Consider the following 128,916-nt stretch of genomic DNA (forward strand, 5'->3'; position numbering starts at 1 on the left):
AGCAAGACATGAGCCTTGCAAAACAGGAGTCTGTCTTTAAAGAAAAGATCTTCTAAACTATTTTCTTTTGATCCTGGGCACCCCCGCAACCCCCTGCTTCAGCATTTCAACAGCCAGGCTCAGAAGACTCAGCCTGTGGGGTCCTCCCTTAGCGGAGGAGATAATCCTTCCAGCTCTGGAAGGCAGGCCGGAAGCTTCCTGTTCTAGATGGCGGGACGGCGGGGGGGGGGGGGGTGGGGGGGGGGTGGGGGGGTGTGTGGGGTGGGGGGGGTGGGTGGGGAGTCTGCCTGTGTTGGGCCCTGGGAAAAACAGGAAAATGAAAGCAATGGGGGAAGAGAGCCCAGGCAGATAAGTCAGCAACTCAGGGCACCCATGATGGAGGGGGCTTTGCCCCTCTTCCTGCTTGGAGTCCCGGGAGGAGGCCGCCTTACACCCAGCCCTGTAACTATCCCAGGTGGGGGGCCCTGCGTCTGACTCCCCCGGCCCCTGTATTGCCCCCAGATGGGATCCGGGCCTAGCTAAGAGGGAGCCGTGGAGTTGCTGGAGGGGATCACTGTGATGTGACTCAGAAGGGACCTGAGGAAACCCATGGCCAAGGAGCCCAAGCCTCCCTTCTCTGGGATCCCCTGCCTCTGGGATCCCAGAAGCCACACTCCTTCCCCCTCCTTCGCAGTCTCCATCTTGTCAGTAGTGGACGCCTGGCCACCTTTTCTTAGACTGAGCCTCACAGATGAGGATTATTGGATAGGACTAATAATTGAAAGGTCACATTTTCCCCCATGCCAGCCAGAGAACAGGACATGGGGAGACCAGAAAAAAATGAAAGAGCTACATTTTTTCTTCACCGTCCCCCCCCCAACCCCCCCCCCCCCCCCCCACAATATAGTTGCATTTCAGGATGCCTGCGTGGCTCAGTGAGCTAAGCATCCAACTCCATTTCAGCTCAGGTCATGATCTCTTGATTCTTAGGATCGAGCCCCACGTCAGGCTCTGTGCTGATAGCGCGGAGCTGCTTGGGATTTTCTCTCTCCCTCTCTCTCTGCCCCTCACCCCCCAAAGAAATAAATAAACATTAAAAAAAAAAAAGACCCTGCTACATTTATAAAAATTAGAGCTAGAAAGAACTTTGATGTACTGCAACAAAAGGATGGTTTAGCAAGTTATTACAGGTGCATAGAACGTAACTTTACTGAAAAAAAACCAACCCAAAAACCCAAAAAACTTTACGTAGTTTTTAAAATGGTCTTTGCAGACTATTTTAATGATACGGTAAGTGGGAGTCAGGAAATAAATGTGTATATACTGGAAGATCTCAGTTATATATAAAAAACAGGCTGGAGAAAATTCACTAAAATGTTAACAGCGGTAACTTTGAATGGAGAAGTATGGGTAATTTTAATTCTTTATACTTCTCTGTATTTTCTAAATTTTCTGCAATGAGTACGTAGAGCCAGAAAGAATAATAAAAACATTTCAAAACAAAATCTTACGTAAAAAATTTTTTTTAATGTTTATATTTTGAGAGAGAGAGAGAGAGAGAGAGAGACAGAGTGTGAGTGGGGGAGGGGCAGAGAGAGAGAGGGAGACAGAATCCAAAGCAGGCTCCAAGTTCTGAGCCGTCAGCACAGAGCCTGACGTGGGGCTCGAACTCACAAACCGTGAGATCATGACCTGAGCCGAAGTCGGACGCCGAACCGACTGAGCCACCCGGGTGCCCCCAAAATCTTATTTTTTTAAATGTTTGTTTATTTTACCTGGAGAGACAGAGAGAGAGCGTGCATGTGTGTGTGAGTCAGGGAGGGGCAGAGAAAGAGAATCCCAAGCAGGCTCCCTGCTCCCAACGCAGAGCCTGACATGGGGCTCGATCCCACCAACTGTGAGATCATGACCCCAGCCGAAATCAAGGGTCTGACACTTAACCAACTGAGCCACCCGGGCGCCGCTCAAACAAAATCTAACACAGCAAATGTCACAAACGGGTTTCTGAAGCCCCTCGCTCTTCTCAAACGTAACCCAACGGCACCAGGATGTGGACAGCTTGGCTGAAGGACAGACTGTGGCGAATGATCACGTCTCCCTGCTCCCTACTATTCGGTCCAAGTACGACAGTTTGCAGGGTAAAGCTGACAGGCTATTTCTGTAACACTTGCCCTCAAAGCAGAAATATAGCAGTAGTTTCTCCCAGATTGTTCCCAAAGCTCACCATTTAACACCAGCCATTTCTTTATGAACACGGCAGTGAGGAATGTTCCGTTGACACGGGGACCCGCGCTGGCAGCTCTCGGAGGACCCCTGACTCTGGCGTTCTACTCCCCAGAGACAGTCTACCTCTCCGTAGGCACCTAAGACAAACACAGATGTAAATACAAGCAAAATGTGACAATATGGAGAAGACAGCCTGTTGTCTGGTCAGGTGGAACAGTGTCCAGTGGTCAGAGCAGGGGAGCATGGCAGAGGCCCCTGAAATGACCCTCCCGGGAATCGCCCTGACCCATCCTGCCTCTTCTCTGTGAAACGGTTTCCTTTACAGTCAACATGACGTTTGTGACTTTGAGTCTGGGGATATTTATTCTCTTAAGCCCAGCATCTTGCAAACAGCATCAAGAAGGAAAACAGGGGCGTCTGGGTGGCTCAGTCCGTTGAGTGTCTGATGCCTCATTTTGGCTCAGTTTGTGAGTTGGAGCCCCGCATCGGGCTTCTCACCGTCAGCAGGTCATACCTGCTTGGGATTCTCTCTCTCCCTCTCTCTCTGCCCCTTGCCAGCTTGATGTCTCTCTCTGTCTCAAATAAATAAACATTTAAAAAAAAAGAAGGTTAAAAAAAACCAAAAAACAAAAAACAAACCAACCCAAGAGCTAACTAACACCGCATCAGGAATCTCAACACCATGGTTCTCCTTGACACGCCTGTGCCCCGTATGGGGGTTTCTAGTCTAGGGAAGAAATAGGTTTATTCCCTTCCTAGAAACAGGCATGGTTTAGGTGCTCTGGGCAAATCAATCACCCCTGGGGGAGCAGCAGAGGCTCATCCGTTGGAAAAGGACACCCTTTACTATTCTGGAATGTGAGTCTGGCGATAAATGGGAATCTTAAGGACACCTTGCTTCAAGGTTGGGGGTTGGTTACTGTCACTCAGATTAGCCTGGAGATTCCTGCTGGGCAGAGACAGACCTGCCTGGGAGCCCAGCATCACCATGCCCTAAGCCTTGAAGGTCAAGGGTCACCCCAGGGGCTCTAATCTGTCTAGAATAGGTGGATACACCTGGGAAAATAAGTGTGGGAGGAAAATTCAAGGTTAAATTGAGACGAGTTACAAAGCAGAACTTGCCCTACTGTTTACTGGACTGTCTTATGGAACTACAAACGTTAACATGGGGCGGTACCACAGGGACAGATCAGTGGGCAGGAATAAAGAGCCAAGGGAGGGGCACCTGGGTGGCTCAGTGCTTGAGCACCTGACTTCAGCTCAAGTCATGATCTCACACTTTGTGAGTTCGAGCCCCACGTCGGGCTCTGTGCTGACAGCTCAGAGTCTGGATCTTGCTTCACATTCTGTGTTTCCCTTGCTCTCTGCCCTTCCCCCACTCACGCTCTGTCTCTGTCTCACTCTCTCTCAAAAATAAATAAACATTTAAAAAAAATTTTTTTTTAAAAAGAGCCAACGGGGGAAAAAAAGGAATAAAAAGCCAAGAAATATTTGCAAGTAGAGTATCCATATTAAAAGAAAAGGAAAGGGAAAAAAAAGGATAGAACCAAGGTGGCATTTCAAATAGGGATGTATTTCGTTCTGAATATAATGACAAATTGGGGGTGAGCCTTATCAGGAGCTGCTAAAGATGAGTAAGAATTAGCTCATATTTAGTAACTATGGACTCCATGGCTTACATACGTGGTTTCGAACACCCTCCTGGCTTTGGTCTTCTGTTCTAGTTTATTTTGGGTCTGGATTTTCAAATTTTTACTTCCATTTTTTTTTAAACACATGGTAAGTGCTTTAGTTTTTTCTTTTTAAAATCATTATTATTATTATTATTTTTAATCATGGTAAGAATACTCTTTAATTCCCATCCCCTACTTCCCCCATCTCCCACCCACCTCCGCTCTGGAGGGCTCCCCTTTCTCCACATCCTTGTCAACACCTGTTGTTTCTTTTGTTGTTGATTTTAGCCCTTCTGACAGGTGTGAGGTGATATCTCAGCGTGGTTTTGATTTGCATTTGCCTGATGATGAGTGATGTGGAGTATCTGTTCTTGCGTCTGTTGGCCATCTGGATGTCTTATTTGGAGAAATGTCTGTTCATAGTCTTCTGCCCATTTTAAAATTAGATTATTTGTTTTTTGAGGATTGAGTTTTATAAGTTATTTTATTTTATTTTATTTTTTTAAATTTAATTTAATTTTAATTTATTTATTTATCTATTTATTTATTATTATTTAAAAAAAAATTACGTCCAAATTAGTTAGCATACAGTGCAACAATGATTTCAGGAGTAGATTCCTTAGTGCCCCTTCCCCATTTAGCCCATCCCCCCTCCCACAACCCCTCTAGTAACCTTCAGTTTGTTCCCCATATTTATGAGCCTCTTCTCTTTTGTCCCCCTCTCTGTTTTTTTTATGAATTTTGTTTCCCTTCCCTTAGGTTCATCTGTTTTGTGTCAAAGTCCTCATATGAGTGAAGTCCTATGATTTTTGTCTTTCTCTAATTTCGCTTAGCATAATACCCTCCAGTTCCATCTACATAGTTGCAAATGGCAAGATTTCATTCTTTTCGATTGCCGAGTAATACTCCATTGTATATATATACCACATCTTCTTTAGCCATTCATCCATCGGTGGACATTTGAGCTCTTTCCGTACTTTGGCTATTGTGGATAGTGCTGCTATAAACATGGGGGTGCACGTGTCTCTTCGAAAGAGCACACCTGTGGATAAATGCCTAGTAGTGCAATTGCTGGGTCGTAGGGTAGTTCTATTTTTAGTTTTTTGAGGAACCTCCACACTGTTTTCCAGAGTGGCTGCACCAGCTTGCATTCCCAGAGTTTTATAAGTTCTTTATAGATTTTGAATACTAACCGTTTATAGGATATGTAATTTGCAAATATCTTCTCCCATTCAGTAGGTTACCGTTTAGTTTCATTGTTTCCTTTGCTGTGCAGACACATTTTGTTTTGATCTAGTCCCAATAGTTTATTTTTGCTTTTGTTTTCCTTGCCTCAGGAGACGTATCTAGAAAAATATTATGGCCAGTGTTAGAAAATTATTGCCTGTGTTCTCTTCTAGGATTTTTATGGTTTCAGGTCTCACATTTAGGTCTTTAATCCATTTTGAGTTTTATGTATTGTGAAAGAAAGTGGTCCAGCTTCATTCTTTTGCACGTGGCTGTCCAGTTTTCCCAACATCAGTTTGTTGAAGAGACTTTTTCCCATTGTATATTCTTGCCTCCTTTGTTGAAGCTTAATTGACCATATAATCATGGGTTTATTTCTGGGTTTTATGTTTTACTCCATTGATCTGTGTGTCTATTTTTGTGTCAGTACCATACTGTTTTGGTTACTGTAGCTTCATAATATAACTTGAAGCCCGGAATTGTGATGCCTCCAGCTTTTGTTTTCTTTTTCAAGGCTGTTTTTGGGGTCTTTTGTGTTTCCATACAAAGTTTAGGATTGTTTGTTCTAGTTCTGTGAAAAATGCCATTGGTATTTTGATAGGGATTACATTAAATGTATAGATTGCTTTGGATGGTGTAGACATTTTAACAAGGCTTGTTCTTCAAGGGCACCCAGCTGGCTCAGTTGGAGGAGCATTCAACTCTTGATCTTGGGGTTGTGAGTTAAAGCCCCACATTGGGTGTAGAGATTACTTGAAAATAAAATCTTTAGGGAGCTTTCCAGAATGCTCAGTGAGAAGTGGAGGAACGGTGGGCGTCCAAGCTGTGCCCAGCCATGCGCTCCTTTCTGCTCCCCCACACTGGCCTTGGCCCACTCACCAGCTATAGAAAATGGTGAGAGATAGAAACTACTTATTATGTTTTGGGGGTCAAACCCAATGCCACCCAGGAAGAAATGGAAAAGGCTTACAGGAAACCGGCTTTGAAGTACCACCTTGTTAAGAATCCAAATGAAGGAGAGAAGTTTAAACAGATTTCTCAAGCTTACCCGGAGTGCTCTCTGATGCAAAGGAAAGGGAATTATATGACAAAGGAGGAGAACAGGCAATTAAAGAGGGAGGAGCTGGTGGTGGTTTTGGCTCCCCTGTGGACATCTTTGATAGGTTTTTTTTGGAGGAGGACGAAGGATGCAGAGAAAAGGAGAGGTTAGCTCTCTGTAACCTTAGCAGATTTACATAATGGTGCAACAGGAAAACTAGCTTTTCAAAACAATGTGATTTGCGACAAATGTGAAGGCCCAGGTGTTAAGAAAGGAGTGGAAGAATGTTGTCCCAATTGCTGAGGTACTGGGGTGCAAATAAGAACTCATGGGGGAGGACTTGGAATGACTCAGCAAATTCAGTCTGTGTGCATGGAGTGCCAGGGCCATAGGGAACGGATCGGTCCTAAAGATCGATGTAAAATCTGCAATGGAAGGGAGATAGTTTGAGAAAAGAAGATTCTAGAAGTTCATATTGACAAAGGCATGGAAGATGACCAGAAAATAAACATTCCATGGTGAAGGAGACCAAGAACTGGTTCTGGAACCAGGAGATGTCATCACTGTTTTAGATCAGAAGGACCAGGCTGTTTTTCCTCTGTGAGGAGAGGATCTTTCCACGTGTGTGGACATCCAGTGGGTTGAAGCACTGTGTGGTTTTCAAAAGCCAACATCTGCTCTGGACAACAGAACCATTGTCATCACCTCTCCTTCCAGGTGAGATTGTCACGTACGGCGATGTTAAGCGTGTGCTAGACAAAAGGCATGCCAATTTATCGTAGACCGTATGACAAGGGTCACCTGATCATCGAATTTGAGGTAAACTTTCCTGAGAATGCCTTTCTCTCTCCTGATAAACTCTCTCTGCTGGAAAAACTCCTACCTGAGAGGAAGGAAGTGGAAAAGACTGATGAAATGGACCAGGCAGGACTGGTGGACTTTGCTCCACATCAGGAAAGATGGCGCCATTACAATGGAGAAGCATATGAGGACGATGAACATCATCTTAGGGGTGGTGTTTGGCGGTCAGAACTCTTAATGGAGTCAGTAAATAGCACCGCTGGCATTTTATAGGCGGTATTGAGTTAATGAAAGACTACAATCGTAGCTCATTACTTGCTATTGCTTTTGCTTTAAATATTCAACTATAGGGGCACCTGGGTGGCTCAGTCAGTTAAGCGTCCGACTTCAGCTCAGGTCATGATCTCACAGTTTGTGGGTTCGAGCCCCGCGTCGGGCTCTGTGCTGACAACCTGGAGCCTGCTTCCGATTCTGCGTCTCCCTCTCTCTGCCCCTCCCCAACTCGCGCTCTGTCTCTCTCTCTCAAAAAAGTATAATAAACATTTAAAAACATTAAAAAGATATTCAGCTATAGTAGTGTTTTGAAAGTTAAATGAAGAGTAAACTTAAATAAAAAGCTCTGACTCTGTGCTGTGTGTGTGATGACTTCAGTGTGCAAGGTAAGTTTAATACTTGTAAAAACTACTTAAAAAAAAAAAAATCTCCCCTAGCGTTTATTACGTCATACCTTGTGATTGATCTCAGCTCTATGGACATGAAACAGCTTAGACTGAAATGCTAGGTGTATGTATGGACTTCAGTGTGTGACCCTTAATTGTTAAGCTGTACAGTTAAAACTTGTGTTTAATTGGCAATCAGAAAAAGAACTTAATTTGTAGAAAAGTGTTGGTCTGTAGTTCTCTTAAGTGGGATTCATTGTGATGCTTCTGCATTTCTTCTGTTGCCTCAACTGTTCGTTGAAGATGGCATGCCGTGTAATTTGGCCTGTGGTATCAGTGATAGAAAGGTACTTTGCTTTTTTGCTTTTTTTTAACGTTTATTTATTTTTGAGAGACACAGAGAGTGTGTGTGTGTGAGCTGGGGAGGGGCAGAGAGAGAGGGAGACCCAGAATCCCAAGCAGGCTCCAGACCCCGAGCTGTCAGCACAGAGCCCGACGCGGGGCTCGAACCCATGAACCATGAGATCATGACCTGAGCAAAAGTCAGACACTCAAGTAACTGACACACCCAGGTGTCCCAGAAAGGATACCTTTTTAAGGAGTTTATAATATGCTGCTGTTTGAGGGCTTGCAATTATAGAATTGCATTCCCTTCTGCTCTGCCATTTTTAACATATATATATGTATATATATATATTACATATATATATGTAATCAGTCCTGTTTACACTTTTTTTTTCTTCTCTGTGGACCATGATAAGCTTCAGAGTGGTGATTTCAGGAGCAAGGTAACTGAGAGTGAAGAGGCATTGACATGGAGAAGTTAATTTGCATGTATGAGATAGGAAGGTGTTTTTTAGCTATGTTACAGGCTTGCTTTAAACCATTTAACTTACGCTCTGAAGTAACTTGCAATTTAATGTTGGTAGTGTAGCAAATTATGGTGAATAGCTTTAATTGTATGTTCAACAGTTATGTTCATAAGCTTAAATCTGGATATCAGAATTAAGCAATTCTTGAAACGTTTGAATGTCTCCTTAATATACTGATTACAGGGGCGCCTGGGTGGCTCAGTCGGTTAAGCATCTGACTTCCGCTCAAGGTCATGATTTCACAGTTTGTGAGTTTGAGGCCTGCGTGGCCTGTGCTGACAGCTCAGAGCCTGGAGCCCTCTTTGGATTCTGTGTCTCCCCCTCTCTCTGTCCCTCCCCACTTACAATCTGTCTCTCTCTCAATCTCAAAATAAATAAACATTAAAAAAACTTTTTAGAAAATGTACTGATTCTAAAGCAAAATAACCAAGTAAAATCTTTAAAAAAATTGTTTTGTCCTTCCCACCCATGAACACGGAATGTCTTTCCATTTCTTTGGGTCATCTTGAATTCCTTTCATCTGTATTTTATAGTTTCCATACGTAGTACAGGCCTTTCACATCTTTAGTTAAGTTTATTCCTAGATATTTTGTTGCTTTTGGTGCAATTGTAAATGGGATTGTTTTCTTAATTTCACTGTCTGCTGCTTCATTATTCATGTACAGGAGTGCACTGGATTTCTGTACATTGATTTTATATCCTGTGACTTTACTGAATTCATTTATCAGTTCCAGTCGTTATTTGGTGGAGTCTTTAGGGTTTTTCTGTGTAGACTATCATGTCATCGGCAAATAGAGTTTTACTTCTTCCTTACCAATTTGCATACCTTTTATTTCTTTTTGTTATCTAAGTGCTGTGGCCAGGACTTCCAGAACTACGTTGAACAACAGTGGTGAGAGTGGACACCCCCGTCTCGTTCCTGATCTTAGGGGAAAAGCTCTCAGTTTTTCACCATTCAGCATGATGTTAGCTGTGGGTTTTTCATACATGGCCTTTATTATGTTGAGGTATGTTCCCTGTAAACCTACTTTGCAGAGGGTTTTTATCATGAACCATTGTTATACTTTGTCAGGTGCTTTTTCTGCTTCTGTTGAAATGATCATATGGTTTTTATCATTTCTCTTATTGATGTGACATATCACGTTGATTGTTAGGTAGATCTGAAATCATCTTTGCATCCTGGGAATAAATCCCACTTGATCATGGTGTATGATTTTTAAATATATTCTTGGATTCAGTTTGCTAATATTTTTTTGAGGATTTTTGCATACTATTCATGAGAGATATTGGCCGGTAGTTCCCTTTTTTTGCAGTGTCTTTGTCTGGTTTGGGTATCAGGGTAATGCTGGCTTCATAGAATGAATTAGAAGTTTTCCTTCCTCTTGTTTTTTTGGAATAGTTTGAGAAGAATAGATATTCACTCTTCTTTAGATGTCTGGCAGGGGCACCTGGGTGGCTCAGTGGGTTGAGCGTCTGACTTTGGCTGGGGTCATGATCTCACGGTTCGTGGGTTTGAGCCCCTCATCAGGCTCTGGGCTGACAGCTCGGAGCCTGGAGCCTGCTTCCGATTCTGTGTCTCCCTCTGGCTCTGCCCTTTCCCTGCTTGCGCGCGCTCTCTCTCTCTGTCTCTCTCCCTCAATAATAAACATTAAAAAAAAAAATGTTTTGTAGAATTCTCCTATGAAGCCATCTGGTCCTGGACATTTGTTGGTTGGGAGTTTTTGGATTACTGATTCAATTTCATTGATGGAGATCAGCGTGTTCAAATCTTCTTTCTTCCTGCTTTAGTTTTTATTTTTATTTTTTAGTGTTTATTTATTTTTGAGAGAGTGCAGGCAGGGGAGGGGCAGAGAGAGGGAGACAGAAGATCTGAAGCAGGCTCTGCACTGACAGCAATCAGGCAGATGTGGGGCTCGAACTCACGAACCATGAGCTCATGACCTGAGCCAAATTCAGACGCTGGACCGACTGAGTCACCCAGGTGCCCCTAATTTTGATGGTTTCTATGTTTCTTTGTTTTGAGGAATTTATTCATTTTTTCTAAGTTGTCCAATTTATTGGCATATAGGTTTTCATGATATTCTGCTACAGTTGTTTCGGTATTTCGGTGATGTTGGTTGTTCTCTCTCGTCTTTCATTAATAATTTTATTTATTTGGGTCCTTACTCTCTTTTTTTAATGTATCTTGCTAGAGGTATATCAATTTTATTAACTTTTTTCTTTTCTTAATTTAAATTCTAGTTAGGAGCCCCTGGGTGGCTCAGTCAGTTAAGCATCCAACTCTTGATTTCAGCTTAGGTCATGGTCTCTCCGGTTCGTGAGTTCAAGCCTGTGCTAACAGCACAGAGCCTGCTTGGGATTCTCTCTCTCCCTCTCTCTCTCTCTCTCTCTCTCTGCCCCTCCCTTTCCCCCTCTCAAAATAAATAAATACACTTTAAAAAATTCTAGTTAGTTAATATATAGTGTAATATTCGTTTCAGGAGTACAGTTTTATCATTTCTTTTCCAGGGACAAGCGTCTGGTTTCATTGATCTATCCTATTGTTTTTTTAGTTTCCATATCATTTATTTCCGCTCTAATCTTTTGCCTCATCCTTCTGTTGGTGTTGGGTTTTGTTTGTTCTTTTTCTAGCTCCTTTACATGTAATGTTAGGTTGTTTATTTAAGATTTTTCTTGCTTTTTTGAGGTAGGCCTGGATTGCTATAAGCTTCTTTCTTAGAGCCACTTTTGCTGCATTGGAAAGGTTTTGGACCATTGTGTTCTCACTTTCATTTGTTTCTATGTATTTTTTATTTCTTCTTTGATTTCTTTCTTGATTAGTTCATTGTTGGGTAGCATGTTATTTAACCTCCATGTATTTGGGCTCTTTCCAGATTTTTTCTGGAAAAAAGCTGATTTCTCAACTTTTAAAAAATGTTTATTTATTTTCGAGAGAGACAGAGTATGAGTGGGGGAGGGGCAGAGAGCGAGGGAGACCCAGAATCTGAAGCAGGTTCCAGGCTCTGAGCTGTCAGCACAGAGCCAGACCCAGGACTTGAACTCCCAAACCGAGAGATCATGACCCGAGCTGAAGTTGGCTGCTTAACCGACTGAACCACCCAGGTGCCCCTCTAGTGGCTGATTTCTAGTTTCATAGTGTTGTGGTTAGAAAAGATGCATAGCATGACTTCAGTCTTTTTGAATTTGTTGAGACTTGTTTTGTCACCCACTATGTGATCTATGCTGGAGAATATTCCACATACACTTGATAAGAATGTGTATTCTGTTGTTTTATGATGGAATGGTCTGAACAGATCTATGAAATCCGTCTGGTCCAGGGTGTTATTCAAAGCCATTGTTTTGTTGTTGATTTTCTGTTTGGATGATCTGTCCATCAGTGTAAGTGGGGTGTTAAAGTCCCCTACTATTATTGTAATACTATCAATTATTTTCTTTATGTTTGTTGTTAACTGTTTTATGTGTTTGGGGGCTTTCATGTTGGGGGCGTAAATATTTACAATTGTTATATCTTCTTGTTGACTTGTCCCCTTTATGATTGTATAGTGTCCTTCTTTGTCTCTTGTTACAGTCTTTGTTTAAAGTCTGTTTTGTTCTTTTTTTTTTTTTTTTAAGTTTATGTATTTATTTTGAGAGAGCAAGCACGGATGGGGAAGGGGCAGAGAGAGGGGGGCGGGGAGACAGAATCCCAACCGGGCTCCATGCTGACTACCGTGAGGCTCGATGTCACAAACTGTGAGGTCAGGACCTGAGTTGAAATCAAGAGTCAGATGATTACCGACTGAGCCACCCAGGTGCCCCAAGTCTATTTTGTTCTACAGAAGTATTGCTAACCCATCCTTCTTTTGACATCCATTTGCATGATAAATGTTTTCTGTCTCCTCACTTTCAATCTGCAGGTGTCTTTCAGTCTAAAACGAACCTCTTGTAGGCAGCCTATAGATGGGTCTTTTTTCTTTAGACACTCTCTCACCCTATGTCTCTTGATTGGGGCATTTAGTCCATTTATTCAAAGTAATTGTTGATAGATATGTATTTATTGCCATCTTGCTACTTGTTTTGTGGTTGCTTCTGTTCACTTTCTCTGATCCTTTCATAGTCTGTTGACTTTCTTTAGCGATACACTTGGGTTCCTTTCTCTTTATTCTTTGCATATCTATTACGGGTTTTTGATTTGTGGTCACCATGAGGTTTGTATGTAACCTTGTCTGCATGTAGCGGTCTGTATTAAGTTGATGCACTTAGTTTAAAGCCCACTCTTTACTCCTCTTCCTCCCACATTTTAGATATAAGGCGTCATATCCTTATATTTTGTGAATCCCTTGACTGATTTTTACAGAAATGTTTATTTTTACTTCTTTTGCATACTTTTACTTTTTCATACTGTCACTTACAGTCTTCCTTTCCACTCAGAGTCCCCTTTAACCTTCTTGTAGGACAGGCTTAGTGGTTATGAACTCCTTTAGTTTTTGTTTGTCTGCAAAACTCCTTCTCTCTCTTTCTATTCTGAATGATTGCCTTTCTGCATAGAGTATTCTTAGCCGTAGATTTTCCCCTTTCAGCACTTTGAATATACCATGCCACTCCCTTCTGGCCTGCAAAGTTTTTGCTGGAAAATCCAATGATAGCCTCATGGCGTTTCCCTTGTTTGTAACTGTTTTCTCTTCGCTTGCTGATTAAGATTTTTTTCTTTCTTGTTACTTTTTGCCATTTTATTTATTTTTAAGTAAGCTCTATGTGAAAAGTGCGCTCGAACTCATGACCCTGAGATTAAGAGTCACATGTTCTCAGGGTGGCTGGGTGGCTCAGTTGGTTACACGTCTGACTCTTGATTTCGGCTGAGGTCATGATCTCATGGTTCCAGGGATAGAGCCCCACCTTAGGCTCTGTGCTGACAGTGCAGAGCCTGCTTGGGATTTTCTCTCTTCCTCTCTCTCTGCCTCTCCCCACCTCTCACAATAAATAAATAAACTTAAAAAAAGGAAAGAGGCACATATTTTACCAACTGAGACAGCCAGACACCCCACTCTTTTTTTTTCTTATTTATTTCAGAGAGAGAGAGAGAGAGAGAGAGAAGGGGCAGAGAAAGAGAGAGAGAACCCCAAGCAGGCTCTGTACTGTCAGGGCAGAACCTGACATGGGGCTCGAAACCACAGATGTGAGATCATGACCTGAGCCAAAACCAAGAGTCAGATGCTTAGCCGACTGAGCCACCCAGGTGCCCCCTGGTACCCTACTTCTTGCAATTTTAATTACTCTGTGTCTTGGTGTGGACCTCCTTGGGTTGAATTTTTGGAGGTATCTTTTGGGGTATCTCTGTGCCTCCTGGAGATCTGTTTCTTTCCCCAGATTAGGGAAATTTTCAGCTCTTATTTCTTCAAATAAGTTTTCTGCCCCTTATCTCTCTCTTCTTCTGAGATCCTTATAATAGGGAATGTTATTACACTTGATGGCGTTCCTGAGTTCCTGAAGACTATTCTCAATTTGTATAATTTTCTTTCCTCTCCTTTCCTCACCTTGGTTCCTTTCCATTTTTCGGTCTTCCAGGTCTTTAATTCATTCTTGTGCTTCAACTAACCTGTCAAGTGTATTTTATTCTATCAAGTGTATTTTTAATTTCATTTATTATATTCTCAATCTCTGATTGGTTCCTTTTATCTCTGTGTTAAGGGTTTCACTGATGTTTTCCACTCTTTTCTCAAGTTCAGTGGGCCTTTTGATGATCATTTCTTTATTTTTATTATTATTTTTTATTTTAGAAATTGAGAGATAGCAGGGAGAGGGGCAAAAGGAGAGAGAGAGAATTTTTTTAACTTATTTTTATTTATTTATTTATTTATTTATTTATTTATTGAGAGAGAAACTTAAGCAGGCTCCATGCTGAGCGTGGAGCACCATGAGGGGCTCGATCCCACGACCCTGGGATCATGACCTGAGCTGAAATCAAGAGTCAGACTCTCAACTGACTGAGCCACCTGATACTTTAAATTCTCTATCGGGCATATTACCTACCTTCATTTTGCTTTGGCCTCTTGCTGTGGTTTGTTCCTGTTCTTTCATTTGGGGCGGGCATATTCCTCTGTGTCCTCATTTTGTCTGACTCTCTGTGCCTGTTTCTGGGTGTTTGGAAAGTTAGCTACTTCTCCTGCCCTTAACAATAATTGCCTTATGAGGAAGAGGTCCTGGGGTGCCGTGCAGTGCAATGTCCCCTGTTCCCCGGAACCTGGCCCTTCAGGGAGTGTTTCCTATGTGTGTTGCATGTGCTCTGCTGTTGAGTCTTGGCCTCTTTTTCCTTCAGTCCAGGTGTCTGCTGAGGCTCTTTTTGCCCATTTGGGCAGCAAGGTGTGCAGTGGTCTGACTGCAAAACGAGACTTACCCCCACCACTGCCGGAACTGAGGCCCTCTGTTGTTGTGTTCTTATAAGCGCCTCTAAATCTTTTGGAGAGCAAGACTAGGCATAAATAATTAAAAGCCAAAAATTTAAAAAGGTAGTTATGGTAAGTACAAAGAACTATGTGTATTCAAGGGAGTGAGAAATCACCTTTGCCTTTGGGGGTTGGGAGAAGCATTAGGGATACGGTGGCATTCTAGGTGAGTCTATGGTGAGGGAATGGCATTCTAGGTAGAGGGAACCGAAAATACGAAGATGCGGAGGCAGACCAGAAGTAGGTGTTGGGAAGCACAGGGAGTGGTCCTGTGTGGAGTATGTGTTCATTCATTCCCTTATTCCAAAATACTTGTTGAGGATTTAACATGTGCCAGATACTGGCTTCTAGCGTTGGCTCGGCAGCTCAATTACACGATCCAAGACTTTAGTCCTTTATAGATTGCTAATTGTTGATATTCTGTGTGTCCAACAACATTTCCTGCTGGGGCACCATGTGTGTAACAGCTCCCGGTACCAAGTCCTCATACGACAATGTGTGAGAAAGCAGTCTCCTCTCACCTGGCAGTTAACATTAAGGAGGAAGCTTCAGGATCCACTGCAGTCTTCCCTCAGGCCCAAGGCCTTGTTTCCTTTCCCAGCCCCGTTTAGTGCTTCCTCTGTTCTCCACATTCTGCCATGCTCCCTCTGATGCTCGCCGATAATTGGACTTGGACAAATCGATTATCCATATGGGGCAAAATGTAATAAACTGCCTCTCTTCTTCCTCAGATCAACACGAAAATCAACTCTGGGTCTATTACAGATGTAAATGCCAGAAGTGAAACTTGAAAACTTTTAGAAAACAATGTAGGGAACATCTTTCTAATTTTAGAGTAGGGAAAGAGTTCTTAAACCAGATGCCAAGAAGCTCTAATTATAAGAGAAAAGATTTATACGTTGCATTTAAACTAAGAACACTTATTCAACAATGGACAATGTAAAAAAATGAGGGAAAAAGGGAGAAAATATTTATAACTTATGCACCTAAACAAAGGATTGCTATCAAGAATGCATAAAGGATGTCTTCAAATCTATCAAGAAAAAGATCAACGACCTATCAGAACATATGCAAAAGGCATGAATAGGCATTTCACAAAAGAGAAAATACATATGGCTCATACGTACCTGAAAAGATGCTCAATCTCCATCATAATCAGGGAAATGCAAATCAAGACCACAAGCAGATGCCATTTAACATCCATGAGATTGACCAAAATTAAGAAATCTCACTCACTGTACTTGAGTGTTAGAGAAGATATAGATTGATGAGAACTCACGAACATTGCCGGTGAGTATGTAAATTGATTCAACTACTTTGAAATAATGTGGCATTATTTTGTACATTTGAACATCTTTATACCCTATGGTCCAATGAGAAGACGCTTATATACATGAACAAGAGACATTATGAAGGTGTTCACTGATTATTGTGCAGTGACGAAACCCTGGAACGGATGTAATACCCATTGGTAGGAAAATGAATCAATAAACTTTGGTATATTCACACAGTGGAATAATATACAGCTCTGAAATTTCACACAATGAAAATAATATATAATAACAATAGGTATGAATCTGAGTATATAATGATGAGTGAAAAAAAAGGACTTCTTAAATGACCACATGTAGTCTAATACACTTAAAATTGTTTTAATTATTTAAAAAATATTTTTAACATTTATTTAGTTTTGAGGGACAGAGATAGAGCACGAGCAGGGGAGGGGCAGAGAGAGGGGGGACACAGAATCCAAAGCGGGCTACAGGCTCTCAGTTGTCAGCACAGAGCCTGACATGGGGCTTGAACTCACAAACCGTGAGATCATGACCTGAGCTGAAGTCGGATGCTTAGCCAGCTGAGCCACCCAGGCACCCCTTAAATTATTATTATTAAGTTTATTTATTATGAGAGAGAGAGGGAGAGACAGAGTGCAAGTGGGGGTAAGAGCAGGGAGAAAGGGAGACCCAGAATCCGAAGCAAGCTCCAGGCTGTGAGCTGTCAGCACAGAGCCTGACGCGGAACTTGAACCCACAAGCCATGGGATCATGACCTGAGCCAAAGGTGCCCCTACGGTACACTTTTTATAAGACTCTCTAAAACAAGGAAAACAAAACAATACATTGTGTAGGCACTCATATGTGACAAAACCATTTTGAAGGGCTATATGGATGTGAGACCAAAACTACAGGCAACACAAGAAAAAAATAGATACATTGGACTGCATAAAAATTATAAACTTCTGTGCGTCAAAGGGCACAATCGACAGAGTGAAAAGGCAACCCACAGAATGGGAGAAAAATTCGCAAAGCATATATCCGATAAGGGATTAATATCCAGAATATATAAAGAACTCCTACAACCCCAAAACAATGACTACAACCCCCCCCTCGATTAAAAAATGGGCAAAGGTCTTAAATAGACATTTCTCCGAGGAAGATATGCTAATGGCCAACAAGATGAAAGGTGTTCAACATCACTAATCATTAGGAAATGCAAACAAAATCCACAGATACCTCCTCACACACATTAGGATGGGGATCAAAAAAAAACCCAAACAAACAGAAAATAACAAGTATTCATAAAGATGAGAAGTTGAGGGGCGCCTGGATGGCTCAGTTGGTTAGCCATCGGACTCTTGACTGTGGCTCAGGTCTTGATCTTACATTTCATGTGTTCGAGCTCCACATCAGGCTCCGTGCTGACAGTGCAGAGCCTGCTTGGGATCCTGTCTCTGTCCGTCTCTCTCTAGGCCCTTCCCACACTCACTCTTTTTCTCTCAAAATAAATAAATAAACTTTAAAAAAAGAGATGAGAAGTTGAAACTTTTATACATTACAATAGACAAAATTGTGACAGAAGCCACCCAAGTGTCCATTGTGTTTGAATGGATAGAGAAAGGCGATATGTAGCTGAAGTCATTACGCTAGGTGAAATTTGCGGGTCACAAAATGACAAAATATTGTACCATTCTCTTATATGAGGTATGTAGAGGAGTCAAATTCCTAGAGACAGAAAGTAGAATGGTGGTTAACAGGCGCTGGGGGAAAGGAAGAAATTGTTTTCCTTAATAGATACAGAGTTTCAGTTTGGGAAGATGAAAAAGTTCTGGAGATGGAGGGTGGTGATGGTTGTGTAACATTTTGAATGTTTTTTTTCTATTTATTTATTTATTTATTTATTTATTTATTTATTTATTTATTAAATATACATCCAAGTTAGAATATAGTGCAATAATGATTTCGGGAGTAGAATCCAGTGATTCATCCCATACATATAATACCCAGTGCTCATTTCAACAAGTGTCCTTCTCAATGTGCCTTGCCCATTTAGCCCATCCCCCGCCACCCACCCACAACCCCTCGAGCAATCCTCAGTTTGTTCTCTATATTTAAAAGTCTCTTATGTTCCGTCCCCCTCCCTGTTTTTATATACGTTTTGCTTCCCTTCCCTTATGTTCATCTGTTTTGTTTCTTAAAGTCCTCATATGAGCGAAGTCATATGATATTTGTCTTTCTGTGACTGACTAATTTCGCTTAGCATAATACCCTCTAGTTCCATCCACGTAGTTGCAAATGGCAAGGTTTCATTCTTTTTGATTGCTGAGTAATACCCCATTGTACATATATACCACATTTTCTTTATCCATTCATCTGTTGATGGACATTTGGGCTCTTTCCATACTTTGACTATTGTCAATAGGGCTGTTATAAACATAGGGGTGTATGTGCCCCTTTGAAACAGCACACCGATATCCTTTGGATAAATACTCAGTAGTGCAATTGCTGGATTGTAGGGTAGTTCTAATTTTAAGTTTTTGAGGAAACTCTGTACTGCTTTCCAAAATGACTGCCTCAGTTTCACCAGCAGTGAAAAAGAGATTCTCTTTCTCTGCATCTTTGCCAACATGTCATTGCCTGAGTTGTTCATGTTAGCCATCCTGACTGGTGTGAGGTGGTATCTCATTGGGGTTTTGATTTGTATTTCCCTGATAAAATGAGTGATGTTGAGCATTTTTTCATGTGTCAGTTAGCCATCTGGATGTCTTCTTTGAAAAAGTGCCTATTCATGTCTTTTGCCCATTTCTGCACTGGATTGTTTGTTTTTCGGCTGTTGAGTTTGATAAGTTCTTATAGATTTTGGATACTAACCCTTTATCTGATATGTCATTTACAAATATCTTCTCTCATTCTGTTGATTGCCCTTTAGTTTTGCTGGTTGTTTTCTTCGCCATGCAGAAGCTTTTTATCTTGATGAGGTCCCAATAGTTCATTTTTGCTTCTGTTTCCCTTGCCTCCAGAGACGTGTTGAGAAAGAAGTTGCTGCAGCCGAGGTCAAAGAGGTCTTTGCTTACTCTCTCCTCGAGGATTTTGATGGCTTCCTGTCTTACATTGAGGTCTTTCATCCGTGTTGAGTTTATTTTTGCGTATGGTGTAACAAAGTGGTCCTGGTTCATTCTTCCGCATGTCGCTGTCCAGTTTTCCCAGCACCGTTTGCTGAAGAGACTGTCTTTATTCCATTGGCTATTCTTCCCTGCTTTGTCAAAGATTAGTTGGCCCTACGTTTGTGGGTCCATTTCTGGGTTCTCTATTCTGTTCCATTGGTCTAATTGTCTCTTTTTGTGCCAGTACCATACTGTCTTGATGATTACAGCTTTGGAATACATCTTGAAGTCCAGAATAGTGATGCCTCCAGCCTTGATTTTCTTTTTCAGGGTTGCTTTGGCTATCCAGGGTCTTTTCTGGTTCCATACACATTTTAGGATTGTTTGTTCTAGCTCTGTGAAGAATGCTGGTGTTATTTTGATAGGGATTGCATTGGATATGTAGATTGCTTTGGGTAGTATCAGCATTTTAACAATATTTGTTCTTCCAATGCATGGGCATGGAATATTTTCCCATTTTTTTGTGTGTCTACTTCGATTTCTTTTATAAGCTTTCTATAGTTTTCATTGTATACATTTTTCACCTGTTTGGTTAGGTGTATTCCTAGGTATTTTATGGTTTTTGGTGCAGTTGTAAATGGGATCGACTCCTTGATTTTTCTTTCTGCTGCTTTATTATTGGTGTATAGAAATGCAACCGATTTCTGTGCATTGATTTTATACTTTGAGACTTTGCTGAATTCATGGATTAGTTCTAGCAGTTTTTTTGTGGAGTTTTTTGGGTTTTCCACATAGATTATCATGTCATCTGCAAAGAGTGAAAGTTTGACTTCCTCCTTGCTGATTTGGATGCCTTTTATTTCTTTGTGTTGTCTGATTGCTGAGGCTAAGACTTCCAACACTATGTTGAGTAACAGTGGTGAGAGTGGACATCCTTGGTGTGTTCCTGACCTTAGGGGGAAAGTCTCTGTTTTTCCCCATTGAGGATGATATTAGTGGTGGGTGTTTTGTATATGGCTTTTACGATCTTGAGGTATGATCCTTCTATCCCTGCTTTCTTTAGGGTTTTTATCAAGAAAGGATGCTGTAGGGGTGCCTGGGTGGCTCAGTGGGGTAAGCATCCGACTTTGGCTCAGATCATGATCTCATAGTTTGTGAGTTCAAGCCCTGCATCTGGCTCTGTGCTGATAGCTGACAGCTTTGGATTCTGTGTCTCCCTCTCTCTCTGCCCTTTCTCTGTTCACACTCTGTCTCTCTCTCTCTCAAAAATGAATAAACATTTTTTAAAAATATTAAAAAAAAGAAGCGATGCTGTATTTTATCGAATGCTTTCTCCGAATCTATTGAGAGGATCATGTGGTTCTTATTCTTTTTTTTATTAATGTGATGTATCACATTGATTGATTTGTGGATATTGAACCAGCCCTGCCTCCCAGGAATAAATCCCACTTGATCATGGTGAATAATTCTTTTAATGTATTGTTGGATCTAGTTGCTTAGGATCTTGTTGAGAATTTTTGCATCCATGTTCATCTGGGAAATTGGTCTGTAGTTCCCCTTTTTAGTGGATCTTTGTCTGATTTTGAGATCAAGGTAATTCTGGTCTGTAGAATGAGTCTGGAAACTTTCCTTCCATCTCTATTCTTTGGAACTGCTTCAAAAGAATAGGTGTTAACTCTTCTTTAAATGTTTGGTAGAATTCCCCTGGAAAGCCATCTGGCCCTGGACTCTTGTTTTTTGGGAGATTTTTGGTTACTGATCCAATTTCTTTGCTGGTTATGGGTCTGTCCAAATTTCCCATTTCTTCCTGTGTCAGCTTTGGTAGTTTATATGTTTTTAGGAATTTGTCCATTTCTTCCAGATTGCTCATTATTGGCGTATAATTGCTCACAATATTCTATTATTATTGTTTGTATTTCTGCACTGTTGGTTGTGATCTCTCCTCTTTCATTCTTGATTTTATTTATTTGGGTCCTTTCCTTTTTCTTTTTGATCACTCTGGCTAGGGGTTTATCAATTTTGTTAATTCTTTCAAAGAACCACCAGCTCCTGGTTTCATTGATCTGTTCTTCTATTTTTTTTTTTTTATCGCGACATCATTGATTTCTGCTCTAATCTTTATTATTTCCCATCGTCTGCTGGTTTGGGGCTCTATTTGCTGGTTTTTTTCCAGCTCTTTAAGGTGTAAAGTTAGGTTGTGTATCTGAGACCTTTATTTCTTCTTTAGGAAGGTCTGGATTGCTATATACTTCCCTCTCATGACTTCCTTTGCTGCGTCCCAGAGGTTTTGGATTGTTGTGTTATCATTTTCATTGACTTCCATGTACTTTTAAATTTCCTGTCTAATTTCTTGGTTAACACATTCATTCTTTAGTAGAATGGTTTTTTTTAATGTTTGTTTGTTTGTTTAAGAGAGAGAGAGGGTGCAAGCAGAGGCAGGGCAGAAGGAGAGGGAGACACAGAATCTGAAGCAGGCTCCAGGCTCTGAGCTGTCAGCACAGAGTCTGATGTGGGGCTTGAACTCATGGACCATGAAATCATGAACTGAGCCAAAGTCAGATGCTTAACTGGCTGAGCCACCCAGGAGCCCCTAGTAGGATGTTCTTTAATCTCCAAGTATTCGTGGTCTTTCTGAATTTTTTCTTGTGGTTGATTTCAAGTTTCAAATGTTGTCCTTGCTACAAGTGTTGTCCTTACTCAAGTGTTGTTCCCTTCCCTACTGGAAGGGAAGACAGATCAGGTTCATAGCAGACCTATACACAGAAACTTGGCAGGCCAGAACGGAATGGCATGATATATTCAATGTGGTGAATCAGAAAAATATGCAGCCAAGAATTCTTTATCCAGCAAGACTGGCATTCAAAATAGAAGGAGAGATAAAGAGTTTCCCAGACAAACAAAAACTAAAGAAGTTAGTGACCACTAAATTAGCCCTGCAAGATATTTTAAGGGAGACTCTCTGAGGGGAGAAAAGACAAAACAAAACAAAAAAGACCAAAAGCAACAAAGACTAGAAATGACCAGAGAACATCACCAGAAACTCCAACTCTATAGGAAATTCATATCTTTCAGTACTCACTCTAAATGTCAATGAACTAAACTTCCCAATCAAAAGACATAGATATCAAAATGTATAAGAAAAGAAGATCCATCTACATGCTGTTTACAAGAGACCATTTTCGACCTAAAGACACCTTCAGATTGAAAGTAAGGGGATGGTGAACCATCTATCTTTCTAATGGCCACCAAAAGAAAGCTGGAGTAGCCATACTTAGACAGACTAGATTTTATTTTATTTTTTAATTTTTTTAATGTTTATTTATCTTTGAGAGAGAGAGAGAGACAGAGCATGAGCGGGGGAGGAGCAGAGAGAGAGGGAGACATAGAATTTGAAGCAGGCTCCAGGTTCTGAGCCGTCAGCACAGAGCCCAATGAAGGGCTTGAACCCACGAGCTGTGAGATCATGACCTGAGCTGAAGTCGGCTGCTCAACCGACTGAGCCACCCAGGTGCCCTAGACAAACTAGATTTTAAAATAATGACTGTCACAAAAGATGAAGAAGGGAATTATATCGTAATTAAGGGGTCTATCCACCAAGAAGAATTGTAAACATTTATGCACCCAATGTGAAAGCGCCCAAATACATAAATCAATTAATCACAAACATAAAGAAACTCCTTGATAATAATACCACAATAGTAGGTGATTTCAACACTCCACTTACGGCAATGGCCAGATCATCTAAACAGAAAATCAACAAGGAAACAATGGCTTTGAATGACACACTGGACTGGATGGACTTAACAGATATATTCAGAACATTTCATCCTAAAGCAGAAGAATACACATTCTTCTCAAGTGCAAATGGAACGTTCTCCAGAATAGATCACATACTGGGACACAAATCAGCCCTTAACCAGTACAAAAGGATTGACATCATGCTGTGCATATTTTCAGACCATTATGAATATTTTTAATGCCTGAACCATACACTTAAAAATGGTTTATAGGTTGGGGCTCCTAAGTGGCTCAGTCTGTTGAGCATTAGAAACTTGATTTTGGCTCATGCCATGATTTCAGGGGCATGGGATCGAGCCCTGCCTAGGGTTTCCTCCTGAGCCTAGAGCAAGATTAAGATTCTGTCTCTCAGGGCACCTGGGTGGCTCAATCAGTTGAGCATCCTACTCTTGATATCAGCTTGGGTCGTGATCTCTAGGTTGTGAAATCAAGCTCTGCACTGGGCATGGAAACTGCTTTGATTCTCTCTCTCTCAAAATTAATAAACATTTAAAGAAAAGAGACTCTAACTCATGACTTGTTAACTACTGTTAATATTTTTGCAGTCTTCAGTTTTATGTATATATATATATATATATACATAATATATATATACATATACATATATGTATGTATGTACACGTATATTTATACATAAAAATATATATACATATACATATATATATTTGTGCTAAAATTAGAATATGGAACACTCTCTTTTGTAACTTTATTTTTCACCTAACAATAAATCCATAACATTTTTGTATATCATTAAATATTCCTTAACAGTATTTTAAATATAGTCATACAATTCCATTGTATGGATATACTACAGCTCATTTACATAGTTAACTATTGTTAGATTTTAACTTCTTTAATTTCCTTATTATTAACATGCTGGGTTGAACCTCCTTTCACTCTTTGCACCCACTCCTGATCCTTTCCTCTGGGTAAACTCAGGGATGTGGAATTGTTGAGGCAAAGATACACTAAAAAGTTAGAGCCTTTGATATCAAAAAAGTCCAGTGACCCTCAGGAAAGTTTTACCAATGCTCCTGTCCACAAATAAAATATGCAAACAGTACATGAGTCCATTTTCTCATCTCCTCATCAACTAGGAGTTTTATGAGTTTTTGAATCCTTTCTAAAAAATCTTATTTCCCTGATGTTTTAATTTGCATGTCTCTGATTACAACTGAGATGGAATATTATGTTTCTAGAGTTTAAAAAATTAACTAGTTTTTAATTGAAAAAACTAATTCATACACATAGTGTAAATATCAAACAGCATAAAAACATACACTATGAAACATAAGTCTCCTTCCTGTCCTAGAGCCCTAGTCCTCCTGAGGCAGCCACCATGATCAGTTTCTTGCTTCTCCTTCCTTAAATATGTACGTATACAAAAGCGCACACACAAGAAGAAATGCATCTGTGTAGATTTATATCCTTTTTGTACACAACGAGAACATGTTTTTAAGAGTAAAACATGGGGCTCCTGGTGGCAGTCGGTTAAGCGTCTGACTTCAGCTCAGGTCATCATCTCGCAGTTCGTGAGTTCAAGCCCTGCGTGGGGCTCTGTGCTGACAGCTCGGAGCCTGGAGCCTGCTTCAGATCCTCTGTCCGCCTCCTCTCTGCCCCTCCCATGCTCTGTCTCTCTCTCAAAAATAAATAAACATTAAAAAACAAAAAGTGAAATACAAATCCCGAACCCTGCCTACTGCTCAGACCCCATCGGGGGTGCCCTCCCTGCCAGTCACCACACTCCCACTGGACTGGCCATCTTTGTGGCCCTCACTCTGAGCTCTTTCCTGCTTCGGAGTCTTTTTTTTTCTTGCACCCTGCTGCCTCAGCTCAAATGGCATCTCTAGAGAAGTCTCTCTGACCACCTGTTGTAAAGCAGCCCCACTGCACTTAATCTGTCACGGTCACATCTCTTCGTTCACGATTTCCTTTACAGTATTTACCACTATCTGAAGTGATCTCATTTCTGGATATTCAGTTTGTTCCTTGCATCTCTCCTCTGGCAGAATGTAAGTTTAGATTTGAGCCATTCTGTTTTCCTCCATTTCTCCAGTTCCTAGGACAGTTCATGGCATAAAGTAAGTCCTCGACTCATATTTGTTGAATGAGTGATTCTTGGGCACGCTGCACTGTATTTCGCAGTTTTTACTTAACATTGAGTGACATAGTTCAGCACTGCGCGCACATGCGTACGTGTGTACGTGTGTACGTATGTTGCATATGTATGTGTTTTCATTCTTTTTTACTGCTGCATAAATATGTCATAATCTGATTAGCCCGTTCCCCATTGATGGACAATTTGATTGTTTCTAGTATTTTGAGATTTCTTTTTCTATTTTATTTTTATTTCATTTTTATTTTATTTATTTATTTATTTATTTATTTATTTATTTTCTGAAATTTATTGTCAGATTGGTTTCCATACAACACCTAGTGCTCATCCCAAAAGGTGCCCTCCTCAATACCCATCACCCGCATTTTGAGATTTCAAACGTGCTCACCTGTATGTTATTTCACTTACATAGGAATATATTCCTAGAAAGAGAATTGCTGGATGAAACGGTGTTGTGTTCGCAGGTTTTTATATTTTATTGAGGTGTAATTGAGACATACCATTATGCTGGTTTCAGGGGTATAGTGTAATGATTCCTATATATTGTGAAATAATTACCACAGTCTAGTTAACATCCTCCACCAGGGGCGCCTGCGTGGCTCAGTCAGTTAAGCCTCCTTCTCTTGATTTTGGCTCAGGTCGTGATCCCAGGGTGGTGGGATCAAGCCCCGAGTTGGACCCTGTGCTGAGCATAGATCCTGCTTGAGATTCTCTCTCTCTCTCTCTCTCTCTCTCTCTCTCTCTCAAAAATACATAAATAAATAAAATAAACCAACCAAACAAAACACATCCTCCACCATACATAGTTAAAATTTTTTTTTCTTGTGATGAGCACTTTTAAGACCTGTGTGTTTGTAGTTTTAATAGATCAAGTGCCCTTTCACAAAAGTCACACCAACTCACATGTGTGTTTTCCCCAGAGATGTATGTGTCTGTTTATCCATGTTGTAACCAGGTATGTATTGCCAAATGTTCTTATTTTTATCAAACTGGGGGGAAATGTGGACACAAGCAAAAATTGGCTCTCACAGAAAACATAAATATAAACGGTTCACAAGACATGTTAAAAGATGCTCAACCCTACTCAACACAATAAGACTATTGCATGGCTTTAACTATGAATGAGGTGAGGCACCTTTTACCTTGTGTACAAGGCAATGAATTTCAAATCTAGAGCAGTGATCCCCCCGCCTTGTTTTTATGCCATTGGCACGTCAGTGCAGGAATTCTAATTACATGCACTTGAGGTCCAAGCCTTATTATTATTATTATTATTATTGGCTGAGAGTTTAGTTTTGTTTGGAAAATCCCTACCACTGAAATTATTAAGCTTTATTGCATATTTTTTGCCGGTATTTTTATAGTATTTTAGAATGTTCATCTTTAATCGATTGGGATTCAATTGCCCTGATATCATTTATTGATCTATCTCTTCCCTGCTAATTTGCAATGGCACCTTTATCTTATACTGGTGTTCCATGTGCCTGCCATGCCATCGCTATGGGAATGTAAAGTCACTGATGAATGTGTGAAGTCGCCTTCCTAGAGATTTCATTTTGGGGAAGTCTAAGAATCTTGATGTATCATGCTATGGGGAGGGGAAAAAAGCAAGCGCCTTTGAGAGTGGCAAAAAGGAATACCTTCCAAAACCGTGAAGACAACACAAATCTGGGCTCTGGGTTGGAGGCACTCCTGGCCCTCTCTCTCAAGGGCATCATTGGGAAGGCCTGAAGGTGTTAGAACTTTGGAGGCAGGTGGCTCAAGGGGAAATTTACAACCTTATAAGCGGAGATTACTAAACCAGATAGAATGAAAACACACGCATTTAGTATTCAATGCAGGACGCTTTAAAAAGAACGACAAAATAAACGTAAGGAAAGCAAATGGAAGGAAATCATGAAGCTGAAAGGAGAAAATAATAAATTTGAAAACAGACAAGTGCTGGAACTGATAAATAGGAATGATTTTTGGAGAGGAAAAATTAAAAACCGGTGAATAACAATGAAGAGAAAACGGTAAAGCATACTCACAGCAAGATGTTGTACTAAGATATTAACAAATAATTTTTGTCTATTTCATCTGTTCTAGGCTGAGACAAGTAAATTAGTCTGTCATTTCTATTGTATTTTTTTTGAAGTTTTAATTTAAATTCCAGTTAGTTAACGTAAAGTGTAATATTAGTTTCAGATGTCCAATATAGTGATTCCACACTTCCATACATCACCCCGTGCTCATCACAAGTGGCTTCCTTTGTCCCCAACACCTGTTTCGCCCACCTCCCCTCTGGTAAATATCAGTTTTTTCTCTGTAGTGAAGAGTCCGTTTCGTGGTCCACCTCTCTCTCTCTTTTGTTTTCCCTTTGCTCATTTGTTTTGTTTCTGAAATTCCACATATGGGCGAAATCATGTGGTGTTTGACTTTCTCTGACTGGCTTGTTTCACTTAGCATAATACTCTCTGGCTCCATCCATGTCATTGTAGATGAGACGATTTCATTCTCTTTTTTTTGGCTCAATGTACCGTGTCTTTTTTATCCATGCATCAGTGGATGGACATTTGAGCTGTTTCCATAATTTGGCTATTGTAGATAGTGCTGCTATAAACATCAGGGTGCCTGTATCCCTTTGATTTAGTGTTTTTGTATTCTTTGGGTAAATACCCGGTAGTGCGATTGCTGGATCGAAGGGTAGTTCTATGTGTATCTTTTTGAAGAACCTCCATACTCATTTCCAGAGCGGCTGCACCAGTTTGCATTCCCACCAACAGTGCACGAGGGCTTCCCTGTCTTCACATACTTGGTGAGCCCTATTGCCTCTTGAGTTGTTGACTCTAGCCATTCTGACAGGTGTGAGGTGATATTTCACTGTGGTTTTGACTTGCCTTTCCCTGATGATGAGTCATGTTGAGCATCTTTTCATGTATCTGTTGGCCACATGCATGTCTTCTTTGGGAAAATGTCTTCTTGTCATCTGCCCATTTTTAATGGGATTATTCATTTTTTGGGTGTTGAGTTGTATAAGTTCTTTATGTATTTTGGATGTTAACCCTTTATTGGATACGTCATATGCAAATATCTTCTCCCATTCAATAGGTTGCTTTTTAGTTTTGTTGATTGTTTCCTTTGCTGTGCAGATGCTTTTCATTTTGATGTAGTCCCAAAAGTTTATTTTTACTTTTTAAGCTATCTCTACACCGAGTGTGGGGCTTGAACTTACAACCCCAAGATCAAGAGTCACGTGCTCTACTGACTGAGCCAGACAGGTGCCCCAGTTTGTTTTGCTTTTGTTTCCCTTGCCTCGGAAGACCTATCTAGAAAGTAGTTGCTAAGGCTGATGTCAAAGAAGTTATTGCCCGTGCTCTCTTCTAGAATTTTTATGGTTTCAGGTCTCACGGGTAGGTCTTTAATCCATTTTGAATTTATTTTGGGGTGTGGTGTAAGAAAGTGGTCCAGGTTCATTCTTCTGCCTGTAGCTGTTCAGGTTTCCCGACACCGTTTGTTGAAGAGACTGTCTTTTTCTCGTTGGATATTCTTTCCTGCTTTATCGAACATTACTTGGCCATATAATTGTGGGTTCATTTCTTGGTTTTCTATTCTGTTCCATTGATCTCTGTGCCTATTTTTGTGGCAGTATCAGACTGTCTCGATTCCCACAGCTTTGTGACATAACTTTTAGTCCAGAATTGTGATGCCTCCATTTTGCTTTTCTTCTTCAAGGTTGCTTTGGTTATTCGGGTTCTTTTGTGGTTCCACACACATTTTAGGATTGTTAGTTCTAGCTCTGTGAAAAATGCTGTTGGTGTTTTGATAAGGTTTGTATTAAATGTGTAGATTGCTTTGGGAATAGACGTTTTAACATTTATTCTTCTCATCCATGAGCACGGAATGTCTTTCCAGCTCTTTGTGTTATCTTCAATTTCATTCCTCAGTGTGTTATAGTTTTCAGAGTACAAGCCTTTCACCTCGTTGGTTAGGTTTATTCCTAAGTATCTTATTATTTTTGCTGTAAATGGGGTTATAAATGGGGTTGTAAGTGGGGCTGATTGTAAATGGGGTCGATTCCTTAATTTCTCTTTCGGTCGCTTCATTATTGGTACATAGAAATGCAATCGGTTTCTGTAGGTTGACTTTGTATCCTGCAACTTCACTGAATTCACTGATCAGTTCTAGCAGTTTTCTGGTGGAGGCTTTTGGGTTTTCTCATGTCATCTGCAAATGGTGAAAGTTTTACTTATTCCTTGCCAATTTGGGTGCCTTTTATTTCTTTTTGTTGTCTGATTGCCGGGGCTGGGATTTCCAGCACTATATTGAATACAAGTGGTGAGGAGAGTGGACATCCCTGTCTTGTTCCTCACCGTAGAGGGAAAAGCTCTTAGTGTTCCCCCATGAGGATTATATTAGCTGTGGGTTTTCATATGTGGCCTTTATTATGTTGAGGTATGTTCCCTCTAAGCCTACTTTGTTGAGGGTTTTTATCACGATTGGATGTTGTACTTTGTCAAAGGCTTTTTCTGAATCTACTGAAATGACCATATGGTTTTTATCCTTCCCCTTGTTGATGTGATCATATCACGTTGGTTGATTTGTGACTCTTGAACCACTCTTACAAGCCAGGAATAAGTACCACCTGATTGTGGTAAATGATTTTTTGAAAACATATTGTGGGATTGGGTTTGCTAGTATTTTGTTGAATATTTTTACACCTATATTCATGAGAGATATAAGGCCTATAATTCTCTTTTTTTGTGGTGTCTTTACTTGGTTTGGGTATCAGGGTAACACTGGCCTCATAGAATGAATTTGGAAGTTTTCCTTCCTCCTGTGTTTTTTGGAACAGTTTGAGAAGAATAGATATTATTTCTTCTTTAAATGTTTGGTAGAATTCGCCTGTGAAGCCATCTGGTCCCGAATTCTCTTTGTTGGGAGTTTTTAATTACCAATTCAGTTTCTTTGCTGGTTATTGATCTGTTCAAAATTTCTATGTCTTCCTGTTTCACTTTTGGTAATTTATATGTTTCTAGGAATTTATCAACTTCTTCTAGGTTGTCCAATTTTTTGGCATATAGTTTTTCATAAAATTCTCTTATAATTGTATGTATTTCTGTGATATTAGTTGTTATTTCTCCTCTCTCATTTGTGATTTTATTTACTTGGGTCCTTTCTTTTTTCTTTTTGATAAATCTGTCTAGAGGTTTATCAATTTTGTTAATTTTTTCAAAGAACTAGCTCCTGGTTTCATCGATTGGTTTTATCATTCTTTTAGTTTCTTTATCATTTATTTCTGCTCTAATCTTTATTATTTCCTTCCTTCTAGTGGCTTTAGGCTTTGTTTGTTGTTCTTTCTCTAGCTCCCTTAAGTGTAAGGTTACATTATTTATTTGAGATTTTTCTTGCTTCTTGAAGCAGACTTGTATTGCTATAAACTTTCCTCTTAGAATAGTTTTTGCTGCATCCCAAAGGTTTTGGACCATTGTGTTTTCATTTTTATTTGTCCTCATGTATTTTTAAATTCTTCTTTGATTTCTTTTTTTTTTTTTCAAGTTTATTTATTTATTTTGAGAGAGACAGAGAGCACGGGAGGGGCAGAGTGAAAATCCCAAGCAGGCTCTGCACTGTCAGCACAGAGCACGATGCAGGGCTCAATCTCATGAACCATAAGATCATGACCGGAGCCAAAATCAAGACTGCTTAACTGAGTGCGCCACCCAGGCTCTCCTCGTCTTTGATTTCTTGCTTGATTCATTCATTGTTAATAGCATGTTATTTAACCTTCGTGTACGGATTTTTTCTTGTGATTGGCTTCTAGTTTCATACTGTTGTGGTCAGAAAATGTGCATGGTATGACTTTGATCTTCTTGATTCTGTTGAGGCCCGTTTTGTGGCCTAACATGTGATCTGTCCTGGAGAATGTTCCATGTGTACTTGAAAAGAATGTGCATTCTATTGCTTTAGGATAGAATGTTCTGAATATATCTGTTAAGTCTATCTGGTCCAATGTGTCATTCAAAGTCACTGTTTCCTTGTTGATACTCTGTTTGGATGAACTGTCCATTGTTGAGAGTGGGGTGTTAAAGTCCCCTACTATTATTGTATTAGTATTGATTAGTTCCTTTATGTTTGTTATTAACTGTTTTATGCATTTGGGTGCTTTCATGTTGGGTGCATAAATATTTACAGTTGTTAGATCTTCTTGTTGAATTGTCCCCTTTATGATTATATAGTGTCCTTCTTTGTCTCTTTTTAAAAAAATTTTTTTTAATGTTTATTTTTGAGAGAGAGACCGAGTGTGAGTGGGGAGGGACAGAGAGAGAAGGAGATACAGTATCTGAAGCAGGCTCCAGGCTCTGAGCTGTCAGGACAGAGTCCGATGCAGGGCTCGAACCCACAAGCTATGAGATCATGACCTGAGCTGAAGTGGACGCTTAACCGACACAGAGCCACCCAGATGCCCCCCTTTGTCTCTTGTTACAGTCTTTGTTTGAAAGTCTATTTTGTTCTATATAAGTATTGCTAACCCACCTTTTTTTTGACATCCATTTGCGTGATAGATGTTTCTCTATTGCCTCACTTTCATTTTTTTAATGTTTATTTGTTTTTGAGAGAAAGAGAAACAGAGTGTAAGTTGGGGAGAGACAGAGAGAGAGGAAGACACAGAATCCGAAGCAGCTCCAAGCTCTGAGCTGTCAGCACAGACCCTGATGCAGGGCTCGAACTCACAAATTGTGAGATCATGACCTGAGCCGAAGTCGGATGCTCAACTGACTGAACCACCCAGGTGCCCCTCTACTGCCTCACTTTCAATCTTCAGGTGTCTTTCAGTCTGAAGTGAGTGTCTTGTATGCAGCATATAGATGGGTGTTATTCTTTTATTCATTCTGTCACCTTATGTCTTTTGATTAGAGGGTTTAGTCCATCTACATTCAAAGTAACTACTGAAGATATGTATTTATTGTCATTTTATTACTTGCTTTTGGTTGTTTATGTAGATTTTCTCTGATCCTTTCTTGTTTGTCTCTTGTGGTTTACTGATTTGCTTTAGTGATATATTTGGATTTCTCTGTCTTTATTGTTTGTGTATTTATTAGTGCAAATAATAAATTTATTAGGTTTTTGCTATATGGTTACCATTAGGTTTGTATATAACCTCTTCTGCATGTAGCAGTCTATATTAAGTTGAGGTTGCTTAAGTTTGAACCCGTTCTTCTCTCCTCTCCTCCCCACATTTTAGGAATATGTGATTATATTTTATAACCTTTTTTGTGAGATCCTTGACTGATTTTTTTACAGAAATATTTCTGTTTCCTACCTTCATACTGTCATGTTTGGTCTCTCCTTTCCACTCAAAGAGTCTCTTTTAATATTTCTTGCAGGAATGTGTTTAGTGGTCATGAACTCCTTTAGTTTTTGTTTGTCTGGGAAACTTTTTATCTCTCCTTCTGTTCTGAATGATAACCTTGCTGGATAGAGTATTCTTGGCTGCAGATTCTTCCTGTGTAGCACGTTGAATATATCATGCTACTCTGTTCTGGCCTGCAAAGTTTCTTTTATTATTATTATTATTATTAATTACTATTTTTTAATTTACATCCAAGTTACTTAGCATATAGTGCAATAACGGTTTCAGGAGTAGAATCCAGTGGTCCATCCCAGTGCTCATCCCAACAAGTGTCCTCCTCAATGCCCCTTCCCCATTTAGCCCATCCCCCCATCCAAAACCCTCCAGCAACCATCAGTTTGTTCTCTGTATTTAAGAGTGACTTATGTTTTGTCCCCTCCCTGTTTTTATATTATTTTTGCTTCCCTTCCCTTATGTTCATCAGTTTTGTATCTTATATTCCACACATGAATGAGGTCATATGATATTTGTCTTTCTGTAACTAATTTCGCTTAGCATAATACCCTCTAGTTCCATCCACGTTGTTGCAAATGGCAAGATTTCATTCTTTTTGATTGCTGAGTAATACTCCACTGTATATATATACCACATCTTCTTTTAAAAAAATTTTTTTATGTTTATTTATTTTTGAGAGAGAGAGAAACAGAGTGTGAGCAGGGGAGGAGCAGAAAGAGAGGGAGACACAGAATCTGAAGCAGGCTCCAGGCTCCGAGCTGTCAGCACAGAGCCTGATGCGGGGCTCAAACTCACAATGGTGAGATCATGACCTGAGCCAAAGTTGGACACGTAACCAACTGAGCCACCCAGGCGCCCCTATACCACATACCACATCTTCTTTATCCATTCATCCATCGATGGACATTTGGGCTCTTTCCATACTTTGGCTATTGTTGATAGTGATGCTATAAACACTGGGGTGTATGTGCCCCTTCAAAACAGTACTCCTATATCCTTTGGGTAAGTACCCAGTAGTGTAATTGCTGGGTCATGGGGCAGTTCCATTTTTAAGTTTTTGAGGAACCTCCATGCTGTTTTCCAGAGTGGCTACACCAGTTTGCATTCCCACCAGCAGTGCAAAAGAGTTCCTCTTTCTCTGCATCTTTGCCAACATCTGTCATTGCCTGAGTTGTTCATGTTAGCCATCCTGACTGGTGTGAGGTGGTATCTCATTGGGGTTTTGATTTGTATTTCCCTGATAAAATGAGTGATGTTGAGCATTTTTTCATGTGTCAGTTAGCCATCTGGATGTCTTCTTTGGAAAAGTGTCCATTCATGTCTTTTGCCCATTTCTGCACTGGATTGTTTGTTTTTCGGCTGTTGAGTTTGATAAGTTCTTATAGATTTTGGATACTAACCCTTTATCTGATATGTCATTTACAAATATCTTCTCTCATTCTGTTGATTGCCCTTTAGTTTTGCTGGTTGTTTTCTTCGCCATGCAGAAGCTTTTTATCTTGATGAGGTCCCAATAGTTCATTTTTGCTTCTGTTTCCCTTGCCTCCAGAGACGTGTTGAGAAAGAAGTTGCTGCAGCCGAGGTCAAAGAGGTCTTTGCTTACTCTCTCCTCGAGGATTTTGATGGCTTCCTGTCTTACATTGAGGTCTTTCATCCGTGTTGAGTTTATTTTTGCGTATGGTGTAACAAAGTGGTCCTGGTTCATTCTTCCGCATGTCGCTGTCCAGTTTTCCCAGCACCGTTTGCTGAAGAGACTGTCTTTATTCCATTGGCTATTCTTCCCTGCTTTGTCAAAGATTAGTTGGCCCTACGTTTGTGGGTCCATTTCTGGGTTCTCTATTCTGTTCCATTGGTCTAATTGTCTCTTTTTGTGCCAGTACCATACTGTCTTGATGATTACAGCTTTGGAATACATCTTGAAGTCCAGAATAGTGATGCCTCCAGCCTTGATTTTCTTTTTCAGGGTTGCTTTGGCTATCCAGGGTCTTTTCTGGTTCCATACACATTTTAGGATTGTTTGTTCTAGCTCTGTGAAGAATGCTGGTGTTATTTTGATAGGGATTGCATTGAATATGTAGATTGCTTTGGGTAGTATCAGCATTTTAACAATATTTGTTCTTCCAATGCATGGGCATGGAATATTTTCCCATTTTTTTGTGTGTCTACTTCGATTTCTTTTATAAGCTTTCTATAGTTTTCATTGTATAGATTTTTCACCTGTTTGGTTAGGTGTATTCCTAGGTATTTTATGGTTTTTGGTGCAGTTGTAAATGGGATCGACTCCTTGATTTTTCTTTCTGCTGCTTCATTATTGGTGTATAGAAATGCAACCGATTTCTGTGCATTGATTTTATATTCTGAGACTTTGCTGAATTCATGGATTAGTTCTAGCAGTTTTTTTGTGGAATCTTTTGGGTTTTCCACATAGATTATCATGTCATCTGCAAAGAGTGAAAGTTTGACTTCCTCCTTGCTGATTTGGATGCCTTTTATTTCTTTGTGTTGTCTGATTGCTGAGCCTATGACTTCCAATACTATGCTGAATAACTGAGCTGGAACATTTCTGTTGAAAAATCTCCAACTATCATTATGGGTTTTCCCTTGTAAATTAATGACTTCCTTTGTCTTGATGCTTTTAGGATTTTCTGTATCATTATATTTTGCAAATTTAATTACAATATATCTTGGTGTTGGGCTAATTTCATTGATTTCAATGGGAGTTCTCTGTACCTCCCGGATCTGGATGTCGTTTTCCTTCCCCATATTAGGGAAGTTTCAGCTATTATTTCTTCAAATAAATTTTCTGCCCCCTTTTCTCTTCTTCTTCTAGGACTCCAATAATATGAATGTATTACATTTGATGGAGTCACTGAGTTCCCTCTTTTCTTGTTTTGCATAATTCTTCTTCCTCTCTTTTTTCTTTTAGCTTCATTGCTTTGCATTACTTTGTCTTCTAGGTCATTAATTCGTTTCTCTGCTTCTTCCAACGTACTGTTCATTGCATCAAGCATGTTTCTAATCTCATGTATTACATTCTTCATCTCTAATTGATTTTTTTTTAACTCTTTTGTCTCTGTGGTAAGGGTCTCACTAATGCCTTTCACTCTTCTCTCAAGTCCGGTGAGTAGCCTTATGATTGTTGCTTTAAATTCTCTGTCAGGCATGTTACTTATATCTGTTTTTCTTCGATCTCCAGCCATGGCCTTATCTTGTTCTCCCATTTGGGATAAATTCCTCTGTCTTCTCATTCTACTGTATTTCTAATGCGCACACATACACAGACATGTACATTTTCAAATAGCATCTCCCCTCCATCCCCTACTTCCACTCCCATTCCAACTGTGTTCTCCTGTCGTCCCCTAGCACCCACTTTTATGCATTTAACTATGTGTCCTTGATTGGGTATGTATCATTGAATGACATCAGTGTCACGGTCTGAATTTTGTCTCCACCAAAGTTCTTATGTTGAAGTCCTAACCCTTAGAACCTCAGAATGAAATAGTATTTGGAGATAAAGTGTTCAGAGAGATAATTAAGTTAAAATGAGGTCTTTAGGATTGGCCCTAATCCAGTATGACTGGTGAACTTAATAGAAGAGGAAATTTGGGGGTGCCTGGGTAGCTCAGTCGGTTAAGCATCCGATTTTTGATTTCGGCTCAGGCCACGATCTCGTGGTTCATGAGACTGAGCCCCACGTTGGGCTCTCTGCTGACAGCATGGGGCCTGCCTGGGATTCTCTCTCTCTGCCCCTTCCCCTGCTTGTTCACTTTATCTCTCAAAATAAACAACCATTAAGGAAAAAGAAGAGGAAATTTGGGCACAGACACGTATGTGCTCAAAGAAAAGACCGTGTGAAGATGGAGGGAGATGGCCAACTACAAGCGAAGGAGAGAGGCCTCAGAAGGAACCAATGCCGTTGACACCTTGATCTCAGACTTCTAGCCTCCAGAAGCATGAGGAAATAATGTCCACTGTCTGAGCTCCCCGCATATTGGACTTTATTGTGGCGGCCTAGTAAACTAAGACATCCAGTGCTGGCGTATGCATGTGTTTGTTTTTGAATTTCCATATATCATCTCAGATATAGACTCAGTCTGTTTCTTTTTTATCCCCCTTCGTGCAACTTCTAAAAATGTTTTCTTTTTGCTTATCCTATTTTCTACAGTGCCTGTGTACATCGATTTGTTTTATAGTGGTAAAATACGTTTAACATAACATTTACCATCTTGGCTATTTTCTAACGTACAGCTCCGTGTTGTGGAGTGCACTCTCCTGCGACGTAGCCAACTCCAGAAGTTTCTCGGTTTCCCAAACTGAAGCCCTACACTCATTAAACAACAATTCCCCATTCCTCTCTCCCCTCAGCCCCTGGCAACCACCACTCTATTTTCTACTACTCTACTCTAAGTACTACTTAGAGTAGTACTAAGTACTACTAGAACTACTCTAAGTACCTCCTCCTATAGGTGGAATCATACAATATCATCCTTTTGTGGCCTTCTATTTCACTTAGCGTCATGTCTTCAAGGTTCATCCGTGTGTCAACATTTCCTTCCTTTTTTAAGGCAGAATAATATCCTACTGTTCTTTCTACCACGTTTTTGGGGGCCATTCATCCACGGCTGGACGTTGGGTTGTGTCCACCTCTCGGCTCTTGTGAATAACGCTGTTGTGAACATGAGTATGTAAGTATATGTTTGAGTCCCTGCTTTCAATTCTTTTGGGTGTATACCCAGAGGCCGACTTGCTGGATCATATGGTAGTTTTACGTTTAATTTTTGAGGAACCTCAAAAATGCTTTCCATAATGGCTGTATCATTTTACATTCCCGCTAACAGTGCGCGAGGGTTCCAGTTTCTCTATGTTCTCATCAAAATTTGTTATTTCTGGGGGCACGTGGGTGGCTCAGTCGGGTAAGCGTCTGACTTCGGCTCAGGTCATGATCTCACCGTTTGTGAGTTCAGGCCCCGCGTCGGGCTTGGTGCTGAGCCTGGAGCCTGGAGCCTGCTTCACATTCTGTGTCTCCCTCTTTCTCTGTCCCTCCCCTGCTCACACTCTAACTCTCTCAAAATTAAGAAAACATTAAAGAAATTTTTTTTAAAAATTGTTATTTCTGTTTTTGTTTTTGTAGACTAGTCATTTTAGTGAGTGTGAGATGGGATCTCATTGTGATCTCTTTTTATTTGTATTTTCTTCTATGGTGTTTTACTTTTGAATTTTACTACTGCCTGATTTGACACATCGGTATCATCCTCATACAGCTTCTTTGTGGACTGTAATTTTTATCACTATAAAATCCCATTTAAAAAAAATCGGATTTGATGCATTATGTGTTAAGTTCACCCTTGTCTGTTATTAAAAGTGTCATTTGTCTGTTATTAAAAGTGTCTGCCATTTTGGTTTGTATGTGTCTTCTGTTTGCCAAGTCCTTTTATATTTATCCTTCTGGGTCATTTTGCTTTGGAAAATTCTTAAAAAATATTTTTTTTAATGTTTACTTTTGAGAGAGAGAGGGAAGGAGAGAGAGAGAGCATGAGCAGGGGAGGGGCAGAGAGAGACGGAGGCAGAATGTGAAGCAGGCTCCAGGCTCCACGCTGTCAGCACAGAGCCCGACGTGGGGCTCAAACTCATGAGCCAAGCCATGAGATCATGATCTGAGCTGAAGTCAGACGCTCAACGGACTGAGCCACCCAGGTGCTCCTGGAAAATTCTTACATATGATTGTATAGATTGGGTTTTTCAAAACGCACAGCCCGAGACCCAATCTCCCTTGCTACGACTTTATTAGGGAATGCAATCCCAGGAAAGCCAGGGGAAGGGAACAAGGAACATCGCTGAGGGGCGGGGAGGCGGGAAGAGCAAATCTGAGGCTGCATCACTCGGCAGGTCAAGGCTTGGAATGAAGAGGGAGTGTGTGTCTGATCTCATGGGACCATCTTCCAAGAGGCCATCTTCCTTTTTAACTGTATTTCATCATTGTCTATACAGGGAGAGAAAGAAGGGAGAATTTTATCTGGCAGCTTCCGTCCCCCACGGGTCAAACATTCTCTCCACAAGTGTTAACTGCCCTTCACTTCAGGGTCGTCCAAGCTTGGCGCCCAGAGGGCCCCCAGTGTCTCGCACCTCAGCACCAATGTGGACGCCTCAGGGCAAGAGGGGGAGACGCGCTACACAGGAGGGCTTGGGGCACTGGTGGGTTGTACCCACACGAAGTGAGTTGAAGCGCACAAGGTCTGTCATCTCAGCAGCAGCTGGCACAGAGCAAGCAGCCCTGTCACCCTGATGATCAGTGGCAGAGCCTGGCTTTATCAGGTTGCCCCCGAGCTGCAGGAGTAGAGGCTCCTCAAAAACTGCCATAAAGCTCCCCACGGCTTTTACAAACCCTTAAGCTGGCTGTCAGCTACCCCGAGCCTACCATTTTCTTTTTTGCAAGGTGTCTCATGTTCATAAAAGCCGGCCTACTCTGCATTTCTCATAATCATCACTGACCCCATAACCAATGAAAGGCTGCAGACATTGCAGTTCCCAGCTGAATTCCACCTTCTACCTGCCCCTCACCCCCAGCTAACCACAGGTGAAAACCTCAGCAATTTTGATGCCCAGTTCATGCCAAGGGTTACCACCCCCTGCTTTACGCTAGCAAGTGTCCTTATTGCCATCAGACCAGTAAGGAGGCAATTCAATGTCACAATCCTATCCCGGGAGTCTTCTTTTAAGCGCCCTTGGGACCAGTTGTCTCGGGGGGCAAGCGTGTGGCCGTGAGGTGAAGTGTGGAGGACAGTTTCTGTGTGTCAGAAGTCAGCTGGAACGCGGGCAGAATTGGTCACCCCGGAGAGGCTAGGACAGGACGGGTCAGAGGCTCTGGAGGCATGGAAGGACCAGAGGCTGTGATGTGGCACGAAGAGATGTCTGATAACAAAGGCGTATCATAGATTTTCTTTCCAAACAAGGCCTGTCCTATTTGCATTTATTGATGTAACGTGATGGATAGGCTTCGTTCTCATTCTGGCATCTTATTTTGTATTATGCTTTCTCTCTTCAGTGCTTCCTTTGTTTTGCATCTTTTGCTGTGTGGTGGGTGTGCGTGTTTTCTTCAGATTATTTCACCGCATTTGTGGCAATTTGGTGCTCTCTCTCTTCCGGAACCAGCAGACTTTGTCAAGACAAGATGTGTCAGATATGCTAAGATGTGATGCGATGCATAAAACCCGAGACTACACACACAGGCAGGCGTTCCTTGTTTGTTTCACTGTTGTCTATTTCTGCTCAACAGAAATCCTGATACGTTCAGTTGTGCCCAGTGCCCACCAAAAGAGAGAAAAAAAAAATGTTGGTGGGTTTATAATTACATCTTTAGCGAGAACATTCCTGAGAAAACTTGCATTTTGATGAGGATTAAGAACCAATCCTCTGCTTACGATTTTACCTGGTCTGGCGAGTAGAAGAATTTTCTATATACCGGCTTCTGGTTCCTTATGATCCATGCTTTGTTGCTTCTCCTGTCCCCATGCAGTCTCAGTGCCAGGCTCTACAGGACACATTTCTGCTGGGATGTGATCCCTGGCCCTGCACCTTGGTGCCCTACAGTAGGTGAGTCGGCCCAGAGGCTGGTAGGGCACACCCACACCAGCACAGCTTGCAAAAACCGAATGATAGGTGGGAAAGACTATAGACCCCGTAGATCTGTTCCATGAAACCCAAACTAAACGTATCTCATGTCAACTTGACTCTCATTCGAGTCATTCCAATATCCGACATGAGGTAAAGGAAAATTAGGGCCAAAAAAAAAAAAAAAAAAGAGAGAGAGAGAGAGAGATAGTGGTCTTAACTGACCACATCCAAAATTGCCTTATTGGGGTGCCTGGGTGGCTCAGTCAGTTGAACGCCTGACCTTTGGTTTCGGGTCAGGTCACGATCGCACGGTTCGTGAATTCAAGCCCTGCATCGGGCTCTGTGCTGACAGTGTGGGGACCGCTTGGGATTCTGTCTCTCCCACTCTCATTGCACCTCCCCAGCTTGCTTGCTCTCTCTCTCTCTCTCAAAAAAAAAAAAAAATATATATATATATATATATATGTAAATTTAAAAACAAAACCCCAAAACTGCCTTACCTGTGAACATTTTATAAAAGCATATGCCCATGTGAACACATTGTTAGGGTTCTTCAACCCTGTCCTTAAAAAGGGCCATCGTACTGAGGGGCCCAGAGCTTAAGCTGTCTCTGTGTTGCACCTCATGGTTTACAATTTAATGTAGACACATCAATAATCTACAAATAGGTATAAGAAAGTCCAACAAAGTTTTGGTCTTTTGCCAATGATGACTGATACTCTTTAGGAAATAAATATCGGAACCTTTTGAAAAAGAAGTTTTCTTATTCTCTTAGCTTCGTGGCTCGCTGGTGCCTGTTCTCCCAATTGTACTGATGGGGTGAAGTCACAGAGCCCAGCAAGAAAGAGATTATTCTTTCCAAGAAAGGATTTACAGCAGCGTTGTCCCATAGAACTTTCTGCAATGATGGAACTGTTCTGTGTCTGTGCTATCCAAAATGGTAGCCATTTGCCACATGTTGCTAGCTATTAAGCCCTTGAAATGTGGCTAGTGAGACTGAAGAATTGGATTTTACATAGATTTAATTAATTAAAGCAAAAATTAAAATAGCCACATGTGGCTAGTGGCTGCCATAGAAGACAGAGGAGATTTGAAGCCATTTGAGTGGGAAGATGACAAAGGAAGGGGGCCATGCCAGTCATGTGGCTGTGACCAGCCTGCGGCTTTTTGTTTGTTTTTTACACCATTTTATTGAGGCATGATTGGCATAAAAACAGCTGTAAATATCTAATGTATACAACTTGATGAATTTGGAGGTAAGTACACACCCAAAAAACTATCACCATAATCTATGCCATAATCACACCCATCGCCTCCAAAAGTTTCCTCCTGCCCTTGTTTATTTGTTACTATTATTCTGTGTGTATGAAAAGAACACTTAACATAAGATTTACCCTCTTAGTAAATTAAAAAAACTAAAAAAAATTTTTTTTAATGTTTATTTTTTAGAGAGAGAGAAAGACAGAGTGCAAGCAGGGGAGGGGCAGAGAGAGAGGGAGACACAGACTCCGAGGCAGGCTCCAGGCTCTAAACTGTCAGCACGGAGCCCCAGACTCATCAACCAAGAGCACATGACCTGAGCCGAAGTCAGACTCTTAACTGACGGAGCCACCCAGGCACCCCACCCTCTTAGTAAATCTTCAAGTATGTACTGCAATATTAACTAGAGGCACCGTGCTGTACAGATCTCTAGGTCTTATTCATCTTGTAGCCCTGAAACTTTGTAGCCTTTGACTTCCATCTCCCCATTTCCCCCTCCCCCCAGCCCCTGGCAACCACCACTCTATTCTCTGCTTCTACGAGTTTGACTCTTTTAGATTTCCCGTGTACAAATGAGATCGGGCAGTATTTGTCTTACCGTGTCTGGTTTCTTTCCCTTCCAGGTTCATCCAGTTGTTGCAAATAGCAGGATTTCCTGCCTTTTTAAAAAGCTGAATAATATTCCATTGTAGGTATATACCGCATTTCCCCCCAATTTACCCACTGATGACCATTTAGATTGCTTCCATGTCTTGGCTATTGTGGACAGTGTTGTACGGAACACGGGAGTGCAGACACCCCTTTGAGATCCTGATCTCTGTTCCTTTGGATAGGTACTCAGAAGTGAGATTGCTGGATCATATGGCAGTTCTAGGTTTCATTTAAGAACCTTCCACCGTTTTCCTCAGTGGCTAGACCAGTTTACACACCCACCAACAGTGTATCAAATGCTCCCTTTTCTCCACATCCTCCCTAACATTTCTCTTTCATTTTTTCTGATACCCGCCATTCTAACAGGTATGAGGTGATATCTCATTGTGGTTTCGGTTTGCATTTCCCCGATGATGAGGGATATTGAGCAGCTTTTCATGTACCTGTGGATCATTTGTATGTCTTCTTTAGAGAAATGTCTATTCAGTTCCTTTGCCCATTTTTAAATCGGGTTATTTGTTTTTTGTTTTTTTGCTATTGGGTTGTAGGAGTTCCTTATATCAGGCTGGGGAGTTTTGAAGAGAGAGAACCAAAAGACAGTTCCGCCAGAGGGACTTCCCACTAAGGGTCTTGTCCTTCTCTCTCAGACATTTCCAGAACAGCCTGGTAGGCCAGGCTGGGGATGGGGCTAACTGATCCATTAGACACAAAGCCTGGGGCCCATGGAAATGTTTTAATTTCTTTAAAATTAGAAGAAAACAAAAAAGAATTTTTAGGCTGAAGAAAATGTTTTAATATATAATATTAATATATTCATCGTTAGGTCAACCCACCCATAAAATATAATTAAACTTTTTATTTATTTATTTTAATGCTTTATTACTTTTGAGAGAGAGAGAGAGACAGAGTGCAAGTGGGGGAGGGGCGGAGAGAGAGGGGGACACAGACTCCCAAGCAGGCTCCAGGCTCTGAGCTGTCAGCACAGCTGATGGGGCTACGCAAAGCCTGTTGGGGCTACGCAATCATGACCTGAGCTGAAGTCCACGCTTAATTGACTGAGTCACCCAGGTGCCCCTAAAAATTTTTTTTATTTTATTTAATTAAAAAAAATTTTTTTACATTTATTTATTTTTTGATAGACATAGAGACACAGAGCACAAGGTGAGGAAGGGCAGAGAGAGAAGGAAACAGAATCCAAGGCAGGCTCCAGGCTCTGAGCTGTCGGCACAGAGCCCCACGCGGGGCTTGAACTCACAAACCGTGAGATCATGACCTGAGCCAAAGATGGATGCCCAACGAACTGAGCCACCCAGGCGCCCCCTCCCCCCAATATTTTTTTAATGGAGGAAGGAGTCCTTGAAAACAAAAACGCTAGGACCCACCCAAGTCTTTATGTGTGTGTGTGGGGAGAGGGGCTGCTTCTACCACTAACAGCTCATTTTGGGCAACCAGGTACCTCCCTTCTTGAATGCTCCCCCTCAGAGGCCACAGATGAACTCCATGAATGGGTTCAAGTGCCCATTCTCAAACAAGAGTACCAAGACTTTTCAACAATCCCAGGGTCAAACAGAGCCCTGCACTGGAAAAACGCCTGTCTAGACTGTTACATACTTGGGCAGTGGACAGTGGGGAGCTGGGGAGGGGTTCAAGAGCTGTGTGGGAAGGCAGAGAGGGGAAATGCTATGCTGTAGAGTGAGATAATTAATCTTGACTACTCCTCTCATCCTGACGCCATAAAGGAGGACGCATGAGCTCCGAGAGGTTGAGAAACTTGGCCAACCTTACACAGTTGGGGCACAAACCTCCATGTGCCCTTGCTCTGACCTAAAACTAAGCACAGATCCCTGGAACCCTTTCCGCAGCCACTGTGGGAGCATCAAGAGTAGCTTCTGTGCCGACCAGCCCGCCATCCCTGAGAGCTGTTCTCTTTTCCCCATTCCTGCTGCTTCCGGAGCTGATCCTATAGGATCTCTGGGCCTCAGTTTCCCCCTTTGTGCGTGTGTTGGGGCGGGGGGGGGGTCTCCCTCTAGCAATGCGAAAGAGGGAGGGAAAGAGGAGGACGTGGCTTTCCACCCTGCCCACGCTAAGGCCCCAGCCGAGGGTCTTCCCGGAAGCCCACCTCCCCGCGCGCGCCGTCCCGCGGCAGGAATGGGCTCGGCCCCTTTAAATCCCGCCCGGGGCCGCGCCCTTCCCGGCTCGGCGACTGGGAATTGCGGCCCCGCGCGCGCTCTCCGCGCTCCCGGCGCCAAGCCCGCGACCCCGCGCGCCGCCTCCGAGCGCCGGGCCTGCGGACGCAGGGGCCGTGCGCATCATGAGCCGCATCTACCACGACAGCGCCCTCCGGAACAAGGCGGTGCGGAGCGCGCGGCTGCCGGGGGCCTGGGAGCCCGCCGCCCACCAGGGGTAGGCCCGCCGCGCTCTGCCCGTGCCTCTCTGGCCGCCTCCGGCCCCGGTTTAGAACCCGGGCTTCGGGATTGGGGAGGGGACCGCGGTCCGGGTGCGGGTGGGAGGGGAGGCAGACCTGGCCAAAGCCCCCCGCCCCCCTCACCAGCGCTCCCCTCCGCCCTGCAAGCAGAGCGCACCCTTAGAACACAGATCGGCTTAAAATTCCCCACTGCCCCCCGCCCCGTAGCGTCGGGAGAGGGTCTCGATCCGACTCCCAAACGGAGCTCGAAAGCACCGACCTTTGTCTCTACCCCTGCCTGTCGCGACTGTAAAACTCCCAGCCACTTGCCTCGCCGCCCTGCCCGCGGGCCTTGGTTCAGGCCGCCCGCCCCACTTCCCGCCCCGGAAGGGACGAAGGCGTGGAGCGATCCCAACGGCGCGGGGGAGCTGGCGTGGCGCGGCCGCGGGAGGGCAATGCCTGCCTGGAGGCGCGTGTGGGATCGGCATCCGGATGGGGTGGAGGGGAGGCCCTGCGGTCACCCACGCAGAGGTTTTGAGAACACGTGGACCATGCCAGCAGCAGGTACAAACACTAAGGAATCTGGAGGTGAGGGGTCGGTAGGGGCAGGTAATAGAGTTTCCCCCATTCCTTCCCGGACAGTGTCCCCGCCCTCTCCCATTTCTGTGGCTCTAAAAGGGAAACCCCAGGTTTTGTGAAAACTAGAAGCGGGAAGCGGGGAACTAGGAACTCTCTGCGAGGGACCCCACGATCTTGGGCTAGTCATAAAACTTCTGGTGTGGGGTTTCGCCACCTCTAAGTGCGTATGGATGACAAGAGGAATAGAAAGTGTTTTAAAACAGGTGAAAAGGGAAGATACTTTATAGCAGCTTAGACCCCTCCCTCAAGTTTGATTAAAGAAGTAAACTCCTTTCTATTTGGTAAGCACTTAATAGTTTAGCACTTTCACTCACATGATCTTTTGTCATCATCGTCACAAGACTCAGAGTGAGGTGGCTATTCTCCCGTTTTGTAGATAGGAAGACTGAGGCTCTGGTTACAGTAACCCCTTGCAGGAGGGGCCACAGCTTGGTCTTGCAGCCTTGAGGAGGTCCCTTCTACTCTCTGGGCAGTGCCCCAGCGTTTGGGAATCAGGTGAATAGGAGACACTTGTGGGCCTTGCTTCTAGCCCCGTGCACACTCTGCCCTGGGCCGTTGAACTTACGCCTCTTCCCTGAGGACTGACACAACCAGCTGATCCCTTCTTTCCATCCCCAGGGGAAGTGGCGTCCTGCTGGAGGGAGGACTGGTGGACGTGTCTCGGCACAGCATCTTGGATGCCCGTGGCAGGAAGGTGAGGACACTTTCCTGGGGACACTAGCAGGGCGCTGCCTTCATGGTCCTCACCCACCGGCAGATCTCCCGGTGCTTGACTACATCAGTGCTGAGATTTGGGGTCCGGTTCCTCCCGGGAGGGGCTCACAGGGCAGGTGGGGAGTGGGTGGGGAGATAGCAGCCAAAAGGGACCACTGAGTGGAAAGGTGACTTTGGCGTTGGGCAGAGGACAGATGACGGGGCCTGGGTTCCTGCTGAGGACACAGATCAGCACTGACCCCAGTGGTGAGTGTTTGGGGCTCGGATTGGGAGGGTTGAGAGCAGGAAGGGGTGAGGTGACTGGTTCAGGACTGAGGCTGTGGCTGCTGTGTGGGCTGGAGGGTGCTCCAAAGAGGTCCCATTGCTTCTGTTTAAAGGGCTGGGAGCCTCGCTGGGTGGGCAGGATGAGGGGCTCTGTTTTCTGGGAGGGCCTGATGGGTCAGCAGTGACCTTCCCCTTTTGGGTACCAGGTTTGTTCTGGGAGGTCATGTCACCTTTGAATTTTTTGGAATTGATTCATTTTAATTGTTCTTTAATGTTTCTTCTTGCGAGAGAGAGGTGGGGGAGGGGCAGAGAGAGAGGAAGGAACAGAATCCAAAGCAGGCTCTAGGCTCTGAGCTGTCAGCACAGAGCCCGACGCGGGGCTCGAACTCATAAACCGTGAGTTCATGACCTGAACTGACGTCGGACACTTAACTGAGCCACCCAGGCGCCCCTGAATCATTGAAAATGTACTGGTGGAGTTTGTTGTTGGAAGGAGACCTAAAGTTCTCCGTTTGCAAAGTGGTGGCTCTCTTGGCCTGGGCTCGCTCGTCTTTGAGCAGCACTGTGTGTGGCTGGGCACTTTGGAATGTGGGGTTTTTAGAAAGCAGGTCACTGCTGTGGACCTGGGCCTCCTCGTGCATACAGGCAGGGACGTTGGGGTGGGAGGAGGGTAGCTGTGTTCTGGGCCTTTGTCCAGCCTCCACATTAAGTCTGCATTGCTGACCCCGCCTGGGGCTTCAGTTCCCACGTCCGTGCCCTTGTCCGCTTGCCCCCTCACACCCTTGGGGTCGTGCCCTCCATCACCACGCCATCTCAGGTGTCCACAGACGCACCCACTGCTCACCCTCCGATACTTGCCCGTGTCTTTCCTGAGCCCTAGTTTTGAATTTCCACCCCCTTTCCAACAGCCCCACTCGGTGTGCTGACCACCTTATCTCCTTGTTCTCTATAGCTGAGCTCGTCCCAGGGGCTCAGAGCCCGCTGCTGCCCTGCAGCCCCGGGAAAAGCCTCCGCTCCCAGCTCGGCACCGGTTTCGCCCAAGAGGTGTTTTGCTGCATCCACCCCCCTCCTTAGGGTGCCAGCCAGCAGGGTGGACACAGCAGTCCGGAGCCCCCAGCCAGCCTGCCCGGCAGAGCCAGCAGTAGCTCCAGGCTGATGTGGGACCGGCCTCCCTCTGCTGCCCTTGGGGCAGAGCGTTCTGTCAGGCCCTGCCCACACTTACCTTCTCTGAGTTCTCCCTTCTAATGATAATGCACTAGACTCCTGCAAACCTCTACTGTCTCTTCCTCCAGCCTCCCCCCGGGAAGCAGTGCCTGGTCCTGTTGGTCCTTCTACCTTGGCCATCCCTTCCCACCCCTCCCCTTCCTCTTTCTACTAGCCTTAGGCGGATGGGGCCTCAGAAAATTAGCCTGTCCTCATCAAACCTTCCAGCTGCCCCCGACGCTCATTCTTGCTCTGCCGGTCACTTGTTTCCTGAAAGACATATTGGAGGGTCTCACTGCTGTTCAAAAACCTTTCGGGATTCCCTCATGGGGTGCCTGGGTGGCTCAGTCGGTTAAGCGTCTGACTTTGGCTCAGGTCATGATCTCACAGTTTGTGAGTTCGAGCCCCATGTCGGGCTCTGTGCTGACAGCTCGGAGCCTGGAGCCTGCTTCGGATTCTGTGTTTCCCTCTCTCTCTCTGCCCCTCCCCCACTCTCTCTCTCTCTCCCTCCCTCTCTCTCTCTCTCTGTCTCTCTCAAAAAATCAATAAATGTGGAAGAATATTTAAAACACACACACACACACACACACACACACCTTTTGGGATTCCTTCTTGTCTATCAGGTAAAGTCCAAACTCCAAATACCAACTCAAGGCCCATTTCAAACTGGTGCTAATTGCTTTCCCGGCCTGGGCTCCCACGAGGCCTCTGACTATCCTCTGTTGCTCAGACATGCGCACCAGACCTTCACTTTTATTTCGTACCTGTCCCAGGCTTTTAATATTCTCCCTACTCCCTTTTCCCCCGGAAGCTGCAGGTTTCTCCATGCTTGGAGACCTTGCCAAGAGGTGGATTCCTCGTCTCCAGTGTCCAGGAGCATGTGACCCACCCGCTTTGGCCAGAGTAGCTGGCAAACAGCATTTGCAGCACCCTTTACGTTTTACACTGCTTGCGTCTCTAGTATCTCATCGAACCCTTGCCGCGTTTCTGAAAGTAGACAGCACGTTGTCCCCACGCAACAGGGGAAACTGAGGCTAGGAGGGATTAGCCCCAGGTCCAACACGTGTCGGAAGCGGCATAATGGCCGCCCTCCCTCGGAACTTTCAGTGCCCTTTCTATTACCCTTGCCCTCCTCCACTCCTGCATCATGGTATTTGGGGTCCTCGGTGCTTGGGTTATGGTTTTCTGTATGTGCTTTCTGTCTCTGGCCGTGTGGGGACTTTGGGGTCAGGCGGGGGGGCCTGCCGTCTCTTGGCCGCAAGGAGCACACATGCTTCGTTATGTGAGGCAGGTGCGTACTGAGCATGTGATTGGATAAATGAGCGAATATGGGGGGGCGGGGCATCTGCCCAACTGGAATATCTTTGGGAGCTGAGATGGGATTCGGGTGGAGGGGGAGGTTTGGGGGCTCGCAGTGGAGCCCTGTGGGGAGTGTGTGTGTTGGAGGGTGAGGGGAGTGAGACAACGCCCTCCCTGTCTCCGGCCCCAGGAGCGCTACTACGTGCTCTACATCCGGCCCAGTCTCATCCATCGCCGGAAGTTCGACCCCAAGGGAAACGAAATCGAGCCCAACTTCAGTGCCACCAAGAAGGTGAACACGGGCTTCCTCATGTCGTCCTACAGTAGGTATCTTCCGTCCTTCCTCCCTCAGGGCCCTCCCACCCTGTGGCCTTGCTGTGTCTCTTGGTCCCTAATGAGTGTCCGCTCAGCCTTGGAGTCCATGTCTGGTCTGGGGGCCTGCTGGCCAGACTCCTCCTGCCCCTCATTCACTCAGAGGATCCCCAGTGCCCCACCTCAATCCCAGGGGCCTGGCTGGCCTGACTCCTGCAGTCTGGCAGAGGCGACCGAGAACCTGGCTCTGGGCTCTCACTGCCTTTGTGCAGAGCCCAGGCCAGGCCCCTGGCAGCCTTCATCTTCCTGCCCAAATTCCATATGATTCTTAGGCCCTTGGACCTCCTTACTCTTTCCAACTGTGGCTCTACAGGGAACGCTTTGCTGTCTGTGGAAGAAGGTTTGGAGGTTGAGTGAGAATCCTTCCATCTCTCTATCAGTTTATTCATTCATAGTTTCAGTTGTCTGTTCATTCTCTGAATATTTCATGAGCATCTACCCTCTGCCAGGCCCTGAGCCACATGCCAGGGTCCAGGGACCACAGGGACAAACAAGATTTGGACCTGCATTCGAGATGTCCTCAGTCCCTTAGAGGAGATGGACAGGACAGAGGAGGGGCTCTGGGCCCAGGCAGGCACGGTCGGGGCCAGCCTGGAGGGGGAAACACCAGTGCGAAAAGCTGAAAGGAAAGCAGGAATCAGCAGAGTGTTGGGGTTTAGAAAGGTGTTGCAGGAGGGGGTTGCAGGCCAAAGCATGATGGGAACTGGGGGCTCCTGATGCAGGTGAGGAGAAGCCTTTAGGGAGGCAGGGGCCAGGTGGAGAAGGGCCCCAGAAGGACACCTGATCGAGAATGCAAGGGAGTCCTGTTGTGAGTGGTTTTAAGTAGGGCAGGGATGTGATTAGAACAGTTTTAAAAAATCCCGGGGTGAAGCGGGGAGCACCTGGGTGGCTCAGTGGGTTAAGCATCCAACTTCGTGAGTTTGAGCCCCACATTGGTCTCTGCACTGACAGTGCAGAGCTTGCTTGGGATTGTCTCTCTCTCCCTCTCTCTCTGCCCCTTCCCTGCTCGAGTATGCTCTTTCTCTCTCTCTCTCTCAAAATAAATAAATAAACTTAAAAAAATAAACAAATCCCCTCCCAGGGGGAGGGGTGCCTGGCTAGCTCAGTCAGAAGAGCATGTGATCGTGAGTTCAAGCCCCATGTTGGGTGTAGAGATTCCTAAAAAAAAAAAAAAAAAAAAAAAGTAAACTTAACAAAAATCCCAGGGGGCGACCAGCAGGCCTATTAAGAGGCTGTGGTGGCCAGATTAAGGGCCTGTCAGTGAGGATGCAGAGACTGGAGAGACTCGGGACAGAGGAGGCACAGCGGCCTCAGTGTTTGGAGATGGGGAGAGTGAGAGAGGGGTCAGGGACGACCCTGGGGTTTGGGCTCAGGCAGGTGTGAGGAGAAGAGTTCTGTCTGGGACACGTGGTTGCACCTCTAGGTAGAGGATGATGCCCGCTGGGGCCTTGGAGGCACAATTCTGGAACCCAGGAAGCAGGCGGGGCTGGTGGCACACGTTTAGGGCCCATCACACATTGCGAGTACAGAAGCTGTGAGAGTGGATATGGAGTCACCCGGGAGGCCAGGAAGGAGCCCACTAGGAACCAGAGGAGGGACCCCTGCAGAGGTCTGAGGGAAGTAGGGAGCATGTGTCTCTCTGAGTGGGGGTAGCAATGGGGTCAGGTGCTGCCTGAGGCCCAGCAAGGCCAGGACTGTGGGGCATCCAGTGGGCTCACAGTGAAGTGCTCCCAGTGACTCGGGGAGAGGGGGTCTGGAGTAGTGGGTGTCAAAGCCAGAATTCAGCAAGGCGTTAAGGTAAGATCCAGTGTGGAGCAGGAGACCCAGGTGCCTGAGGACGGAGAGGGGTGGGATCTGGAGCCCAGATGGAGGAACGCTGGCTCGAGGCCGGAGAGGGACACTTGGTCCTTTGAGATGGAAACGGAAGAGAAGGAGGAGAGGTTTCTTGTGCTTATCGGTAAATTGACAGGGCGGTGGCAGGGTGAGTAACCCCACCTCGGGCTTCCGTGACCTTGGGGAGTGGAGGTGAGAGGTGGTCTGTCTGAGGGACGTTGGGCGGGGTGAGGGCTGAGGAACCAGGAGCAGTTCGAAAGCTCTTGGTGGGAGTGCGGCGTCTGGGGAACCCGGCAAGGTTTCCCAAGGGGAACCCTGAATGGAACAGGGTCCGGCCTCCACGGCTGTTAGGCTACTCTCGCTGCCCCTGGCTCTCGCCATGGAGAAGCCAGCCTGCCGGCCCGCGCCGGGTTGCTGAGCTGGGGTGGCTGTGCACACCTTCCTGGGCTCTTGGGGCCTGTGAGGCTTCCCAGCCCTGTGAGGCCTCACTTCTCAGTCTCGGACCATCACCTCATCCCACCCTACGCCCCCCGCCGGACCCGACCCGGGATCTGCAGATTTGGGACATTCAGGGCAGGTAGGTGAGGCTGTTGGGATCCCCCCACCCCTGAGCCTCCGAGCTCTGCCGCGGCTGGGGTGAGCCGGCCAGGGGAGAGTATGTGGACCCCGTAGTCCGCTGCTCCTTCCACAGACCCCAGCCCAGAGACCCTCAGAGCCTGGGGAGAAGAACCCTGTCTAGGCAGTGGGGAATCCGTGCGGAGGCAGAATTTTGTAGAGGGTTTGAATCCTGCCTCCTCCGCTGACCAGCTGTGTGACCTTGGGCAGATCACCTCACCTCTCTAAGCCGTCGTTTTCTCCCGCGTAAAAAAAGAAGGGATAATGAAAACATTTACGCTCATTGGGGGTTTACCACGTGCCAGACTCTGTGCTAAGTGCTTCACGGGTGTCATTTCGTTTACACCTCATGTCCACCCTGTCATTAGGTACCCTTTTTATCCCTTGTTGTCAGGCACAGAGAGGTTAAGTCACCTTTGCACGGGCTCACGTGGCTTGTGAGCAGATGTGCAGCAGGCAGCCTGGCTCCAGAGCCCGGGGCCGGAAGTCACCTGCCAGGACAGCCTCGATGACTCCTGGCACCGCGGGCACGCACAGCCCTGCCTTCAGGTGGTTGTGGGCATGTCAGACACTCAGGTCTCCCCTGGCTCCCAAAAGACCCTCCCTGAGTGCTTGCTGTGACCCTCCTGTGCTGTGTGCCTGCAGAGGTGGAAGCTGCGGGGGACACGGACAGACTCACGCCCGAGGCGCTGAAGAGCCTGGGCAAAAGCCAGAACTGCTTGCGCTGACGGAGAGCCTCACCCCCGACCAGACGGTGGCGTTCTGGATGCCCGAGTCAGAGATGGGGGCGATGGAGCTCGAGCTGGGGATCGGGGTACGGCTGAAAACCCGAGGCGACGGCCCCTTCCTGGGTGAGCAGTGCAGCCCTCACGTGGTCTCCTGTCCCCGTGGCCCATAGCGGTTCCCGGCCTCCTGTTTAGGGCTCCTCCACCCCACCTGCTGAGAACCCACGTGAGTGGGCCAGGTCTGCTTATTCCCGAGACTTCTTCCTAAGTCTCTGGACAAGTGCCCTGGGGCCAGCAGCCTAGACACTCTGGATCCTGGGGTGCCGCCCAATCCCATGGTTCCCTAGGGTGACCTCTCCTATTTAGTGCCTTGGGGGTCACACTCAGGGCCTCCCTGAGGGCACTGAAGAGAGCAGTGGTTTAACCCGGGCCTAGGGTACCCAGCAGAGCAGGCCGGCCCCCCACTATTTTACCACTATAGAAAGACAAGCCGTTCAACTTCTTCCCTTCTTTCAGAGTCATTAGCCAAACTTGAGGCTGGAACAGTGACCAAGTGTAATTTCGCTGGTGATGGAAAGACAGGAGCATCCTGGACGGACAACATCATGGCCCAAAAGTCTTCGGAGGAGGCCACGGCGGAGATCCGCGAGCAGGGGGACGGGGCAGAGGACGAGGAGTGGGTAGGTCAAGAGAGATGTCTGTGAGCCTGGCATTGGTACGGTTTATCTCTTGGCGGGAGCTTCGTACACGCAGGTTGTGGTTGGGTGTAGGACAAGGACACGGCAGCATAAATTTTGCTCCCCCCAGCTTTGGTGTTCATGGAATTTCTGAGAATGTGTTAGCCTCGGGAAAACTCCTTTCGAGGCAAGAAGGGTGACAACCTGAGAGACCTTTCTTTTCGGTAGGTCGGAACTGTGCCAATCTACAAGAAAGTTCCAAAGATGGATAAAAGCAAGGGCTGGAAAGAATGGAATTCACAGGGAAACCAGGGAAACCTGATGCCATTACATCTCCAAACATTATCACTTCAAGTGAACACATTAGCCATGTTGTGGCAGCTGAGCTGAATGAGCTTTTTTTTTTTTTTTTTTTCCTGCCAAGGATCAACCCCCCCCAGTCCACCCTTAGCCTATCTGCAGTTGATGTGTTTTCCTGAAGCATATTTCACCTGAAGGTTTGATGTCAAAAGGCCCCAATTGAACATTTACAACTGAAAAATGGGTTATTCACCCATGGCGAATGATGACATTCGCCAGAGAAAGCAGGGCAGGAAGAGTAGAGGGTCTGGATTCCCCTTTGTCTTACTAAAGGGAGTCTCGGAATGAAAAATAATCAGGGCTGCCAGGCCAGCTCCTTGGGCCAGCTCTAATGAGGGAAAGCCAAGGAGGATGGCCGAGGGCCCCATTGGTACCACTCGGTTGAACCCTTGTTTGTCTGATGCCTTGTAGAAGACTTTCATGAAATGTGCTCTCTTCACACCTCTTTACTTAACTCGTAGGATGACTGAGGTCACCTCTGGGTCCCACCAGCGCTGCTGAGAATTTCTTCCGTCAACGTCTACCCTGGAGCTCGGCTTACCTGGTTCTTCCCTACAGCCACCATGGAATACCCTTTGAATAAGCGTTGCAAAAACCAAATCCCAGACCATGACATGAGCAGTGGGAGCCCCATGCTGTGGCTCATGCAGGGCCCGTCTCTAGGTATTTTCATGGTGGCCCTTGCCCTGAGTGGCAGCCTTGTTTCTAGAGGCAGGCAGTGGATGGGTCCCCCCGGGGCAGTCAGAGGAATTGAACTTGGTCTTGGCGTAGACTTGGGGAATGTCCCTCATCTGCATGCAGAGTGGCTCAGGCGTTCCTTCCTCTGTCCTTGTTGTATTTCTTGCCTTCCCTGCACACCTGTCGCTTTTCCCCAGTGCCCAGTGGTGGAGCCTCTGCTCTCCCGTTCACACCTCCCTTTCCCCCATGTGCCCTTTCCTTCCCCTACAGCTGCCAATTCTTTATCCCCCCTCTGGTTCTCTGCCACACGGGGGGCTCCTGTCTCCTGACCTCCCTGGCTGCTTTCCTGGGGCTGCTCTCTGGGAGGCCTAGCGTATTCACAGGTATGGCTGGCTGATCCCTACCTTTCAGACTCACTCTACCGGGCCACATTTTGATAACATCTTTGTCTTCATTTTTTGTACTTTGAGAACTTTTTATGAATGAGTAAATTTTCAGAAAAGGATTCCTTTACGCTGACTGGGTTACATCAGGTGTGAACAGTCTTCCAACTGAGCGGTGATCCTGTAAGAAGGAAGCCGTGTCTTTTGATCATGAACATTTCCTTGCTGGGTAGTGGGCCCACACCCAGATCTGTGACGAGATGTGGAATTGACTTCTACACGTCCCAAGAATGGGCACAGACGTGGTGGCATGTGGGTCCTGCTTGTCTCGGGGACAAGAGGGGGCGGTGACGAGTCCCCTGATGTATCAAACACAGCACTACATGCTTTCCGCGATAATAATTACAGCCCGCTTCCTGATGCTAGTACAGATGTCCCCCGCTTTAAGAAAGTTCGTGTTATGACCCTTGGCTTTTATGACAGACCTACCTTAGTACCTGTTTTTGCTAACCGAAAGCAATCTGAAGAGGGTTTTCATTTTTGTGAGAAAAGGCAAAAACTGAAAGTTGTGTTCAGCATTTGTTTTGCAGTGAGCCGTTACAGAGGCTGGGCACACCCCAAGCAGTGAGAGTGGCCCCATGAGTCTCCTTCCCTGGGAATGACACTCGGCATCCAGCCCCCATAGCTTTGAACTGTCTATGAGCACCTGCTTCACCTCAGTCGATTATGTGCATGCGTTAGCGAGATGTGCCCTAAGGTTTCAGGAAAGCCTAAATGAATGCTCAAAAAATTTCCCATTGTTTCTTCACTTTCTACCATTTCAGTTCATAAAAAGTTTCATAGGATTGCTGCTGTACTTTTTGCATAGTGGGGGAAACTTGTATTTGCTCGGCGCTGGCAAAATCTTACTTACTTTTCACAGCAATCCCATGAGGTACCTGTGATTATTTTTTAAGGTGCATGTGATTATTATTCCCATTTTTTTTGGTATGATTTTGAAACTTACAGGCTCCATCCATAGTATATAGAGGAGAGAGGACTTTAAACCCAGGCACTCAGATTTCAAACTCTGTATTCTTTACTGGCTTATTCTGCTTCCACATATATGTAACAGGGAAGAAAGGGGGCTTCAGAGAGGTTGAAGCAACTGGCCCAGAGTCACAGCTAATAAGTGAAACAGCCAGAATTCAAATCCAGAGATGTCCAAAGCAAAGCTTATGTTCCTTCCCCTGTCCTTTGCTTCCTTGGCCTATAGAAGGACCTTGAATACAGGGGCCCGAGGAGTCCTGGCCCTGTGAAGTAGGGTTATATTCCTAGACTTGAGGGAACTTGTCTAAATCCTTGACTGCTGACCTGCCCAGGCTGAAGTCAGTCCTACTGATTAGCAGTTGAGCAGGTAATATTATGCCTCCAGCAGTTATTATCTTGATTCCAGTTTTCATTTACCTTCTTGCATATTTGAGCCAGGGCTCGATGATATGGCTGTGAGGTTTGGGATTAGCGCTCCATTGGGGCCACCTGAAGTCATGGGTCACTGGACTGCTCATAGATCTCTTCTGTTCTTGTTGCCCTTTTCTTAGTTCAGATCCTTGTGACCTTTGACCTCGACCATTATAGAAGGTGCCTCCCTGGTATCCTGTGTCTGAATGGGGCTGGCTGGGACCTCCACCATGGGGATGGCCAGGGAAGTGGTTAAGCAGCAAGAGGACTGGGGATATTGACTAGAGGCACCCTGTGAAGGGATCCTGCTGCCCAAAGCACCGTGGCCAAAGGGTATGGCAAGGTCATATAGGCAGGTCACCATTCCAAAAAAGGAGGGCCAGTGTGTCAATAGGGGAAGACCTGGACAATAAATGGCTTTGGTGTCTTGGGGGGGCAGGGGGAAGGGTGGAGAGGAAGGAAGGAGGAGAGGAAGGAAGGGAGGAAGGGAAGGGTCCTTGTGGCTGGAGCTCAGAGAATGAGTAGAAGTCGTTTGAGATGAGGCTGGAGGTCAGCCTTGGCATCTTTATCACATTAAGTACTTTGGGACTTTATCCTTAAATTCCTGGAAGCCAGGGATTCTGGGGAGAGTGATAAGATTTGATTTGTTTATATCCAAGATCCTTGACTGCAGAGAACCTGAGAGTAACGAATCCAACTGGGGCTGCTACAGTTTCACAGCGACAGGGCTAGAGTGGTTTGGTATATAACGGCGGGAGCGGACAGGACAGAAGTTCAGGTGGAGGAGGAAAGGGACTTCCCAGCAACAGAAGAACACCGGCAGAGCGGAGGTGGGGGAGTGGCCCGCCCATGGAATATGCAAGTTCTGGACACGGTTGCTGTCATACCATACCTACACATAAAATTCCATAATCCTTTTTCCATTAGTGTTGTAGGATCGCTTTCCATGTTGCTACACAGTCTTCATAACCATTGTTTTTTAAGATTGACTGCCTTCTCATAGCTCTGTCATTGCCCAATTTGGGGGTAATTAATTCCTATTTGGAGCTAAAATAATTAATGTTTTAGGTTATATACTGTTATATAATTATATACAACTGTTTTAGATTATATAGTTCCCTCAGTCTCACCCATACAGCTTCCCCCACCCCACCCCACCTCCTGCCCTCTCTTCCCCACCCCCACCATGCCATATTTTTGTATCTTGGGGTTATTTCTTTAGGGACAGATTCCCGCAAGTCAGATTACTGGGAATTTAGGAGTTTTTTTGTGAAGGTCTTTTTAGATCATCAAATTTGCTTTCCCAAAGGGTTGTTCTAAATTATAATTTCACCAGCAATGTAGGAGAGACCCATTTTCATGCTTCCCCTGCCAGAATTGAGTGTGATAACATTTTAAAAAATGATATTTGATCAGGTAAAAATAAAACAAATTTTTTTATTAAAAAATTTTTTTTAACGTTTATTTATTTTTGAGAGAGAGAGAGTGCGGGCTGGGGAGGGGCAGAGAGAGAGAGGGAGACCCAGAATCCAAAGCAGGCTCCAGGCTCTGATCTGTCAGCACAGAGCCTGATGCGGGGCTCTAACTCACAGACCGTGAAATCATGACCTGAGCCAAAGTCAGCAGCTTAACGGACTGAGCCCCAAACTTAAATATAAATCTTAAATTTTGATTAGCTTTTTCCCCCGTTAATAGTGAACTTAAACTTTTTTTTCATGTTCATTTCCTAGATATATTTCCTCTTTGCTTCCTCAATTTCTTTGCCTGTTTATATACTTGGGGGGGGGGGCTTTCGGTTATTTATATTTTAAATATAACCATTTACTGTATTTTAACAACCTCTTTTGTTTTTAAAAAAGTGGATTTTTTACAAACATAAAAATCTTTGTATAGAGCTATCTGTTGACTTTTTGTGAATCGCTTCTAAGCTTATATTCTCCTTTCAGATGTTAGATATTGTCAATTTCTGTTTCTTCCATTTTGGTTATTATATGGTTTTACATTTAACTCCTTAATCCACTCTGCCTTTAATTGTGAAAGGGTAGGAAGTAAGATAAGCAAGATAATTATTTTCAAATGGCTAACCAGTAATCTCAACATAGTTATTGGGTTCCTTCCCCCTCTGAAGTTAGGATGTCTCCTATATCATATACTAAAGTTATTTAAAACAATTTTTTTAAATGTTTATCTTTTTTTAAAATTTTTTTTTTTAACGTTTATTTATTTTTGGGACAGAGAGAGACAAAGCATGAATGGGGGAGGGGCAGAGAGAGAGGGAGACACACAGAATCGGAAGCAGGCTCCAGGCTCTGAGCCATCAGCCCAGAGCCCGATGCAGGGCTCCAACTCACGGACTGCGAGATCGTGACCTGAGCTGAAGTCGGACGCTTAACCGACTGAGCCACCCAGGCGCCCCTAAATGTTTATTTATCTTGAGAGAGAAAGAGAGCACAAGCAGGGGAGGGGCAGAGAGAGAGGGAGACACAGAATCTGAAGCAGGCTCCAGGTTCTGAGCTGTCAGCACAGAGCCTGATGGGGCTCGAACCCATAAACCATGAGATCATGACCTGAGCCGAAGTCGGAAGCTCAACACTTAACTGACTGAGCCACCCAGGCGCCCCTAAAGTTATTTTATACCTAAGTTATTACATTTCAATAAGTCTCCCTGTAGTGACAATTTGAACTATCATAGGAGGCTTTAAGGTTTTGTAGAGCTAGGTACCCCTCATTACTCTTGTCTTAGAATTTTGATATTCTGCCTCAACATTTGAAACATTTTGTCAAGTTTCAGTGCGCATTGACTGCCTTTGGGTTTAAGTTAAAAAAAAAATCTGGCTACAAGAGTAAGACTCTTGTATTTTAGAAAATTCAAAAAATGAAAAACATACAATTTCACCACCGTTTTTGAAATCGCTTGTGTAGTAACTCAGTTACATGCCATGCTCCACGTGGTGACAAACAGTAACTAATTTTGTGTTTATAACCGTCTAAGGAGAATAGTTTTTTTTTCAAGTAGAAAAAAGTCTAGTATTACAGTAAACGAAACTGATACCACGCCTGTTCTACAGATGAAGACACTTGCCAGAGGGGCCCAGGTGGTCAACAGAGCTAGGGTTCTAACCAGGGCAGTGTTGTTACTGTGGCCCGTGCAGAATCCTTTGTGATGCTGCCATTCCATGAGACACAATTATTATTTCTATTTTAGTGTATCTACTTACAGTCTTTTACAAAGTGGGGTATCCATGTACATACTTTGTGTGATCTTTTCACTTAGATATGTCATGAACATTTATCTATCCCATAAATCTTTCACAACATTATTTTTTAAGTTTATTTATTTTGAGAGAGACGGAGACAGCATGAGCAGGGGTGGGGCAGCGAGAGGGAGAGAGAATCCCAAGCAGGTTCCACACTCAGCGCGGAGCCGGACACGGGGCTCGAACCCACAAACTGAGATCATGACCCAAGCAGACACCAAGAGTCAGAGGTTTAAATGACTTGGCCACCCAGGCGCCCCTCACATTATTTTTAATGGCCATTTAATATTCCTCGTGTGCAGACAGAACAATGCATTTAAGGATCGTCTCGTTTGAATGATTAGTGTATGTCCCATTTTTCCCTGCAGTTAACACTGCTGAGATGTACATTCTTGAGGCTTTTCACACATCCCACAATCCTTTTATTATAAATTCCAAAACTGTAAATGCTGGGCCTCATGTTCTACACATCGTAAAGGTTTTTGCTCCCCACTGCGGAACAGTCCTCTGGACAGGTGCTTCCGATTCGCAGCTCTATAGCTGCAACAAGGGACGTGCTCCACCTCACCCCAAGTCATTAAAAGAAGAAAGGAAATCTACAAATTTGGGATCGTCACATGGATTTGCGCTGAAGATTCCTTAATTCCACCCTTCGCTACCTACCGTGGAGAAACGGCCCTTTTGCACCAGCAGGCATTAATATTGCCTGCAGCGTTGTTATGTATATAGTACTGAAAATCAAAAATGAACTTCACGTGCCCTAAGCGGGCAACGGCTAAATAGGCTGGTATCTCCACGCTGCGAACCGTTCTGCAAGTGTTAAGGGGAGAGGCAGGACTGCGCGTTTCGCGTGGACGGGGAGAAGGGGAGACGGGGAAACAGGGAGCCCCCCGCCGCCCAGTCGCCTGGGAGCGCGGCTGCTGTCAGGGACTTCGGCTTCGGGATCTGCTTTCCAGACGTGCTCCGCCCGAGATTCTGCAGCAAGCGGTCCGGCCGGCCGAACGGCAAGAGATCCGGGTTCGCGCCCTGGCCAGCCCCTGACTGGCAAACCGGTGCCAGCCGAGGTGACGACGCTGCCCAGCCTCGGGGTCCGCAGCGGCCCGCCCTCCGCCCCCTCCCCGCTAGCCCACCCTGGCGCTTTCTCCTGGGGGTGCCGGGAAGCCGGACTCTTCGCGGCCGGGCCCCTTGGGCGCCGGGGCACGTTTCCGCCGGCCGCGCTCAGCAGCGCACCAAGCGGAAGTGGCCGTGTTGTGGCGGAAGTAGGTGCTTTGTGGGGGCCGCCGGCGCTGAAAGGAACGTGGCCGGCAAAGATGATTCAAGCGATTCTGGTTTTCAACAACCACGGGAAGCCGCGGCTGGTCCGCTTCTACCAGCGTTTCGTGAGTGCGGCCCAGCCTCGTCACGTCCCTGCAGAGCGTCCGCGCCCCCCTCCCTCCCTCCGGCCCCACCTGCAGTCTCCCCACCTCGGGCTCCCGCACCGGGCGTGACCCTCGCACTCGTCACCCTCCTTGCGGGACCGGGGTCGGCGTCGGGCCTCACGTCCCACCCCCGCTCAACCCTTCCTGGACCCCTGCATCTCTCTGTCGTTTAGTGACATTTCTCCTTGCGTCTCGGGGCTCTCTAAAGGACGGTTGGGGGGGGGGTGTGCCCCATTGAAAACTTCAGCCATCTAAGCCCCTTTAATTTTGTTGGTCGTACGAGTAGGAAGAAATATGCAGCTTATTAAAGTTTTTGCTTTAGCCCAAAGATCTGGAAACGTGCTTTCTTGGGATTATTTTGCTTCAGTGCTGGGTGGGACTGCCCAGGGACTGGATACCCTTCCTTCTGTAGAGTTGAAGAAAGTCAGCTTCCAAGTGGGAAACGGTGAGAAATTATAAAGGCTGCCGCGTGAGGGCTCCATAAACGATCACGGAAATTTGAGTTTCCCCAAAAACTCCTCTGGGAAAACAAACAACATTCTTTGTCTCCTGACCCCCAGCGTTGTATTTCTTCGCGGCGAGGTTTCAGAAATGTTACATACATTATCGGTGAAACGCAAGAGGGTTAAAAGTCAGAAAACTCCTGTTCGGGCCTCAGCTCACCTTTTTTTTTTTTTTTTTAAACCCCTGTGTCTATTGACCCTGTGTTACTTCCCTGTGTGTGTGTGTGTGTGTGTGTGTGTGTGTGAAATAGGAATGAACAAAATAATTTTACCCTTTCATAGAATTTTTAAGCTAGATTACATTTAATAATTATTTCCAGTTAAAAATACGATCATTCACTACAACCATTTAGTTTGTATTTGCATTTGTGTGTGTGTGAATTTTTCTTTTTTTAGGTTTTCATTGAGAAATAAATCACGTACGTGTGGTTCACCTATTTAAAGCATACAGTTCAGTGGATTTTAGTACATTTGCAAAGTTGTGGAACCATCCCCACGGTCAATTTTGGAACATTCCATTTCCGCAAAAAGAAACCACTACCCATTAGCACTTGTTCCCAATTTCTTCTTCAGCTCCTTTAGCCCTAGGCGACCACTAGTCTACTTTCTGCTTCTCCCAATTTGCCTATTCTGGACATTTGATATAAATGGTATTCAATATGTGGCCTCTTTCACTTAGTATGTTTTTAAGGTTAATCCCACTTGTGGCATGTATTCATGCTTCATTCTTCTTTATTGCCAAGTTAAATTCCATTGTATGGATATACCACATTTCGATTGTCCATCAGCTGATGTTTCTTCCTGTGGCTCTTGTGAAGAATGCTGCCATCAACATTCATGTACAAGTGTTTCTGTGCACATGTTTTCATTTCTCCTGGTTATAAATCTAGGAGTAGAATTGCTGGGTCATAAGGTAACTTTATGGTGAAACTTTGGAGGAATTGGCAAACTGTTTTCCACAGTGGCTGCACCAATTTACATTCCCATCAGCAATGTATAGGAGTTCCAATTTGTTCACCTCTCTATCAACATTGGTTATTATCTTTTTGAATAAAAATACTATAATGGGTATAAAGTGGGTTCTCACTGTGGTTTTAATTTTCCATTCCTCTAATGAACATCTTTGCGTGTTCTTATTCACCTTTTGTAAACTTTTAGAGAACATAGGAGTTTTATGAGAACCACGTTAGCCCATGAGTGAAAATTGACCTTGAAAACTGCAGAGTACTAAAAGATATGTGGGACTGTTAAAGTACTTGAGGCTTGGAAGCAAGTGGTAGTCCGTCTTTTTGTTGAAATCAGAAATTAGTTAGCTTTACTGTTTCATACCACTTTCCCTCTGTGGTCATTTCCACCTAGGGTCAGGTAAAAGGCTTTGTTTGGTTTGAAAGCTGTTTTGGTCAGTTTAAAAAAGTGCTGATGCTTAGCATGTTTTCTGTTTCCAAGTACGCAGAGTTAATCCTTTACAGCATCCTGGCGTACTCAGACTTATAGTGACTAGTCTTCATTCATTCAGTAAATAACAGAGGGCCACTGTATGTCCATGTTGAGCCAAAGTTCTGAAAAGTAATTTCACAATGACATCTTCTTGTTTGGTTCTCTTTCTTTTAAATAACTGGTGATTTCAAACAAATTCAGTGCTGTAGAAAGAAGGCATTAACGTTACTTCAGTCTAGTTTCTGACTCCAAGGGCAAGTCCCGTCTGAAGATTTTCTTAAGCTTTGCTACTCAAAGTGTGATCTCCAAACCAGCAGCTTTGGTATCACCTGGAATGAGATACAGTCTCAGGACTTACCCCAAACCTACTAAATTGGAACCTGTATTTTGATAACATTCCCAGGTCACTGGTCTAGAGCTTTTTATTACTTTTGTCTTAATGATTAGTTTCTTCCTGCCATCATCCTTTTTTAAAACCATACTTACTGTGAACCTCCTCTGTATAAATAGAAATCAGTGTAAGTTATCAAGAGATGTTATTAGAGTTGAGCTTTCTTGTATATACTAGTCAAAAAAAAGGTATAACTCTATTCCAAATTCTAATCTGTAAATAGAATTTTTTTCTGTCTTCCTCAGTGACACCCCATTATACCGTATTACCAGTGCAAAAGATGGAAAATGCGGTTTTTAAAAACAAAATTACATGATTACATCTTGACCTCCTTGAAGGGTTAGACCTATTGACGTTGGCATAGATGTTTTCTAGGGGAAGACAAAATATTCCAGGACTGCTCTTCTAGTTATTCTTTGATCTTTTAGGAGAGTTTATCAGTTCTCTTTTCCTTGGTTGTTGACTATAAGGAAGCATCACCTTACCTATCAGGACAAGAATGGTTAGTGACTAGATATCTAGGTAAATATACCCTATCTTAATTCCTGTAACTGAGTCTTAATCTTTTTTTCCATAGATTTCCCTTTTATTTTTTCTTTACTCATCATTTTTTATTCTTTCTGAAAACTGGTACCAAATGTTCCGATAATTCCCTGCTTGGAAGCATTTCTCTCCCTGTGTATCCCCATCCATGGAATGTAGTTTTTCAGACCTCCCCACTGAGTCACTTTATTTATTTTATTCCACAGCCAGAAGAAATTCAACAGCAGATTGTCCGAGAGACCTTCCATCTAGTTCTCAAGCGAGATGACAACATCTGTAACTTCTTGGAAGGTGGAAGGTAAACGATGGGTTTCAGTTTTCTACCCACACGTCTACTATTGGGTGGCCTTCATCGCTGTTTCCTCAAGTGTCGGGTGGGTGCCTGAGCTGCCCAGGAAGAGTCCCACTTCCGTTTGGAAGCTGTTGCTTGGTTGTGCTTCATCTAGAGGTTTGGTTCCTGGGAAGATGGCGGAAGAAAAGGTGAGGTCAAGTGGCTTTAGGCATCTCTGCCAAACTTGGTTGCTGGTCCCCTGCGAGAAATGGCCCATTGTTTGGCCCATCCTCCCCTTTCTGTTGAGCCCGTTCTCATTCTTTGACACAGGGTTTCTTGGAGATGTGTTTAGTTAGGATATAGCCATTTAAATGTTTCCCATTTTCCACAGTTTGATTGGTGGCTCCGACTACAAACTGATCTATCGGCACTATGCTACACTGTACTTTGTGTTTTGTGTGGATTCATCCGAGAGTGAACTTGGAATCTTGGACCTCATCCAGGTATGTGTAGTCAGCTAATGATGGCAGCCAGTAGAGAATTCGCCCTGGATTTTTGCGTAACCATCCTGTAGGTCTTGTTGTCAGTCTCTTTATTGACACTGGTAGGAGTTGCCGGGTGTCCACCATATGGTACTGTAAGAAAGCTCCTAGCAACCCGTAAAAACTCCTAGAACTTTTGGAGTCCTTGGTTTCTACCCAGCTCCTCCCTGCCCTTGGTTTTCATGTACGATTCTGACACCCAATTCCAATTTGTCTGTTCTTTCCCCGACACCACCTAGCAGTTAGCTCAGTTCTCTGTGGTGTCCCGCAAACGAGCAGGTGTCCCACAAATTTAACTCCGTTCTGACGCCATCTACCTGGAGATAGACAGACCCGACACCACTCACAAGTCCAGGTTGTCTGTCGCCTGTGCTTCTGACTGGCTGGCTGTAGATCAGAGGTTCCCATGACACCCTCCTTGGGTTTGATTAATTTGCTAGAAGGGCTTATAGAACTCTCTAGAAGAACATTGTACTTACTAGATTACCAGCTTGCTGTAAAAGGATGCACAGGGCAAGGAAAGGGGAAAGGGCATGGAGCTTTTATACCCTTTCCAGTCAGGCCACTCTCTCCCATCTCCATTAACCTGGAGGCTCCCAAACCCTGTCCTGTTGGGTTTTTCCGGAGATCTGGGGTGGGACTGAAAGTTCTGATCCTCTGATTAATGGTTGTTTTTCCTGGCAACCAGCCCCCATCTTTAGGTGCTTTCCAGAAGTTACCTTATTAACATAAACAAGATACCTTTATCACTTAGGAAATTCCAAATTCCTTTATCACTTAGGAGCCCTGTGCCAGAAATAGGCATGAATAGCAAATATTTTCTTATTATAAATTATAGTAGCATACTATATTTAGAAATTTTCTTCAGCTATCAAACCAAATGATACTTAAGAATTCATACATTTTGTTTTCACTTGTAATTCTAGCCTAAGACAAAGAGGCTTGATGTTTTAGTTAGTCTGTGCAATCTTAACATAGATCAACATGATTTTTCTAGGCTTTTTAAAAGTTAGAAATGGCCTACAGATCCTTTTTCATTATCTTCATGGAAACTGAGATGCCTAGGGACCCTCGCTTGAGAACCATTAATTTAGTATAATTTCATCATTTTAGATTTTTTTTTTTAAAGTAATCCTGCACCCAATGTGGGGCTCGAATTCACAGCCCTGAGATTAAGAATCGTATGCTCTACTGACTGAGCCAGCCAGGCGCCCCTAATTCCATCATTTTATAGGTGAAATTTTAGGCAGGCTTCCTTTAAGTGACTCGAATAAGTTACTTAAGTAGAAGGCACTGAAGTAGAAGCTTGCATTAAAACCTAACTAACAGAAAAGTAAACTCTCTAGCTATAAAAACACAAACTTTACATTCAGAAAATGATTTAAGGTGATTAAGAGTTCATACGTTTTATTCGCTTGTCGTACATAACAGTATAAATAACCTAAAAAAGACTAATCTCTCAGATAATTTTTAAAACTTTCTTAAAATACCTGAGTCAGGTTGGACATTGAGTCAATGTGGTATAATAGAAAGAACTCCAGATCTAGAATCATAGAACCTGCATTTGAGTCACAGACCTACCATCTGAATGTAGAAATACCAGGTTGTAGGATTCAATTATGACGATGTATTTTATAGTATTTTAAACTATAGCATGCGATAGAAATGTACATATAAGTGTGTTAGAATAAAAAGGAAATATGTGATAATATATTTTAAAATTGAGATGTACTTCAATATCTATACTGGCAAGAAAAAAATTAACTTTATAAGGTAATGGACATTTATTAAATAGTGTGCACTGGATTTGGGACGATAAGTAAAAGGGTGAAAATAATAGGAACTAAAGGAAAATGATAGGTTTGATCTTTGAAAAGACCATAAAATCAACAAATAGTTGGCCTAATTTTTGAGGATAAAAGTCAGAAAACAACATGTGTTTAGAGGATGATCTGCATTGTTGTATTACTAATGTATTTGAAGTAGCTGACGTCAGAACATGAATACCAAATGAGATCAACAACAAGGCTCTTTATCCAGCATCAGGATGAAATAAGAGAGGTGTAAAAAAGAACTGACTCCTGGGACGGCTGGGTGGCTCAGTCAGTTAAGTGGCCGACTCTTGGTTTCAGCTCAGGTCATGGTCTTGTGGTTTGTGGATTCGAGCCCTGAGTCGAGCTCTGCACTGACAGTGCAAAGCCTGCTTGGGATTCTGTCTCCGTCTCTCTGCCCCTACCCGCTCGCGTGCACGTGCAATCACTTACTCTCTCAAAATAAATAAACTTTAAAAAGTATGGGGCACCTGGGTGGCTCAGTTGGTTAAGCATCCAGCTTCAGCTCAGGTCATGATCTCATGGTTCGTGGGTTCGAGGCCCGCATTAGGCTGTGTGTGGACAGCTCAGAGTCTGGAGCCTGCTTCAGATTCTTTGTCTTCCTCTCTGCCCCTCCCCTGCTCATGCTCTGCTTCTGTCTCTCTCAATAAATAAACATTTAAAAGTAAAACAAAAACAAAACTGTCTCCCTAATAGATTCGGTAGAATTCTTTTTAAATGTTGAAGTACAATAAAACCTCTATCTTGTAAAAGGTATTTCTTAAACCGAGAATAAAAACATCATACTACTTAAGCGATTTTACAGTGGAAATGGTTTGTAATCCAAAAGCCTTGCAAAAAAATATTTTGAGTAATATTGCATATTAGTTTTGGTACAAAATTACTAAAGAAAATCTTAGCCAATAATCACTTGTAGCAAGGAGTCACCAGACCTGGCTTTTGTTTCTTTCTGTCCCATTAACAAGCATTGTGGCCTTGGGGTGCCTCGGTGGCTCAGTTGAGCGTCCGACTTGAGCTAAGGTCATGATCTCACAGCTTGTGAGTTTGAGCCCCACATGGGGCTATGTTCTGACAGCTCGGAGCCTGGAGCCTGCCTCCAATTCTGTGTCTTGCTCTCTCTCTGCCCCTCCCCACTCACATTCTGTCTCTCAAAAATAAGTAAATATTAAAAAAAAAAAAAAAGCATTGTGGCCTTAAATCTTGGTTGGCTCTAGGGTGCTTGTTTTATGTTTTGGCTTGTGTGTGTGTGTTTGTGTGTGTGTGTTGATTTACAGTATACTGGTTCTTAGGGTCTGTTACAGCAGTAAGAAAAATAGTGGAGACTGATAGAGTTGCATCAGTAGATGCCGAGAGAAATGATTATCCAAATTATATTCCCGAAATGCTCTCTTTTTTTTTTTAATTTTTTTTTAAGGTTTATTTATTTTTGAGACAGAAAGAGACAGAGCATGAGCAGGGGAGGGTCAGAGAGAGAGGGAGACACAGAATCTGAAACAGGCTCTGGGCTCTGAGCTGTCAGCACGGAGCCCGACGCGGGGCTCAAACTCACAGACCTTGAGATCATGACCTGAGCCAAAGTCGGATGCTCGACCGACTGAGCCACCCAGGCGCCCCACCGAAATGCTCTTGAATTGAAATAAGAAACATTATTATTTGATTATGTAGTGCATGTTTATTTATTTATCATAAACTATTTGTTGTTGAGGAAATAAACCACGTTTACATGTTTCCGGATTCAAAAGGTGAACCAAGAATATATAGTGAAAAGTATTTTTCTTCTTTTCTCCAGTACCTAGTTTATTTTTCTAGAAGAAGCAAATTTTAGGGTTTTTTTTTCAAGGTTTTATTAATTTATTTTATTTTCTTAATTAACTTATTTTTATTTTATTGTTTACATTTATTTATTTTTGAGAGACAGAGCACAAGTGGGGAAGGGCAGAGAGAGGAGACAGAATCCAAAGCAGGCTCCAGGCTCTGAGCTGTCAGCGCAGAGCCTGATGTGGGGCTTGAACTCACAAACTGTGAGATCATGACCTGAGCTGACATCGGACGCTTAACCAACAGAGCCACCCAGGCGCCCCAAGATTTTATTTATTTATTTATTTACTTATTTACTTATTTATTTATTTATTCATTCATTCATTCATTCATTTATTTAATAAAGTAAACTCTGCACCCAGTGTAGGGCTTGAACTTATCTCAAGATCAAGAGTCACGCGCTGTACCAACTGAGGCAGCCAAGCACCCCAGCAAATTTTAGTTTTAAAACCAAGGACCAGTGTTTTCTCAGGAGAGAAATCTGTAGGCATTCATGAAAACAAGGATATCTCTTATTATTTACTCTAATTTGAACAAACATTTGTAATGAGTTATAAAAAAGGAAGTGAACAAGTAACATGGTAAAGGAAGAAAGAGAGATGAGTTGTCACTATAACATGGCCCGATTATATACCTAGAAAACCTTTAAAAAAAACCAGCAAAAATTATACCAAGTAATGAATGATACAGGCAAAATGGCAGAATATGAGATAAATTCATCAAAATTGAAGTTTTTTTTCTGTGAAAACAGGTAGAAAAACCTTAATTTCAAAAAAAAAAAAAACCCTCACAATAGTGATAAAGGATATTGAGTGTTTGGAAATTAATTTAGTGTGGAATACTTAACATTAATTCCAATAAAATTATAAAATATTAAAGGAAAGACATAAAAGAATACTTAAAATAAATGGAGCTACAAGTCCTCTGCTTGTTGGGAAAAGTCAAGCAAAGGTAATAATAGTAATCAATAAATTAAATGGGAAACCAAGTGTAATTGCATCAGAAAATCTTACAGAACTTTTGGTGAAGGGAAAATTTATCAGGAAAATTGAATGGCCATGCAATGTAAAAGTACGTTTTGAGGGAAAGAGGTCAGCAATTGGGGATTGGCTTTGCTAGGCTTCAGAATATATAATGATTACAGATGAAATTATTACCTACCTAGGAAATCTGAAACAATCAACTGGTAAACCATTAGAGCTATTAATAGAGTTCATTATGGGGACAAGTTTAACATATAAAAATCAATAGCTTTTCCTTAGCAATGATAAGGAAATATTTCAAGGGGCCCACTCAACAAAAGCAAAAAGGTCCATAAGATATCAAGAAATAAACGTAAAACGTGTAAGATGTATATGAAGAAAACTCTCAAAATCTACCAAAAATATGAAAAAAGAGCAAAATAGATGAATTAAACACACCCTTTGCCTGTTGAGAAAACTTACTACGATGTCCCTTACTTCCAGATTATCCATTTACTGAAAACCCAATCAGAATCCCTGTAAGATTATTGTTTTTAAAATTATTTAAAAAAAATTTTTTTTAATGTTTATTTTTGAGAGAGAGAGAGAGAGACAGAGCACAAGCAGGGGAGGGGCAGGGAGAGAGGGAGACACAGAATCCGAAGCAGGCTCCAGGCTCCGAGCTGTCCGCACAGAGCCCGACGCGGGGCTCGAGCCCGCGAACCGTGAGATCATGACCTGAGCCAGAGTTGGAGGCTCAACCGACTGAGCCACTCAGGTGACCCTAAAATTATTTTTATTGTGAAACATGTATATGCAAAATAATAACGCTAACCGTGCTGATAAATCTAAAAAAGGCCAGTAAAATGAAACTGTCACCCAGATTAAGAAACAGTGCACTCCTAGTGCCCTCAAGCTTGTGCGTGCAGTTCCTCGCTTCCATCCCCTCCTCCGTGGCATCCTTCCTCCGGCATTTGAGTTGCTCACCCCTTTGCTTCTCTTCACAGCTTTACCATGTGATGTATATTCCCTAACTGCTGTTTGTCTTAGTTTGGAAAATCTGAGTGGCAAGCCCAGACGGCTGTGGGAGGCTAGTGTCACTTGGCCACTTCTCCGTGCAGGCCTCCGAGGGAAGGTCAGCTGAGCAGAGTGTCTGGGTCACGGTCTGGCTTCGGGATCCCTGAGAATGTCCATGAGCTCCTTCTGGGGACACCCGAGGGCAAGGCGCGTGAGGGAATCTGGAGAAACAGAGCTCGCCGTAGGCGGGGCACCTGGCTTTGGCATTCCAGCGGAAACGTGGTGAGGAGGAATCGACCACGCCAGTTTTCTGTTTCTCAGCGTGTCCCGACCTACCTCTCTTTTCCAGGAGTGAGTCAAAGCAGAACGTTTCAGTTGGGGGCAATTTGAGTGTCCTTAGCCCATCCGGCCGTAGGGGAGTAGGAGAGAAATTAGATTGTCTCCATTTTTTTTTTTTTTTTTTTAATTAACACAGACAAGACTACTGCGTGTCTTTATGCGGACTGTTGGGCCAATTTACAGAATAGACAGAAAACAGAATTCCTGAGTCAAAGGTACTAATATTTCTAATTATAATGCATGTTGCTAGGTGGATATACGGAAAAGCTCTATTAATTTATAATGTCTCCAGGAGTATTTGAGTTCATGTGTCTTCCTACCTCTAACATTGAAATGTGTCATTTTTAATTTCTACTCTGAGGTAGAGTGCTGCCTCACAGATGTCTGAATTTTTATTTTTAATAATCCTGCCTACTTTTTCCATGTGTAGATTTCCATTGTTCTTTTCATATACACCTGTTATAACATAATTGAACCACTTGTCCAGTAAAGTCTAGAACCTGGTTTATGGTATTATATTACATATGTTCTAAGATGCACATTTTTTTCACACTTTAATGACTGCAGCATCAGGATGCATATTATATTAGATGACCTCTCACGATTATAATTGACATCATTTTCATCTTAGCACACAAATGATTTCTCTTATCAAAAGTAATTCTCTGTATATTTTTTAGTTTATTTTAAAACTAACATTTTTTTCTGAATTATTCAATGTAAACTATCCACTTTACCTCCCTTTGTTGAAGAAACCTTAATGTATAATGTGTTTAGAGTAAAATTCAAACTCCCTGTCAGCCTACAAGGCCTGACGTGATCTGGCTCCTTTGTCCTTCTCTGTCTGACCTCATCATACTCACTTTCACCTTCACACTACTCTAGCCATTTCAGTCTTCTTTCTGTTCTCAGACACAAGTGCAGTTTTGCTTCAGGGCCTTTGCACTTGCTCTGTCCACTAGAACACTCTTGCCCAAATCCCTTTCCTCTATAGCTCTTCAAATGACTCGCTTCTTTAGCGTTCGTGACTCGGTCCAAGATCCTGAGACCTTCATGACGGCCTATCTGAAGTAACCCCCATCACACCCTCCTGCTCATTTCCTTCAGAGCGCTTATGATGGTGGAAAGGATCATGCTTATGTGCCTCGTTCTTCCCACACTCAGAACATAAGCCAGCCGAGAATGTGACTTATTGACCAAGGTAGCCCCGGAGTAGAGTGGTAGGTGTCTAGCACATAGTAATCAGTCACTAAACATTGGTTGAATAAACTTTATAATACATAGTGAGATTTAGTTTTTACTCATTGTTTGTTCGACTAAGTTGTGTTTCTCTTTCTGCATGAGTTTCACCCTGTTTTATTTATTGTCGTTAATATAAGTTCATATACTTAATAAGACTTAATATCCCCCTTGGGTGCAGTTCTCTTTCAATATATTCACTGATACTTATGACCATTTGTTCATCTGGATACATTCTTGAATAATTTGTAAAGGTCCCAAAAGTCGCTGTTGGATTTGTACTTAGAAATGTATTAAAAATAGCATTTCTTGGGGCGCCTGGGTGGCTCAGCCGGTTAAGCGTCCGACTTCGGCCCAGGTCATGATCTCACGGTCCGTGAGTTCGAGCCCCGCGTCGGGCTCTGTGCTGACCGCTCGGAGCCTGGAGCCTGCTTCCGATTCTGTGTCTCCCTCTCTCTCTCACCCTCTCCCATTCATGCTCTGTCTCTCTCTGTCTCAAAAATAAATAAACATTAAAAAAAATTAAAAAAAAAAACCTTTAAAAAAATAGCATTTCTTTCCACTTCATTCTTCTTTCAGATCTTAAAGTTTTTTTTTTTCAAAGAAGGTCCTAATATCTTATGGTTTATTCTGAAATTTTAAGATATCAAGCTTTTATACGTCATTATGTTCACAAATATTTCTTACACAACATTCCCTTTAATTCTCAATTTGTGATTGACACTGTTCACTCTCCACTAAAACTCTGTGCTTATCTCCTCTACTTTTTCACTAGTTATAAGTTTATCTTCCTATCTCAGTTGTTTTCAATTAAAAAAATAAATGCATTTTTAAGCCTTTTAGAACAAAGATTTATTTCAGTATATGTTGAGGTACGGAACCAAGTTACTTTTTTTCCATATCGTTATCTAGTTTCTCCAAATTATACGGCCTCCCATTGTTTAAACTTAACTGTCTATATACATTTAGGCCTATTTCTGGAATTTCAAATATATTACTTTATTTTGGGTTTTTAAAATTATACAAGTAGTACGTGAACATATTCTTTCTTTTATAAAAGATTCAAACAACAAGTTTATTAACGGAGAACGGAGAAGTCCTTCCCTTAGCATTCATGCCCCCTCACTCAAACACCACTCGCCTTCCTAGAGGCAGCCGCTATAAAGTCTTTAAATGCATGGATATACAGGGGCCCCTGTGGGCGTCTCAGTCACATATGCGTCAGTCTCGATTTCGGCTTAGGTCGTGATGTCACAGTTCATTAGTTTGGGCTCCGCGCTAACAATGCAGAGCCTGCTTGGGATTCTCTCTCTCCTTCTCTCTCTGCCCCTCCCCTGCTAGCACTAAATAAATTTTAAATGGTAATAATGCATGCATATATATACACGTCATATACATTTACTTTTAAAAATAAAGAATAGTCACACTGCATGCTTCTGTAACTTGCATTTCTATCGCTTCATAATAAGTCTTGCAGCTTTGTCCATTTCATATATTCTTTTTAGTAGTGCAGGATTTTTCCGTAATACAGGTATGTCATGATATTTTATTCAGTACCCAGTTTCTCACTGTTTTAAATAGCACACACCCTTGTACATTCATCTGTATGCCCATGTGTTAGTTTCTTTGGTAGGCTGTTAACATTTGAATTGTTGCTTTGATTAAAGGGTGTGCACTTTTTAATGTGATAGGTTTCTCCCAGAAGGCCTGTTTCACCATCATGTCACCAACTTTCAATGTTAAGAATATTCTCAAACGTTTGCCAGTCTGATAGGTGAGAACCTAGAAATTCATTGTCTTCCCAAGCTTTCTTGAGTATTGCTGAAGCTTCATGTCTTTTAGTGTTTACCAGTCGTTTATACTTGAAAATATCTGACCACATCGTTTGTCCGCTTTTCTAATGGCCATTTGTTTTATTCATTGGTAAGTGTTGCATTTTTTTCCTAACTTCAAGGATATTAAATCCTTTTTCTATTGTATTTATTGCAAATATTTTCTCCTAGTCCATTGTTCTTTTTTTTCTTTTTGTTCTTTTAACTTTAGTTATGTTTGTTGATGTTTTTCCTTATAGCTCCGAGGTATAAAAATGTTATCCAATATTGCAGTTCCTTTTTTTTCTTTTGAGAAAACCTTTTTAAATTTTCTCTTCATAGATGTATACACACACACACACACACACACTATATATATACACATACGTATATATATATGTATATATACATATATGTATTTTTACTCAGTAAACCCTTGATTGATGACACATAAGGATGACTCTTCTTATTCTTTAGCCATTCTTTTTTTTTTAAACCATTTTTAAAGACTTTACAGTATAATTAACATACAATGTTATATTAGTTTCAGGTGTACAATAGAGTGATTCAACAATTCTATACATACTCAGTGCTTGTCACTCTAAGTGTACTCTCAGTCCCTTTTACCTATTTCACCCATCCCCTTCCCTCTGGGACCCACCTGTTTGTTCTCTGTACTTATGAGTCTTTTTTGTTTTCTTTTTTTGTTTGTTCATTTGTTTAGTTTCTTAAATTCCACATGAGTGAGTGAAATCATATGGTATTTGTCTTTCTCCAACTGACTTATGTCACATCACATTATACTCTCTAGATCTGTCCATGTTGTTGCAAATGGCAAGATCTCATTCTTTTTTATGGCTGAATAATATTCCATTGTATATACGTACCACATCTTCTGTATTGTATCCATTCATCTATCAGTGGACACTTTGGTTCCTTCCACACTTTGGTTATTGTAAATAATGCTGCAGTAAACACAGAGAGGTACGTGTATCTTTTTGAATTAGGTTGTTTTTTTTTTTTTAATGTTTATTTTTGAGACAGAGAGGGACAGAGCATCAACGGGGGAGGGTCAGAGAGAGGGAGACACAGAATCTGAAGCAGGTTCCAAGCTCTGAGCTGTCAGCACAGAGCCCGACGCAGGGCTCCAACTCACAGACTGTGAGATCATGACCTGAGCCGAGGTCGGATGGTCAACCGACTGAGCCACCAGGTGCCCTGAATTAGGTTTTTTAAATATTATTTGGGTAAATAGTAGTGGAATTACTGGGTCATGTGGTAATTCTATTTTCAATTTTTTGAGGAACCTCCATACTGTCTTCCATAGTGGGTGCACCATTTCGCATTCCCACCAGTGGTGCACAAGGATTCCTTTTTCTCCGCCTCCTCACCAACACTTGTTTCTTGTGGTTTTGATTTTAGCTCTTCTGACAGGTGTGAGGTGATATCTCAGTGTGGTTTTGATTTGCATTTCCTTGATGGTGAGTGATGTTGAGCATCTTTTCATGTGTCTGTTGGTCATCTGTGTGTCTTCATTGGAGACCTGTTCGTGTCTTCTGCCCGTTTTTAAATGGAATTATTTGTGGTTTTTTTGGTGTTGTGTAAATTCCTTATATTTTTTGGATACTAACCCTTTATTGAATGTCATTTGCAAATATCTTCTCCCATTCAGTAGGTTATCTTTTGATTTTGTTGATTATTTCTTTTGCTGTGCAGGAGCTTTTTACTGTGATGTCGTGCCAGTAGTTCATACTTGCCTTTGTTTCCCTTGCCTCAGGAGACATCTCTGGAAAAACGTTGCTATGACTGATGTCAGAGAAATGAATGCCTGTGCGCTCTTCTAAGATTTTTATGGTTTTAAGTCTCACGTTTAGGTCTTTAATCCATTTTGAGTTTATTTTTTATTTTTTTTATTTCATTTTTTTTTATTTATTTTTTTCAATGTTTATTTATTTTTGGGACAGAGAGAGACAGAGCCTGAACGGGGGAGGGGCAGAGAGAGAGGGAGACACAGAATCGGAAACAGGCTCTAGGCTCTGAGCCATCAGCCCAGAGCCTGATGCAGGGCTCGAACTCCCGGACCGCGAGATCGTGACCTGGCTGAAGTCGGCCGCTTAACCGACTGCGCCACCCAGGCGCCCCTTGAGTTTATTTTTGTGTATGATGTAAGAAAGTGGTCCAGGTTCATTCTTTTGCATGTGGCTTCCAGTTTTCCCAGCGCCATTTCTTGAAGAGACTTTCTCCCGTCGTATATTCTTGCCTTCTTTGCTGAAGATTGAGTGATCATATAATCATGGGTTTATTTCTGGGCTCTCTATTCTATTTTCTCTTGACCTGTGTGTATGTTTTTGTGCCAGTATGATAGAGTTTGATTACTATAGCTTTGAAGTATTTCTTGAAATCTGAGATTGTATGTGATACCTCTGGATTTCTTCTTTCTCAAGATTGCTGTGCCATTTGGGATCTTTTGTGGTTCTGTATGAATTTTAGGATTATTTGTTCTACTTCTGTGAAAAATGCTGTTGGTGTTTGATAGGGATTGCATTAAATGTGTAGATTACTTTGGGTAGTATGGCCACTTTAACAATATTTATTCTCCTGAGAAAACCATTTTTATCATTATTACCACCCAGCTTATTTGTGCTGGATTTTTTTTTTTAATTTTTTTTTTTTAACATTTATTTATGTGCTGGATTTTGTAGCAAATGGCCAGATTGTCTAAAGAATATCTGCATAACATTTCTTTCATGTTTCAAGAGGTGAAAATAACTGTAAAAAGTTAACTACAAAGATACACAAAATGACAGAGAAAATCCTTGTCTGATATTTTATCCCACCTGCGGCATTTATATATTTGAAAAGTAGAATTCATGAACTAAAAATTACTGTCCTGTTGAGTTTAATGGAAGATTTAGCCTGATTACAAGATTAACACCAGTATCACTGATTTGATATTTACCAAAATTGATGTTTTTTTCTCTTCCTCCCAGCTTTATTGAGGTATAATTGACATGTAGCATTGTTTAAGGTGTACAGTCTATTCATTTGATACACTTACATATTGCAAAATGATTACCACTGTAATCACCTCTTATTGCATCACATAATTGCCATTCTTTTATTAGTGAGAATTGTATTTTTCATTAAATTAAAATCAATGTGATACCCACGCAAGCTAGAATGCTCTTTGGGGAACAAGGACCTGAAATCCAAACAAGCAGTCTGTTAAGTCCCACACTGTAAAAGTGTGATCTTTTTCAAACTGAATCCATTCCTTGCATTGAAGATGTGAAACTCAGCCCCATTCCTCTTTATGAGTGGGTTTATGATCTTGCCATTTCATACTGAACATCTAGATTTCCAAATACAGTTGACCCTTAAACTGTGCTGGTCCACTTATACATGGGTTTTTTTCAATAAATATAGTACAGTACCGTAAATGTATTTTCCTTACTTTTTTTTTTTTTTTTTTTTTTTTTTTGAGAGAGAGAGTGAGAGCAGAGGAGGAGCAGAGAGAGAATCCCAAGGAGGTTCCACGCTCAGCGTGGAGCCCAACACAGGGCTCGATCCCATGAACTGTGAGATCATGACCTGAGCCAGAATCAAGAGTCTGATGCTCATCCAGCTGGGCCACCCCGGTGCCCCCTTAAGATTTTCTTTTTTTTTTTCTTAAAAAATTTTTTTAATGTTTATTTATTTTTGAGAGAGAGAGAGGCAGAGTGCAAATGGGGGAGAGACAGAGAGAGAGGGAGACACAGAATCCTAAGCAGGCTTCAGGCTCTGAGCTGTCAGCACAGAGCCTGATGTGGGGCTCAAACTCACGGACTGTGAGTCCGTGACCTGAGCCCAAGTCGGATGCCCAACCGACTGAGCCACCCAAGCGCCCCTCCCCTTATGATTTTCTTAATGACATTTTTTTCTCTAGCTTTCTTTGTTATAACAATGCAGTCTATAATTCATATAACATACAAAGCATGTGTCAGCTGACTGTCTATTGGTAAGTCTTCCAGCTACTAGTAGTAGCTAATAGAAAAAAAATTTTTTTGGGGGCACCTGGGTGGCTCAGTCGGTTAAGCGTCCGACTTCGGCTCAGGTCACGATCTCACGGTCCGTGAGTTCGAGCCCCACGTTGGGCTCTGGGCTGATGGCTCAGAGCCTGGAGCCTGCTTCCGATTCTGTGTCTCCCTCTCTCTTTGCCCCTCCCCCGTTCATGCTCTGTCTCTCTCTGTCTCAAAAATAAATAATAATAAAAAAAAAACAAACGTTAAAAAAAATTTTTTTTAATGTTCATTTATTTTTGAGACAGAGGGAGACAGAGCGCAAGTGGGGATGGGGCAGAGAGAGAAGGAGACACAGAATCCGAAGCAGGCTCCAGGTTCTGAGCTGTCAGCACAGAGCCCGACACGGGGCTCGAACCCATGAACCATGAGATCACGACCTGAGCCGAAGTCGGACGCTTAACCGACTGAGCCACCCAGGCGCTCCTGGTAGTAGCTATTAGTAGTTACATTTTGGGGGAGTCAAGTTATAGATGGATTTTTGACTGTGCAGGAAGTGGTGAGGGGTGGGCAGCACCCCTAAGCCTTGGTTTCTAGAGTCTACCGTCCTTCCCATTGCTTAAAGTCTTGGAGCTTTCTTCATCAGCTGAGCTGTATCCAGCCTCATCTTCACTCGTAATATTGCTTAATTTGCTAAGCTTGACATTTTGGTCCTTGTTTTCAAAATTCAGTTTATTCCATATTTAAGTAGGCTGGGATTTGTCCCTTCTTTTTTGTCTTGCTGAGGTGTCTTCCTTTCTCTTGTTCAGCCGGTTTCACTGGATTCACAACTGCTAGGTTGTAATAGCTAGAGAAGGCGATTCTGATCTCTGCCAGAGTGTTAGTTGGGGCTCATACTTGAGCCATAGCTGTGTGAGGACTCAGGGTAGCCCCCCTTTTATGCACAGCTTCGTTTCCCTGGTCTCGCTTACCTGGGTCAGCCGCAATCCAGAAGCAGATGATCCTTCTCCTGACTTACAGTCAGGTCAGTAGCAGCTGAACGCTGGTCCCGGTGCCTACACGTTCACCTCCCTTCCTCTCCTTGTGTAGGCACTGTGTCATCTCGCATCCTCAGAAGGGTGAATACAGGACAATAAGAGAGAGAGAGAGAGAGAGAGAGAGGGACCACATTTATCTAACTTTTATTACAATATATCCTGATTGTTCTACTGTATTAATCTCTTAGAGGGGCTAATCAACAAAGTAAACTATCATAAATAGGTGTGTATGGGAAAAAGCGTGGCGTATGTAGAGTTGGTTACTATCCATGGTTTCAGGCATCCACAGGCTCATGGAACGTACCTGCCGTGGATGAAGGGGAGCTTTACTGTCCTTGCCAACAGGGCAGCAACACTGAGAACAGAATCTTGAGCAACTGTGGCTACTTCCTGTTTTTGTTTTTTAGCTATTTCCTCTTCTTGCTGCTGTTGTCATTTCCAACCTCTGCCTTTTCCGTCCTCTGGCTAAAGCTTTTTGTGCATCCACTGCTATTTCTGCCTCAAGAGACATACAGTAGGAGTCTGGCTTAAACTTTTGCTGACTTTTCTTGGTTTTTCTGTTTTCTTCTTTCTGTCTTGATGTTTCCTCCTATGCTGCTCCGGCTTCTACCCTTGTCTTGGTCCTCAGCAGGGGCTAGATCTGATCTGCAGTGTTCTTCCCTGCTTCCGGATCATGGTTCTTCCTCTCTGACTTCTCTTTCTGTTCCTGGATCAAGATATTTCCACTCCCCACTTCTACTATGATGATGCCTTTAATGACCTTAGATCTTGAGTGACTTCTGCCTCTTGATGACCTTCTTCTTTCTTTGCATTTGTATCTGTCCTCATCATTTTCATATGAATTTAGTCACTCCCTTCCTCTTTGAGAAGAATGGTCTTTGTCATTATGTTCCTCAAATCTGTGTTTGTTAGAGGATTTTTTTTTTTAGTTTCACGTCTTACTATTTTGCTGTCCGAATCTGCCGCATCTTCGGTTTCTTCATGCGTTAGCCTACCCTTTGCTTCGGCTCTGGCTCCTGCACTTTCTTCTTACATCATCTGACTTTTATTTTCTTTCCCTCTTGATCATGATCTTGAATGGTGATATTTTGAGGTTCTAGGAGAAACAGATACATCCGACTCCTCTTTTTTGATCTTTATCTGGGGATATCTTTCCTGGAGCTATTTGATCTCATTCCATGTTACTAGCCTGTGTGAGATCCCCATTGTTATGGACTAAGTTGTGTCCCCCCCAGGTTTATATGTTGAGGCCCTAACCCTCCGTGTGACTATATTTAGAAATGGTGCTTTTACAGACATTATGGTTAGATGAGATCATAAGGGTGAGGCTCTGACCCCAACAGTTGGCATTGTTCTTATAAGAAGAGGAAGAGACACCTTCCATGTGCACCAAGGAAAGTCCCTTCAGAGACACAGTGAGACGGTGGCTCTTTGTGAGCCAGGAGGGGAGCCCTCATCGGGAACCAGTCCTGCCAGACCTTGATCTGGGACTCTGGCCTCTAACACTGAGAAAATAAATTTCTCTTTAAGCCACACAGCCTGTGGTGTTTTGTTATGGCAGCCCCAGGCGACTAATACGCCAATCTTCATGTCATTAACCCTCTTTAATAAAAACGGCGGCCGAGAAATATGGTCTGTCTTTGTTCTGGGCATCCTACTCCAGAGTCCCGGCTGCTGGGGCAGCACTTATGACAATACCAGCCACCCAGAAGCTTCCCATAGACTGACTAAATCCGCTCCCGTGAGAGACGTGAGTGGCACAAAAGGAACCTGCCATTGCTTTTTTTAGTTTGCTTTTTACATTTAGTTCTGTAAAACCTGTAAGGTGCTCTTATGTCTGTACTGAGACAGGTCACTACCTTTAATTTTCCCCCGAAGGACAGCCGTGTCTCCTGGCACTGTTAACTAGTGCATGTTTTCCCCACCAATTTAAAATACCACGTTTGTCAAAAATTGTGTATTCTTGACATGAGAGGCCCCATGCACTATGAAGGGTCCCCACACCTTGCAGGGCAGGGAAGAGGAGTGCGCATGGGTAATAGAGGCAGAGGGAGAGGGAGAGGATTCGGTGGCGCCAACCCCTAGAGGCCGCGTGAACGCGGTGCCGGTTGTGGGAACTCGTCTTGGAGGCAGGCTGGCCACAGCAGGAGGCAGGGACACTAGAGACTGCTGTGGCTTTCATGGTTTTGGTCTTCCTAGAACATCTAAAAATATTACACACAAAATCAACTTTTTACTCTAATTTTCTCAAACTTCAAAACCCAGAGTGCCCAGGACGTGTCCCCGTGCTTCACTGAATTTCTCAACAGTGGCTTTATAGCGCCGCTTGTCTGAAATTCTTGGAGTTTAGAATTCAAGACCATGGTAGATTTTATCATGATTTGCTTTTGAACTTGGTCTGTTGAAGTTCACAGAAAGTGGAAAACTTGTTAGAGAATTCATTTTTGTTCAGAATTGGATAGAATTCTAGAGCCAGCATTGTTCAGCATTAAGTCAAAAGCCCACCTTTGCTTTTTACAGAAGGTGTTACGTTATTTAAGAGATAGATATGATGCATTTTAATCTACGTTTATCTTAATTTATAGCAGATTTTGTATGAATTTTAGCTTCTTAACAAATTTCCAAAACTAGATTATGCCTTTGACAATAATGAAAATTATTTACCACTTCTTGGGGAGAAGGATGTATTTTCTTATACACTGGTATATGTTTCAGTATTTTATATTCTGTCCCATTTTTTAAATGTTTATTTTTGAGAGAGAGAGAGCGAGCATGAGCAGGTGAGGGACAGAGAGAGAGGGAGACCGAAGATCTGAAGCCGGCCCCATGCTGTCTGCACAGAGCCCAATATGGGGCTCGAACCCTCAAATCCTGAGATCATGACCTGAGCCAAAGTTAGGGACTTAGCCAACTGAGCCACCCAGATGCCCCTATATTCTGTCCCATTGATCCATACTTTTGTTTCTACCTTAGTTTTATACTATTTTAATGACCAAAGTTTTGCAGTGAATTTTTTAAATTTTATTTATTTTGAGAGAGAGAGAGAATGAGAACAAGTGGGGGAGGGTCAGAGAAAAGGAGAGACAGAATCCCAAGCAGGCTCTGCACTACTAGTGCAGAGCCCGACGTGGGGCTTGAACTCATGAACTGTTGAGATTATGACCTGAGTCAAGATCAAGAGTAAGATTAACTGACTGTGCCACCCAGGTGCCCCTGCAGTGAATTTTGATACCTAGTAGGACTAGTCATTCCTTATCATGGTTGTTTTTCTAAACATCTTGGCAGAGTATTTTCACATTTTATTTTCTGTTAAGAACTTGAGACTGTTTCATTTTTTTTTTTTTAAGTCCTCCTGAGACCTTCCATGCTTCCAAGTTCATTTTTTTCCTTGAAAACTAAGGCTATATATATATATATATATATATATATATACACACACACACACACACAGGGACAGGAGAGGAAACACTAGCAAGAAACTTCTCGAAAGGAGCAAAGAATATGGATGTTTGGTAATTGACTTGGCAAGTCCAAGGACGCCACATCCTGGGCCAGCAGTAGGAGCTGATGGGCAAACTGCTACATGCTGTGGGTGCCTCACCCGGCCCAGAGCGGGCAGCATCATGCTGGGTGTAGTGTGGAGGGGGCAGGAAAAGCTGTCTGAGAACAGTCAGATCCCTGAGTCCTTCCTTTCCCAGCTCCAGTTTTCCGGTTTGGGGGCCACCAGAGAGTTGCCGGCGCAAGTCAGGGCGGTGAAAAGAATGTGTGCCTTGTGAATGTTGTATGCTAACTTCCTAGCCCTTTCCCGCCACTCAGCTCCCGAGTTTCAGGTAGCCAGTCTTACAGCCTTTAGGCTGGAGATTGTCACATTTGTCTGGGAAATCTGATCAATCTGAGGGGACAGAGTAGGAAAGCCTAAGTGGATGAAGGGGAGGATCCCCAACAAGTAGCTATGATTGCAGAACTGCCAATCGGCCTTTTATTCTTAGGAATAAAAAAACAAAGGTAATCAGTGATCTGAGGAAAGCCTCTAACATGGAAGATAGAGACTAAAACCGACAAACTCTAAAAGGCAACGTAAGGTAAATAGAGCCCATACAAAGAAAGGAAAACAGTAAAATGAGCAAACCCCTGTCTTGAAGCCACAGGGAAATCAAACAAATAAAAACAGGCTGCTAAATCAACAAGAAACACAGAACAAAATGATCTCTTAGAAATTAAAGATCTGAGCGAAAACTGGAAGAGAAAAGATAAGAGCATAAGGAGGTCCAGCACCTCAGGAGAAGCAGCCCCAAAAAGGAAGATTAGGAACATGGAAGCGGGGAAATTCTCAGCCAAATTACTTGATACAGTTTTCCCAACCTGAAGGTCTTGCGTTGCTGGATTGTAAGGGCTCACCGAGTGCCTAGCACCTGGATAGAAAACACGCCCTAATTCAAGAATGTTATCCTTGCTGGGAAATATTCAGCCTCTGATAAAAATGTAGTGCCGTTACGAAATTAGCATACGTGTTTTTTGGCACACATGTATGCATTTCTGTTGGGGATGTACCTAGGGTAGAATTGCTGCTGTAATAGATAATGATGTCAAGTAGTTGTCCAAAGTGGTTAGAAACCGGATTTCCATTTATGTCACTGTATGCCCCGTCAGAAGCTGAAAATCACTCAAATGTCCCACCTGTAGGAGATGGATGAATATTTCTATGCGGTCCTCTATGGCAGCGAATATGAACAACGAATTTTATGACACACAGCAACATGGAGGAGCTCCCCAGCACCGTTGAATGAGAGAAGTCAGACAGAGTACTTGTTATGTGACGCCATCTGTGTAAGTTCAAAGACAGGAGTCAGGATGGCGGCTACCTTTGGAGGGGCGTGAAGGGCGCGGCTAGAGCTGGTGATAGTCCACGTGGTATCCGGATGGTGGTCGGTTACGTGATATGTTCATTCTGAAAATTCACTAAGCCGTACTCTTCTCATCAGTACCCTTTCCTGTTATATTAAGAAGTTAAAAACCTAAAGTTGTGAGCTTGTTAACAATTCGTGGAAAGTTCGTGGAAAGGCGTTTTGAAGTTCACGTTCACTGAAACGAGCGGGACAGACCTATAGCAACACCGAAATAAGGAAATTTTGTTGTGGGTACAGGTGGAGGCTTGGGGAAAGGACACAGTACTGCACGTAGTTGGTATTTCAGTTTGTTATTTTTCTATGTAAAGTAGCATCTGCTAAAGGGGGAAGAAAGCCCCACGTGTCTGCTGGTTGTATTGCTGTACTGAAAACAAGATTGACCTGGTCTAGACTGTGCCCTCTCAATTGGGATAGTAGGACGATTGCCTAATGCTGGTAGTTGTTTTGTTTATTCTGAAATTCATCATAAGGTAAACGGTATCACAACTGCCCCCCTTTACTTTCAAATGTGACATTGACGAAGATGTGACTGTGTTCTGATTTCTTTTCTTTTTCTGTTTCTCCTTGTTTCCTAGGTTTTTGTGGAGACCCTGGATAAGTGTTTTGAAAATGTTTGTGAGTTGGATTTGATCTTCCATATGGATAAGGTACCTTCTCTCCCTGAGCAGGGTTGCTAGAAAACTATCCGTCTCTACACCTTCCTGTTCTTTCTTGGGGCTTTTTACTCTGGGAGTAGCCCCAGAACATGTTTCATTTAATAACTTGAGTTTAATAATTTTGGGGGTATTTTGCTAAGATCTGCTATTAGTTTTAACACACAGGTGATTATTACCGGGCCTGTGTCATTGTCCATCTTGACCTGGACAGCCTTCTTGGTATAGGGCAGTGATGTCACGGTGATGACTGGCTGATGGCCACACCAAAGGTGAGAGAAATTGCTTTGTGTGGCTTGTGAAATGAGTTCCCTAGGCATAATCCAGTGACACAGTGAAGCTTTGGAAGAATCATGACACAGGGTCTTTGACCTAGCTAGCAGAATTTATAATTTTCCCCAAGAGTAATAGAGTGACTCAGACATCAGTAATAAAGTTTGAGGTCAGGTGATACTCAGTAGGGAAGCTGACTGTCAGGCAGAATTGAAGTACAAAGTACATGTCCTCAGACTTGTGCTGCCAGCATAATTTTGACATGGTCTGTGTCCTCATGTGCCAAATTCAAGGTGAGAGATAGCCAGCAAGGGAATAGAAACTGCCACATTTGTTTTATCCAGCGGGGCTCATGCCGTACCCAGTGCCGTCCACCTGGCGTATCTTAGTTGTGCTTGATCCTGGTTTCCTTCAGCGGGTTGTTGTCACTGTGATTCATGGCCCTTGGAGAGAGGGAATGATTTTTTATAAGACAGCTACTCAGTGCTAAGCCGTGATCCTTTAGGAATTTATTTTTATCACAACGAAGTAGTTGTTTTCAGATCCCTCATCGCTGGCATTGCCATCTGGAGGCCTTTCGTGTCATTTTCCAGTAGGATCTTCAGTCTCTGTTCACTCTCCCAAGATTGTCGGATGACACTTTCCAGACAGATGTGGTGAGTGCATTCTTAAGGTTGGATGTTGGAACGGAGTGAAGTTTTCTCTCTCAACATCTGGCTTGGCTCCACAGCTCCAGGGGAAGCCTGGTACAAGAGAGTCACAGAACCCCACTCTTGCTGTAGATACTTGACTCGGTGCTCCCTGATAGGCTCACGAGGCCCCCGGAGCTCATTGGTGCTTTGGATGTGGTCACTCTCCCTTTTCATATGAAAGAATCTTAGACATTTCAGAGACCTCTTAGCCCCCTCTTTGCAAGCATTTAGAGCTGCTTTAAGCTTGTCAGTTGTTAAAGGTGCCGCTATGTTGTAATTTCTCTTAAGGAGAACCACAGTTCAGATCCGTCTCCCATGTATACCAGTGGGTGTGGCTTTCAAAGGAAATAAAAAGTCATAAAAATGTTTTTCTTTCTCCTATGTCTTATCTTCAGATAGGTTCCATAAAGTAATTTGCTGCTGCTGCAGATTTCTTTTATAGTTGATAAAACTGTCTATTTTTAGTTGTTCACCTGACATCAGGAAATTGCTATCCCTGTTTCCTGAGATTTTGGAAAGTGCTGATGCAAGGGGTCAGCATCTCCCCCTCCTCCCTTGAAGAGTGTCTGAAGGTGTCTTCCAGCAGGTGACTTTCTTGTAGTGAGGTTTCAGGCTTGTCTTTGCCCTCAGGTAGAGCAGCTGCTAATTCAAGTTTATCTTCTGCATATAGGTGGAAATGGTCTTTTTACTCAAGTAGGCAAAGGACCTTGAACTCCATCCTTCGGAACTGAAGAAGTTTCTCTCTGCCTTAAGTCTCTTCACCTCTTCACCCCTTCTTCCTGCCTTAAAGGAAAGTGTGTTTCATTCCATATGTAGAGCCACGTCCACTTCCTGTCTCTACCCAGCATACACCGTGATCTCAGTGTCACCTCCTCTTTGAGGGGCCTTGATTTGTTCCTTCCCCTGTAATTCCAGTCTCACAGAGCACGGCTCTTCCCGCGGTTTAACTGTAGTCTCATCTCCATACACTTGCACTAAAGGTAAACATCTTGAGTGCATGACTTACGCCCAGCCTCCCATTTCTACTTCATCTTTTCCCTTTCTGGAGCCCTGGGGCCTGCTTTTCACTCTTACCCAAAATTCACTGGTGATTTCCTGCTCTCATTTGCCAATATCACCTTCTGTCGTGTTCGTGCAGCATTTGAGGCTGTGGATCCTTCCATGGTGCGCTGCTGTCTTAATCCTTTTCCACCTTTGTTTCTGTTACATAGAACCTTTCTGGCTTCTCTCTTACTCTCTTCCCACCTTCTGTCACTAACTTAGGTTTGTCATCTCTTCCCTCGCTCTCCTCACTCTCCTGTTTGGATCCTAGATTGTATCCACTTTTCAGTGTAAATTATCATCTGTCTGGGTAATTCCCAAACTTGTCATTTCTAATCCAGTGTGGCCTGAGTCCTGTCCCTGTCTTTCCCGCTACCAGATGGCACCTCTTCCTCAATTCATTCCAGCCGCTTCTTCCCCAGAGCCAGATGCGGCATGTGTCTCCCGAAAGCCATTTCCTCTTCCAGCCTCCCTTTCCCAGTGCTGCCGCCATCCTCTGTCAAATACACTCAAAACCTCTCCTCCCTCTTCTTTGCCACCAGTAGCCAGTCGGTCACTAAAACCTGTTGCTTCTTCCTGTAGACTTCTTATATCTGTTCTCACCAGTTACTCACGTTTGGCCCACTTGTCTTTATATCTCTCTCTAGACGTACATACTTTTCTTCTTGACCCATCCTGACTTCTCATCCTTAAGTACTTCAGCAGGTATCTCCTCAGAACAAGGAAATTGTCTTATGTAACCCATTGTGCATAGTTCTCTAATTAACATAATTAATTGGGCCGTCTGGGTGGCTCAGTTGGTTGAGTGTCCAACTCTTGATTTCAGCTCAGGTCACGATCTCATGGTTCGTGAGTTCAAACCCTGTGTCGGGCTTTGCGCTGTCAGCACGGAGCCTGCTTGGGATTCTTTCTCTCCCTGTTCTCTCTCTGCCCCTGTCCTGCTTGTGCTCCCCCCCTCAAAATAAATAAACATTAAAAAAAGTAATTAACTACAATGTAATTAACATATTTAAAATTTAACACTAATAAATACTATTATTCAGTATACAGTTCATATTTAAGTTCTTCACTTGTCCCACTTAACATCCTTTATATTTTTCAGTCAGATTCTGACTGTAGGTCAAGTGCTATCTTTAAGTTATAGTGCCTCTTGATGTCAGTTTTGCCTGACAAGTTTTCTAACCTTATTTCCTCTTTTTTCTTATTGATCCTGCCCACTGGAATTATATATTTTTTCCTAAGCCACCCTTTAGACTAACTGCTCCCTTGAGCATAGACCATTTTTGGTCACCTTGACCTCCTAACCAGGCATTCACGGCTGTCCACAGTTGTCCCTTTTCTATCTTAGTCTTCCTTACCAGTACTTCTTGCGGGATACCCCTGCTGCAGCAGACTGGACCAGTCTTAGTCACGTTGCAATTCCTGCTCAGAGCCTCGGCCTGAATTGCCTTTCACATCTTTTTGTAACTGAATCCAGCCTGTCATTCAGGCTCAGCTCGAATCCTACCACCCTAGTAAACTTGACCTCATCACCTTGGCCCATCATCATCTCTGTGGGCCATTTATAGTGTTGTTTATGGCATATGTGCCTTGGTTTATGTAAGTTTGTGCGTGTTCCCTACTTGATTAGACCGTCCTTATCTTTGTGTTTGTCCTTGTCTCCCTCACTGAACCCAGTGTGGTACCTGTTGCTGAGTGAGGTGGTCTTCACGTGAGCATCACCAAAGAGTTCCTAGGTAACTAGACTCGTGAGGCTGCTCATGCTTTAAACTGCCGCAGGCTGGGTGAAGTCTGATTTCACAGTCTCTGGGGGTAGTCTTCAATCCAGACCGTGCCATATGGAGCTTATCTTGCCAGGGGTGATTGGTTCCCTGTGGCATTGGAGACCCCCAGCCCCAGCTCGGTGTCACGATTGAGTTAGGTATCGATGTTCATTGCGGTGAATTGAGTTTTGCTCAAAGAAAACCATGTGGGCAGCCTAACGTTTTGATCTACCAGTGCCTCACCACCGAAGCTGGATTGGGCTCTCAGTTGGGGCGCTCAGCGTTCGGTCATCAGAGTCACAATTCAGTGGCTGTATCAAGGGAATTATCCATCCTTTTTATAGATTTCAGTTTGTAACGGGCAGTCTCAGCACAGTTGCAACATATGCTTTGGGGCGGGTCTGAGGCCAAGAAACCTCATAGTACGGAATTTAAAACTCTCTGCTAAGTATAGGCTGCTGACATGGGAAAATGCTGAGGGCTGAAAATTGGAATGAACTGGTGAGCCCAACATGAAAGGATCATAAATGTAATAATGGACAGTGCTTATTAAATGGCCCTTCTGAGGACAGAGCTGTGATAACAGAGCTCGTTAAGGCCCTCCACACCCTAGTGACGTTAAGGCCCTCCACACCCTAGTGACACTGAAGCTGGTATCCTGATTGCTAGTCCCCAGGAACGCAAGAAAGAATAAGGGACACATATTTTGTGTGTTTTTAGTGATGAAGGAGTTGCGGTTTGGGCACAGAAGAAGAAGACATTCTGTTTGAGTTTTAGTGCTTGAGAACATGCCAGTTGGCGTGCTGACCATGCCTGGCTACCTGTTTCTTTCTGGATATGCCCAAGAGAGAAGAGGGGGAGCCTAGGCCAGCCTTTTGTTTCATCGTATCCTGAGCCCTTCTCTGCTGATGCTTGATAAGAATTTTGTGGCAGAATATTTTTCAGAAGCGCAATATCTTATCCTTTCAGAACAACGGACAGACTAGCAGTAATGATTTTTAAAATCTTTAACTTCACTATACTTTGTTTAAAACAAAGAAAAGCTAAGACTGCGCCAAACTACACTTAACATCTGCTGCAGTACACATTCTCACTTTCTTTACCCGAACTTGCACTGCCTTGGTGCATTGTGGTCTCACTGGTGGTCTCATTGTCTGCCGCTTGAAATTACAGAGAGCCTTCTTCCTCTGTTTAATCATTCCTTATTAATGGTTAAGGGCATTTAGGAGGACAGTGTACACAAAACAGCAAAATCTGACCTTTAGAAGTATCTGTTTGTTATCCTGCCTTTTCAATAAAACCTAGTGTTTGTCAAGATTGTAGTCAGTAGCAAAGCTTATGACTAATTATATTACTTGGATATGTTACGGATAAAACAAATTGTGTATCACTTTGATTGTTGATTTGTAGGTGCCCTGAAAGGTTAGAATTGAGGCTCCATCCTACTGTTCTTGCTGTTATCCTTTATGATGCAGGAGAGGATTGGACTACTCTTAAGATAAAACCGAGAATTTCTTGATCCCTAGTTGAGAGCCCTTTGCCAGGCTTGACGTTTGTATCAATCTAGGTAGAGGAGGTAATATAGAACCCCCAAATTCTAGTAGCTTCTGTAGCAACAGGGTTTATTTCTCATTCATGCCATGTGATCATTGTGGTGTCTCTGTTCACTGTAGTCACTTGGGTGTTCAGGCTGATGAAACCCTCCTCAACATGTACTTCCACCTGGGCATTTGTGTCTTGGCTCTTAAAGCGCCACACCTCACTGTGCTCCCACTTCATTGGTCACAGCAAGTCACATGCCTACACCTAAGTGGCTAGGGGAGTGCATTCCTACCATGTGCTCAGGATTAGGGGGAGCCTGAAATTGTTTTCAGAATTACTGATGACTACCACATTTTTTTCATTTATTTATTTATTTGGTTATTTATTTTAAGATTTTATTTTTACATAATCTCTACACCCAGCATGGGACTCCAGCTCATAACCCTGAGATCATGAGTCACACGCTCTCCCGACTGAGCCAGACAGACACCCCTTTTCATTTATCTTTAAGAGGAAAAGCTGACATTGGCTTCAGGTTCGCTTTACAGGCAGGAACTTAGAAATTTCAGTGTCAGAAAAACAGAGGAATGCTTGCGTAAGAAGAAAGCATGGTTGAATCTTGGAAAAAGACCTCTCGTGTAGCAGCCTTTCAGTTTCTACTAGAATTTATGACATTTGGGGGTACCTGGGTGGCTCAGTCGGTGAAGTGACTGACTTCGGCTCAAGTCATGACCTCACGGTTCGTGAGTTTGAGCCCCACATTGGACTCTGTGCTGTTGGCATGGAGCCCTTTTCAGATCCTCTGTACTCCTCTCTCTCTGCCCCTCCCTTGCTTGTTCTTAAAAGGAAGGAAGAAAGGAAGGAAGGAAGGAAGGAAGGAAGGAAGGAAGGAAGGAAGGAAGGAAGGAAGGAAGGAAGGAAGGAGAAAGAGGGAGAAAGAAAGAGAGAGAGAGAGAGAAAGAAAGAAAAAGAAAGAAAGAAAGAAAGAAAGAAAGAAAGAAAGAAAGAAAGAAAGAAAGACAGACATTTATATCCCATACTTCTCACATGAAGTCAAGGTGACTAAGAAGTTAAAATTCCTTAACAGAATAAATTGTTTCCATTATCTGGGAGACAGGTACATTCTTCCTTACAGAGACTTTCCACAAATCATCTCTCCTTACCTGGGCTCTGGGACCAAAAGTAGTAATGTCTGTTGAGATTTTTTTGGGTCTTTTTTTCCCTCCAATGATTATCAGACAAATAATAAATGTTTATTAATAAGAAGGACACTGTATTAGATATGGAGATACAAAGACGGAAAAGACAAAAGCCCTACCTTCAAGAAGCTCATAGTCCCAGCTAGAAGGATGGGTCACATACAAACATTCCTTGGCCTTGGAGTAAGCCACATTTTTGGAAAAGATGCCATAAGTTGAGTCTAATTTCTCAGTAGGCATGGTATTATATAAGGGAGCTCTCATCTTGCCCTAGTCATGGAAGTGGTCACAGGCACTGCATTTAGTCACACATATATAGTATATCTGCATATTGTACATCTTAAAACTAAAGTGTATATAAATTATTGATCTAGAATAATATAGTACCGAATTGCAACTTCTTTTATTTAATGATATGTGATCAGAGGTGGGGAAAGAAGAGTGAGACTTTGAAGAAATGGCTGTTTCTGAGGCTCGGCTCTGAAACGGAGGTGGGCGGGATAGATGGTAGCCCATCTGTGCTTTAGGCTGATCGTCCGGGGTTCTCGGTGTGGGAACAGGTTACACAGCCCAGTGAGTGCAGTGACCTGTGACCTGTGCTGACTTGTAATGACATGAATGAGGCTGGGCGAGTAGCACAGGTGTGATGGCCCAGAGTCAAATAATTGGGGGAAAACACCAGGAATTTGAGGTAGACAATCAAGGCTAGCGGAGAGGAGCAGTGAAGGCTGTATAAAGTCAAGAGCAGCCATCAAGGGAAGGGAAATTAATGTCGATTGGCAGCTGCCAAGTGCCGGGCACTGTGGTGGGTACCTCACGCCCAGTAACCTTTCCTAAAGGAGGTGGTAATAGCCCCGTATGACAGATCAGCAAGCAGAGGCTCAGGCTGAAATGCCTGAAACGTTAAAAACCCACGGTCTTTGCACTGAATCTCAGAATTTGAGAATTTTAAACCATGAATAATATGATAGATAAGATAGGTAGAAATTTATAGAATTTGTCCATTTCTGTTTTCCAGAACCAGACTTCTAGGAGACAGAGCAGTGTAGGTAGTGAAGGTAAGGTGAAGGATGGGGAGGAACATGTGAACATTAGGGGGGACTTGGAACCATGCGTAAACTCATCTCGAGCTAGAGAGGGTCTGCCATTGGAGGCATTATTGACATTTTGGGTAGTGCAGTTTTTCATTGAATTGCTGGTATTTAGCATCCCTGACTACCCTCTACCACATGCCAGCGGGGCCCCTGCCTGGTGCATGTGCAAACGCCCTGCAGGGTGGGAACAAAATTCACAGGAATTAATGGCACCCAGGCTGTGGAGAGCCCTGTCCTCTTTGGTGCTGGGTCCAGTGAGCATTTCCCGGTGCCCTTCTCCCCAAGCAGTTTCCATACCTCTTCACTCTTAAAGTACTCTTTGTTCCTCGTTCCCGTGGCATCCATTCACCTGGTCTTTTATCCACCTTTCTGGCCATTCTGTCTGGCCTTTTGGGCTTCTTACCTCTTGTTTAAGCCCCCCCTCTCTTTTCTTTTAGACGCTGTCTTCTTAGGAAGTCTCACACAGTCGGGGCGCCTGAGTGACTCAGTCGATGAGGCGTCTGGCTCTTGGTTTCGGCTCAGGTCATGATCTCACGGTTTGCGAGTTCGAGCCCTCCGTTGGGCTGTGTGCTGACAGTGCGGAGCCTGCTTGACTCTCTCACTCCCTCTCTGCCCCTCCCCTGCTCGCACTCTCTTTCTTAAAATAAATACATTTTAAAAGAAGAAAAAAAAGGAAGTCCCACACAGTCATCTGTCTGCTCATAATTTCTGAATTACCAACCAAACACACTTCAGTTTGAACTCAGTTGTATCTGAAACCGAACCTCATTTGTATCCAAAACCCTGCCTCTCCAAACTGACAATTCTGACTCACTCTTCAAAGAAGTTAGTCTTTGAAACCTTTCTGACATTCCTTTCTCCACCCATAGACTGAAATAGGTATATTGGTCTTGTGCCCCCCAGTGCCCCTCAGCTACTTTTGCCACTGCCCTTAACACAGTGTGTTGTGGGTTTTTGGAGGGTTTTTTTGGTGTTTTTTGTTTTTGTTTTTGTTTTTTTGTTTGTTTGTTTTTTTGCGTATGTACCTGGTTAAGAGCACAGACTCTACAGCCTATGTAGTTGGGCTTGAATCCTGGTTCTGCCACATAGGAATTGTATGATTTGTGCCTTAGGAACTTACATGTGGACAGGGAATCGTGATAGCACCTAGCTCATATGGTGGTTGTGAGCATTAAATACCTGGAAAATGCTTGGAATAGGGCCTGTACATAGTAAGTATTTCATTCTTTTGTTTGTTTGCCACTTGCACACCCAATAATATTATTAAGGTAGGGATCAGACTTTCTTGTTGACCACTGTGGATCTGGTTGTAACACAGTACTTGGCACAGACTGACTACTCAATTATTTTTGAATTCGTTTATTCATCCACTCTTCTAGGTGCTTGGGAAACAAAATTAAGTTCTGTCTTCACGAACCTTGTACCTAGTAAGGGGAAACAAAGTGTACATCAGGTGATGATGAATGCAGGCAAGAAAATAAAGCTGGCTAAGGGTTGGGGAGATATGGCTTGATACTTTATGTAGGGTGGTTAGGGAAGAAGGCATCTCTGATAAGATGGCATGTGAGCAAAAACCTGAAAGAAATAAGGGAAGTGAGAAAGATGTGGCTTTCTGGATAAGAACATTCTAGGTAGATAGGATAGCAAGTACAAAGACCTGGAGGCCAATATGGCTGGATGGAAGTGTGGAACGTGGGAGGTACAGTTGATCCTTAAACAGCACAGTTTTGAACTGTGTGAGTCCAATTATATGCAAGGTGTTTTGTTTTTTAATAAATACAGTACCATACTATAAATGTATTTTCCTTATGATTTTCTTTTTCTTTTTTTTTTAAGTTTATTTATTTATTTTGAGAGAAAGTAGCAAGTAGGGGAGGGGCAGAGAGAGAGAGAGAGAGAGAGAGGGAGAGAGAGAATCCTGCATGCTTTGCGCTATCAGCACTGAGCCTGACATAGGGCTTGATCTCATGAGCCATGAGATCATGAGGTGAGATCATGACCTGAGCTGAAGTCGGGAGTTGGACGCTTAACCATTTGAGCCACCCAGGCTCACCCAGCCACCCAGGCATCTCTCCTTACGATTTTCTTAATGCTTTCTTTTTCTAGCTTACTTTTCATAAGAATACAGTATAGAGTACATGTAACATACAAAATGTGTTTTACTCGACCATTTATGTTATCGATGAAGCTTCCAGTGAACAGTAGGAGTTGAGTTTGAGGAAAGTCAAAAGTTCCATGCAGATTTTCGACTGTGCAGGGGTACAGGGCAGGGTGGTCAGTGCCCTAAGTCCCAAATCATTGAAGGGTCATCTGTAATAGAAGTTGAGATAGGGGTGGGGAAGAGGTTCAGATAGGTCCTTATAGATCACTGTTACAGAAGAAATTAGTAAGAGTTACTGCCTCTGGGGAGGGGAACTAGGTAAGTGTAGGGACTAACTTTTGAGAAATGTTATACAGAAAAAGATGAATATGTGATTTCACTCATATGTGGAATCTAAGAAACAAACCGGATGAACATAGGGGAAGGGGAGAAAATAAAAAGAGGGAGGTAGACAAACCATAAGAGATTCTTAAATCAGAGAACAAACTGAGGGTTGCTGGAGGGGTGCTGGGTGGGGGGGATGGGCTAAATGGTTGATGGACATTAAGGAGGGCACTTGTTGGGATGAGCACTGGATGTTATATGTAAGTAATGAATCGCTAAATTCTGTTCCTGAAACCATTATTACACTACATGTTAACTAACCGATTTAAATGAAATTAAAAAAAATAATAATAGGGGCGCCTGGGTGGCTCAGTCGGTTGAGCGTCCGACTTCGGCTCAGGTCACGATCTCACCGTCCGTGAGTTTGAGCCCCGTGTTGGGCTCTGTGCTGACCGCTCAGAGCCTGGAGCCTGCTTCGGATTCAGTGTCTCCCTCTCTCTCTCTGCCCCTCCCCTGTTCATGCTCTGTCTCTCTCTGTCTCAAAAACAAATAAAACATTAAAAAAAAAAATTTTTTTTTTTAAATAATAATAATAAACAAGAAAAGAAATGTTATATACCATGTACATACATTGCCTGCCTGTCATCCTGGGTCTTTAGGCCCACTGCACCGAAGGGTACAGGCAGTTCTGTCTCTACACAGCTTTATTGCCTAGCACGGTAAACATTAAGTGCTCTCTGCTGTTCTAAGGCAAAGTCTGAGCTTAAAGCCAGATAAATTGATACATGGTCTGCAAATTAGCCCCTTCACTCTAACCTGGGAACTATGATTAATGGCCAGAGCACACGTGGGGAGGGCCAAGGGAGTGGTGTGCAGAGTTAGGGTAATGGCCCAGAGTGTGCCTTAGGGTACATTTATGAGTCTGAAAGCAGATGGGTCTGTGAGCTTGGGAAAAACGATACATTTAATTCTCAGTCGTTGTGAAATCTTTGTGGCCTTATCTGTTTATGAGCTCCAGAATTAAGGTTCGCATTCTGTGGAGAACAAATGTTGAACCTGTTTGTGACGTCAGCCAGGTCTGTACCCTGGTACCTTGAGACATTTTCAGCAGCTATGGCAGAGGCATGCTTGGGCCCACCCCCGCTGGTTTAAGTACCGAGACCACTGAAGAACATCATCCTGTCAAAGCCAGGAGCTGAGCACTTGCCTTTTGTTGGCCCAGTCATGACACAAGTGTGGCCATTTAGATGTTCAGAATCCACATACCTGAATTCGCCCTGTACATATCATGTGTAATGCTGGTTATGGAAGCCTCTGGAAGGTTCTCTGCCGACTGGGCCTGACCCCTTGGGCCTTAAGACTGCTGCTGCTTTTCCTGCCTACCGAGTGAGAATGATGGGTCTACCCCCCACATCTCAGCCCCGGGCACCCTGCTGCCTTTTCCTGTATGCGCGCCCCCTTGAGCACGCGTATGCTCTGATCTAGGTGGGCGGCACATCTGCGTTTCATTCTGACCTAGCTCAAGGCTGTTTCCTGGAATATGTGACCCCACTTCACCTGGGTGACTTGCCACCACGCCAGTCCATTCATTTTCTCCCCTTGGGTCCACCCCTTTCCCACCTGCCCTTCATTCGCTAACCTCTGCACCTGATGTCTTCTCAACTTCCCCAGCCTGCCATCGACATCGACTTTCTTCAAGGCCTGCAGTCTCAGGGATGTGGGCTTTACCTTTGAGCCCTAAGGGTTCACCAGCTGGTGTCCGCTCTTCTTTGAGTATTTTCTTCAGGTCTGCTTCTCCCTTCCCTCCCCTCCCCTCCCCTCCCCTCCCCTCCCCTCCCCTCACCTCCCCTGAATCCAGGTAACTAACATATCAGCGCTAGGCGGCTACAGCAGCTGTACCTTGCGTTTTCCCAGCCTCCCTCACTGGTCCCATCTTCCATAGAAAACATTTCTCCCATTTGCCCTTTAGTCAACATTCTTCCCTTTTGCTTCCAAAGATCTCTGGATCGTGGACCTTCATGGCCCTTAGGCTTTCTCTGCTTTGGGATACCAACCCCACAGGCCCATCAGATGCATCTTCCAGACATACTGTGCCTGGGCCCACACCACTCCCCTTCACCCCCAGCACCCCCGCCCCCGTCCCCCTGTCAAGGTTCCCAGACCTCCAGGCCCAGCCCAAGTCTTACATTCGGTGAAATTTTCTCTGAACTCCAGTGTTGTGGTTCTCCAAGTTATTTGTCTTGCTCTTGCTCTAAAGTTTTTAGTCCTAATTGTTTCCACTATATTGAAAACTGTTGGAATAGTGTCAGTATGTAATGTTTTGTTGGTTTTCTGAGCAGCACAGGGCCCTCAAATATAGCTGATTGGTTGACATGTAATCAATGTGTATCCTAATTCTGCACGTGTGGTTTTTTAAAAATTTCCAAAGTACTTTTCAGATATAGTATCTGATTATTAGCACACATAGAGACCTCTTCTTATAAATGAGATTTTAATTAGACCTTGACTTTTAAGGTGTATGACCTGTGCATGCTCGCGAGTTTCAAAGTGAGACTCACTCAACTTTGCCGTTGCTCCCTTGGCAGATGGGTAACCTTTTCATGGGCGCACGAGAAGCCTTGTGTTCCTTGAGTGCGGTTCTGCCTAAAGTGGCTTTGTAGACTTCTGGATTCCAGTTGTGTGGCTTAGGCCACCTCTTGAAGACTCTTCAAGTCTCCAAGACTCTTGTGCCTCCCTGTCTTCAGTTGTAAAATGGGGGTGATCCCATATTTCATTGATTCTTAGACTCTCATTTGGGGTAATATTTGTGATTTTAACATCTCAGGTCAAGAGTTGTCTTACATCACTGGCATTTCATAGTTTAATTGGCAACATTTTTCTCTTCTAGTGGTACATAAAATAACGATGTGTTTTATAATCAGTGGAGTCTTGGCCTTGATGAAGTAAAGTAACATCCGCCATTCGTGGTTATTTTGAGGACTGGAGTTAGTAATTGCCTAGCTCAATAAATGGTGACCTTGTCTTTATTTTACTTTTTCCCCACTGTTCTCTCTGCCTCCAGCATTACTCCCTTAAATCCATCCTTTACACACCTCCCTAATGACATTAAAAATGTGTTTTGACTGTTCGCTTCCCTTGTTTGAATTATGCAGTGGCTCTATATCCTACACAGCAGTGATTCTTAAAGAAAAGGACGACACGCCTCACTCCCCTGCTGTCCTCAGAGCCCGCATGAATGCTAAAATGCGTGATTGAGGGAGCGTGTCATACAAATGAATTCTCGGGAGTGTAGAAGGAGCTGGGGACCACTGCCAAATGGCTGGCGCCGAGGCCCCTTCGTGTTGTTTACAAGGACCTCTGACATCTGTCCCACCCTGCGTTACTAGCCTCACCTCTTGCCATTTTCTGCCTTGAACTTTGTGCTGAAGCAATACTGAGCTATTTATTTATGGGGTATTATGGCTTCATCTGTTTTTGAGCCAGCATGTAAAGAGCCGGAGAGGGTGGAGCGGGGTCCATGGCCCTCTCATGACCAGTGCTGTAGAAGGGACGGGAACTTGCAGATGTACCTCATGTCCTTGGAAACAGGTTTGTGGATCCAAGCAGGGCATTGGGATTTTTTTTTCTTGATGGTCAGATAAATCGTGCTTCCCTTACCTGACTGCCTGCCAATTGGTCAGATCAGGAAGAGTGATAGAATCCCAGGTAGAGGGCAGGGATTTTTTTCTTTGTTCCTTCAGCGGGCATAGGTAGGACCAGGTGATGGAAATGGTTCCAAGCACACTGCAGCTCAAAAAAACTAAGAAGGTTCTGACGGTTCCTTCTGCTCCACAGTAGACTGGGCAGCTTAAGAGCAGCAGCGAGCTCTCTCTCCACTTAGGTGAAGGGTCTGTTCTGTCTCAAGAGCTGAAGAATAAATTCTTGCATCAGGAAGGAGGTTGGACAAGGTGACTGTGATTATAATTACTCCATTAACTAGTATTCATCAAGTGCTTACTTACATTTCAGGCACACAGTAGCCAGGTGCTTTAAATATAACGTCTCATTTCCTGCGTTACCTTATTTTGTCTTTAGAGTAGGCCTGTCAAGTGAGAACTCTAGTTCTCCCCATTTTGCAGATGCAAAAACTGAGTTTAGAGGTAGAAAAGCTCTGTTTCTCTAAGGTCACACGATCCTAGTAAGCAGAGACAGAATTCGGACCCTGGATTTGCTGACTGCAGAGCACACACTCCCCCCACACTGCCCTCAGTGTCCTCTTCTGAGCTAGTGCCCTCAGTGTGGAAAGAGATGTATCTGGGTCATGTTTTGTTAGCAGATAACCAGTCAGAGAGAGGATAAAATTCAAGCGGACAAGGCCCAGACCGTTTTCTTTACCCAGTACCGTGCTTCGCATATGGGACCAGTATTGCAGAATACGGGAAATAGGCAGGAAATGAAGGAGAGTGAAACAGACGAGTAAGAAAAAGTCCTACTGGGACATCTTTTTAAAATCTATGTCACAGAGCACTCTGACTCATAATAGGAATTCTTTGGAAATTAAAAAAAGGGGAAGAAGGAATAACATGCAACGAGTCTGCTTTGCTGCAAAGAGTGTGAAACATGCAGCCAGCGCGCGCAGAATCCTTTTCTTCAAGAGCTGTCGGCAGGGCTTGGAGGGTGGTTCGTGAGTTGTTGGCTTTGTGCCACATTCCCTCTGCCCAGATGCCTTCTCTTCCGTTTACTGGTTCAAGACCCAACCTCCTCCAAACTGCCACAGCATTTTGTACTTGGGTCATAGTACTTTCACAGTCTTCCTTTAATCAATAGTTAATTTTGTACATGTTTTATCTTCCTTATTGGATTCTAAGCCCTTTGAGGACAGGGTTCACATCTTATCTTCATTTCCTTCTTCCAGCTCTTACCATTCTGTGATGTTAAGCATATTTGAAAACAGATGTTGTCACAGGTCACATTCTTCTGGTGAAAATGAGTGACTGCCTTGAACCTAAAGCAGCATCTTGTATATAGTGGATACGGTGGGCTCACACACACATATTTAGCTTATATGGATTCAACTCTAACCATATGGAAAAAAGAGGATGAAAATTCTCTTTTATTTTTATTTTTTATTTTTGTTGTTATTTTTTTAAGAGAGAACAAATGGGGGAGAAGGTCAGAGGGAGAGAGAGACTCTTAAGCAGGCTCCGTGCTCAGCACAGAGCCCAATATGGGACTCCATCCCACAACCCTGGGATCGTGACCTGAGCCGAAATCAAGAGTCGGACGCTCACCTGACTGAGCCACCCAGGCGCCCCTAAAGATTCTAAGTACAGAATGATTCCACCCACAATTCGACTCCGTCTGTTTATGGCTGGCATGAGTGTGAGTTGGGAGACTTGAATCGGCTCTTTGCCTCTGTTCCTATGTATCTGTCATGTGCCTCTCACCATCTTATGGTGCTCGGAGTGATTTAATGCTTAAAGATACATTACAGAGTTTCCGTCGGTGTGGTTCCTAAACAAGCCAGCCACTTCAGCTAGTGCTAACCGTGCTAACTGGCTTAAAAAAAAAAAAAAAAAAAAAAAAAGGCAGCAGCTCCATTGGCAGAGGAGGCCTGTATAGGAACTTGGGGCTATGTATATTTCCCGTCTCTTCTGGTGACTTTAGAACTTAAACTTCTGTAAGATGAGATTCCACTAGATTCATTCATTTTTCATGGAAAGAATGTATGGTCATGTGAGTGTAAAAAAGAAAGAAAATCAAGGGCAGGGGATTGAGGTTTGTGGGGTTACATGACACGACATTTGGAGAAAATCGTGCAAATGTCCTGCCTCGGTCTGAAGTTTAAGGAAGGTCATAAAAGTAGTTCAGGAGACACTAATAGCAAGGAAAAGAGAAAAACAACTTTACAAAGCAGGTTGTTTCTTTGCCTGCTTTTTTTTTTTTTTTTTTTTTAATGTTTGTTTATTTTTGAGAGAGAGAGACAGAGCAGGAACCAGAGAGGGGCAGAGAGAGAGAGAGAGACACAGAACCCTAAGTAGGCTCCAGGCTCTGAGCTGTCAGCACAGAGCCCAACTTGGGGTTTGAACTCACAAACGGAACTGTGAGATCATGACTTGAGCAGAAGTCGGACACTCAACCAACTGAGCCACCCAGGTGCCTCTGCTTTCTTCTTTTCTTTGTTTTTTTAAGAGAGAGCGTGTGAGCAGGGGTGGGGGCAGAGGAAGAGAGAGAGAATCCTAAGCAGGTTCCCCGCTCAGTATGGAGCTTGACGTAGGGCTAGATCCCACAACTCTAGAGTCATGATCTGAGCCAAAATCAAGAGTTGGTCACTCAACTGACTGAGCCACCCACGTGTCCCTGCCTGCTTTCTTTTACTTTAGCAGAGCTGCTTGGGACCAGACAACCCTGTCCCCAAGGGCATCTCAGCGTCATAGTGCATTCAATATGGATGTTAACAAGCAGCACAGAAAAAGCTAAATTATGTTGACGATGTTCTGTTTTAGAAATCATAGAAATGAGTAGTACACACTTTTTCCTCTTCTTACCATTCTGTAGCCAGTTTACTTTTAACCTCATATGGCGTCAGCATTTTTGTAACGTAATATTTCTCTACATCATAATTTCTTTGGCAGTGCAAATACTTTGGAATAACAAAATAATCCTCATTCCTCCGTACTATCCCTTGTATGATGGCTGTCATTTATCTCACGAGCACATTTATACACGAGCACATACGTACACACAAGCATACATCATGAACCACATGTTGCTTTTTTTTGTTTTTTGCCTTGCCCTTATCTTTTTATTCTAGCCAGATACATCAATCTACAAATTCCGATTTGGAAGTTAGTTTTCTCATCCCTGGAAACAATATAAAACCTAGAGCTCCTAGTCTTGTGTTACTCATTCTGAGTCAGTTTTTCTGGGAAATCATCTGATCTGTTCAGTATCTTTTCACCATGTAAAATCAAGTTACATGTGTTTTCTATTAATCGTTGAGTATATTTTCTCCATTTCTGTTTCTGGCATACCAGTTTATGCGTGTGTTGTATTGCTCTCTTTTTATTTTTTTCCTTTCTTGACCCCCTGTCACACATTTCTCCCACCCCCTACTCCATCATCCCTCCTCCCCCTGCCTCTGACAAACACTCTCTGTTCTATTTATGAGTTTGTTTGTTTGGTTGGTTGGTGCTTCCATGTATAAGAGAGATCATATAGCACTTGTCTTTCTCTTTCTGACTTATTTCATTTAGTATAAGGCCCTCAGGATCCATCCATGTTTTTACAAATGCCAAGATTTCCTTCTGTGCTGTTGAGTAATACTCCACCGTGTATCTATATTCCACATTTCTTTATCCATTCATACGTTGATGGACACATTGTTTCCATGTCTTGGCTATTGTAAATAATGTTGCAGTGAACAGAGAGTACATATATCTCTTTGAGTTCATGTTTTCATTTTCTTCCAATAAATATCCAGAAGTGGAATTACTGGGTCGTAGTTTTGTTTTTAATTTTTTGAGGAACCTCCATACAGTTTTCCATAGTGGCTGCATCCCCATTTGCATTCCCACCAACAGGGCACAAGGGTTCATTTCTGCCCACATCCTCATCAGCACTCGTTCGTTCTTGTCTTTTTGATTCTTGCCGTTCTGACAGGTGTGACATGATATCCCATTGTGGTTTTGATTTGCAATTCCCTGAGCATCTTTTTGTGTGTGTGTCGGCCATTTGTATGTCTTTGGGAAAATGTCTGTTCAGATCTTCTGTACTTGTGAAGGTTTCCATTAAAATAGTTTAATGGTGATTTAATGTTTGACTATTTCTTGCATTGTTTTGTCTCTCTCACCGGAAAGCCAGCTTCCCAATGGATCCAGGTCTGCCCGGTACTCTGTGTGGTCCGTAGTATTCATTCCAGGTACGCCTACACAGGTACTCACCTGACAGTTGTTGAGTCTGATTACTCTGGGTTCGTTCGTAGGCAGGGAAGGTGAAAGGCAAACCACGGAGATGAGGACAGGCACTCCTGGCAGGTCTCAAAACACTGATAGAACATTGGACTTTGGAATGAAAGTAGGGATAAGGGAGAAGAAGGCATGTGTACCAGGTTTCTGGGAGGTGTTTTTATATGCTCTTCCCCTTCACATTCCTTTCTAACATTGGCCATGTGAGAACTAGAGACTGACTCTCGGCCAGGATGATCCTTTCCCCCTGGCAGTGCTGAGTCCACTTAGAGTCTCCTTCCTTTGGCCTGTCAAGAGCCACTACCCTCCAGCATGGGCGATGAGGTAACGCAGACCTCATCCTACCAAGAATTTCTTCCTTCCCTTCCCTCTGGAGGTCTTTCCTAGCAATTAAGGAAACCAGCCAAGCCAAGAAGAGGTTGAAAAAGTTATCAGCACTTAGCTTTTTTTCTTTTTCCTTTTCTTGTCTTTTTTTTTTTTAAAGTAATCTCTGCACTCAATGTGGGGCTCAAACTCGCGACCTCGAGATCAAGAGCCACATGCTCTTTTTTTTTTTTTTTTCAACGTTTATTTATTTTTCGGACAGAGAGAGACAGAGCATGAACGGGGGAGGGGCAGAGAGAGAGGGAGACACAGAATCGGAAACAGGCTCCAGGCTCTGAGCCATCAGCCCAGAGCCCGACGCGGGGCTCGAACTCACGGACCGCGAGATCGTGACCTGGCTGAAGTCGGACGCTTAACCGACTGCGCCACCCAGGCGCCCCCCACATGCTCTTTTGACTGAGCCAGCCAGGCACCCCAGCACTTAGCTTTCAATATAGTAAAGTGTGTATCTTATCAGTGATTCTTTCTTAAAACTTGAGTGTTGCAATATTGATATCCTCCTGTACCAGTACAAGTACCGTGACTGTGTTATTTTGTATTTAATTAGTGTTTGACTGTCTTCTGTGGTAACACTTGTTTTTAGAAAGATAAGAAAATACGGAAAGGTAGTGGGGATGGATCCCTTGCCTTTTGTGATCCAACAGGCTTTTGTCGTCCAGTGCAAAAATCTGGGAGGGATTGATCTAGTCTAGAGGCTTCTATGGATGTGATCAGCTTGGAGTGTGGTGTACCTTCATGTGCCACTAGTGTCTCAGAAGATCTTTACCTACCGTCTGCCCGAGGAGTTCTGCTGGATAGGTTCCTGCCATCCCAAGATGGAACTGAATTTTACTAAAGAAGCAGTATTGGGGTACCTGGGTGGCTCAGTCTGTTGAGCGTCCAACTCTCGGTTTTGGCTCAGGTCATGATCTCGCGGTTCATGGATTCGAGCCCCGCGTTGGGCTCGGTGCTGATGGTGCCACAGAGCCTGCTTGGGATTCTCTCTCTCCCTCTTTCTCTGCCCTCTCCCGCTTGCGCTGGCTCTCTTTCTCTCTCTTGAAATAGATAAATAAACTTAAAAAAAAAAAAAGAGTAGTATATTAAAAAAAAAAAGAAGCAGCAATATTATTCATGGTAGATACAGATGCAGGGGTGCTCAGTGGTACCACATTCTAGGTACCATTATGGATTTTTTTAAAGATTTTTTTTTTAACGTTTATTTATTTTTGAGAGAGACAGAGAGCGTGAGTAGGGGAGGGGCAGAGAGAGGGAGATACACATTCCAAAGCAGGCTCCAGGCTCTGAGCTGTCAGCACAGAGCCTGATGCGGGGCTCGAACCTGCGAACCATGAGATCATGACCTGAGCTGAAGTCGGACGCTTAACCGACTGAGCCACCCAGGCACCCCGGTAGCATTATGAATTAAAGTCAGCTTTAGCTGTGGGCTGCTAGCATGAGAACCTTACTTATTGTATCTATAGAAAAATAATTGTAAGTTTCATACTTAAATTTATGGAATACGGCCAGTTTAAGGTCTAGCGACTGTGTGTTTTTACTAGAGGAAAAAGTAATGTCTTGTTTGTTATCTTCAGGCTCCAGATCAGTTTGGTTTTAGCGATAGTCTCCGTTGACCTGGGCTTGGATTCAGAACTTTATTAACCTCAGTGAGAAACATAACCAAGACTAGTACTCTTGAAGATCCTGGAATCCTCTGTCCTTGGATAGGGTTGTCGAAACCGATTTGCCTCCCTCCCCAACAATTCCAGAGCTGTGTCCTAAGGAGCATCTCTGTCCTTGAAGTGACACTTTTATGTTCCCTCTTCGACTCCCAATCCTGACACGAAACTAGCAAGTTTATCGTAACCCACCCTTATCCGTAGAGGTTAACTCTGTGTCCTGGGCAGTAGCACCAGTTTCTTGGCGCCAGGATGGGAAGCCAGGCCTGTGTGTGTGTCCTCGGAATCAGAGCTTTCGAACTAGACGAGCTGCTCTCATCCATCCAGCTGGCCTTAGGAAGGTTGAGCTGTTAGCAAGCACCGTGCTTGGCACTGGAGACCCAGAGGTGAGTGTGACATAGATCTATCCTCAAGGAAAATCACGGTCGGACAAGTAAAACGTACGACAGCGCACCACATGAAGGTCCTCAGTAGAAGTGCCTACAGGCCGCAGGACTCTGTCTCAGAAGGGGGGGATTGTCTTAGCCTTTCTTGAGCTTACTTGCCCCTGGCTGTGGGTATTCACCTCCAATTCTGGAAGAATGTCTCTGATTTTTACAGAACTTAACAGGATCAGCGTAAAGAATGGTAGAAGGTAATCAGGGTTAGGATTAGATCTCAGCAGCATCGGCGGCAGTGCAAGCCCTTGTTCCAGTTTGAGAAAGGCTTTCTTTTCCTTCAGGGAGTCCCAGCAGGTTCGACAGTCATTAAACTCTCCTCTGATGCCTCCCGGTGTCATTTTCCCCTTTCTGTGCATCTTCACAGTGCAACTGCTGGCCAGGCCTTTGTTGGCCCAGGACCTCTGACTCCGGCTCTTCAGAACAGGAGAGTCACGCTTTCTCAGAGTCCCCGGGCTTTACCTAAGCACTGTTGAGTCCTCAGCATGCACCGGATTTGTTCTTCCTGTTTCATCTATTAAACTGGGTCACGGAAAAGCTTCCGGGGGAGCCTTACGAGCCGCAAACTTGTAGGTCCCCATCCTGATCAGGACACTCATTAGTTTTTATTTATTTTATTTTATTTTGTTACTTTATTTATGGGAGGACGCAAGTGGGGGAGGGGTAGAGAGAGGGGGACAGAGGATCCGAAGCAAGCTGTGCACTGACAGGCTGACAGCAGCAAGCCCAATGTGGCACTCGAACTCATGGCCTGAGCCGAAGTTGGACACTCAAGTGGACTGAGCCACCCAGGCGCCCCAAGATACTCATTATTACCTCTAGGGAATGAGATGGGGATGAGATGGGGAGGGTCTCAGTTAACTTATATTGATAGAAAAGGACAGTTAGGTCCAGTTACATGCCCAGAGGATCCAGTTATAGAAGCAGGTATCTTCAGGGGAGGGGGGACAATGTGCCATCTTCCTAGAAGAGAAAAATGAAAGGAAGACAGCTGTCCAGATGTGTCAGGAGCATAGTATGGAGGCTTGATAGCAGGTTAGATTGCCTTCAGAGGAACAGACGTTATTCTGGTGTTTACTGTTTATTCTTGAACAACGCAGGGTTGGGGGCACCGATCCCCAGCGTAAGAGTCCACATACAACTTTTGATTCCCCCCCAGAAACTTAACTACTAATAGCCTTCTGTTGACAGAAGCCTTACCAATAACATAAACAGCTGATTAAAGCATATTTTGTATGTTATGTGTATTCTATACTGTATTATTCAAACAAAACAAGCCACAGGAGAGAAAGTGCTCTTAAAATCATAAGGAAAGGGGCATCTGGGTAGCTCAGTCGGTTGAGCATCTGAACAGCCCGCTTCAGATCCTCTGTCCCCCTCTCTCTCTGCCCCTTCCCTGCTCGCTCACACATACGCTGTCTCTCAAAAATAAATAAACATTTTTAAAACTAAAAATAATTTAAAAAATCATAAGGAAGAGAAAATACATTTGTAGTACTGGACTGTATTTATCAAAAAAAATCTGTATATAAGTGGACCCACGTAGCTCAAACCCGTGGTGTTGAAGGGTCAAATGTATTTTATTTTTTGATCGTTTTGAGAGATTTTAAGAGAAAATTTTAAATAAGACAGAAATATAAACACCAACCTTTGGCTCACTAAAGTGTGGCCATAAGTTTATGTCTCTTTGATCTTGTAATATATGTTTCTACCCAGCATTTTACCTGTTAAGATTTCAGATTCGTCACCCAAAGTATTTTCTCTGTTGCCTCCCCGTTACATCAAGTTGACCTATTGGTTTATTGGGGTTATCTTAATCTTTATGGTCAGATGAAACTCTTCCTGGATGTGATTATTCTTAGATCAGCTTACCGTTGGATTTGCCGAGAACTAAGAAGTCAGTAGTGTTTTTGTTTCGATTCTCTTACTGGTACTTCTGAATGAATCTTGCTATTGTCGTCGTTTCAGATGGTTGCCGAAATAGAAAGCTATGAATTATCAAGGAATTGTAATTATATCAAGTATGTAATTACTTGATAATGCATGTTTGTTCAGTGCACATGATGTTAGGCTGGGTTAGGACTCTTGAGGACCTTTACTTCTTTGCTTTCTTCTGTTGTGGTTCTTACCGCCCCTATGTGACTTCGATTTCAGACTTCCTTTCCCCCCCCGCCTCCACTTTGTTGGTTTGGTACTTTTAACTCACAGTGTTCTCTGAGGACCTCACCTCCACTTCTGCTGGCATCCTTGAGGTCAGTCCATCAGTTAACTCTTGTCATTTAATTCTTTGTGATCTGACTGTATGTAGTTTTTTTAGGTACATGAGTTTGGTATTGATTCTTCTTCCTTTTTTGTTCAAGTATAATTAACAATACAGTGCTGTATTAGTTCCAGTTGTACAATATATCGATTCAGCGATTATGTACATTTCTTAGTGCTCACCACGATCAGTGTACTCTTGGTCCCCTTTATCTCTTCCACCCCTCCCGCTACCAGCCTCCCCTCTGGCAACCACCAGTTTATTCCCTGTTTTTAAGAGTCTGGTTTTTTGTCTGTCTCTTTTTTCCCTTGTTCGCTTGTTTTGTTTCTTAAATTGCACATATGATTGAAATCACATGGTTTTTCTCTTTCTCTGACTTACTTCACTTGGCATTATACCCTCCGGGCCCATCCATGTTGTTGCAATGGCAGGCACTCATTCATTTTTATTGCTGAGTCATACTTCTGTGTGTGTGTAGTATTGACTCCTGGCTGCGTTCTCTATACACCCGGGCTTAGCAACCTCGAACTTTCTCACATCCCCTGTGTTTCCTCTGGCAGAAATGTTACTCGTCTTTCATGGCGCACTTCACGTTCAGTGCAAGGGGTCTTCATGGACTTGTCAGATGAACGAGGGCAGCTGGCAGGCTGACCCTTCGTTGCTCACTCTCTGCTCATCTACAGCATGTGAGTCACTGTGCTGACCAAAGGTCAGCTGTGATATTTTTAGACCTGTTGATGCCAGTCAAACTGGTATTGTAATTATATAACTTAATCATATACAGATAAACCGTAATGAGAAAAGAGAATTGTTCTCTGAAAACCAAGGTGAATGCTTTGGAAAGAGAAGTTACTTCAAAAAGGAAATGAAGTTGAATCGGGTTTGGGCAAAGATAAATATAGAAGATAGAGATGGAGGCTCCGAAAAATCTAGAAGCAGTCTGTACTTACTGTTTCACAGGAGTCTGAGTTCTCCCTGTACTTCAGAGAAACTGGAAATTGTAGGTGATGCATTATGGGTGAATTTTATGCAAGAAGAGTGGCACAGAACTCTGGTCAGCAGCAAAGATCTTATTGGCCCCAAATCATTAGTTTGGTGGCTCTCAAAGTATTGTTTATAGCAAGTGACTCTGGGCTTGGATACGGCGGGGGTGGGGGGGACCACAATAAAAGTCATAATAACTAGATCTTTATTACATGAGTTGTTGGTTTTCAAGGCTACTCATTGACTCTCAGTTATTGAGAGTGAGGAAGTCAGGGTTCTTGTACCTCCTTCCTTCCCCCAACTTTGTCTTCCTGACTTTCTGCTGGCTGTAACTTTCCTTCGTTGTCAGGCGCATAGCATTGGCCTCTGTGGTCGCTCTAATCCCACTTTAACCTCAGTCCTCCCTGTAAGCGGACTCGGTGCTCAACGCCAGTCCCTCTGCCATCACCCCTTGGCTGGCAGTTTCTCAAGACAGACTCATGGGAACAGGGTTTTTCCTATTCTGTTACTCTCGACTGGTATAAATTCTTGGATTACACTTTCTCTCTTTGGGAATTTTGTAGGTATTACATCTTTTTCTGCTCGCATTGGATTTTACTGTGGAAATTTTCAAGATTTTGCCCCTCTCTTAAATAATTTGATCTTTTTGCCTCATTGCAAAAATCCGGAAATGTTACCCTCGGGGTCTGTCTTGGCGTTGACCGTCAGGATACAGTGTGGCCTTGCAGTATGTGGACCCTCTTTCGTTTCAGAAGCCTCTTGAGTCATACTTTCACATAATCTTCATGAACGCCTCTTTTCCTATGTGTTTGCTCCGCGTCCTGGTTTCCCTTGGTGCATCCGCTGCATGTCCTTTGCTGGCTTCTCTAGCTCTCCTTTTTCTCTATTCCTTTTAACCCCTTTCTGTTTCCTTGCACCTGCTTTTTCCACCTCCCTCCGTCCTGTTCCTTACGCTTTCGGCAGTGTCTCTTCTCCCTTTGCTTCTCTCCAGCTTCACCTTCATTTCCGTACGGTTTCCTTCCACTTCTCCCCCAGCGGTGCCCGCGAGGTCTTCTCTTGTTGCCGCCTCCCCACCCCTCCCGCAAGTGCCCGCTCTTCCGCCCTGAGCTCTCGCTTCACTGTTTGCTTTTTTTCAGCTTTGCAAAAAGATTTTACTGTCCTTCGTTTCCTCCGTGGCGGCGGTTTTCCAGTGCATAGTCCTAGTCTGCTTTTTGGTTTTCCCGTTTCTTTCCAAATTTTGTTCTTGCTGTATCTTTGTATACACCCGGTGTAGATTTCATTCTTACAAGTCCTCTTCAAGCAGGTGAGTTTCTCAGGGACTAGCTATTTGCAGGATGCTTGTTTAGAGGAGGTCCCAAGTCTGAATTCCAGGCTGACTGCAGTCATTCTCCTGATCTAGGGTTTGGGGTGAGTTCGTTTACCCTGTATCTCCGTCCAGCCAGTAGAGCGAGCTTCTGCAGGCTTTTCCACGATGCGGATGCCACCATGAAGCTGAACTTGTGAGGCGAATATGGCTCGTTTGTGGTGGTTTCTCCTATGCTTCCCACTCCAGGTCCACAGACGTTCCTGCCTCCCCAGCAAGGAATCTGTTTGGTCCCAGAGCGAGTGTCCTTTACCCACAGGCAGTATATTTTGGCAGATCTTTCTCTCCAGCTCCCATGTTCCCTCTCTGTAGTATCCTTTCTTTTCTTTCTCTAAGGAAAGGAGCCTTGCTTGAACTCCTTGCTTTTGACAGCTTTTCTAGCTGTTTTAGGGTCTGGGATTTGGGTTGCCTTCCAGTTTTGTTAAAAATGGAGTTTGCGTTTTTATTCATGTCTCCTTTTTTGCACTTGGAACACATCTTGAATAGCATCTTAGAATTATGACTTCATGATACCATATTCGCATCAGAAGTCTTAACATAGGCTATCCAGCTGCTAGTGGCCTTTTACTACCTTCTCCATCAGGCCTCCATCACCACACTGCCATCCATCTTCTAAGCACCTAAAGCCCCAGGAATATGCTGCTCAGGCTTAGGAAAAGCCTTTTCATTCAGTCAGCGTGCCTGCGGCTCACTAGGCCTTGAGGACGAAGCACAGAAGAATTCATGCAAGATCTCTGACACACCAAAGGCAAGTCTTAAAATGATTCCATATGGACCAGGAGTGAGGGATGAGCAGGTAGAGGACACAGCTTGGGACTCAGAGGAACCGTGGCGGAAAGGGTGCCGAACATGAACTCTGGAGTCAGACGGGCCCAGACTCGGTGCCCTGTTCTGCTACTCATACATGTGACATTGGGATAGTTCATTGCCTTTTCCATGTGTCAGTTCCCTCATATATAAAATGAAAATTATATTACCTACCTCAGATGAATATTACTAATTTTTTTTTTTAACATTTGTTCATTTTTGAGAGAGAAAGAAAGAGAGTGCGAGCAGGGGAGGGGCAGAGAGAGAGAGACACACACACACAGAATCGGAAGCAGGCCCCAGGCTCTGACTTGTCAGCACAGAGCCCAACATGGGGCTCAAACTCACGAACCATGAGATCATGACTGAGCCACCCAGGCGCCCCAGATATTACGATATTACGCCCCGATACATAAACTTAAAGTAAGAACCATGTAAAGTGTTTATCATAGCGGAGACGCTCAACAAATACTACTTTCTCCCATGAAAGAGCTCACCAAACAATAGAATAAAACACTAGGAGTCCTGGTGTGGACACTTGTATTTTGTTTTTTCAGTTGTGAATTTTACGGAACGTAAAGCTTTCCATCTTCATTTTTAAGTGTACACTTGAGTCGTGCTAAGTGCATCCACACGATCGTGCAGCCCTTCTCGGGAACTCTCTTCATCTTGCAAAACTGAAACTGGTTTCGCATTAACCAACAGGCGTCCCGTCCTCCCTCAACTCCAGCCACCAGCTTTCCATTTCTGCCTCTGATTTTGGCCACGGGTACTTCATAGAGAGAAATCGTACCGTATTTGTCCTTTTGTTTCTGGCTCATTTCACTTAGCGTAATGGCTTCGAGTTTTATCCGTGTCGCAGCATGTGTCTGAGTGTCCTGCCTTTTTAAGGCTGAATAATATTCCTTTGTATGTCTATATCACATTTATCCATCCATCCATCCATCGATGGGCACGTGGGCTGCTTCTACCTTTTGGTTATTCTGTGAATAATGCTGCTATGAAGATAGGTATAGAAATGTCTTTTTGAATCCTTGGTTTATATCTCTTAAGTATAAACGCAGGTGCGGAATTGTTTGATTATATGGTTATTCGGTTGCTTAAAATATTTTGAGGAGCCATCAGAATGTTTTCAGAGGTTGATTTCTTCTTTTTTTTTTTTCCTTTTGAGAGGGAGTGCTCAAGTGCAAGCTGGGAAGCTGGGGAGGGACAGAGGGAGAGAGAGAGAGAGAGAGAGAGAGAGAGAGAGAAATCCCAAGCTCCATGCTCAGCACAGAGTCCAATGTGGGGCTCAGTCTCACAACTGTGAATACATGACCTGAGCCAAAATCAAGACTCAGATGCTTAACTGCCTGAGCCACCCAGGAGCCCCCAGAAGCTAATTTCTTGATGGGGAAGTATAAACAGTGTAGTTCCCCAATGAATAATTTTAAGACCAGTAGCATTTAACATTTTGTAAATTATCTAAATATGAGAATTTTACCATTAAATCCCCGTTTGCATTTAAATAATGAAATGATTCCTCTTGTATAAAATTTAAGAATGCCACATGAGTGTGTATGTATAGACAGGAAAGTGGTTAATAAAACTCAGTGTAAGTGAATATACTTTATTTGTACATAAAACACATGTTCTTGTTATACTCTCTCCCTCCATGGGCAAAATATGAAGAACTAATATGCCTGAGAACTTCATGTGTCCAACATGCATGTGCACAAGCACACACACAGACACATCTTTTATCTTGACCCTTCATTGCCCACAGAGTAAATTGGCCTCACATCCTCCATGCTCCAGTCTAGACGCTAGACCAGTGGGTCTCAACTGGGGGCGGTTTCACCAGGAGACATTTTTGGTGGTCACAGCTGGTGGGGTGCTCCTGGGATCGAATGAGTAGAGCCCAGGGGTACTGTTAAACAGGCTACCGTCCACAGGACACCCCCCCCCCCTCCACACACACACACAGAAAATTTTCCAGCCCCAAGTGGCAATAGTGCTCAAACTTTAGACCCAGACTACCTCGTCACTAGGTTCAGTGTGAATACTCCTCTGGGCACCAGGCTCACGTGTGCGCTCGGGTTCCATCCAGCCAGTCCTCCTCAGCAAAACTGAATCTCCGTGTACTTGACCATCGCGCTGACTGAGCCCTGTGCTGACTCAAACACTGCACCCCACGGTAGCGAGCGAGCTGCCATAGAAACCCCCAGAGGGTCGGTCAGAGGTGTCTGCTGGGGTGTGTAAGGGGTGGGACTTCTTTCAAATCAGATCCTGTCAACATGGCCTTCGAGGTGCCACCTTCTATTGTTAACTAAGCACCAGATCAACAGCCCGAGAAGGAAGAGGGCGGCTAGAGAGACCAGAGAGATTCACTGAGACGGTGGGAGGACCGAGCTGGTCTCTGACATCAGAGAAGTGGGAAGAAGGACTTCAGGTGAAAGGCACCGGAGGGAGCAATTCTGCCGGTGGTGGGTCTGCAGAGCCCCTGGATCTGCCTGGAAAGGCAGATTTATGCGAGAGGCCGGAGCCAATGCCGACAAGGTGGTCAGGGCCTAAAGAACCCAGTTTCTCATCCCAGCTGTAAGAAAGGGATAAGGACCGGTATGAAGGCGCGGGCCTGTTTTGCCACCAGCGTAACACGGGCTGGAGGGCCTATCTTAGGAAGCCCGGGAGACGTCGCATTTCACGTGGGATGTGCTTGGGCAGGGATTGTCCCGCCGCCCCTGCAGTGACCGAGTGTGCGTCCGTCAGCAGTGCTGCTGCCGAGAGCAGCAATGAGCGCCATCCTGATTCATTTAGAACCTGGTGTGGGGCAGGCTGGGTGTTTGGTAGAGGTTATCTCAGTCCTCACCAGAGTTCTGGAAGGAGGCTGAGGAACAGAAAGGATAGTTTGCCCAAAGTCACCCAGCTTAACCTGTGTGACTTCAGAGCCTGTGCTCTCAGCTACCACCTTCCCGCCCAGAGTGTGGCCAGCAGGTAGGAAAGAGCTACGGAATGAGCTGCTCACGGAAGAGGTTCGCGTGACGGTGTGCCGAGATGTGGGGGCCACCCCTGTGGTCTCACGTGAGGGGTGGAGGACTCGGGCTTAGGTGTCTGTTAGGAATCAGGAGCTGGTGTCGGGTCCAGCCGCTCTGCTGGTGCAGGAGAGCCCGCGGGGTTTCTGTTTGGGCCACACCGCGACTACCGCAGCGTGCTCCAACCCTTCTCGTTCCCACTTCCCCTTCAGGTGCACTACATCCTTCAGGAGGTGGTGATGGGTGGGATGGTGTTGGAAACCAACATGAATGAAATCGTGGCTCAGATCGAAGCTCAAAACAGGCTGGAGAAATCCGAGGTGAGTACACAGCTGTACTTCTGCCCCAGCCAGTTCAGCTCGAGAAGAACCCGGTTCGAGAAGACCGGGGCAGAAGGAGAAAGGGATGCATGTGTTGGTTTGTGTTGCTGGGGAACTTTAGGAATGTGTATACGCCTCTTCTTTCATCCTTGAGTCCATCGAAACTGATTGGAAGGCCCGCTGATTGGAAGGCCAGCCCTGAAAATTAAAACGTGTAAGAATAAGGCTAAAAGTGTGAACGGAAAAGCCAGATGGCACACAAAGACAGACACCTCCTGGCTTGGGGGACTCTGGCAGGTGCTTGTAGTTTGTAATTCCTCCTTTCAAAGCTACACATTCCTTGGAGGGACCCAGAATCCCCTTCTCTGGTCCCATTGTGGTTTTCCAGTGCTCTAGGAGTCTGCTTTCCCAGCGGCCATTTCTCGTGGTGTCTTTCAGACCTCCGACTTGCCAGTTCCCTTATTTCCAGTTAGCCCTGTACTCAGCTAGAACAGAATTTGGGCTGGGTTTACAAACAACATACCCCAGCCCACCCCCACATAGTGCTGGGCTTGATACAAACGCTCCCACTAGGGGCACCTGGCTGGCTCAGTTGGAGCACGCGACTCTCGGTCTCAGGGTCGTGAGTTTGAGCCCCACGCTGGGGGTAGAGATTACTTAAAACTTAAACAAAAACGGCTCACAGTAGATTCCGTCCTACCCCCCTGAGGTTTCTCTATCACCTCCGTCAGCCTAGCCGGAGAGCAGTGTAGAGGCTACAGGCCTACACCTTCATACGCGGCAGGAAGAGAATTTTAATTATCTGAGTGTCTTCGAGAGCTTCATTCCTTCTTGTGATGGAACTTGACCTTGCAAAGAGCCAAGAATTCCTCTGTCTGTGAGGACTGGTGGCCCTGCTGAGGAAGCTCCGCCAGACCACCCCTGTAGCGGCACCACGGTCCTTTAGTGACACAGGCCAGGGAGCTTCCGGGAATAGTGAGTGAGTCACAGGCAAGGGGTTTGGAAACAGGAAGAACGGAGACGTGCTGGGCGAGAGCGGGACTGGAGTCGGTGTCCCGACAGTCAGTAAGGAGGACGGGGTTCTGGGAGTCTTGTCGGCTTCTCCCCTTCTCTGCCCACTGGGGGCGAGCCAGCGGGGAGCGCCCCTCTTCTCTGTGTTTGTCACAGTCCTTCCGTGGCTGCGGGTGTGTCAGACCTTCCACGGGTCCTTCCGCCCATCTTGCTACCACATGACATGTCCAAAGCCAGCTCTTTCCCGTCTCACGTTGATAGTTGGCAGGCAGCTGCCCTAAACGGACTTTCCTTTTTCTCGTACGCGTTTCCCTGTGACTGCACCCGCTTCTAAGAGTGTTCAGGCTCTTCGGGGAAGGGCTTTGTTTCGTAGTCTGAAAAGTGCCCCTGACACAGAGTATGACGTGGTCAAACCGTCTCCGGTTATTCCGGCAAGCGTGGACTGAGCGCCTGCTGTGTGCCAGGCCCTGTTAGGTGCGGGGGCTAGCACCCCGCGTGAGCCGCCACCCCTTCGGGAGCGCACGCTGTGGAGCCCTGCCCCAGAGCCCCCGTCCCACCTCAGGATTGCTGCATTGGCCATACCTTTGAGGAATAAGGAGGAAAAATCAAAACGTGTGTTGTGTGTGCTCGGTGTGGACACTTCCGGTCTCCGTCACTTGTGTTTTTAAGCGTTAAGCAGATGACACCGAGCGTTTGTCTCATGCCCCCTCTCGTGTCTCCTCAGGGTGGCCTGTCAGCAGCCCCCGCCCGGGCCGTGTCCGCTGTGAAAAACATCAATCTGCCAGAGATTCCTCGGAACATCAACATTGGTGATCTCAACATCAAAGTCCCCAACCTGTCCCAGTTTGTCTGAGGGTCCACGGCTACTGAACTGGAGTCCTTGAAACCAGCCAAGCCAGTCCTGCCACAGAACGCACTCTGAGCCTTAGAAGGGTCGAGCCCGGGCCCTGACCCTTGCTGCCGTGGGGTCGGGGGGGAGCCCTGGGTTCACCGCTAGCATGTGCTCGGTTCTCACCTGTGCCGACTGGTCGGCCTCTGATACGTGTAGCCACCGCAGACGTGAGGGGGGCCCCTGGCCTCCGTGGGGTCAGCGTGCCCCAGCCACTCGTACCTTTACCTCCCGCATGTAGCCGCTTCCAGGGCCTGGGCGCTGTACCGGGGCCCTCCTGCTTCCTAGAACCCGCCACCAGGACACTGTCTGACGAGAGTCTTTCTCCTTAGTACCACGAGGCTTCCGCGGTCCTATAGCGTTCACTTTTGCTGGTGAGACGCCATAGCTAGTGAAGGGCCGACCCTTAGGGGATGCGGTGAGTGGCGGAGAAGGGCAGAGTTTTATGAGAACCCAGAGTTGCCTTCTGGCTGTACTGTGTAGGCAAGCTTGCTGGTGACCCCGCCTCCAGAACACGTCCCCCACCGCCACAGTCCTTGCACAGGGCGCCATCCCAACCACGAACCTGGTGCATGCTGATAGGGAGAACACCCCCTTCCCCACGGCCATGTCTCCGGCACAGCCCGAGGGTCCCTCAGCAAAGGGGAGAGGCCCGTGTCTGTGGAAGGTAAAGCTGACAACATGTGAAACGTCTCAGAATTATGACTCTTTCCAGGTTTAAAATACATTCTTCTGATGAGCAGATGGTCAGTTGCTGTGTTAGAAGTGACGGGTTTTCTCCATACAGGAAAGCCACTGCTGCCTGCACCAGCCTGTGGAGCATGAGAGCTGGGATCACTGGTTCTAGAACGGGCACTGGGAAGACTGGGGACACGGGAAGTGTGCTGACTGAGACCCGTGGCTCTGCGGTGTCTTGTCCCCACCGTGGGAGGAGCCCCTCCCTGTTCCCCCCAGGTGACATCCTCCCACGGTTGGCTTCGGAAACTTGTAAATGTTTACGTGTGATGAGTGTCTTCCTGTGGTTAATGTGGAGCTAAAACTGCTCCTCCGAGTAGTGCCTGTTGCCGCGCTGCCCCGGGGTTAGGGAGCTCGCTGCGTCACCACGGCGACGTCTCCCAGCCAGGGGGCTTCCCGTGCGTGCCTGCCGGCGGGGGGCCCAGACCGCTCCAATGTCCTGCTGCCGCTGCAGAGCCCGTCTGAGATGGTGCCCCCCCCCCCCGGCCCCCAGGACCGCGGTGCTCCCGTGCTTGGTGCCCTCTGCTCCCCGCAGCCTCCTGTGCTCACTCGGGCAGACCCTCCCCGGTAGCCTCCGGGACGGGCGGGCGATCAGAAGGAGGCCCTCTGTCCGAAGAGGGAGAGGAAGGTCATGACGTCTGATAGCATTCTTTTGAAGGGTTTGGGTTTTCTGTAACAGACGCTTCAGCACGTCCGTGTCCCTCTCTCACATTTACTAAGTGTGGAATAAGAAAGGAGGAGCACGGATGTGAGGCGGTGTGAGCAGGACCTTCCCACAGGCCTTACAGCCTTACAGCAGGCATCATCGTCCCCATTCCGCAGGGACAGTAAGAGACAGGTCGAGTAACCTGCTTTGCGTCACACGGGGCTGAGAATTGAGACTTGCCTGCCTAAGTCCAAAGTCCATTTTCTTTCACTGCTCAAGACGGCTTCCAATTTTATCCTCTTTGTTCTGGATAAGGAAACTGAGTCCCAGAGAGGTTAGTAGCTTCTCACAAACCCTGGTGAAACCAAACCTGGTTTGCTAAGGGGGCCAGTGACGACGTCCTCAGAGGGCGAAAGCTGGAGGCTTTCGGAGAGCTGATGAGCAGCCCAGAGTATTAAGTGTTGTGCTGAGGGTCATGAAGCTAGAACCTGGTCATTTCTCTGGAGTTTACGTATTTATGTTGTGGTTTAACGCATCAGTGCAGGGCACCTGTCTGGCCCGGATTTCCCAGGACAGCCTTCGAATGTCTACCTGTCAGAAACCGATGTTTTCTGGTTTCAGCTCTCCTCCCACAGACCACTGACTGGTCCCGGAGACTCCAACCAGTGAGCATCCCATCCTTACCCCTGAAACTTCAGCCTTGTTTTTTATTTGCAAAAGTCCATCCCTTGGACAAGCCACGGTAATCATTCGTTAGCCACTCAAGGTTGTCTGCAAATCCAGCTAGCTCTCTTGCCTGCTACGAGCAAAGCCACAAGCTTTTTTTTTTTTTTTAACAAGAGGAAATCGTATGCTGTTTTTGAAGAAAGATACAGATACTGCAGCTGAGAGATTCCGTTAGGAAAATAGGGACTGGGCCTAAATTTGAGAGTCCTTGGTCCTGGATGATTGATGCTGAGGGTTTCCTGAAGTGGAACAGAATACTGGGTTTCCAGGGCTCACGGCCCGTAATTAAAACCAAAAATTCTGTTGCGCAGTTTGTAAGCGCCTGGTGCGTGCCAGGCTCAGTCCTAGGCACTGAAGATGGAGAGATCTGAGGCTCAGCTCCCGCCGTCGTCTCCGCCGAGGACCTCGGAGTGCCCGGATTGAGCGACTGGAAGCCTGAATCTGCAGTGACCGGAGTTGGTGGCTGTTCTGTGGAATAGTTAAAGGACAAGAACCCATTTGCCACCCCCGGCAGCCCCCATCGTGCCCCGCTGGGCCATGCTCCAAACAGCCCTTGTGCAAGCTGCTGTAACAGAAAGACTGGCTGGTGGCTTAACACTTCTCACGGTTCTGCAGTCTGATCAAGATCGAGGTGCCAGCAGATTGGATGTCTCTGAGAACCTGCTTCCTGTTTCACGGGCTGCCATCTTCTTGCTCTGTCCTCACATGGCGGAGAGAGAAGGCTCTTTGCTCTCCATCCCCTTATAAGGGTGCCAGTCCCATCATGGGGGCTCCACCCCACGACCACATCCAAATCTAATCACCTCCCAAAGGCGCCCCCCCCCCCCCAGATACCATCCCACTGGGGATTAGATTTCAACATAGGAATCTGAAGGACGCAGACATTCATCCACAGGTCACCTTATTACCTGCCTCTCCTCTTGGCCTACACGGCCGTGCGCTTATCACATGAGGATTAATTCGGGATCTCTTGAGGCTTCTCAAGCCCCTGTTATTCAGGCCTCCGCCCCTTACAAAGCCAGCCCTTCCCCGCCACCACCTCCACGGAGCCACACTAGCGAAGTGCTCTCTGGCCCCAGCTCCACCCAAAACCACGGGAGCGTGCCGGCTAAATCCTGTCTGGTGGACCGGTCTTTAGTAGGGCGTTTCCTTCGTGTAGCCATCCGTCCGTGGCTTTCCAAATAGGATGCATCAGTGGCGCCTGATGATAAAAATCGGGGTGAACGTGACAGCCAAGATGGAGAGCCACTTACGTATGAGAGACCGGGGCGTTGTCGGCTCCCAGCGAACACCCTGCTCTTCAGCCTTCCCTGTCCTCTACCTGGTCTCCCAGGGGCACCTGTCTCGCTGCGCTGAGGACCCTGCTCACGTGGCTTTGCCCTCTCGGGAGTGCGGCAGGGCTCCCGTCCGCTCTGACCTGGCAGCGGCTGCCAGAGATGCAGACAGGCCCTCTCTAGGGAAATAGTTCCCCGAGAATAATCTTTTCCAAAAGACTGGGTACGTTCTTTCCTATTCGATGAGTTAATGTTTTAAAAAGGAAGTACATTCATGTAGTTCAAAATTTAAGATAACAGAAGCCTGTTCCGCCAGATTCCCACCGTGTTCCCACAGACCACCAAGTTACCCCCCGACCCCGTGGCAACAAGTGTTTCCAGTTGAAAGGATTAAGAAATAAAGTCCCTGGATTTTTATTACCAAACTGACGGTGTGCTCTTCCTCAGAGAGTTATGTTCCTTTTGACCTCGGTGACTGGCCTCGGCCCTCTGCAGCCATGCCACCCTCTGGACGGAGGAGGGCCTCCCAGACCACCCCGCGTCAAGGAGCCCCCCTACTTGGGCATACCTATCCCAGCTCTGCTTCTCCTGTTTTCAGGGCACTCGACCTGATGTACGTTTGGATCGAAGTTACTGTCTGTCCCCGCTAGGATGAGTGTCCCCACGGGCGGGCGTTGTCTCGCTCCACGCGGTGGGGACAGCGCCTGGTGCTTGCTCTCAATAAAGAAGTGTTGAATGAGCGGCCGGTGGAGGCTTTCCCGGGCCCCGCGCTCTGCCCTCTGGGAAGGAGAACCAGGGCAATGGTATTGGGAGCAGCAGGAGGGGAGGGACCCGGTGATGGCCTGTGGAGGTCGAGGGAGAGGAGAAAGGCGAAGCTGATGACCGTGGAACCCAAGTGACTGCAGGACCAGTGAGGGGGTTCCTCGAGAGGAGGAAGTGGTTTGGGAGGAAGAGGGGCCCAGAGTGTGGATGAGGACGGGTCAGATGGGGAGGGTGGGAGGGGAGCGGGGGCGGGGGGCTGAGGTCCGCCAGCCAGCTGGGAGCCTGGGCGTGGGCAGGAGAGGAGCCGGCTCGAAGCTGTGGGGTGAGCCCCGGAGCCCAGAAGTGGCAGGAGGGGTGAGGATACAGCCTGCAGGCGAGGGAAGGGAGGGGAGACAGCAGGGCAACCTCAGGTCAGGGAGGGGCCTGCGGTGGGAGAGGCCAAGGGGCTGGGAACTGAAGACGTGGCCTCTGAGCTCACAATTGTCCTCCAGTGAGGCAGCACCACCAGAGAACTCGGCGGTTCTAGCCAAGTGGAGCTTTTGAACTGCAAGGTGGTCACGTAAGAGTGTGAGACGTGTAGAGCCCTCGGAAGGTCCCTGTCCTCTGCCATCGAGAGGGACCAGGAACTCCTTCCTGCCTTGGGAACTTGGGAGGTTTAACGAGAGGACTGGTGTAGACCGCAAAGGCTCCCTGAACCCGGCCGCCGCCGTCATGCGGCTTTTTACAGAGGGAGTAGAGGTAGATCTGGGAAGCTGGGAGGGGAGCCCAGGTGGGCCTCGCAGGGCCGGACCGGCTGCTGGCCTGGCCCCACCAGCGAGCCCCAGGCCCACATCCCGAGGCCGCCAAAACTGGATAAAGCAGGGGAAGTGGCGGAGTGTCTGGAAAGCGAAGATCCCGGAACCTGAAGGGTGGGAGGTGCGGCCAGAACTCCCCAGTCAGCAGGGAATTAAAGACACGCAGGGGGCTCAGTGGAGGGAGCCCGTGTAGGGGGGAGGCAGGCCTGCCTGAGAGTCCGGGTCCTGGAGCACTTCCCTGAGAAAGGGGATCGTTGGGCCTTCTCAAGGGCAAATCTCCCATTGTTCTTCAACTCTGCCATCAGCGGGGCCTCCTGAGAACACTCGGGAACAGGGGTGCCCTCCCCTGCCTCCTGGGAGTGGGTGTGGCTTCAGGAGGGCAGCTTGAGGGTCGTCTTCCGGATTGCTGAGAATGAATGCCCTGTGCTAACGAACTCAGGACCTAAAGGCACAGCTGAAACGGGAAGGAAGGAAGGTAGATTCTCAGGGATAGGGGAAGACCAGGCCCATTTCTCATTGTTCCCCCAGATTTAAGGTGGTTCTCAAAATCTTGACCAACCGGCATGGTTCAGGCACTGGCCAGAGTGAAGGTACCAGATTGGGAGTGAGGGTGTTACCCGTGGTCCGTATTGGTTCTGCCCCCAGGAAGGACCCGGCCACTCCGGAGGCGACAGAGGCGAGAACCCGGGAGGCAGCCACTCCTTTGCCTGCCTCCTCCAGCATGGGCAGTGCGGTGGGAGGTGGCCTTCCCACGCCCTGTCTCTGGACCCTGTCACCCTTCGCTCCCCAGCTGGCAGCGAAGCCGGAGGCTGACGGGCAGCCACGAACCCAGGGCACTTCCCAGGGCCGGAGACCGCTCCTGCTACCCTGGGCAGCGTGGGTGGGGAGCTTTCCTCCAGCCTCTTGGTCCTGAGCGATTGGCACCCAGCGCCCTTTTGACTCCTCCCCGAGCCTCCGGGTGGCTCCCCAGCTGGCCGCGGGTCACGGGGATCTCACCCTGGCTGCCCGACCCGAGGAAGCTGTGGGCCAAAGACGTCGACACGCACAGGCTGGGAAGTCATTGCTCCTTGCTGGGGAGTGCTTGGCAAACAGGCAGGCTAGGATTTGCACTGCCAGCAGCTAAGCCAGCCTTCCTGGAACTTCCTTTGTGTGGCCGGGAGGTGTGCGGAGACCTGCAACCCCGGGACCCTGAGGAAGGTGCTCCCGCTCAGATGCCGGGGCTGGGCACCTCGGGGCGTTCTCTGCTGAAATCCCTCTTCCCAACTTCCCAGCCTCTACCTGCCTCTTCTCTGGCAGCCAGGCCCTCCTGGGCCCTGGGAAATGTCAACCAACCCGTCAGCTGCCTAAAGGGCACGGTGACGTGACAGGATTGGAAGGAAACCCCTGGGTTCAAACTGTCTGTGCCGAACGGGCAAACGCCACAGCGATGACAGCGATGCTACCTGGCGTGGAGCCATACCTGGCACAGGTTGACAGCCCGGGGCGGGCGTTCCCCATCAGGCCCTTCAGGCTCCCCATCAGTCCAGCCCTGCTCAGCTCCGGGTGCTGGTATCCCCAGAAGGGCCACGGGCCCAAGGCCAGGCCAGGCTTTCCTGGCCTCTCTGTGACCTCAGAGGTGGCCCCTTTGTTCTGGACCTGCGGTCCCCAACCACGTCCCTGGTTGGAGCCTCGGGTGGTGCAGACCCAATGTTCCCACCCCGTCGGAGCCCCCAGGTTAAGCCCTCTCCCTGGGACCCCAGTGCCCACCAGTCTCAGATCCTGTCTGACAATCAACCAACTGTCCAGTAACTCACATCTCCACCCAACGTCCCTCATCCCCTGCCTGGATGCCACCACAGCCCCTAAACTGTCGCCCCTCCCCCCTCCGCCTCCTCATGGCCCTGTTGTATCACCCAGCAGGCAGACTGAACCTTCCGAAGTATTAATCAGACCACGACACCGGCCTGCAGGCCTTAAACCCTCCCAAAGGCTTCCCACTAGTCTCAGAACAAAACTCAGGGCCCTGCTTAGCTGGCTGCTGTCCATCTTTTGTCCTGGGTTCCTGCTGCCCCGCCCAGCTCCCTGCTTCCCCCTCTCCAACCACACGGGCCTTCGTGGGTCCCTGAACACGGGGGGGCCTTTGCCCCCACCTCCCCGCTGCCTGTCTTCCGCTCTTCGTCACTCCGGCGGGGGTTCTCTGTTCAAATGTCTTCAGAGGACCTCCCTGTCCCGCCTGCCTTCCCGATCACTCCCTGTCCCCATCCCTTGCCCGGCTTTATCCTCCATGGGCTTGTCCCCTGACACGATAGCGTAATGTCTCCTCTGCTGTCTTCATTACTTCTTGGTGCTGTTGTGCTGGTACCTAGCACAGTGCCTGACCCCTGTGAGCCGTCAGGAATTAAATGATTGTCGGATGCCTGAAGGCACGTTCCCGTCGCCCTCCCCGTGTGCTGACGCTCCACACTCGCTCAAGCTTTAGGGCAGGAAGCTCTGTGGGTGGGAGTCATGCGGCCTGACTCCTTGACTCTGTGTGACCTTGAGTGAGTCATTTAGCCGCCTACTCCAAGTTGTAGGCGTAGTGTACGAGAGAGTACCCATCAGCTTAGACAGAAAGCCCTAAATGGGATATAAACTTGGTGTGAGTCCCGGCTCCACCAGGTCAGCTGTGTGACCTTGGGCAACACACGTGCCCTCCCTGTGATTGTTTCCTCATCTGTGAAATGGGAATAAGATAGCTCCCTTGAATCGCCCGGGGTTCTCGGTCGCAAACAATAGAATCAACCCAGCGCGGGGAAGTTCTGGCAGGCCCCAAACCAAGCTGGCCAGGACACAGGGAGAAACAAATCCTCTGGAACGTGTCACCTCCAGCGTCAACACTGGACCCCGAGGCCACAGACCCTGCCGGCCTTCCTTGAAGACACAGAGTCCTAGGCAGGTACCTCTGATTGGTGACGCCCAGGCCCAGGGCCTGGACAGACGCGGAGGGGGCTGGTCCCAGAGACAGCTGTCCACCACACTGCGTGCAGAGGGCAGTCGCGCGGATGCAGAATTCATGCAGAACTCTCCTCTGCAGCCGGTGGGAAACCGTCTGTGGAACCCGCGGGAGTGAACACACGCTCATCCTTTGACTCGGCGGTGCCAAATGAGTGCACGTGTCCAAGCCGAAGACACGGACAGGAATGTTGGCGGCCTTGCGCGTCATCGCCAAGAAGCAGGAACGACCAAATGCCCATCTGAATGGAAGGCAGGAGTGAATAAGTAGCCTGGAACGCCACATGGCCCGAGAGCGAGCCAACTCCCCCTACGCGTGACGTCGTGCATAAGCCCAAGCAACAGAACGCCCGGCCGTGAGAAGCCAGGAGAACAACGTAGGTCGTGTGGTTTCATGTGTTTGCCCTGCGGGCACGGGCGACGTGAATGTTCGGGAGAGCGGGTGTCCTCCTGGAAGGCCAGAGACAGACGGGGCAGGAGGGGGTTTGCCGGGGTGTCGGGCACGTCCGCTCCCTTGATCCGGACGCTGCTTCCCCTTACGTGTTCACTCTGTGAAGCTTCCACGGGCTCTTCACTTGCGATTTCGTGGGTTCCTCCAGGTTTGCTACACTCCAACAGCAAATAACATGGGTTTAAGGAAGAAAAAAAAATGCATCGGAAGCACTTGGGACCAGTGGCTCACGGTATGAGCTGAATAAACGTGAGGTCGGTGTTGTCACTGGCTGGTCTCTCTCCCACGCCACCCCTCCCCTCCCCCACCCTCCCAGCCGGGAAGAGACCCACGAGTCCTCGGCCCTCAGCAGACAGAGCTGGCGCCACCATCCAGGGGGCTCTGAGCTCGTTTGCAGGAGGTGGGAGAGACCTCCGGGACCACACGGCTCAGCTCCTTCGTCTCGGGATTAGCCAGCTCCCCACAGAGGCCAGGCGGCCAGGGAGCGTTAAGAGTCGGCCAGCAGCCAGAGCAGGTGTGGAGACAGCGAGGCCGGGGAGGTGACAGGCGCTGGGACCTTGCGAGCCTGTCCTGAAGACAAGCAGGAAGCCGGCGAGCGGCTGTGCATGTGTGTTGTGCATGGGGAGGGTGGTTACGGGTCCAGTTTTGCAGTCTGGCTTTCGCACAGAGAGTGGGTGAAGAGGGAGGGAAAGAATCCCAGGAAGCCTTCCGTGGCAGCCCAGACCGGGCCAGGGCGGGGCTGTGGAGGTAGATGCGGATGACACGCGGGACGTCGTGGGGTTAGAGCTGACAAGTCTTGGGGCGCATCGTGCAGCGTTGATGGGCGTGGTGACCAGGGCCCCGGGGCGGCCGTGCGGCCAGTGTGGGCCTCTCTTGTCGGGCCCCGTGGGAGGAGCAGGAACCAGGGTGGAGGGTAAGTTAGGTTTGGGGAGCAGGGCAAGAAGAGAGAAGATGCAGCGGGCAAAGCCTGTGGAGGTTCCGGGCCACGGGAGGGAAGGGAAGCTGCGTGCTCAGAGAGCCATTGGGAGAGCGGGGGCCGTGGCAGGAGGGTTTCTGGGTCTCAGTGGGAATCAGGAAGGGTGCGGAGTGGGCTGGGGCCAAGGATAAGAGATGTGGGGCCTGGCGGACTTCCCTAATCTCTGCATTTCCCAAACCACGAACTGGGCACTGGTGGATGGGAAGACTATCGGTGGAGAGGAGGGAGCCCAGTCTGGGGTGACAGTGTCTGGGCCAGGAGGCCGGACCGTGTGTGTGGAGCCTTCGCGTCATCTCCAACCCGTGGGAGGGGTTGAGCAGAAACAATGATAATGATAATAACAGGGAAAGCAGCTGCAGTGGACATTATCACCGTTCGAAAGACCTATCGCCTCTCTCCGCTCCGGGGGAATACGGCACTCCGCGTAACTCTGCCATCAAGCCGGGCAACCTGATCTGCTTTGGTGGCCTGACCGTTAAGTGAGACGTGCCACTTCTAAGAAGAAACTTCGGGGGGCGCCGGTGAAGGGGGGCTCAGTCGGTGAAGCGTCTGACTCCCGATTTCGGCTCCGGTCGTGATCTCGCGGTTCGTGGGATCGAGCCCTACGTCAGGCTCCTCGCTGATTCTCCCTCTCTCTCTCTCTCTGGCCCTTCCCTGCTCACGTGCACTCTCGATAGATAGATAGATAGATAGATAGACATAAAATTATATAAAATCTTAAAAAAAAAAAAGGGTGCCTGGCTGGCTCAGTTGGTAGAGAATGCAACCCTTGATCACAGGGTTATAAATTCGAGCCCCACGTTGGGCATAGAGATTACTTAAAAATAAAATCTTTTAAAAAATTAAATTATGCATGCTTACAACTAAATAAAGTATATTGAAAAACAAAGGCACTACTCAAAGCTCATGGCTTCTTCATTACGTCCCCACGCCTGAGCGGTGTCACGTGAGGCCCAGCACGCCGACGGCGTCCCTGCGGTGGGGCAGTCTACAAGGCCGTGCCCTCGGCGTCTGTGCCCAACTCTGCCTCGCGTGGGGGATGTAACTCGGAAGTGGTGGGGTTATTTATGCCCCAGAGATCGGAAGACGCTAAAGCGGGGCTAACCCCTCACGCCCACCACCTGCCAGTCGTTACACATGTAACCGACAGGTCATCGAGCCCTACTGTCTGGCCCCGGCCCGGCATGTGAAGGGTGGGGCAGGAAAGCCGGAGGCCGAGGCCCAGGGCTGCCTGTCATAACAATGATAAGATGGCTAGGGCCTCTGCGCCCTGCTGCCTGATGAGTGTTTTGTGTATTCTCCCACTTAACCCTCACCACACCCTGTGAGGCAAAGTGCTATTACTGTTGGCAGATGAGGAAACCGAGGCACGGAGGAGCTACCTGCCCAGTCGCTCAGCTAATAAATTGTCACGACCGGGATACAAAGCCTGACCCTTAATGATCACTGTCCATACTCTGTCCCCGGTGTCGGACACAGGGTCTGGTCTCTTTCCTGAAAGCCCCAGGGAGGTGCAGACCCCAGACACCCCGGGAGCCTCGAGCGGGCTTCAGGGACCAGCAGGCCCATGGCCTCACCTCTCCTGTGGACAGACAGTCTTGGGGACCACACTTTATGCAGCTCCGAGTGCCAGGGAGACCCAGGCCAAGGGTGGGGGTCCTCTTTCCCAAAGCAGCTTGAGAATATTCTTGGGAGCCCTGGAGCGCTCGGGGTGAGGCTGGGTGGCCGGGGGTCTGACAGCAAGTGCCTGGATGGTGCAGCCTGAGGGCCTCTCAGCAGGTCAGTGGAGGGTGTGAATGGAGAGGTCCCTGGGTTGAGAAGGGGTTAGACTGTTCAACATCTGGGGGTTGCAAAAGAGAGAATTCTAGAAAAGTTATCTGCCAGAGCAAGAGGAGGAGGCCTCCCTGGTCCCCAGGGCACGTGGGAAGATGCTGGAAGCAGGGAGGCTGTGGTGTGGGGTGTGGAGGGAGGGGTCGCTATGCTGTAGGGAAGCCACATGGCACTGGGCCGAGGCTGGCCTGGAAGAGGCTAAGGGTGGGCTGAATGGTGGCCCTCCAAAAGATGTCCATGTCTTAGTCCCCAGAATCTGTGAATGTGACCTTATTTGGGAAAAGGATGTTTGATATAATTAAGTGAAAATCCTGGACATGAGGTCATCTTGGATCGCTTAGGGAAGCCCCCATTCCAATGACAAGTGTCCTCATAAGAGACACACAGAGGAGAAATCCCTGTGACCACAGAGGTGGAGGCCAGAGGGACACAGCCACCAGGCAAGGTCCACCCGGAGCCACCAGAAGCCGGAAGCACTGAGGATCCTTGCCTAGAGCCTCGGAGGGAGCGTGGGCCTGCCGACGCCTGGATCTCAGACATCTGGCCTCCAAACGGGGAGACAGTAAGTTTCTATTGTTTTAAGCCACCCGGTTTGTGATCATTTGTTACTGAAGCCAGAAGAAACCAACACAGTGGAGGCGAAAACCCGCGTTTTCCTCCACTGCACAGGGCGGCGCCTGGGCGGGAAAGGAGGTTTGCAGACTGGCAGGGGGGCAGAGGGAGGGGGAGCCAGGGAGTGGGCTGCCTCGTAGCCTTGGGTGGGCTCAGGCGGTGGGGGTGGGGGGTGGGGTGGGCACAGGAAGGCCTGACGGATGGACAAGACCCGGGGTGGGAGGGGGGCGGAGGCCCGGAGCTCTCAGAGGGATGATGGGGATTCAGGAAAGCGCACTTTCAAGAGATAGCAGGGCCCGGGAAAGGATGCGGGAGGGACGGCTGAGAAGGCACATGGGGATACCCCAGAGCTGGGGATTGCTGGGAACAAGGCCGATGGCCCCAGGAAGAGGCATGGCCAGAGGGGGCACGAAACTTGCCAAAGCGGGCAAAGGCGGACATTTGCATGGTAGGGTCTTTACGGAGGGCTCCCTACGGGCTTCATGAGGGACTTTGCCCATTTTACAGATGAGGAAGGTGAAGCTTCCTCGGCAAGTAAGCACTCAAAGTCAGTTACGTCACTTGTATGCATCAGACCCCGACTGGAAGCCAAGCGTCTGGCTGCAAAGCTGGCCTCCTACTGAGCGCCCTGCCCTGCCCTGGGGAGGCCCCCCGTGAGTCGGGTGCTGAGGCAGCACTGGAATGGGAGCCCACCCAGGGGTGCGGGACTCACTCTGCCTCCCCGCCCTGCCTGTCTGTTCCTTCTCACCCCGCCTGGGGGCCTCTGTCCCTCCCACTGTGCTCTGGTCAGTCCTGTCCCTTCCGAGGCCCAGGACCCTGCCGGGCCCAGCTCCACATCAAAAGTCCTTTCCTGCTTCCTGCCTGGCCAACAGAGTTTGCTCTCAAAGCTGCTCTTTGTCCTCCTTTTTTCCCCAAACAATGTGTTTTTTTGTGTGTTTTTTTAAAGATTTTTAAAAATGTTTATTTATTTTTGAGAGAGACAGAGACAGAGTGCAAGCGGGGGAGGGGCAGAGAGAGAGGGAGACACAGAATCCGAAGCGGGCTCCAGGCGCCAGGCTCCAGGCTCCAGGCTCTGGAGCCGTCAGCACAGAGCCCGACGCGGGGCTCGAACTCACAAACAGTGAGATCTTGACCCGAGCCGAAGTCTCAGGTCAACCGACCGAGCCCCCTAGGCGTTCCCCCAAACAATGTGTTTTTAATCAATTTTATAATAAAACCCAAACTGAATTCTCGAAAACAGCAGCAATGAGAAATCATGATCATAAAATCCCAGCCCTAGCGGCCCCTCTGGATTGTCCTCCCTCTCCGGACACCTACCTCCTCAAGCCTCTAGTTCCTGGTTATCAAGCCCCTTCCGCGAAGCCCCTCCCTCCGCTACTGGGTTTCTCCAGCCTCTGGAGAGCCCGAGCCCCCTCCCAACGCTCTCCCTGCCTCCCACCCGACTCCCCTCCACGCTGGTCCCAGATTTTCTCAAAAGTCATCAGGGACTCGGCGTCCCCGAGGAGTAGAGCCTAAAATCCTTATCGTGGCATCCAAGGCTCTCATGTCCTGTCCTCACCTGCCCCAGCCTTGTGCCCCACCGGACACTTGACCCCCTGCCTTTACAGATACCGGTCCCTCTGCTCAGGAACAACCTTCCTCCATCTGCCTGTTAGGTTAATTCAACTCAATCCTCAAGACTCAGCCCAAATAGCTCTCCCTGCTCGCTTACCCTCCCCTGTCCTTCCCCAGGCACAGAGCAGACCTCCGGCCACCATCATGACAATAGTGTGGAATTTGGTTCCTTTATTCACCCGGTAAGCACCAAGTCTCGTGCTAGGCACTGGGGCGCAGCGGAAAGCAGTACAGATCTGGCCCCTGCACCCTCGGAGTTCATCATCCCTGCTACTGTTGCCCAGGTAGACCACGGGTCCCTTAGAACAGGAGCCACCTGTGTCCACAGAGCCAGGCGTGGTGCCCCCACACAGTGTGGGCTCCTCAAACATTTGTTGACTGACTGACTGACCAGATGAGTGAATAAGTGTAAGGCTTTCTCTCTTCACTGTCCCCCAGAGCCCGGAGCTGAATCACCTGCTCACAGCAGGTGTTCCGTTCAAGGACGCAATCGGTCCGGGAGAGGGAGGAGTGTGTAGGGAAGGGACACTGAGGGAAGAGAAGCGGAGTGCTCCAGGTGCCCAAGGCTGGGGAACCCCAGGAGTCTCCACCCCTCTCCTGCCTACTCCCACCCTACTTCTGAACTCACGGGGAGATGGAGACCTTGGAGGGATTGCCCTGGTCCCTGGCCCACCCTGACAGCCAGTACTCCCCGCCAGGGCCCTGCCCAGAAGCCTCAGAGCCACCGAGGGGCCCCACGCGGGGTGGGCAGGGCCTGACCCCTCCCATCTTCCCCTTCCCCAACGC

General features: G+C 45.6%; 2 protein-coding genes, 1 long non-coding RNA gene and 1 pseudogene across 5 annotated transcripts; 3 read left to right on the forward strand and 1 right to left on the reverse strand.

Annotated features, from left to right (window-relative positions):
* LOC106965931 (dnaJ homolog subfamily A member 1-like) overlaps positions 1-7,218 on the forward strand; it is an 8,783-nt pseudogene extending 1,565 nt beyond the window's left edge.
* A 30,894-nt stretch (positions 7,219-38,112) lies between these two features.
* On the reverse strand, positions 38,113-45,018 carry LOC106965876 (uncharacterized). Of its 2 annotated transcripts, none has more exons than XR_001428687.3 (3): positions 44,748-45,018; positions 39,960-40,069; positions 38,113-39,803 (listed from the first exon to the last, which is right to left on the reverse strand). It is a non-coding gene; the product is annotated as an uncharacterized LOC106965876 (long non-coding RNA). The 2 variants fall into 2 exon arrangements; XR_003423310.2 differs by lacking the exon at positions 44,748-45,018 and adding an exon at positions 42,011-42,561.
* Positions 44,251-57,129, forward strand: ARPIN (actin related protein 2/3 complex inhibitor). The gene is given in 7 exon segments (XM_027068069.2): positions 44,251-44,466; positions 45,725-45,800; positions 48,777-48,909; positions 52,052-52,105; positions 52,108-52,257; positions 52,648-52,811; positions 53,630-57,129. Coding segments are annotated over 7 exon segments (678 nt in total). The 5' UTR covers positions 44,251-44,374; the 3' UTR covers positions 53,639-57,129.
* Positions 57,130-60,146: 3,017 nt separating this feature from the next.
* AP3S2 (adaptor related protein complex 3 subunit sigma 2) lies at positions 60,147-118,546 on the forward strand. 2 transcript variants are annotated; one of them, XM_027068071.2, is made up of 7 exons: positions 60,147-60,305; positions 63,425-63,516; positions 63,881-63,992; positions 83,567-83,638; positions 112,733-112,840; positions 114,576-116,786; positions 117,159-118,546. In XM_027068071.2, exons 1-6 carry the CDS (start codon positions 60,237-60,239, stop codon positions 114,702-114,704), a joined length of 582 nt encoding a protein of 193 aa, XP_026923872.1. In that variant the 5' UTR covers positions 60,147-60,236; the 3' UTR covers positions 114,705-116,786; positions 117,159-118,546. The 2 variants fall into 2 exon arrangements, with proteins under 2 accessions (XP_026923872.1, XP_026923874.1); XM_027068073.2 differs by lacking the exons at positions 83,567-83,638; positions 117,159-118,546 and having other exon boundaries at positions 114,576-115,482.
* The last annotated feature ends 10,370 nt before the right edge of the window (positions 118,547-128,916 follow it).

Source organism: Acinonyx jubatus, chromosome B3, assembly GCF_027475565.1.
Source record: "Acinonyx jubatus isolate Ajub_Pintada_27869175 chromosome B3, VMU_Ajub_asm_v1.0, whole genome shotgun sequence".
Taxonomy (NCBI): Eukaryota; Metazoa; Chordata; class Mammalia; order Carnivora; family Felidae; genus Acinonyx; species Acinonyx jubatus.

Bases quoted from the DNA above. Each gene is read 5' to 3' on its own strand.
- AP3S2 (XM_027068071.2), top strand. From the start codon at position 60,237: ATGATTCAAGCGATTCTGGTTTTCAACAACCACGGGAAGCCGCGGCTG. The intron at 63,993-83,566 runs GTATGTGTAGTC...CTTGTTTCCTAG, and splicing joins GAATCTTGGACCTCATCCAG to GTTTTTGTGGAGACCCTGGA. The intron at 112,841-114,575 runs GTGAGTACACAG...GTGTCTCCTCAG, and splicing joins ACAGGCTGGAGAAATCCGAG to GGTGGCCTGTCAGCAGCCCC.